Source organism: Ornithodoros turicata, chromosome 1 (genome assembly GCF_037126465.1).
Source record: "Ornithodoros turicata isolate Travis chromosome 1, ASM3712646v1, whole genome shotgun sequence".
Taxonomy (NCBI): domain Eukaryota; kingdom Metazoa; phylum Arthropoda; class Arachnida; order Ixodida; family Argasidae; genus Ornithodoros; species Ornithodoros turicata.
The window spans coordinates 4,615,897-4,754,408 of record NC_088201.1 but is presented as its reverse complement, the minus strand read 5'-3'; the positions used below and the strand labels follow the sequence as shown (position 1 = coordinate 4,754,408).

At 45.4% G+C, this 138,512-nt stretch overlaps 4 protein-coding genes and 2 long non-coding RNA genes across 7 annotated transcripts; 5 read left to right on the top strand and 1 right to left on the bottom strand.

The window, feature by feature from the left end:
- The first annotated feature begins 18,913 nt into the window (after positions 1-18,913).
- Positions 18,914-19,845, top strand: LOC135396722 (uncharacterized). Of its 2 annotated transcripts, XR_010423514.1 has the most exons (3): positions 18,914-19,194; positions 19,281-19,386; positions 19,458-19,845. It is a non-coding gene; the product is annotated as an uncharacterized LOC135396722 (long non-coding RNA). The 2 variants fall into 2 exon arrangements; XR_010423512.1 differs by having other exon boundaries at positions 18,914-19,386.
- Positions 19,846-35,959: 16,114 nt separating this feature from the next.
- Positions 35,960-42,324, top strand: LOC135377357 (uncharacterized). Its single transcript, XR_010418109.1, has 3 exons — positions 35,960-36,039; positions 36,268-40,594; positions 41,768-42,324. It is a non-coding gene; the product is annotated as an uncharacterized LOC135377357 (long non-coding RNA).
- Positions 42,325-51,499: 9,175 nt separating this feature from the next.
- LOC135379210 (atrial natriuretic peptide receptor 1-like) lies at positions 51,500-93,159 on the top strand. The gene is made up of 21 exons (XM_064612454.1): positions 51,500-51,763; positions 64,210-64,878; positions 66,218-66,352; positions 67,046-67,181; positions 69,372-69,463; positions 69,964-70,108; positions 70,575-70,795; positions 71,963-72,034; positions 73,466-73,543; positions 74,358-74,462; positions 74,513-74,584; positions 80,482-80,635; positions 85,040-85,204; positions 87,238-87,406; positions 88,488-88,637; positions 89,336-89,459; positions 90,009-90,077; positions 90,133-90,307; positions 92,079-92,177; positions 92,234-92,325; positions 92,868-93,159. Exons 1-21 carry the CDS (start codon positions 51,500-51,502, stop codon positions 92,979-92,981), a joined length of 3,300 nt encoding a protein of 1,099 aa, XP_064468524.1. The 3' UTR covers positions 92,982-93,159.
- An 8,053-nt stretch (positions 93,160-101,212) lies between these two features.
- Positions 101,213-117,154, top strand: LOC135377356 (biorientation of chromosomes in cell division protein 1-like 1). The gene is made up of 11 exons (XM_064609716.1): positions 101,213-101,553; positions 101,667-101,791; positions 101,870-102,111; positions 110,629-112,067; positions 112,779-112,853; positions 112,930-113,146; positions 114,045-114,175; positions 114,962-115,007; positions 115,423-115,819; positions 116,688-116,807; positions 116,882-117,154. Exons 1-11 carry the CDS (start codon positions 101,419-101,421, stop codon positions 117,015-117,017), a joined length of 3,063 nt encoding a protein of 1,020 aa, XP_064465786.1. The 5' UTR covers positions 101,213-101,418; the 3' UTR covers positions 117,018-117,154.
- Positions 117,155-117,316: 162 nt separating this feature from the next.
- On the bottom strand, positions 117,317-127,114 carry LOC135377355 (suppressor of fused homolog). Its single transcript, XM_064609715.1, has 9 exons — positions 126,937-127,114; positions 126,247-126,381; positions 123,885-124,170; positions 122,458-122,616; positions 120,301-120,500; positions 120,019-120,201; positions 119,266-119,404; positions 119,129-119,197; positions 117,317-118,738 (listed from the first exon to the last, which is right to left on the bottom strand). Exons 1-9 carry the CDS (start codon positions 127,086-127,088, stop codon positions 118,667-118,669), a joined length of 1,395 nt encoding a protein of 464 aa, XP_064465785.1. The 5' UTR covers positions 127,089-127,114; the 3' UTR covers positions 117,317-118,666.
- A 70-nt stretch (positions 127,115-127,184) lies between these two features.
- Positions 127,185-138,143, top strand: LOC135377354 (alpha-centractin). Its single transcript, XM_064609714.1, has 7 exons — positions 127,185-127,399; positions 129,499-129,563; positions 129,648-129,723; positions 130,495-130,745; positions 131,305-131,789; positions 135,457-135,518; positions 137,621-138,143. Exons 1-7 carry the CDS (start codon positions 127,352-127,354, stop codon positions 137,762-137,764), a joined length of 1,131 nt encoding a protein of 376 aa, XP_064465784.1. The 5' UTR covers positions 127,185-127,351; the 3' UTR covers positions 137,765-138,143.
- The last annotated feature ends 369 nt before the right edge of the window (positions 138,144-138,512 follow it).

Below are 138,512 nucleotides of genomic sequence, written 5' to 3'. Positions count from 1 at the left end.
CGTTGGAGTGCAGATTAAGATACAACCGTCACGTCCAGCAACAAGACGCGTGGATCTGGAAGTTGGGCTATTGAATACTTCATGTTCCAGAAACTGGAATGCAACTCTATTCACGTTTAGTACAGCTTGGCAACAGCTGCTGGAGCATGGAGCCAGATAGACACATGGCTAGCGTCAAGACAACTGGATCTAGAACTTGGATATTGAAGAATATTTTATGTTCCAGAAAGCGGCATGCAACTCTATTCACGTTGGAGTGCAGATTAAGATACAACCGTCACGTCCAGCAACAAGACGGGTGGATCTGGAAGTTGGGCTATTGAATACTTCATGTTCCAGAAACTGGAATGCAACTCTATTCACGTTTAGTACAGCTTGGCAACAGCTGCTGGAGCATGGAGCCAGATAGACACATGGCTAGCGTCAAGACAACTGGATCTAGAACTTGGATATTGAAGAATATTTTATGTTCCAGAAAGCGGCATGCAACTCTATTCACGTTGGAGTGCAGATTAAGATACAACCGTCACGTCCAGCAACAAGACGGGTGGATCTGGAAGTTGGGCTATTGAATACTTCATGTTCCAGAAACTGGAATGCAACTCTATTCACGTTTAGTACAGCTTGGCAACAGCTGCTGGAGCATGGAGCAAGATAGACACATGGCTAGCGTCAAGACAACTGGATCTAGAACTTGGATATTGAAGAATATTTTATGTTCCAGAAAGCGGAATGCAACTCTATTCACGTTGGAGTGCAGATTAAAGATACAACCGTCACGTCCAGCAACAAGACGGGTGGATCTGGAAGTTGGGCTATTGAATACTTCATGTTCCAGAAACTGGAATGCAACTCTATTCACGTTTAGTACAGCTTGGCAACAGCTGCTGGAGCATGGAGCAAGATAGACACATGGCTAGCGTCAAGACAACTGGATCTAGAACTTGGATATTGAAGAATATTTTATGTTCCAGAAAGCGGAATGCAACTCTATTCACGTTGGAGTGCAGATTGGTATACAACCGTCACGTCCAGCAACAAGACGCGTGGATCTGGAAGTTGGCTATTGAATACTTCATGTTCCAGAAACTGGAATGCAACTCTATTCACGTTTAGTACAGCTTGGCAACAGCTGCTGGAGCATGGAGCCAGATAGACACATGGCTAGCGTCAAGACAACTGGATCTAGAACTTGGATATTGAAGAATATTTTATGTTCCAGAAAGCGGCATGCAACTCTATTCACGTTGGAGTGCAGATTAAAGATACAACCGTCACGTCCAGCAACAAGACGGGTGGATCTGGAAGTTGGGCTATTGAATACTTCATGTTCCAGAAACTGGAATGCAACTCTATTCACGTTTAGTACAGCTTGGCAACAGCTGCTGGAGCATGGAGCAAGATAGACACATGGCTAGCGTCAAGACAACTGGATCTAGAACTTGGATATTGAAGAATATTTTATGTTCCAGAAAGCGGAATGCAACTCTATTCACGTTGGAGTGCAGATTGGTATACAACCGTCACGTCCAGCAACAAGACGCGTGGATCTGGAAGTTGGACTATTGAATACTTCATGTTCCAGAAACTGGAATGCAACTCTATTCATGTTTAGTACAGCTTGGCAACAGCTGCTGGAGCATGGAGCCAGATAGACACATGGCTAGCGTCAAGACAACTGGATCTAGAACTTGGATATTGAAGAATATTTTATGTTCCAGAAAGCGGAATGCAACTCTATTCACGTTGGAGTGCAGATTGGGATTCAACCGTCACGTCCAGCAACAAGACGCGTGGATCTGGAAGTTGGGCTATTGAATACTTCATGTTCCAGAAACTGGAATGCAACTCTATTCATGTTTAGTACAGCTTGGCAACAGCTGCTGGAGCATGGAGCCAGATAGACACATGGCTAGCGTCAAGACAACTGGATCTAGAACTTGGATATTGAAGAATATTTTATGTTCCAGAAAGCGGCATGCAACTCTATTCACGTTGGAGTGCAGATTGGTATACAACCGTCACGTCCAGCAACAAGACGCGTGGATCTGGAAGTTGGGCTATTGAATACTTCATGTTCCAGAAACTGGAATGCAACTCTATTCACGTTTAGTACAGCTTGGCAACAGCTGCTGGAGCATGGAGCCAGATAGACACATGGCTAGCGTCAAGACAACTGGATCTAGAACTTGGATATTGAAGAATATTTTATGTTCCAGAAAGCGGCATGCAACTCTATTCACGTTGGAGTGCAGATTGGTATACAACCGTCACGTCCAGCAACAAGACGCGTGGATCTGGAAGTTGGGCTATTGAATACTTCATGTTCCAGAAACTGGAATGCAACTCTATTCATGTTTAGTACAGCTTGGCAACAGCTGCTGGAGCATGGAGCCAGATAGACACATGGCTAGCGTCAAGACAACTGGATCTAGAACTTGGATATTGAAGAATATTTTATGTTCCAGAAAGCGGCATGCAACTCTATTCACGTTGGAGTGCAGATTGGGATTCAACCGTCACGTCCAGCAACAAGACGCGTGGATCTGGAAGTTGGGCTATTGAATACTTCATGTTCCAGAAACTGGAATGCAACTCTATTCATGTTTAGTACAGCTTGGCAACAGCTGCTGGAGCATGGAGCCAGATAGACACATGGCTAGCGTCAAGACAACTGGATCTAGGACTTGGATATTGAAGAATATTTTATGTACCAGAAAGCGGAATGGAACTCTATTCACGTTGGAGTGCAGATTAAAGATACAACCGTCACGTCCAGCAACAAGACGGGTGGATCTGGAACCTGGGCTATTGAATACTTCATGTTCCGGAAACTGGAATGCAACTCTATTCACGTTGTAGTACAGCTTGGCAACAGCTGCTGGAGCATGGAGCCAGATAGACACATGGCTAGCGTCAAGACAACTGGATCTAGGACTTGGATATTGAAGAATATTTTATGTACCAGAAAGCGGAATGGAACTCTATTCACGTTAGAGTGCAGATTGGTATTCAACCGTCACGTCCAGCAACAAGACGGGTGGATCTGGAACCTGGGCTATTGAATACTTCATGTTCCGGAAACTGGAATGCAACTCTCTTCACGTTGTAGTACACCTTGGCAACAGCTGCTGGAGCATGGAGCCAGATAGACACATGGCTAGCGTCAAGAAAACTGGATCTAGTACTTGGATATTGAAGAATATTTTATGTACCAGAAAGCGGAATGCAACTCTATTCACGTTGGAGTGCAGATTGGTATTCAACCGTCACGTCCAGCAACAAGACGGGTGGATCTGGAACCTGGGCTATTGAATACTTCATGTTCCGGAAACTGGAATGCAACTCTATTCACGTTGTAGTACAGCTTGGCAACAGCTGCTGGAGCATGGAGCCAGATAGACACATGGCTAGCGTCAAGACAACTGGATCTAGGACTTGGATATTGAAGAATATTTTATGTACCAGAAAGCGGAATGCAACTCTATTCACGTTGGAGTGCAGATTAAAGATACAACCGTCACGTCCAGCAACAAGACGGGTGGATCTGGAACCTGGGCTATTGAATACTTCATGTTCCGGAAACTGGAATGCAACTCTGTTCACGTTGTAGTACAGCTTGGCAACAGCTGCTGGAGCATGGAGCCAGATAGACACATGGCTAGCGTCAAGACAACTGGATCTAGGACTTGGATATTGAAGAATATTTTATGTACCAGAAAGCGGAATGCAACTCTATTCACGTTGGAGTGCAGATTAAAGATACAACCGTCACGTCCAGCAACAAGACGGGTGGATCTGGAACCTGGGCTATTGAATACTTCATGTTCCGGAAACTGGAATGCAACTCTATTCACGTTGTAGTACAGCTTGGCAACAGCTGCTGGAGCATGGAGCCAGATAGACACATGGCTAGCGTCAAGACAACTGGAACTAGGACTTGGATATTGAAGAATATTTTATGTACCAGAAAGCGGAATGCAACTCTATTCACGTTGGAGTGCAGATTGGTATTCAACCGTCACGTCCAGCAACAAGACGGGTGGATCTGGAACCTGGGCTATTGAATACTTCATGTTCCGGAAACTGGAATGCAACTCTATTCACGTTGTAGTACAGCTTGGCAACAGCTGCTGGAGCATGGAGCCAGATAGACACATGGCTAGCGTCAAGACAACTGGAACTAGGACTTGGATATTGAAGAATATTTTATGTACCAGAAAGCGGAATGCAACTCTATTCACGTTGGAGTGCAGATTGGTATTCAACCGTCACGTCCAGCAACAAGACGGGTGGATCTGGAACCTGGGCTATTGAATACTTCATGTTCCGGAAACTGGAATGCAACTCTATTCACGTTGTAGTACAGCTTGGCAACAGCTGCTGGAGCATGGAGCCAGATAGACACATGGCTAGCGTCAAGACAACTGGAACTAGGACTTGGATATTGAAGAATATTTTATGTACCAGAAAGCGGAATGCAACTCTATTCACGTTGGTGTGCAGATTGGTATTCAACCGTCACGTCCAGCAACAAGACGGGTGGATCTGGAACCTGGGCTATTGAATACTTCATGTTCCGGAAACTGGAATGCAACTCTATTCACGTTGTAGTACAGCTTGGCAACAGCTGCTGGAGCATGGAGCCAGATAGACACATGGCTAGCGTCAAGACAACTGGATCTAGGACTTGGATATTGAAGAATATTTTATGTACCACAAAGCGGAATGCAACTCTATTCACGTTGGAGTGCAGATTGGTATTCAACCGTCACGTCCAGCAACAAGATGGGTGGATCTGGAACCTGGGCTATTGAATACTTCATGTTCCGGAAACTGGAATGCAACTCTATTCACGTTGTAGTACAGCTTGGCAACAGCTGCTGGAGCATGGAGCCAGATAGACACATGGCTAGCGTCAAGACAACTGGATCTAGGACTTGGATATTGAAGAATATTTTATGTACCACAAAGCGGAATGCAACTCTATTCACGTTGGAGTGCAGATTGGTATTCAACCGTCACGTCCAGCAACAAGATGGGTGGATCTGGAACCTGGGCTATTGAATACTTCATGTTCCGGAAACTGGAATGCAACTCTATTCACGTTGTAGTACAGCTTGGCAACAGCTGCTGGAGCATGGAGCCAGATAGACACATGGCTAGCGTCAAGACAACTGGATCTAGGACTTGGATATTGAAGAATATTTTATGTACCAGAAAGCGGAATGCAACTCTATTCACGTTGGAGTGCAGATTGGTATTCAACCGTCACGTCCAGCAACAAGACGGGTGGATCTGGAACCTGGGCTATTGAATACTTCATGTTCCGGAAACTGGAATGCAACTCTATTCACGTTGTAGTACAGCTTGGCAACAGCTGCTGGAGCATGGAGCCAGATAGACACATGGCTAGCGTCAAGACAACTGGATCTAGGACTTGGATATTGAAGAATATTTTATGTACCAGAAAGCGGAATGCAACTCTATTCACGTTGGAGTGCAGATTGGTATTCAACCGTCACGTCCAGCAACAAGACGGGTGGATCTGGAACCTGGGCTATTGAATACTTCATGTTCCGGAAACTGGAATGCAACTCTATTCACGTTGTAGTACAGCTTGGCAACAGCTGCTGGAGCATGGAGCCAGATAGACACATGGCTAGCGTCAAGACAACTGGATCTAGGACTTGGATATTGAAGAATATTTTATGTACCAGAAAGCGGAATGCAACTCTATTCACGTTGGAGTGCAGATTGGTATTCAACCGTCACGTCCAGCAACAAGACAGGTGGATCTGGAACCTGGGCTATTGAATACTTCATGTTCCGGAAACTGGAATGCAACTCTATTCACGTTGTAGTACAGCTTGGCAACAGCTGCTGGAGCATGGAGCCAGATAGACACATGGCTAGCGTCAAGACAACTGGAACTAGGACTTGGATATTGAAGAATATTTTATGTACCAGAAAGCGGAATGCAACTCTATTCACGTTGGAGTGCAGATTGGTATTCAACCGTCACGTCCAGCAACAAGACGGGTGGATCTGGAACCTGGGCTATTGAATACTTCATGTTCCGGAAACTGGAATGCAACTCTATTCACGTTGTAGTACAGCTTGGCAACAGCTGCTGGAGCATGGAGCCAGATAGACACATGGCTAGCGTCAAGACAACTGGATCTAGGACTTGGATATTGAAGAATATTTTATGTACCAGAAAGCGGAATGCAACTCTATTCACGTTGGAGTGCAGATTGGTATTCAACCGTCACGTCCAGCGACAAGACAACGGGATCTGGAACTTGGATATTGAAGAGTATTTTATGTTCCAGAAAGACGAGTGCACCTTTACGTTCCCGTAGGAGTCCAGATTGGCAATGCCTGCTGAGAATTGTATTGCCTACAGCATGACATGCAGCAAGATGGGCAGACGCCCAGTGACAAGACTGGATCTGGAACTTGGATATTGAAGAATATTTTATGTTCAATCAGACGCACAGATGCCCAGCGACAAGAAAACGGGATCTGGAACTTGGATATTGAAGAGTATTTTATGTTCCAGAAAGGCGAGTGCACCTTTACGTTCCCGTAGGAGTCCAGATTGGCAATGCCTGCTGAGAATTGTATTGCCTACAGCATGACATGCAGCAAGATGGGCAGACGCCCAGTGACAAGACTGGATCTGGAACTTGGATATTGAAGAATATTTTATGTTCAATCAGACGGACAGATGCCCAGCGACAAGACAACGGGATCTGGAAGTTGGATATTGAAGAGTATTTTATGTTCCAGAAAGACGAGTGCACATTTACGTTCCCGTAGGAGTCCAGATTGGCAATGCCTGCTGAGAATTGTATTGCCTACAGCATGACATGCAGCAAGATGGGCAGACGCCCAGTGACAAGACTGGATCTGGAACTTGGATATTGCAGAATATTTTATGTTCAATCAGACGGACAGATGCCCAGCGACAAGACAACGGGATCTGGAACTTGGATATTGAAGAGTATTTTATGTTCCAGAAAGACGAGTGCACATTTACGTTCACGTAGGAGTCCAGATTGGCAATGCCTGCTGAGAATTGTATTGCCTACAGCATGACATGCAGCAAGATGGGCAGACGCCCAGTGACAAGACTGGATCTCGAACTTGGATATTGAAGAATATTTTATGTTCAATCAGACGCACAGATGCCCAGCGACAAGAAAACGGGATCTGGAACTTGGATATTGAAGAGTATTTTATGTTCCAGAAAGGCGAGTGCACCTTTACGTTCCCGTAGGAGTCCAGATTGGCAATGCCTGCTGAGAATTGTATTGCCTACAGCATGACATGCAGCAAGATGGGCAGACGCCCAGTGACAAGACTGGATCTGGAACTTGGATATTGAAGAATATTTTATGTTCAATCAGACGCACAGATGCCCAGCGACAAGAAAACGGGATCTGGAACTTGGATATTGAAGAATATTTTATGTTCAATCAGACGCACAGACAAATGCAACTCTATTCACGTTGGCGTCCAGATTGGAAACGCTTGCTGGGAGCTGTACTGCCTTGAGCGCGGCATTGACCCGGACGGGCAGATCCCAAGCGATAAGACAACTGGATCAGGAAGACTTATATTGAAGAATATTTGATGTTCAGTCAGACGAGCACATGCCCAGCGACAAGACGACTGGGTCTGGAACTTGGATATTGAAGAATATTTTATGTTCAATCAGACGCACAGACAAATGCAACTCTATTCACGTTGGCGTCCAGATTGGGAACTCGTGCTGGGAGCTGTACTGCCTTGAGCGCGGCATAGACCCGGACGGGCAGATCCCAAGCGATAAGACAACTGGATCAGGAAGACTTATATTGAAGAATATTTTATGTTCAGTCAGACGAGCACATGCCCAGCGACAAGACGACTGGGTCTGGAACTTGGATATTGAAGAATATTTTATGTTCAATCAGACGCACAGACAAATGCAACTCTATTCACGTTGGCGTCCAGATTGGAAACGCGTGCTGGGAGCTGTACTGCCTTGAGCGCGGCATAGACCCGGACGGGCAGATCCCAAGCGATAAGACAACTGGATCAGGAAGACTTATATTGAAGAATATTTGATGTTCAGTCAGACGAGCACATGCCCAGCGACAAGACGACTGGGTCTGGAACTTGGATATTGAAGAATATTTTATGTTCAATCAGATGCACAGACAAATGCAACTCTCTTCACGTTGGCGTCCAGATTGGAAACGCGTGCTGGGAGCTGTACTGCCTTGAGCGCGGCATAGACCCGGACGGGCAGATCCCAAGCGATAAGACAACTGGATCAGGAAGACTGATATTGAAGAATATTTTATGTTCAGTCAGACGAGCACATGCCCAGCGACAAGACGACTGGGTCTGGAACTTGGATATTGAAGAATATTTTGTTCAATCAGATGCACAAACAAATGCAACTCTATTCACGTTGGCGTCCAGATTGGAAACGCGTGCTGGGAGCTGTACTGCCTTGAGCGCGCCATAGACACGGACGGGCAGATCCCAAGCGATAAGACAACTGGATCAGGAAGACTGATATTGAAGAATATTTTATGTTCAGTCAGACGAGCACATGCCCAGCGACAAGACGACTGGGTCTGGAACTTGGATATTGAAGAATATTTTATGTTCAATCAGATGCACAAACAAATGCAACTCTATTCACGTTGGCGTCCAGATTGGAAACGCGTGCTGGGAGCTGTACTGCCTTGAGCGCGCCATAGACATGGACGGGCAGATCCCAAGCGATAAGACAACTGGATCAGGAAGACTGATATTGAAGAATATTTTATGTTCAGTCAGACGAGCACATGCCCAGCGACAAGACGACTGGGTCTGGAACTTGGATATTGAAGAATATTTTGTTCAATCAGATGCACAAACAAATGCAACTCTATTCACGTTGGCGTCCAGATTGGAAACGCGTGCTGGGAGCTGTACTGCCTTGAGCGCGCCATAGACACGGACGGGCAGATCCCAAGCGATAAGACAACTGGATCAGGAAGACTGATATTGAAGAATATTTTATGTTCAGTCAGACGAACACATGCCCAGCGACAAGACGACTGGGTCTGGAACTTGGATATTGAAGAATATTTTATGTTCAATCAGATGCACAAACAAATGCAACTCTATTCACGTTGGCGTCCAGATTGGAAACACGTGCTGGGAGCTGTACTGCCTTGAGCGCGCCATAGACACGGACGGGCAGATCCCAAGCGATAAGACAACTGGATCAGGAAGACTGATATTGAAGAATATTTTATGTTCAGTCAGACGAGCACATGCCCAGCGACAAGACGACTGGGTCTGGAACTTGGATATTGAAGAATATTTTATGTTCAATCAGATGCACAAACAAATGCAACTCTATTCACGTTGGCGTCCAGATTGGAAACGCGTGCTGGGAGCTGTACTGCCTTGAGCGCGCCATTGACCCGGACGGGCAGATCCCAAGCGATAAGACAACTGGATCAGGAAGACTGATATTGAAGAATATTTTATGTTCAGTCAGACGAGCACATGCCCAGCGACAAGACGACTGGGTCTGGAACTTGGATATTGAAGAATATTTTATGTTCAATCAGATGCACAAACAAATGCAACTCTATTCACGTTGGCGTCCAGATTGGAAACGCGTGCTGGGAGCTGTACTGCCTTGAGCGCGCCATAGACCCGGACGGGCAGATCCCAAGCGATAAGACAACTGGATCAGGAAGACTGATATTGAAGAATATTTTATGTTCAGTCAGACGAGCACATGCCCAGCGACAAGACGACTGGGTCTGGAACTTGGATATTGAAGAATATTTTATGTTCAATCAGATGCACAAACAAATGCAACTCTATTCACGTTGGCGTCCAGATTGGAAACGCGTGCTGGGAGCTGTACTGCCTTGAGCGCGCCATAGACCCGGACGGGCAGATCCCAAGCGATAAGACAACTGGATCAGGAAGACTGATATTGAAGAATATTTTATGTTCAGTCAGACGAGCACATGCCCAGCGACAAGACGACTGGGTCTGGAACTTGGATATTGAAGAATATTTTATGTTCAATCAGATGCACAAACAAATGCAACTCTATTCACGTTGGCGTCCAGATTGGAAACGCGTGCTGGGAGCTGTACTGCCTTGAGCGCGCCATAGACCCGGACGGGCAGATCCCAAGCGATAAGACAACTGGATCAGGAAGACTGATATTGAAGAATATTTTATGTTCAGTCAGACGAGCACATGCCCAGCGACAAGACGACTGGGTCTGGAACTTGGATATTGAAGAATATTTTATGTTCAATCAGATGCACAAACAAATGCAACTCTATTCACGTTGGCGTCCAGATTGGAAACGCGTGCTGGGAGCTGTACTGCCTTGAGCGCGCCATAGACCCGGACGGGCAGATCCCAAGCGATAAGACAACTGGATCAGGAAGACTGATATTGAAGAATATTTTATGTTCAGTCAGACGAGCACATGCCCAGCGACAAGACGACTGGGTCTGGAACTTGGATATTGAAGAATATTTTATGTTCAATCAGATGCACAAACAAATGCAACTCTATTCACGTTGGCGTCCAGATTGGAAACGCGTGCTGGGAGCTGTACTGCCTTGAGCGCGCCATAGACCCGGACGGGCAGATCCCAAGCGATAAGACAACTGGATCAGGAAGACTGATATTGAAGAATATTTTATGTTCAGTCAGACGAGCACATGCCCAGCGACAAGACGACTGGGTCTGGAACTTGGATATTGAAGAATATTTTATGTTCAATCAGATGCACAAACAAATGCAACTCTATTCACGTTGGCGTCCAGATTGGAAACGCGTGCTGGGAGCTGTACTGCCTTGAGCGCGCCATAGACCCGGACGGGCAGATCCCAAGCGATAAGACAACTGGATCAGGAAGACTGATATTGAAGAATATTTTATGTTCAGTCAGACGAGCACATGCCCAGCGACAAGACGACTGGGTCTGGAACTTGGATATTGAAGAATATTTTATGTTCAATCAGATGCACAAACAAATGCAACTCTATTCACGTTGGCGTCCAGATTGGAAACGCGTGCTGGGAGCTGTACTGCCTTGAGCGCGCCATAGACCCGGACGGGCAGATCCCAAGCGATAAGACAACTGGATCAGGAAGACTGATATTGAAGAATATTTTATGTTCAGTCAGACGAGCACATGCCCAGCGACAAGACGACTGGGTCTGGAACTTGGATATTGAAGAATATTTTATGTTCAATCAGATGCACAAACAAATGCAACTCTATTCACGTTGGCGTCCAGATTGGAAACGCGTGCTGGGAGCTGTACTGCCTTGAGCGCGCCATAGACCCGGACGGGCAGATCCCAAGCGATAAGACAACTGGATCAGGAAGACTGATATTGAAGAATATTTTATGTTCAGTCAGACGAGCACATGCCCAGCGACAAGACGACTGGGTCTGGAACTTGGATATTGAAGAATATTTTATGTTCAATCAGATGCACAAACAAATGCAACTCTATTCACGTTGGCGTCCAGATTGGAAACGCGTGCTGGGAGCTGTACTGCCTTGAGCGCGCCATAGACCCGGACGGGCAGATCCCAAGCGATAAGACAACTGGATCAGGAAGACTGATATTGAAGAATATTTTATGTTCAGTCAGACGAGCACATGCCCAGCGACAAGACGACTGGGTCTGGAACTTGGATATTGAAGAATATTTTATGTTCAATCAGATGCACAAACAAATGCAACTCTATTCACGTTGGCGTCCAGATTGGAAACGCGTGCTGGGAGCTGTACTGCCTTGAGCGCGCCATAGACCCGGACGGGCAGATCCCAAGCGATAAGACAACTGGATCAGGAAGACTGATATTGAAGAATATTTTATGTTCAGTCAGACGAGCACATGCCCAGCGACAAGACGACTGGGTCTGGAACTTGGATATTGAAGAATATTTTATGTTCAATCAGATGCACAAACAAATGCAACTCTATTCACGTTGGCGTCCAGATTGGAAACGCGTGCTGGGAGCTGTACTGCCTTGAGCGCGCCATAGACCCGGACGGGCAGATCCCAAGCGATAAGACAACTGGATCAGGAAGACTGATATTGAAGAATATTTTATGTTCAGTCAGACGAGCACATGCCCAGCGACAAGACGACTGGGTCTGGAACTTGGATATTGAAGAATATTTTATGTTCAATCAGATGCACAAACAAATGCAACTCTATTCACGTTGGCGTCCAGATTGGAAACGCGTGCTGGGAGCTGTACTGCCTTGAGCGCGCCATAGACCCGGACGGGCAGATCCCAAGCGATAAGACAACTGGATCAGGAAGACTGATATTGAAGAATATTTTATGTTCAGTCAGACGAGCACATGCCCAGCGACAAGACGACTGGGTCTGGAACTTGGATATTGAAGAATATTTTATGTTCAATCAGATGCACAAACAAATGCAACTCTATTCACGTTGGCGTCCAGATTGGAAACGCGTGCTGGGAGCTGTACTGCCTTGAGCGCGCCATAGACCCGGACGGGCAGATCCCAAGCGATAAGACAACTGGATCAGGAAGACTGATATTGAAGAATATTTTATGTTCAGTCAGACGAGCACATGCCCAGCGACAAGACGACTGGGTCTGGAACTTGGATATTGAAGAATATTTTATGTTCAATCAGATGCACAAACAAATGCAACTCTATTCACGTTGGCGTCCAGATTGGAAACGCGTGCTGGGAGCTGTACTGCCTTGAGCGCGCCATAGACCCGGACGGGCAGATCCCAAGCGATAAGACAACTGGATCAGGAAGACTGATATTGAAGAATATTTTATGTTCAGTCAGACGAGCACATGCCCAGCGACAAGACGACTGGGTCTGGAACTTGGATATTGAAGAATATTTTATGTTCAATCAGATGCACAAACAAATGCAACTCTATTCACGTTGGCGTCCAGATTGGAAACGCGTGCTGGGAGCTGTACTGCCTTGAGCGCGCCATAGACCCGGACGGGCAGATCCCAAGCGATAAGACAACTGGATCAGGAAGACTGATTTTATGTTCAGTCAGACGAGCACATGCCCAGCGACAAGACGACTGGGTCTGGAACTTGGATATTGAAGAATATTTTATGTTCAATCAGATGCACAGACAAACGCAACTGTATTCACGTTGGCGTCCAGATTGGAAACGCGTGCTGGGAGCTGTACTGCCTTGAGCGCGCCATAGACCCGGACGAGCAGATCCCAAGCGATAAGACAACTGGATCAGGAAGACTGATATTGAAGAATATTTTATGTTCAGTCAGACGAGCACATGCCCAGCGACAAGACGACTGGGTCTGGAACTTGGATATTGAAGCATGTTTTATGTTCAATCAGATGCACAGACAAACGCAACTCTATTCACGTTGGCGTCCAGATTGGAAACGCGTGCTGGGAGCTGTACTGCCTTGAGCGCGGCATAGACCCGGACGAGCAGATCCCAAGCGATAAGACAACTGGATCAGGAAGACTGATATTGAAGAATATTTTATGTTCAGTCAGACGAGCACATGCCCAGCGACAAGACGACTGGGTCTGGAACTTGGATATTGAAGCATGTTTTATGTTCAATCAGATGCACAGACAAACGCAACTCTATTCACGTTGGCGTCCAGATTGGAAACGCGTGCTGGGAGCTGTACTGCCTTAAGCGCGCCATAGACCCGGACGAGCAGATCCCAAGCGATAAGACAACTGGATCAGGAAGACTGATATTGAAGAATATTTTATGTTCAGTCAGACGAGCACATGCCCAGCGACAAGACGACTGGGTCTGGAACTTGGATATTGAAGCATGTTTTATGTTCAATCAGATGCACAGACAAACGCAACTCTATTCACGTTGGCGTCCAGATTGGAAACGCGTGCTGGGAGCTGTACTGCCTTGAGCGCGCCATAGACCCGGACGAGCAGATCCCAAGCGATAAGACAACTGGATCAGGAAGACTGATATTGAAGAATATTGTATGTTCAGTCAGACGAGCACATGCCCAGCGACAAGACGACTGGGTCTGGAACTTGGATATTGAAGCATGTTTTATGTTCAATCAGATGCACAGACAAACGCAACTCTATTCACGTTGGCGTCCAGATTGGAAACGCGTGCTGGGAGCTGTACTGCCTTGAGCGCGCCATAGACCCGGACGAGCAGATCCCAAGCGATAAGACAACTGGATCAGGAAGACTGATATTGTATGTTCAATCAGACGGGCAAATGCCCAGTGACAAGACGAGTGGATCTAGAGCTTGGATATTGAAGAATATTTCATGTTCAATCAGACAGGCACGTGCCCAGCGACAAGACGACTGGGTCTGGAACCTGGACATTGAAGAATATTTAATGTTCAATCAGACGGGCAAATGCCCAGTGACAAGACGAGTGGATCTAGAGCTTGGATATTGAAGAATATTTCATGTTCAATCAGACAGGCACGTGCCCAGCGACAAGACGACTGGGTCTGGAACCTGGACATTGAAGAATATTTAATGTTCAATCAGACGGGCAAATGCCCAGTGACAAGACGAGTGGATCTAGAGCTTGGATATTGAAGAATATTTCATGTTCAATCAGACAGGCACGTGCCCAGCGACAAGACGACTGGGTCTGGAACCTGGACATCGAAGAATATTTAATGTTCAATCAGACGGGCAAATGCCCAGTGACAAGACGAGTGGATCTAGAGCTTGGATATTGAAGAATATTTCATGTTCAATCAGACGGGCACGTGCCCAGCGACAAGACGACTGGGTCTGGAACCTGGACATTGAAGAATATTTAATGTTCAATCAGACGGGCAAATGCCCAGTGACAAGACGAGTGGATCTAGAGCTTGGATATTGAAGAATATTTCACGTTCAATCAGACAGGCACGTGCCCAGCGACAAGACGACTGGGTCTGGAACCTGGACATCGAAGAATATTTAATGTTCAATCAGACGGGCAAATGCCCAGTGACAAGACGAGTGGATCTAGAGCTTGGATATTGAAGAATATTTCATGTTCAATCAGACAGGCACGTGCCCAGCGACAAGACGACTGGGTCTGGAACCTGGACATTGAAGAATATTTAATGTTCAATCAGACGGGCAAATGCCCAGTGACAAGACGAGTGGATCTAGAGCTTGGATATTGAAGAATATTTCATGTTCAATCAGACGGGCACGTGCCCAGCGACAAGACGCCTGGGTCTGGAACCTGGACATTGAAGAATATTTAATGTTCAATCAGACGGGCAAATGCCCAGTGACAAGACGAGTGGATCTAGAGCTTGGATATTGAAGAATATTTCATGTTCAATCAGACAGGCACGTGCCCAGCGACAAGACGACTGGGTCTGGAACCTGGACATTGGAGAATATTTAATGTTCAATCAGACGGGCAAATGCCCAGTGACAAGACGAGTGGATCTAGAGCTTGGATATTGAAGAATATTTCATGTTCAATCAGACGGGCACGTGCCCAGCGACAAGACGACTGGGTCTGGAACCTGGACATTGAAGAATATTTAATGTTCAATCAGACGGGCAAATGCCCAGTGACAAGACGAGTGGATCTAGAGCTTGGATATTGAAGAATATTTCACGTTCAATCAGACGGGCACGTGCCCAGCGACAAGACGACTGGGTCTGGAACCTGGACATTGAAGAATATTTAATGTTCAATCAGACGGGCAAATGCCCAGTGACAAGACGAGTGGATCTGGAGTTTGGATATTGAAGAATATTTCATGTTCAATCAGACAGGCACGTGCCCAGCGACAAGACGACTGGGTCTGGAACCTGGACATTGAAGAATATTTAATGTTCAATCAGACGGGCAAATGCCCAGTGACAAGACGAGTGGATCTAGAGCTTGGATATTGAAGAATATTTCACGTTCAATCAGACGGGCACGTGCCCAGCGACAAGACGACTGGGTCTGGAACCTGGACATTGAAGAATATTTAATGTTCAATCAGACGGGCAAATGCCCAGTGACAAGACGAGTGGATCTAGAGCTTGGATATTGAAGAATATTTCATGTTCAATCAGACAGGCACGTGCCCAGCGACAAGACGACTGGGTCTGGAACCTGGACATTGAAGAATATTTAATGTTCAATCAGACGGGCAAATGCCCAGTGACAAGACGAGTGGATCTAGAGCTTGGATATTCAAGAATATTTCACGTTCAATCAGACGGGCACGTGCCCAGCGACAAGACGACTGGGTCTGGAACCTGGACATTGAAGAATATTTAATGTTCAATCAGACGGGCAAATGCCCAGTGACAAGACGAGTGGATCTAGAGCTTGGATATTGAAGAATATTTCATGTTCAATCAGACAGGCACGTGCCCAGCGACAAGACGACTGGGTCTGGAACCTGGACATTGAAGAATATTTAATGTTCAATCAGACGGGCAAATGCCCAGTGACAAGACGAGTGGATCTAGAGCTTGGATATTGAAGAATATTTCATGTTCAATCAGACGGGCACATGCCCAGCGACAAGACGACTGGGTCTGGAACCTGGACATTGAAGAATATTTAATGTTCAATCAGACGGGCAAATGCCAAGTGACAAGACGAGTGGATCTAGAGCTTGGATATTGAAGAATATTTCATGTTCAATCAGACGGGCACGTGCCCAGCGACAAGACGACTGGGTCTGGAACCTGGACATTGAAGAATATTTAATGTTCAATCAGACGGGCAAATGCCCAGTGACAAGACGAGTGGATCTAGAGCTTGGATATTGAAGAATATTTCATGTTCAATCAGACGGGCACGTGCCCAGCGACAAGACGACTGGGTCTGGAACGTGGACATTGAAGAATATTTAATGTTCAATCAGACGGGCAAATGCCAAGTGACAAGACGAGTGGATCTAGAGCTTGGATATTGAAGAATATTTCATGTTCAATCAGACGGGCACGTGCCCAGCGACAAGACGACTGGGTCTGGAACCTGGACATTGAAGAATATTTAATGTTCAATCAGACGGGCAAATGCCCAGTGACAAGACGAGTGGATCTAGAGCTTGGATATTGAAGAATATTTCATGTTCAATCAGACGGGCACGTGCCCAGCGACAAGAGTACTGGGTCTGGAACTTGGAAATTGAAGAATATTTAATGTTCAATCAGACGGGCAAATGCCCAGTGACAAGACGAGTGGATCTAGAGCTTGGATATTGAAGAATATTTCATGTTCAATCAGACGGGCACGTGCCCAGCGACAAGACGACTGGGTCTGGAACCTGGACATTGAAGAATATTTAATGTTCAATCAGACGGGCAAATGCCCAGTGACAAGACGAGTGGATCTAGAGCTTGGATATTGAAGAATATTTCATGTTCAATCAGACGGGCACGTGCCCAGCGACAAGAGTACTGGGTCTGGAACTTGGAAATTGAAGAATATTTAATGTTCAATCAGACGGGCAAATGCCCAGTGACAAGACGAGTGGATCTAGAGCTTGGATATTGAAGAATATTTCATGTTCAATCAGACGGGCACGTGCCCAGCGACAAGACGACTGGGTCTGGAACCTGGACATTGAAGAATATTTAATGTTCAATCAGACGGGCAAATGCCCAGTGACAAGACGAGTGGATCTAGAGCTTGGATATTGAAGAATATTTCATGTTCAATCAGACGGGCACGTGCCCAGCGACAAGAGTACTGGGTCTGGAACTTGGAAATTGAAGAATATTTAATGTTCAATCAGACGGGCAAATGCCCAGTGACAAGACGAGTGGATCTAGAGCTTGGATATTGAAGAATATTTCATGTTCAATCAGACGGGCACGTGCCCAGCGACAAGACGACTGGGTCTGGAACCTGGACATTGAAGAATATTTAATGTTCAATCAGACGGGCAAATGCCCAGTGACAAGACGAGTGGATCTAGAGCTTGGATATTGAAGAATATTTCATGTTCAATCAGACGGGCACGTGCCCAGCGACAAGAGTACTGGGTCTGGAACTTGGAAATTGAAGAATATTTAATGTTCAATCAGACGGGCAAATGCCCAGTGACAAGACGAGTGGATCTAGAGCTTGGATATTGAAGAATATTTCATGTTCAATCAGACGGGCACGTGCCCAGCGACAAGACGACTGGGTCTGGAACCTGGACATTGAAGAATATTTAATGTTCAATCAGACGGGCAAATGCCCAGTGACAAGACGAGTGGATCTAGAGCTTGGATATTGAAGAATATTTCATGTTCAATCAGACGGGCACGTGCCCAGCGACAAGAGTACTGGGTCTGGAACTTGGAAATTGAAGAATATTTAATGTTCAATCAGACGGGCAAATGCCCAGTGACAAGACGAGTGGATCTAGAGCTTGGATATTGAAGAATATTTCATGTTCAATCAGACGGGCACGTGCCCAGCGACAAGACGACTGGGTCTGGAACCTGGACATTGAAGAATATTTAATGTTCAATCAGACGGGCAAATGCCCAGTGACAAGACGAGTGGATCTAGAGCTTGGATATTGAAGAATATTTCATGTTCAATCAGACGGGCACGTGCCCAGCGACAAGAGTACTGGGTCTGGAACTTGGAAATTGAAGAATATTTAATGTTCAATCAGACGGGCAAATGCCCAGTGACAAGACGAGTGGATCTAGAGCTTGGATATTGAAGAATATTTCATGTTCAATCAGACGGGCACGTGCCCAGCGACAAGACGACTGGGTCTGGAACCTGGACATTGAAGAATATTTAATGTTCAATCAGACGGGCAAATGCCCAGTGACAAGACGAGTGGATCTAGAGCTTGGATATTGAAGAATATTTCATGTTCAATCAGACGGGCACGTGCCCAGCGACAAGAGTACTGGGTCTGGAACTTGGATATTGAAGAATATTTAATGTTCAATCAGACGGGCAAATGCCCAGTGACAAGACGAGTGGATCTAGAGCTTGGATATTGAAGAATATTTCATGTTCAATCAGACGGGCACATGCCCAGCGACAAGAGTACTGGGTCTGGAACTTGGATATTGAAGAATATCTTATGTTCCAGAAAGCGGAATGAATCTATATTCACGTTGGAGTGCAGATTGGTAATACCTGCTGGGAACTATATTGCCTGGAGCAGCGTTTCCCAAACGGTGGGTCCCGACGTCCTGGGGGTCGTCACAGATTCAGCGGATCAGTTGCAGATATTAACAAAGTCTGCTTTGAACCTACTAACCAGATTGTGAAGCCGACGACTAGCGTCATGGCGTGCATGTGAGTGGCAGCATCACGACCAGGGGTACCATTTAGTTTGTAGGCAGGTGCCCTACTGGACTGGTTTTAAGGTACGTAGGTGGCCAACATCATGTCCCTGATCTTTAATTCGACAGCGCCTTTTATCTTACCATTTTCGTAGAGTGATGCAGATCTGCTAAAACTGCTGCTGCTGCTGCTTTTCCTTGCTGAATACTGAGGTGGGTATCAACTGCCACCCGTTCCAGGCAAGGATCTTGCGAAGGTCCTGCGGAACAGTTTGCATGCTCTGTGACAGACATTGCTAAGCCCCGTGTGAACCACATGTTCGGCCTGGTGTGCAAGCGCTCCTTCATACACTGCTACATAGGCGAGGGCATGGGCGAGGGCATGGAAGTGAGGACCTGGCATCCCTGAACTGAGGCAACCGAGGGTGCTGATGAAGGTGGAATGGAGTTGGAAGCGTCAGATGCATGCCTCATTGAGCGGAGTGGAGTGGGCATCTCCACCTATTCCATGTTCTGAAAGAAATAAATCCACTTGCGTATTGACTCATTTGCTGTCGTTAATTACCGTTAATCTCTGCTAAGCCCGCATCCCATTTCCCTTTCCTTCCCGTCGCTTACCGCAAGAGAGTCATCCACGCATGTAGCTCCTGCAACTGGGTCGAAGTCACCTGCGACACCAACCGATGACCATCCCCGACCCTCGGATTCTTCCCGTGAGCCACTGCTTGAGCCCAGTGGCGCGCTTCCTTTCATGTACTGCACTTGCTAAGAATAGCCCTGAAGCGGTAACTCCCAGCGTGTTAATGTACCAGACGGTTTCTTCAACCGCTGCAACCACTCGAGAGCCTGGTGGTCGGTTTGGACGGTAAAAGCTGTCCCATCAAGATATATGTCGAACTTGTTCAAGCAGAACATTATTGCTAAGCACTTTCTCCGTAACGAAATAATTCATTTCCGCCGGCTACAGTGTGTGGCTGGCTAGCGAACGCGACGGGGCATAGACCACCATCGTGCTCCCGTAACAACCCATAATCGCTTGCATCAGTTCGCATAACGGAGCGCTTATTCAAGTCCGTCAACCACAATTTAGCTGTATCTGCTATTGCTTGTGTTAACGAAGAAAATGCCTCTTCATGCCCCCAAATCCACTGGGAATTCTTCCGCAGTAATTCGTAGAGTGGCTTAGCCAGAGTCGCACTGGCGATAGAAGCCAACCATTCCTAAGAACCCTTGTAAGCTCTGACGTCACGCGGACGGAGGACAGTCGATTACGGCCCTCAACGTCTCCTCGTTCGGACTCAGTGTGCCACGATCTACACTCTTAAGAAGGTAGAATTGTCTACCCATTTCGGTAGATGTGTATCGCAACCACATTTCTACTCAAACCAATTTTTACCTTTTGGGTATAACTGCGGAGCAGGAACTCTGCAGAGTAGGAACTGTCGTTCTACCAGCTTGGGTAGGAAATTCTACCCTTTTTTTTTTTTCTTACAGCAAATGTGAGAGCGAGGAGCGGAAGGGTATAAGGGACGACGCCGCTTATATACACGCGGAGGAGAAGGCGCGCGTGAATTGGCACGAAATGGTAAAAGTACTGTATTTTACTACAAACCCTAGGATATTCACCTTAGGTGATGCAATCAGAGCCGTCTCCTTGGTTAATATCGTCAACCCCGCGACTCTCATCCTACTTAGGACCGTACCCAGTGAACGAGATGCTCACCACGTCGTCTATGTATAGGCGTAATTGAACTTCGAAGTTTAATTACGCGTATACATAGACGACATGGCGGTATAGGCCCCGCGCACGAAGCCCTCAACCGGGGATTACTTTTTTTTTTAATATCAAGTATGCACTTAATCGTGTGAAACAAGCCCCGCATACCACTTGCACCGGCCCTGGTCCTGAGCATCTCGTTCACTGGGTACGGTCCTAAGTAGGACGAGTAGACGCGGGGTTGACGATTAACCAGAAGAAGAAAAAAAGGATAGAATTTCCTACCCAAGCTGGTATAACGGCAGTTTCTAGTCGGTACTTTGTTTCTACTCTGAAGTTATACGCAAAAGGAAAATTGGTTTTGAGTAGAAATGTGGTTGCAATACAACTCTACCGAGATGAGTAGAAAATTCTACCTTTTTTCCCGTGTGTCGTCTCTGCGATAGACAGTTAGGCTCCGTTGGCGACACGATGGTATGTGCTGTGTCATAGCCTCCTATATACTGATCAGCATGTAGGAGGCTATGGCTGTGTTGGCAGATATCGAGTATGCGGGACCACGTGGACATTATTACAGCTGTCACGTTGACACCGATGGCCCATGCACTACATACGGCATCGTCAAGCGCTGTTTTCATTCCTTGTAAGGGATCACGTAATGACCAGTGATTAAGTGTCGCTCATCGCCACGCGATTTAGTTATTGTTCTTGTTCTCTGCGGTTTCGCAATAAATGCTTCTCGGCTTCGACTTCTGCAATCCTTCCTTCATGCATCATCAGTTCGTTTTCACTCCTCTAGCAACCATGTGACTTCTCGAGTGTGTATCTTTTGGCATACTGAACCACGGAGTCCACACGGGTCACCCTTAAAACGGAACTTGTTCCCGCAACCGTCATTCCGAACGACGTCTTTCTACCTGCTGACTTACGTAAGGCTTTTTGGTGACACTATGCAAAGCCTCTCATTTTGAACAAATGCAGGGGTGAGAACGCTATCATTCGGAATGACAAGGCCTGAGCGCGTTATGTTGCACGCGTAGCAAACGGCAATCTGCCTCCGTCTAGAACAGGGGCCAGGAACCCGCGGCCCAGACTGGCGCAGACCGGCGCAGACTGGCGCAGACCGGCGCAGACCGGCGCAGACTGGCGCAGACTGGCGCAGACCGAGCGCACGGCAAAAATCCCGGTGTTTAGCTGAGCGAATTCCTAAAGCAAAAATGTGTGTTCTGCGTGTTGCCTTTCCCGCGCTTAAAATTAACAAAAGGTGTTTCTCGTATTCTCGTACCATAACTTATTGAGCGCAACAAGTCAGCGTTCAGTATTAGTTGCACTTGTGGAATGGTCAGCTTGTCATTCGACAGCGATTAATAATTTCGGCAGGCTAATTTAGAGTTATTTTAGAATAGGTTCGAATCTCGTCCGCGGCCCCCTGGAAAAAAGTCGACGAGGGGGGGTGGGGGTGAAATATGGCCCTTAGAACTGTAAAGGTTCCCTATATCCCCTGGTCTAGAACATCCCCGCGCTGTTGGGACGAACGAATCAAGAAAGAAGAAGGGGGAAAAAAACAGGCCCCGTGTGAAGTTTGCGAATGCAACCAAGCAGAAAAGCATAACAGCCCGAGTGAAAAAAAAAAAAAAGAGGGTCGCAATCACCCTAGGGCACATAAGGACAAACTTAGCTGCGCATCCGGAACGGTGCCACGCCCCCTGTGTCGATTTGAAGCTCGTTATATCGTACCTGGTCGCCAGTCGAGGGACGCATTGTAGGGAGTGAATATTCAAATTAAGCATAAAAGGCGGTAACCGAAATCGAGCGTCGGGTTTCGCAGCTCCCAGGGGCTCAATCACAGGCCTTGTAGAGCGCCGGCGATCCGTAACGCCTCGTATGGGACAAGCGGGGCCTGATTGAAAGACCATCCGAATCCAATTATCCTAATGGCAGATGGGAGAGAGGAAAACCAGGTGCGGCCCATTGAGCGGGTAGCGCACAATCATGTTGACAGACATACATCACCCCGGCCCGACAAAAAGCGGGCCAGTTCATTTCGCGCCTTTTCAGGCGCTCCCCTTGTTATGGAGCCCCGTTTATAGAGTTTAAAGGATGTTCTCTGCCGAGTGGTTCCATTGTTGTGTGCAGGAGGGGGGGGGGGGGAGGGGGGGACGTCAAGTCGCAAAGTCATTCGCACCGCGCACTGATACACAATGGCGGGCGGGTCTTCAACGATGCCCAAGGCAAACATCGGCGCCAGTCGACTCGGGCTGCTGTTGCGGACCTCATCAAAGAGCCAGCCTCAATACCACTCGAACAATTTCTTTATGTGGGCCTCTTGAGGACAGGGTTGTATGAGAGCCTTCTTTTCGTCTTTCTTTTTTCTTCCTTTATTTATTTTTTTTTCGGGAGCATCGCGCGAGACTTGCGCGTCAAAGCGAGCGAGTCTTTAACTGCACACATCGGCAGGCTCGCTAATTGCTAAGAAACTGCGCTCATATTGTGGATGTAGCACTGGCTTGGAGTCAGTTAGACATCAAAACGGTAGGCAAAACAACGGCACACAAAAAAACACACCCGCAGCACACAGATACGCAGACAGATCATAGGGTAGATAGGAGACCAGTGTCCCGGAGAAAAATCTTGAAATACTCAAGAGCTTGGCGATGGTCGATCAGGTTAGACCACGGGCCGAGAATGACTGACTGACTGGCTCCACTGACTGACTATCGACCCTATTTAGCATCGTTCATCACCTCATCATCAGGACACATCTCATCCTGTGCCTTATCGGGGTAGTGGGCCGCACCTTACGTGGCGAATTTCCCTATTCATTATCGTTAATTTATTTGGTGTTGTTGTTGTTGTAGCACTGGCTTCAGTATGAGTGAATCGGTGAGGAAATTAAAATAACCCCTATATATAAATGAGTGAACTGTTTGGACCCGCCTTGTTCCAATGCAGCCTTTATTTAAGCGTGTTTATATACCTTCGAATGGCCCAAACAATCTCTCAGTTTCATTACGTCACCTGCTTTCCCGTACTGAAGCCAGTGAAATATCTTCCTGGTCCTCAAGAAGAAATCTGGCCTTAGTGGCTAAAGTGCCCGTTTCTTTAGCTGTTTGACGACATTGTCTGTTATGCCGCCCAGTGGTACAGTTGATGTAATGAGAGATGAAGAGCACAAATTGTTGCAAGGCGGGCTCTTCCGAAGCAGACGATAGAATTGCCATCTGCGTGGTGGTGGTGGTGGTGGTGGTGGTGGTGGTGGTGGTGGTGGTGGTGAAGATGAAAAACTGCTCGGGCCGAGGTTGGTCACGCTTAGAGTTGGCCACACTTAGAAGCATATTTAGTGACTCTAGCCACGCTGAAAGCGGGCAGTGTCACGACGCAGAAAAAAAGAAAGAAAGAAAAGCGAACTATCACAAAAAAAAGAAAAGAAAAGAAACAGTAAGAAAACCATCTGCGTTATCGTTGTTGCCTGCAAGATATCTTCCGGTGCCGAGATGCAGAAACGTAACCAATCATACCGGTTATTATACGAAGCACTATCGTCGTCTTCATATTCACCTGCCGAGCTAATAGCTGGACACAGTGCGCATCCTGGATGAACACAACTCCGATAGTTTTAACTCAAGCGAGTGTGTGCGACCTACATTTTCCATTTGGGAACATTTTAAAACTGTATGGCATAGAAGGGGGGGGGGGGCAGATAACCTATAGAATGGACCGATGACCCTGCAGTATAGAGTAGAGTATGTCATAAACGTCCTATTAATTCATTGTCGGTAACATATCCCTGAGTTTGAGGAAACATGCGGGACTGATTGATTGAATGATTGATGTATATCTAGTCCGTCCTGTGTCTTTGCTGAGATGAAGGACGTGCCGCCCCCCCCCCCCCCCCGTTACCGCCGTCAAGTTCTCACCAGCTCGCTCGCATTCGCTTATACTCCGTTTATCTATATATACTTTCACGTGTTCACCGCGATAATGAACGAAATCAAAAAGAAAACAAAGAAGCCTCATATCAAAGCCTGATATCAGTGATGGAACGCCATAAAAGAAAAACATGTGACAAGATCAGCGTGGACATTAGCAAATATTCGTTTTGTTATAGGGTTTATTCGCATGACGTCATCCGTAGGAGACCGTCACTGTCGCTAGCAGGCGGATGTGCTGCCATCGGCCGCCACATTGTAGGTCCCATCCAGCCATCACCCACATATCGCACTCACCGTATATTTGCTGTTTCGAAGTTATTGTGCTGTGTGATTTGCAGCATAGCCAAGTAATTTCCAAAGATCCTATGCATGTAAAAAGCATCCATAACTTGGAAGCGTATGGCGGCGAGGTGACGTCATTGAGCGAGTATCAAACGAATATAGACCGGGCTAAATGTGTGCGGTTAGTTTGTTCTTTTTCTTTGCGTCTGCGTGAGACTACCGCGCACCAGCAGTTTTTCTTCAAAATCAATTATTCCAATATATCTGTACTTCTATACACCAGTCATTATAGCTGGGTTTACCGAACAGGTAGCAGAGTAAGCGTTTGGGCTGGTTGGTTCATATTGAATTAAAAACAATTAAAAAAACCCCAGTGCTGGGTAGGACAAGGACAGAGGATAAAAAGGACAAGGACCGGCACTGAACTGCAACCAAGTGAAGTTTATTTTTTTCGAGCAAACCAGAGACACCCCTCTCACCCCGCAAAAACCGACCAAAAGAGAGCGCTATACACTAGAAACAAGTTCTTCCAAATATGCTTGCCTATCTGTTGTTTTTCTTTCGTGCGTTGATAAATTCTTCTATTTTCTTGGTGAAATCAATGGATGCCATACTAACGCAATTATCCCCTTCCTCTCGAATGTACCTAGCCTCCTGATAAAGAAGCTTCCCTCTTCCATGCCCGTGAAAAAGAATTTGCGTTCCGCGATAATCTGGGGGTTGTTTTTTGCAACCATCGCAATCTTTTACGTGATCTTTTAAAGTTGAATATTGGGAGCTTGGCCTGGCATGCTCCTGCAACCTGACGTTGACGCATCTCTGCGTTTGCCCAATGTAAAATTTCTTGCAACCTAAAGGAATTTTGTACACGACAGTTTTGCACACGACGTACAATTTTTACCGAACAGACGGCGCAGTCAAAAAAAATAAAAAAAATATCTCTGGACACATCGTCCGGCGATGAAAGGAACAGCGTAAGTGCCGCCTCACAAAAGCCGTCAAATTTAGGAACTTTGTAGCCACGTTGCCTTACGGCTCCATTGGGCCGTAACAAGGACGGTGAATGGCAGCGACACAAGTACCTCTTTGACGGACTCACGGCGACAGTCCATTATCCTCGCGCGAACAAGGGGTTCCCCCTACCTATTCCGGTTGCCAGACTTGGCGACTCTGATCGCGTGACGCTTTAAACCTCTATACGCTGGACGCCATTATGTGGACGATTAGAGGAGTAAAATCGAGACTCGACGGAGTAGCGATTTTTGTAGCAGTTATTTCACGTCGGGTATTCCCAGTGATGGCCACTAACTACTTCTACAGTAGTTTAACTATAACTACTAACTACTTCGCGATGGAGTAGTTTAACTAGTAGTTCAACTACTTTTGAGGGGAGGCAGTTAAAACTACTTCTTTAACTACTGCAATGTATTTTAACTACATCTATAACTACTTAACGTTGTCCATCAACACCAATCCCATTCTATAGTGTTCTTGAACACCTAAGTATTAATCACAAGCAGTGATATAGAAGTGAAGATTTAGTACACAAGCACGGCACAATTGCTCTGCACCTCCGTTCTCGTCAAACGAGTAGCTCAAGGTAAAAGTCGGAAGCACAATCGTGCCGTAAAGCTTGCGGCAAAATCGGAAGTAGTTGGCGCCTGCAGTAACCTAACTACTGTAGTTAACTACTCGAAATAGTAGTTTAACTAGTAGTTGCACACTACATTTCTGCATGTAGTTGATAACTACTTTTTAACTACAATCAGGTAGTTTAACTAGTAGTTTAACTACATGTAGTTAACTACTGGCCATCACTGGGTATTCCATCCATGCCTGGCCTGTAACACTATTTCTGTCCTACCATATAGAGCGCATGGAAGACATCTTATCTGCGCAGATTGCACGGAAAATGGTACGATGTACGGTTCTTACAGTTCCTTTTTTTTTTCATACTGTTTTATTTATTTATTTTTCTGTTTCCTTTTTGTTTTGTTTTGTTTTCATAATGTGTTTATTTATTGATTTCTCTAACATAGTGAATCCAAGCAATCCAACCGGCTCACGCAAATGCCTTTATCTGCTGCGGCCGTACCAAAAAAAAAAAAAAAAAGAAAGCACAGAGTGCTTTAGTGTTTCTGCTGCTATAGTGCTTCCTGATCACATTTCATTTTTGTCTAATCCTTCTTCCATTGGTGCCCTCCGTTCCGGAAGTAGCCATTGCCTATATCGTCGTGACGTCACGAAGACAGGAAATGGTTAGAGGCGTCTGGCAGCAAACAGACACATATAGGAAGGAAACAGTGTACAAACACTAGCAGATGTGCTGTATGTGAATAGAAGAATCGTACGTAACGGACAAGGCCTGCTGGCTACATCGCTACATCGCGTGAAGTTGTTTAGGAATCCAGCAAATAGCAGCCATTAAAGGAGCGTATTCATTTACATGGAATTCACAATTGCGCCGAGTGCGGCATGGTCCGTTCGCTGTAAGCATCGTTGAAACCACAAGTCACCATCGCAGACGACGAATTCGAAGCAGACGATACTGCTGCTGACAGGACAGAAACATACAAAAGCGGTTCTTGCACTACATGTCCGATGTATATATTTTCCAACCTTTATTTTATTTATGTTGCATGTTTCTCCCTCTTTCTACTCCTGCATTTCTTTTTCGTGTCGGCATAGTTCCCCCTGAAGTCGGCCCAGGACTCATACTAACCCCCCCCTGTCCCCCACTCCTTCCTGCTGTCCTCTCTCCATCTGTCCACGTCTGTACGCCGCTAATAGCCACAGTTGCTTCGCGGCGCTAACACGTAATTTTAAAAAAATCCCTTTTCATTTAAATTTTATCCTGTATGGACAAGACTATTATCTACGAACCAGTTCCTTTTGACTCCCGACTCTACGCGCCACCTGCACGCACGGGCTGCGGGAGAGAAGTTACGACTCCGAGTAGCTACGAGTAAGAGATAGCACGAGCAACCCCTTGTGTGTACCAGACCATAGCCTCCTATATACTGATCAGCGTATAGGAGGCTATGACCAGACTGTAGATGCAAGATGACGCGTCAATGATACCTAGTTGGACACCTGATCTATGCAATGTAATCTATTTAATCTATGAAACAACTCTCTAATAAGAATGTTCTCAGCAATTCAATTCAAGCAATTCAATTCTCTCTCAATTTAATGACACTATACCTAGCCAGTTCGTATGCTCTGGTCTCCCTTCAAATCCGCGTATTGATCTTTCGATCTATCGCGGTGGAGGGAAGCGAAAGGGAGCCGGTCCTTCATATTTCGAGAAGGGCCCCTTGATAACGCGGTCCGCCCCCGGGTGGGCCGTGTCTTGGAATGCGCGGCCCGTAAAACGGTCGTCGGGGCAACATCGCTTGCGGTGTTGTTTCCGGGAAGATTTTTTCTGAAGTTCGTATAAATGATTGTGGGAATCGCAAGCCTGAAATCCATTTGGTTCCGATGTTGGGTGGTAGAAGTCCGTGGTTGATTTTGTCGATTTGTTTGCGGCATGTAACAACGGACACCATCGACGCTGTATGTCTAGCAGTGACAGACTACTTCGACGCACAGGCGCATTCATCGAAACATTTACTGTAACAGTAGTTCTTGATACGTGCTGTATAGATTTCATGCCGATACACTCTCGTATATGAAATTAATTTCAAATTGTTTGCGGATGACTGCGTCTTATATAGGGTTATTAAAAACCAGTCGGATCAACATACCTGTTACAGAGTGCGGTAGATGAAGTTGCCCTCTGGTGCTCGGAGTGGAGAATGTTGATTAATGTCATGAAAACTGTATCGATATCTGTAATCCGCAAGCAAAATCATCTGTCATTCAGGTATGCTGTTGCATACATCATTGGACCAGGTTAAGACTACCTTAGGCCTAGCTTAGCCTAATATACCTCGGCGTTATTATTGATTCAGAGCTGCGCTGCAGTGTCCACCTGTATGTATTTTGTGTTAGGGAAGGTATACAACAGACTTAATTTTCTCGGGCGTACAATCCAGAGATGCTTCTGAACGCGTTAGATTACTGTGTTATAAAACATTAGTACAACCAGTACTCGACTATGCTTCAATAGTATGGTTTTCCCATATTCTAAGACCGGTCAAACGCTCGTTGAGAGACTCCAACGAAAAGCACTTCGGTTCATTTTCGACTTTTATGATAGGACATCTTCAAGTAACCATCTTTATGGAAAGAGCTGGCATGCTGCCATTCCGTAAAAGTGTCCTGCTGGAGCGGTCTGTCGAACAGAAAAATACGAGCACTAATTTGGTTCCTTACATGTGCCAAAAATGGCATTCTCTCCCTGATAATGTTGTATGCTAAGATAACCTACATTGTTTTCTTGATAACATTACACTGTTGCTAGAATAGTTATTATGTTCATTCACATATAGCTTGTAACAGTATTCACTTGTGTGTGTTATGTTCTCTCTCTTTTTTTCTTTTTTCATTCCTGTTACGACCCTAGGGTCAACATTATTACTAAAAATGATGAAGCAATATTTTGTTGCATAATGTAAAACCCCGAGACTAGGGAACACGAAAGGACAGACACAACACGATCAATCATCTTCACCAGCTCGCTTGTTTCCTAGCCATTTTTTTCATTGCAATATTATGTCTTTGTTTAAGAGTACTTTCAAGTTTGCAAACTATAAACCAGAAAGTGTACACCTATATAGAAAGCGCACTTCTGTGCTCCACATCGCTCAGCCGTTCTAAGTTCGTAATACCCATACTTGAGTGTATTGCAGGTGCAACTTGTGATTGTAGTACAACTGCAATGCTCTCGTACTCTCAAAATAAAAATAGTGTTCGGTTGCATGCAGCTCTGAAGCCTTCTGCACATTTTACCCCATCTGTCGGAAGGTCGATGTACCGTTGTCAGCTGCCTTTCTGAAGTACACTCTTAAAAATGAACTTCACCACATAGCACTCTCCTAGCCAACCATCATCCCGAATGACAACGTTCTCGCCCCTGATTTGTTGAAAACGGGAGGAGGAGCCTATTTTGTGCCGTGCATAATGAGCACAAAATAGGCTCCTCCTCCCGTTTTCAGCAAATCAGGGGCGAGAACGTTGTCATTCGGGATGATGGTTGGCTAGGAGAGTGCTATGTGGTGAAGTTCATTTCTAAGAGTGTAGGATACGAACGTAAACGCTTCAACAAAGCCTCCTGGTGAAAGAGTGTTTTTCGATATCAAGTGTTTTTCGGCTGTCTCGAAAAATGGTTAAACGTTCGACGTCATAGTCGCTGCTGATGACGTATACGTACTCTGGGGCTTAATCGCTTGCACGCGTTACGAGCTAACGACGGCGCGGGGCGGTCGTCGAGAAGGGCACGTGATAAAACACGTGCACGGCGCTCTTCGCGCGATACCTCAAGGGCGTGGTGTACGTCACGCTCAATGTGTCACGTGGCCATCTTTTTTTAATTTCGCGCCACACGTTAGCTCGTAACGACAGTAACGACGATGAATCGATTAAGAATTCTGCCGTTTTCGAAACGTTTCTTGTTACGCCCTTGATTTGATTTGATTTGATTTAAGTGTTACAAATAAATTGAGCGTTACAATAAAAAAAGTCATCACGTCCTCGTTAAAGTTCATTGGAATTGTTATTAGATATGTTGTCGGATTATTACTTGCTGTTCAGAAACAATAAAGAACTGGCCTTTTTTTTTAAACTCTTCAGTGTGTTGATCGAGTTATGGTCAGGCCAACGGTTGAACGACACGTGGGATTGTCCTTGGTGCACCGATGATCACTAGAGTCGTCGCGGTGGATTATGTTTACCACGCACTTCTCCTTCTTCTTCTTCTTAGTCTTCTTTTTTTGTTAGTGTTGTTGTGCACACAAATTGTTCACTGAGAGTTCAATTCCAAAAGCCGGCCAAAAGCCGAAAAAGATTGCCACGGACGATAGAGTTCTCTTCTGATTTGAAAAAAAAAAAAAAAAAAAAAAAAAACGAGAAGGGGGTAGGGGGTTTCTCGCAGAAAGGGACGTCTTTAAAAATCCCCAAAAGAGACAGGATCTTATGCGAATACTTATTTATTTATTTTTTTTATTTACTCGTTCAGGGGTACAAAGTTTGGGTCAGTTTGTACAGAAAGAGGTCCCATAGTTAATGCTAGTTCTGGAACCTCAAGTTAATATCTTATTTTGTTAGCAGCTCTATATGGTAAATGTATATGTTAGGTAGGTCAATCTTTAAAAAAAAGAATAAGCAACAACAGGTAACGTACAGTATATACAGCAGGAATTATTGCATTAGAAATATACTGTGTACAGAGTGATATATCCTATTCCTATACATATGCCTCGTAAACGTATAGCTCTCACATATATGTCATTTATCAACAGATAACAGACAGATACATAAATATATATACGTATACATTTTGAAGAAATATGCAAGGAAGCTTATACTGGCACGGGCTGCGGGAGAGAAGTTACGACGCCGAGTAGCTACGAGTAAGAGATAGCACGAGCAAGCCTTGTGTGTACCAGACCATAGCCTCCTATATACTGATCAGCATATAGGAGGCTATGACCAGACTATAGATGCAAGATGGCGCGTCAATGATACCTAGTTGGACACCTGATCTATGCAATGTAATCTATTTAATCTATGAAACAACTCTCTAATAAGAACGTTCTCAGCAATTCAATTCAAGCAATTCAATTCTCTCTCAATTTAATGACACTATACCTAGCCAGTTCGTATAAATGATTTGTATCGCCGACTGTAGGATGGGACAAGCGTTAGCTTGCCCACATCACGCTTCAAAAATAAACCACAAAATAGCAACCGCCACAAAACCACAAAATAGCAAAATAGCAAATGATTGTGGGAATCGCAAGCCTGAAATCCATTTGGTTCCGAAGTTGGTTGGCAGAAGTCCGTGGTTGATTTTGTTGATTTGTTTGCGGCATGTAACAACGGACACCATCGACGCTGTATGTCTAGCAGTGACAGACTACTTCGACGCACAGGCGCATTCATCGAAACATTTACTGTAACAGTAGTTCTTGATACGTGCTGTATAGATTTCATGCCGATACACTCTCGTATATGAAATTAATTTCAAATTGTTTGCGGATGACTGCGTCTTATATAGGGTTATTAAAAACCAGTCGGATCAACATACCTGTTACAGAGTGCGGTAGATGAAGTTGCCCTCTGGTGCTCGGAGTGGAGAATGTTGATTAATGTCATGAAAACTGTATCGATATCTGTAATCCGCAAGCAAAATCATCTGTCATTCAGGTATGCTGTTGCATACATCATTGGACCAGGTTAAGACTACCTTAGGCCTAGCTTAGCCTAATATACCTCGGCGTTATTATTGATTCAGAGCTGCGCTGCAATGTCTACCTGTATTTTGTGTTAGGGAAGGTATACAACAGACTTAATTTTCTCGGGCGTACATTCAGAGATGCTTCTGAACGCGTCAGATTACTGTGTTATAAAACATTAGTACAACCAGTACTCGACTATGCTTCAATAGTATGGTTTTCCCATATTCTAAGACCGGTCAAGCGCTCGTTGTGAGACTCCAACGAAAAGCACTTCGGTTCATTTTCGACTTTTATGATAGGACATCTTCACGTAACCATCTTTATGGAAAGAGCTGGCATGCTGCCATTCCGTAAAAGTGTCCTGCTGGAGCGGTCTGTCGAACAGAAAAATACCAGCACTAATTTTGTTCCATACATGTGCCAAAAATGGCATTCTCTCCCTGATAATGTTGTATGCTAAGATAACCTACATTGTTTTCTTGATAACATTACACTGTTGCTAGAACTAGTTATTATGTTCATTCACATATAGCTTGTAACAGTATTCACTTGTGTGTGTTATGTTCTCTCTCTTTTTTTTTCTTTTTTCATTCCTGTTACGACCCTAGGGTCAACATTATTACTAAAAAAAGATGAAGCAATATTTTGTTGCATAATGTAAAACCCCGAGACTAGGGAACACGAAAGGACAGATACAACACGATCAATCATCTTCACCAGCTCGCTTGCTTCCTAGCCATTTTTTCATTGCCATATTATGTCTTTGTTTAAGAGTACTTTCAAGTTTGCAAACTATAAACCAGAAAGTGTACACCTATATAGAAAACGCACTTCTGTGCTCCACATCGCTCAGCCGTTCTATAAGTTCGTAATACCCATACTTGAGTGTATTGCAGGTACGACTTGTGATTGTAGTACAACTGCAATGCTCTCGGTTGCATGCGGCTCTGAAGCCTTCTGCACATTTTACCCCATCTGTCGGAAAGTCGATGTACCGTTGTCAGCTGCCTTTCTGAAGTAGGATACGAACGTAAACGCTTCAACAAAGCCTCCTGGTGAAAGAGTGTTTTTGGATATCAAGTGTTTTTCGGCTGTCTTGAAAAATGGTTAAACGTTCGACGTCATAGTCGCTGCTGATGACGTATGTACTCTGGGGCTTAATCGCTTGCACGCGTTGCGAGCTAACGACGGCGCGGGGCAGTCGTCGAGAAGGGCACGTGATAAAACACGTCCACGGCGCTCTTCGCGCGATACCTCAAGGGCGTGGTGTACGTCACGCGCAATGTGTCACGTGCCCATCTTTTTTGAATTTCGCGCCACACGTTAGCTCGTAACGACAGTAACGACGATGAATCGATTAAGAATTCTGCCGTTTTCGAAACGTTTCTTGTTACGCCCTTGATTTGATTTGATTTAAGTGTTACAAATAAATTGAGCGTTACAATAACAAAAGTCATCACGTCCTCGTTAAAGTTCATTGGAATTGTTATTAGATATGTTGTCGGATTATTACTTGCTGTCCAGAAACAATAAAGAACTGGATACAATAGACAATAGAATACAATACAATACAAATAGTCAATAAAGAACTTACTTCTTTTTTTTTCTTTTTTTTTTGTTAGTGTTGTTGTGCACACAAATTGTTCACTGAGAGTTCAATTCCAAATGCCGGCCAAAAGCCGAAAATTATTGCACCGGACGATAGAGTTGTTTTCTGATTTGAAAAAAAGAAGAAGAAAAAGAGAGAGAGAGAAAGAGAGTGGGGGTTTCTTGCAGAAAGGGAGACCTTTAACCCCCCCCCCCCCAAAAAAAAAAAAAAAGACAGGAATACATTTTGAAGGAATATGCAAGGAAGCTTATACTGGCGTCACATGCAGCGCCTACCAGGTGAAAATCCTGGGAAAATCCCCGTGAGAAACATCACGACTAACGCTACGCACGAATGTGTGTCCTGGGCCGACTTCTATGGGAACTGTGCCGACATAGGTCTGACAAATTTGCCCCATATCTCTTCTGTCTATCGACAAGAAGAGTGCCTCTGGTTCCAACATGATCTCTTCTGGCCTTTGGGAATAAACCTCGATCAAACATTCTGCTTGATAGGTCTATATTGTCTCATATTACTCACTTTTGCTAACGGCATGCAGTAATGTAGGCTACTTGTGTTCGCGGAACTGCAATATTGAAGACATGTTAGTGAACATGGAATCAAATGGCCAATGAATGGGGAAAAAAAACTGACTAGGTATCTTTTCCATCGCTTTCCGTCAGATAGATGCCGGCCTAGGCTGTAGGACGCCTGTCTCCCGCTGCCTTCTTGCAGTCCTCTATCCATCTGTACGTCGTCATGGCCACCCAAGCAGCACAATGTGCTGAAAGTCGAGTGCAATAGGGGTGGACGGTATGTGTCTTATACCCCTGTCACACGGGCATTTTCGATCCTGCTCGACCGAACCTGCTTGAACCCAATGCAGATCGGATGGTGCTACACGGCCGCTTCCAAGCAGGATCGAACTTTGATCCTGCTCGACTCAAGACAGTTCCCATAACAGGATTGAGAATTTCAAGACGGCTCGACGGCCGCCATTTGCATCCTCGACCCCGGTGAACTGTCGTAACTTAAGACGGACATGCGCGCGAAGCTACAAATGATGCTTACATCGGTATACGATAAATTACCACTAATATCGCTGTTATATAGGAAACGCGAAATTAATGAGTTCCGTTGATTCATTTGCACAGGTCAACCATTCAATGCGCATTGAAAGTGGCCGTGTAGCAGCGTCAAAACTCGAGCGTGCTCGGGAAGTTCGATGCAGATCGGATTCGAGAAGGATCGAAATGCCCGTGTGACAGGGGTATTATCAATGTTCCTTAGTTTGAAGAGACTGTTCAAGGTCTTCCACCTACCCGTCCACCATGCATGTACATGACCATGCATGGTCATGGATCAGCGGTGCTGACATGCGGAATAAAACAAAACTAAGAATATCACGCCTTTGACGAGTTCGAACTTGGGCGTTCAGTTCTCTTAATAAAATGACGAACAGCACTGATAAGGCACCTGGCAGCCACGCGCCTTATCAGCGCCGTTCGTCATTTCACAGATGCACGTGGAATTGTCGCCCACCTTTCTTCTTTTTTTTTTTTCTTTTTTTTTTTTTTCACGGTGCTGCCCTGTCTGGAAGAGATAAAGGTAACTGCGTTTTATTTAATCGCAGTAGACGCCCCCTGACTCAGCATCTCTGGTGACTCGACTCTAGAAATTCCAAACCGAGCCTCATGGTTGGTTCCACGTGGTTACGTGCCTGGTGACGTCCTGCTATCTGTTGGCTACTTAAGCCGCGCGTTTGTGGGTTGGCTCCCTTTCGCTAGTCTCCTGGTAAGTGGCTGTCTCTATGTTGGTCCTCCTTGCGTGTTTGCGAAGTAAACTTCATGGAATTATGCAGCCCATCTATGAAAAATGGTAGCTGGTGCTTTTTCTTCCAACTGCACTTTTTACTGTAGCGGAGACTAAATTTCTTTTGAGTTTCGTGTACTACTTGCTGGACTGTATACCAAAAACGTGACGACGTAGAAAAACTCTCTCTGCCTTTGGTGTTTAGGTTATCGGAACTTGCGTTTACTGTTTACTGGGATTTCATATGGTCCAAATAGTGAGACGAATGCATTAAAATTACTCTTGCACTTTCAGGATTCCATATCTGGATTACATATGTGCCTTCCTTGGAATCTTCGCTGGAGGTGCTCGTCGCTGGAGGTGCTGTGTGTGTGTGTGTGCAACTGAGGTGGACCACCTGGATTATATTGTACTACGTCGACAGTCGACACCGTTGGATCGCCGTTCATGCGGTCAGACGTTAAGTTCTTTTTAGTCAACGGCCTGGTTCCTTGCACCCTCTCAAACTCTAGCTCTTTGAAGCTGACGCGTTAATTTTGAACACAATTCCGTCGTGGCCTGTAGAAGAATGTGGGTGGGACTTTCGGCTTGGTCGAGGAACCTTAACGCTGGGAGGGCGAGAAGTTCATTTGTCTCCGGCGTGCCAAGGTTAGGCGTATCTGACGCGCTGTCTCGTAAGCCGGTTCGTAATGTCGTAGTTACGGCAACCTTCCACTCGGTTACCACGAGTAGAGTTGTCCCAGTATTTTGTCTAACTGGCTTGCCTGTACCGGAAGTCTACAATGTAAAACATTTTCGATGTCTTTTTGTAGTCGAGGACTTACGAAGTTTTTATTTCGTATAGGTGAGAGCTTATTTTTTACCAGGACAGGAATGGCGCATTCATAGTAGCCCACGACTTGAATTCGTATACCATCGAAATTTGTTGACCGTAACTTGTTGGCGTTATATCAGCTGCAAACCTCCTTTAACCGAATCCTGTTCGGGAATCCCTGTAGTCTTGGGCAGATACCAAGGTCAGGTGTTTCCTCTTGGCCTGTGGACTGTTTGCCGTCCACGACAGCCTTCTTTGTTCAGGTATTAACACATAGTACTAACCTGTAACGCTCATTCTTGTGATTTTGCATGCAGCCTCGTTAGGTTAGTGTCTTGCCACACTTTCTGAAACTGTCCGTCTCCTTCCTGCATGTCTCCGTCGGATTTCATTCTTGCATGAACGATGGTTGTGTCCTAGAGCATCCCATGTCTCTGCCCAAGACGTCGCCCCTTACCTTACTCGATAATGGAACTGTCGGAGTTTCTACAGAATTCCGTAGAGTATAAACCTTTCACCTGCGAGTCTTGCTGAATTTGCGCTCCGCCCTAAATTCAGTGTTCGGAAAATTTGTTGGCTGCTATGAAGCGTCACTACAACCCTTGGCACGTCTTGGATTTCCTTTGGTCTCTCTAGCTACAGCCCCAGGCGCGTAAAAGTGGGTGGAGCTTAGGCGTGTTGCATACCCGTTGCCCCGTAGGTGTTTATCTAAATTTTCTCGGAGGCCACTATGGACATTGACGCGTTTAATATTGTCGCGAGTGTTCCAGTACACATTGTTCACACTATGCTCACTGCATCTCACAAGACACACCATGTCGTCATACTTACCTCTGATAGCTTAGCTTCTTCGCGCGTCTTCACCTTGTTAACGCCCGTGCCAGCACCTCACACGCACTTCACACCTTTCTGTTGAAATAGTTGCTCCTTCGGAGCCTCCGTTCAGCAGAATGCGGTTGAATGCACCTACTGTCTTCACAGGGCCGGGATGGAGGGTTTGCGATTGCAAGGTGGGCCTCGTTCGCTGGGTTGGGGTGGTGAGTACAATATTGACGCGACGCGTGAAGCGACGAGTGTCTCAGCTTTGAGGATAGATCGGCTCAGGCAGGCGTACAGATAGCTTAGGCAATCGTAGCCCGGGTGCTTGGTGCCGGCTGTGCAACGGTGAAGGTAGTCAGGGAGTAAACTTTGTCTCGCGTGTTCAACTTGGCAAGGTAAGCCTTACACCCTCACATCACACTCGCTACACACATTGGGCATGATTCGATTAACTGACCAGTTCGGACTTTGAGAGAGACCAGAGGGTTGTAATATATGCTGACATGTCTCGCCGCAATTTCTTCTCAAACAGCTTGATTGCTTCTAAGAGCTTTGGCTCCCATTTCCTACCCAGATTATCATTCCAACTTAATTTTAATCAACTTTAAGATGCTGATATGCTACGTAATCAACATGATGACTTGTCTGCTTAAACGTGCCATCTTTGTTGGGCTCTACTTTCGTGGTTCTCGGAGCTTTCGGTCGTAGAGCCTCGCAAACCTCTATACGGGGGGACGTAATCGGTTTGTAGACAGGGTGCTTCGAAAGAATAAAAATTCTCATTCAAAACTCAAATCTTTACGAACAATCCTCATTCGTTTCCAAAACTCCTCACCAATTCGGATTAAATTCCAAATCTTTCGAATCACCCTATCTATTAATACGTATAGCGCTATGCCATCCATGGCATGCTTCCATGATCAGCTTTGCTTAGAAGACTTCTTGCTTAACTTGTTATAATTATTTGTTCATACCTTATTTGTACTCGACGGTTCCAGATTCTGTAGATTATAGACACCCTTACAAACGTGTGACGTCACCATAAGACTGGCTCGAGGTTATATATTTTGCTGTGGTGGGCAAGAAGCGCGGAAAGGCTAGTCTGCTGGTAGACCGATAAGGTTGATGGGTGCCCACCCGCATACTTTGCGCCACGGCGGACCTTAATCGATGACGTAGGGGAGCAGGTAGTCTATAGACAACCAGCGCCCCCTCCCCTTGGGCCCCTACGTCATTAAGTGACGCCACCGCGCAAACCATGCTGGTGCGCTCTATCAGCAGACGCGTTTTTCCCCGCTTCTTTCTCACCCTTACAAACATGTAACGTCACGATAAGACTGCCCAAGTAGCACAATGTACTGCGATTGGCGGTGGACAGTATGTGTCTTATCAATGTTCTTTGGTTTCACGGGTCAGTTCAAGGCCTTCCACCTACCCGTCCACCCCTATAGCACTCGACTTTCAGTACATTGTACTGCTTGGGTGGTTCGAGGTTAATTTTGCTGTTGTGGGCAAGAAGCGGGAAAAACGTGTCTGCTGATAGGCCGAAAAGGCTGATAAGGTTGATAGGTGGCCATCGGCATGCTTTTCGCCACGGCGAAACTTAATCGATGACGTAGGGGAGCAGGTAGTCTATAGACTACCTGCGTCCCCACCCTTGGGCCCCTACGTCATTAAGTAACGCCACAGCGCAAAGCATGCTGGTGCGCACTATCAGCTTTCAGCCAACACGTTTTCCCGCTTCTTGCTCACCAAAGCAGATAACCTCGAACCTGTCTTCTCATGACGTCACATGTTTGTAAACAGAGGATAGTCTATACTGGGGGGGGATGAACTTCATGTGGACTCAACTCCATGCTGCGATTTTTTCTTTATGCCGTTCCTTTTACGATTTTCTTCTTTTTTTCTTTTTTTTTTTTTTTTTCACCGTCTCGTACGTATCCGCTTGCCAAACCAACTTAATCCATGTTCGCGTCTGCGATATCCTCCTCCACGTGGCTTTTTATTTTTTCGCCTTAGTTCTAACGTTTAGCTACGATGACGCTTATTATGTAATCTATTTTTGGCTTCGCGTACGGCTTCACGTAATTTTCGTTCGCGCCGTACGGACAGCAAGTACCCTGGCAGCTGCACATCGCTCTTCTCTATGCGTAAGTTGAAGTTCCTTGTAAGTTGAACAATTCATCGATATATGCTGCAATAATGGTTTTTCACCTTTCAGAAATGCAAAGATATTGCGACGATTGTAAGGTGACAAACGCTATTTTGGTTTCAATTGCTAATGCAACAACCGAAGAGGAAATGGGTAAGACGAGGTCAAAGTAAGTTCCTTGCCTCGAAGTTCCCGTGGTCTTACAGTATCATTCGCCACTCAGTGTAACATCACTGCTGTCGTTGGTTTAATGAGTTTTTAGTCTTTAAAAGTGTTCCAGAGGTTCCTGTCCTTGCCTGGCGTTGCTGAATGTAATCCTTCCAAGACTGGTGCCTTGGTCTGCCCGTTTGTATGTACTGTCTGGCCTTCTGGCGAATTTTTGCAACCTTCCTCGTAAATGACACGGTATCTGGCACTGAAAGTCTGCTGTCAATGTAAAGTGTAACCCTGGAGAGCTCCTCTAGCATTACAAGCAAACGCTACGTCGTTTGATTATTGTCCTTGCACTTGTAACATTGCATCGTGCGTGACATTTAAACACTTGCGGCTGTATTGTGATAGTATAAATATTTAGCCTGCTCAAGAGGATTGGCCATCTGCACAGAACCCTCGACTTTAAAGTAACTCGTTTGCAAATGCGAAAACTGCACCGAATCTGCTCTTCCTGGACCCCTTTGCTTTCACAAGTTCTTTTCTTCCAGATTGCTGCGTGCTGTCCTGGCTGGCTGTGCTGTCCTATCCTGTCCTATACTGCCCTGTCCTGGCTGTCCGACGGCTACAACACCCCCCCGAAGTCAAAGGCCTTCCTGAAGTCTTTCCCATCCAGACAGAACCGGGTAAGACCTATCGGGCTTCTTTCCAAGTACCCCGAGTAGCACAGCCGATTCTATGACGTAATTCGAGAAATCACATCGTGTGCGATGCCGAAGTCCGTTAATTCTTCTGGCCTAGAGAGAAGCCGATAGCGTAACCCCCCTGTTATCAGCAAGCTAGTGTTAGTCTGTGTTCAAAGTCTCGATGAAGTCCTCCTTACCAAGGGATGCTAAATAGGTGCTCTGAGGAACCTCACGTTTGCAACCAGGTTGTTCAAACACTCTCATTCAAAGTGCATCACATTGATACCTGTCGGTACTTAGTGTTTGGTCTAACTTACCATAGTTCCAACGTGCGCTACCTCATGGAGCTTTCGATTCCCAGTTCTGAACCAATGACCGCTTTTAATAATCCCACCGAATTACTTCAGCTTTAACCAGCTTATCATTCCTTTAAGGTAAGCCAACAACATTAACGCTGTGCTCATGTACTCCACATGGAAGGTGTACACCGAGAATTGTCGATCGTTGACTGCATTTCGTATACCACGCACGACCCTCGTAATTTTTGTATTCTTTTAGCGCAATAACGGGTCCGTCTACAGTCATGTCTCGCTTATCCGGGGTTCAAATATCCGGAAAACTCTTACTTTGTCCCTGGCATGTGCTGTCTAGCTACGTCCGCATTTTGGAAAAGGGTCTCATCTCACCGGGGCACTCTGTACTGTTTGACCGTTTTTGGTGCGTGCGGGCAGACGTTAGAGATAGGAACTATAAACTGAAGAGGTGCCCTATGCATCCACCGGGCGCAAGATATCCACATGCGAACGTCATTGTCTAGGCCCTCCGAAGGCATCGCCTGTCTTTCGGCCAAAGGCATTTGCAAAAGACAAACATATGCGCGGGACTAACGTTCTGAGATATTACCCGTTGGCAAGCAGGGTGCCGTAGCTGTGCCCAGAATTGTCACATGTGTGCCTACTAATTTCAAGCAGCTCGCGTCGCGTAAATTTTTGAAGTAACTACCTTTTCCTCGTTCCTTTTCTGGAAAGAGGTCTCCCAAATTTTTCCGGTTTCCCCGGAAGTTTGCTTGGTTCGGTTATCCGGAAAAAAGGGACTATACTCCCGAGGTGTCCGGATAATCGAGAAATTTTCGAATCGCCGAACATTAATTGCAATAATTTCTTCTCTACCTAGGCTCCTGGTACCTTCTGCGACAACCAGTCGAACCGCTAGGATTTATCGGATCCATTAGGGCAGTTTCCGCCGCCGTTCTAGCATTGTATAATTTTAGGCAGGTACTCAAAGAAAATGTCAATGCGTGGATATACCGTACGTTTAGAATTGTATAACTGTCTGCACAGACTTTGCTCACCTGGTCCACTCGGCTCCAAATTTTAACTGTTCCAGGAATTACGTGACGCCTGGAAAGTTGTTTTGCAGGCACCGTTTCTATCTTTGACCCTAGACGAAAGATGTGCGCACATAATCACCTTCCCAGGGGTTCTTGTAACTTTCTCTACTTGCCCCCCCCCCCCCCCCTCTCCGTTCTTTTTTCCTTTGCTCTCCCGCGGTGTCTGCAAAACATTTGTCTAAAATTCGTAACATCCTCAATTTCTAGTTTCTAAAATTTCCAAAATCTTCCCCAGGGATTGCATTGTCTGTGCTAATTGCCTGAAAACGGGCCATAATTGTATTCACCGCATATGCGGCTGTTTGATTCGTATGACCAGAAAATACAAGATTTAATTTGTGCCAATCGTGCCTGCATTCCATTGCTAATTCCTACTAAATCTACTAATAATCATTAACATTCGACTAATATTCTTCACTTAGCAGCTGGAGAGTTGCGTACTTTCGAGTTCGCCTGTCGGTCTCCACTTCAACATGGATTCGATGTGTCCAATTGAGTTTCACTCAATATACCTTTGCATGTTGTACCTAATCAATATGTTTGACCAGAACAGCTGGAATTGTGTCCTGGAATGAGCTCATGATTGCAACAGGTGAATAAAATTGGGAAAAGGAACTTGCCTACTGTAATCCATCCTTGCGGTATTAAGGTAATCTGCGTCTATTTCCGTTGTCTATGCTAATGCTCACCCTAGCTGGTTATTGGAAGAGGCCGTTGGTTCCGAAAAGGTTCGTTTGTTGAAATAAGTGACTGATATCCCACTTTGAAATTGCACGCTAATGTAGGACAACAGTGACTCAAATGGTCGAGAGAGAAAAAATAGTCTGGATTTGAAAAAAAAAAAAAAATCGCAAGGAGCGCCACGGAAACTTACCACTGGACCCCTTGCGAATAGTGTGCCGGAGTATGGGTTCAGGCCATTGACTGATTCATGTCTTGATGTCAACTCGATGAGGAAAAATGTGAGACTTTCCATTCGATCGTGCCAAAAATTCCTTGTTTCCCACAATCCTTGCAGTAATTGAGATTCTTACTATACAGATTCCATATCGCTGTTAGCCAATCGCATATCAGCCACCAGCCTTGGCCACTTCGTAGAAGGAATCGGGCGGTTGGCTTATGTTTACGAACGTGAAACTTATACTAGGGGGTTTAGGAAAACTTGGGGAAAAATGTCAGCGTGACTTCTGATTGGCCTTTCTCATGCGCGGAGAGTTCAATATGAGTGGCCAGGCGGCAGAGTGTCGGGAATTCAGTGTTGAGGCAAATTTTTTACAGTATTTTCATGATCACTCGCATGAAACACGCGATCCCCAGGATGGATTCCCCTCGAAACGTTCACCTTGGGTGTCACCAATAGGTAGACTTCCCGAAGGAAGATAGCCCCCCCCCCCCCCCCCCCCCCCCCCCCTGTCTGCGCTTATGGCCTTCTCGTTCAGATTGGTACAAATTTAGCGACAATACACGCTACTTCTGGAGGGCCGTCTTGACACACAGCCAGAACATCCCAATCCCTCCAGTCTTCCACAGAAGAAAGCCCTCATACGTCTGCAATACATCAGGTAGTGGCCATAGAACAAAGCTAGAACGTGACGTCACATAACTTGTTCACAATTTCGGTTCTCCTTTCCATCACTAGGGCACCTTTTTTTTTCTACCCGAGCAGTTCAGCTCGCTTTTGATCAGAGCTGCCACCTAGGAGCACTGTATCTAAGCTTGTTCCCTTGGATACTCGAAAAGTGGCTCCATCTGTTGACGGAGGCGCTAGGTAAGCGCCACCTACGAGAATGGCAGCGAAGGACAACTTGCCTGCAGTAGTGTAGTCTGTGTAGTTATGGTGTAGTGTAGTTGACTTTACGGCGACAGCCAAGTTTCTCCTGAGGCGCTTGATACAAGCTCCCACACTGTCTTAAGAAGGTTTAGGTACTGGAACTAAGGTGCTTTGCTTTTTTTCTTTTTCTCTTCTTTTTTCTTTTTTTTTTTTTTTTTTTGCCTGGGGTGCCTCACGTCACCCGCCCTGACTCAAAAGGAATTAGGCAAGCCTAAACCTAGATGACTGGGAGGTCTCGGTGATGCAGGTAAAAACGTCTGCATCTGTGGGTTGCAGAAGACAACTGGTGGATGTCTGAACTCTGAATGCTTTCCTAAACAGCCGTCATGTAGGCGGTCCAATGCTGAGTCGAATCACCTGCACAGAAAAAAAAAAAACTCTTTTCTAATTTGTCGAAATTGATACGAAAAGGCGTGCACATCCTAGTTAACAAATCAGGTGCAGGTTAGACCCGCTCTTTTTGGCTCGAAGGTATGGCTAGGAATACGTTATGGGAGCAGGTCAATTGTCTGCAAAGCTCCCCTGTTTCCCATTCCCCTTATTCCCAATAAAGTGACGTAACTGGCCTCTCCCAGATAAGGGGGTAACATTTTGGTGCGCCCCTTCGTGAACGCCTTGAAAATTTATATTTCTTGGAGACTACAAGAACGATACCCTGCAGGGAATTCTACACTCCAGCGGTACCCTAGCTCACTGCGCTGCGCGTGAAGACACAAAATTTAGAGAGCTTATATTGCGTAATGGAGCAGCCTCGGATATTCCCAGAATTTACATGGGGGGGGGGGGGGTCGTAGGGGGGTGTTTTTGGCCTTTCTGGCCGATATTTGGAGGGGTGTTGCAAGATTTGTGGGGGGTGCTGGGAAAATCCCTGCTTGGAGGCCTCTATAATGACTCGGGCCCAACTCGGGTTTCTAATCGGAAGACTCACTAAACAACCGAGTCTGCCTACTTCACACTGTCTTCTTCTTGGCATCATCATCATCATCATCTTGAGCTACAGCCGTGACGATGTCCACAGCTGCGCGGCCAGCAACGGTTGAGGTGCACGTGGTTTCTTCCTGGTCTACGAGTTGCGGCTTTGTAACAGGCACCTGGTCTCGTGGCTTCCACCTTCTCCTCTACGCACAGGTAGACTGTGGTAGCGTATACAGTCACTGCCAGCCGTACGTATTCTTCGAGAGACCACGAATTAAAAGATGGTATTTTCTAAAGTGTGAACACATGCAGACAATATAGCATTATGGAGGCGTTGTTATGCTCATTGACGTCATTATCGTCGCCCTCCTGCTGCGACTCCAGGAGCCCTCTTCCTGTAGGTGGCAGATCGCCTCAGGTGAGTTGAATTTACATACAGTGAACCCTCGTTATTATGACCATGGTCGTTCCCGAAAATTTTTGTCATAATGCGGAATTGTCATATTAACGGGGGAGATTTGCAGAGGTTCCACAGCATTGTCCCCCAAGAGTATGGTCATAAAGCGCGTATGTCAGATTATCGGGGGTCATATTAACGAGGGTTCACTGTATTAGATAAGCCAGTATTGACAAACGAGTCGTATTCTGGGCCTAGAAATACGAACTTTTCGTAAACCAGGACTTGTTCGTCGTGCAACTATAATAATCAACTAGTTACACTGATCACCATACCTTTCTCATAGTGAAAGATAGTGATTTATAGTAAATAATTATTCTACGTCATACTGATTGCGGTGAAGGTGCCGCCTGTAGGCTGTCATGCGAAGATAACTCAGAAAAAGTGTTACAGTTACGGCTAGCTTGTGAAAATAGTAACGTGCGACATAATTAGTTACTTTACTACTCAAAATGTAACTAGTTAGAGCAGCAGTTTGCAAGTTCGTTAGCAGTAGGATTTCCAAGTTTCCCCATGGCTTCAATCCTTCCAACTCGTCCCCATCCTAGGCCAAGTCCTTCAACACGAATGGGTGCCTGAGTAAGTTAGTTACTTTCCCAAGACGTTACTCTACACCAGAGTTCGAGGTAACTCGTTACTGTAACTAAGTTTCTTTTTTTTGTTGTAACTTTTAACTTAACTCGGTACTTTTGCGCCCCTGTAACTCTCAGAGGAACTCGTTCCTTTTTCAGGCAACTTTGCCAAAGTAACTTGAGTTAAGTTCCAAGTTACTTTTATCTCCCTTTTCACTCACGTCCACATATTTTCTTGCTTTCTCTCCGGTTCCTTCGTGGCATTTTTTTGCCATAAAACGAGATATTCAATCAATGACAGTATTTTATTCAGGAAATAAGAACCGCTGCCATTGCTCAACTGCCCACGCGCGCTGCACCTGCGTAATGCTGTTTTGTGTCCGAAGTAACTTGGAAGTAACACGTCCTTTTTTTTAAGTAACTCGGTAACTGCGAGTTACATTTCAGGCTGAAGAACTTCGTTATTAACTTAGTTACATTTTGCACACGTTTAACTTGTAACTCGTTCTTTTTGACGGGTAACTTCTCAATCTATGCTCTACACCGACAGCCACGAGGCTTGGATTGATTTACGAGAAGAATACATTAACGCCGACAGAATGCAGTTCGTGACAAAAAAAAAAAAAAAATCTGAGCAAACGAGCATCAAATGATAGCTGTTGGACATTAATAAGACAGGAAAGAGGGCCGCACCTAGCCGAGAACGTGCTCTGATGATGTCCATGCTCTGATGATGTCCATGCTCGTTGCAGCGCCGGCACGGCACCGCGCCACAAAGCAATTACGTACAAACACCCCGTCGTATACTCGCAGATATTCCGCCTCTCCACGTAGTTCTGTGCGAAAATGATTTTGGCCGATCTCTTTTTGAGACCCCGTCAGCACATATTGGGACGCCTTTCACATTAGCCAATTGTTCCCACTCAACTCAGATGCAAGGCAATCGTCCTCTTGGGCTGTGGGGACCCTTTCATGTAGAGAGATCGAACCGGTATTCTCTCTCGTCAGGCATATTTTTTTTTTACAGAATTTGAGCGCTCGTTTTAACCAAGTTTGATTGCTGCCGCGAACGTTTTTCCGAGCAAAGGAAAATCTCTTAGTTGAGATGAGCGTATTCGCCTCTGACTAAAACATCTCTCTCCGATAATCTTCCTTCTTTCTTTTTATTGCATTTTACCACATTTATCAAAGTATAGGTACAATAGGACTGAAAGGGCAAGCCCTGTTGAACTGTCCAGGATAACAACAGAGAGAAACTGAATACCAGTCACGCAGCTTGTGAGGAGTACAAAAAGAAAAAAAAAAGAGGAAAAAAATTCCAAAAAAGGGGGGAAAAGAACAAACAAAATCAGGCGAAAACATCAAAAAAAAACTTCTGCAATCCAAAATGTACTGCTGGGGATACAGTTGTCTAAAATCTCGAGCAGTCCCCTATCGTCGTAAAGTCCTCTCTGTAAAGCGTGCTTCACCTGTATGATAGTCTAATGGCGGCGAAGCCAACTTTACAAGATTAGGCTGTTCTATGACGTTTTCACGTTTCAACCTTCACTTTCTGAACCTAATATTTTTATATCAATTTTTGTTGCCATATTTGCATTGGATAAAACCTGCAACAGAGTTTTCTTTCCTATAGGACGAGCAATAATACGTAATAGAAACACTTCACTCTGTCCATTCGAGCATAAACTATTTAATAGTTTACATATACATACATAATACATACATAAATAATTTAATAATATGCTAGAAAAGAAAATTGTGCTGCGCTATTGGAGGTGCTCATCAGAGGGTTTTAGAATAGAGCTTCGGGGCACGCCATTTTTCAAAAATAACGTGGGGCCCCGAAGTTGCTTGCGTCGCTCTCGCGGCTAGCGAGAATCCGTGTGGGCATGTCGTCTGCAAACAACAGCAGGTGTCGACTAACCAAAAAGGAAAAAGCCGGTTTGGTTTTACAATCCCAATTATTTTTTAGTGCTAACGACGTAATATGTTTACAAACAGCTTTTCTAAATTATTTTTCAGTTTCTTTACTAAGCGTCGGTTGTTAGCCGTAGTGGCGCTGGCAACGCAGAAACCGAATCCGAAAAGAAGACAAAAGAAAGCGAATAATAATAATAAACGTTTGTAAACATATGTCATTAGCAATAAAATAATTGGCATCGTTAAACCATAGTAGCGTGATCTAAAACTCTTTTTTTTTTTTATTGCGACAATACCGGTTTCATAGGAAGACGTGTTAGCTAGAGCACTAGAAAAACAAGTTGACAAGTTATTTTTCTAGTGCTCTAGTGTTAGCCATTATTACGTCACAAAGAGGAAGTTCGTGAGTGGAAAGTGGAAAATGGGGTCACACAAGTCCACGTTTTTCATTCTTTCTTCTTTTTTTTTTTTTTTAGTTCAGCACGTTGCTTGAACGATTTTTAAGGGCTGCCACATTTCAACGCGCGAATGTATTAATTAATACATCCTTAGTAGTAGTAGTAGTAGTAGCAGTAGTACTGAGCAATATATTGCTCTCTCGCCGCAGATTTTTTCCGAGAAGCCCGCAATATGCTCCTGGCCACAAGACGGCGCCCAGACAACGACCATTGAGGAGAAGTAACAAATGGGCCGAGCTCTTCATTTATTTCGTGGTCTTATACCGCTTGCAGCGATAGTAGAACGAGTGATTGCAGAAGAAAGAATATCGAAGAGAAGAAAAATATCGCCGCGGAGAAAGGAGGAAAAGATGGCGCCCTAATCCGTCTTTGTTTCCAAAGGGAGTAACGTTACCCCTCAGCAACTAGAGAGAGAGAGTAAAAGAGCCATCTACTATGAGTACCGTTTGTATTTGTTCAACGGGGTCAAAGTTGAAAAAAAAAAAAAGCAAAATTTCAGTACAGATTTTTCTTTTTATATAGTTTTTTGCTGTGCACTGTGGGTTCCGGTTTCGTTTTTAGAAAGCTTTAACGACCTCAGGGAGAAGCAGACAAAGATCTGAGAGTTGAAAGGCGGGCGTGTTGGTATCGGCCCATATTAAAAATAAATAAATAAAAGAGGGAGAGAGCACAAAAAAAAAAACAGCAGATGATACGGAGTAAAAATCGCAGCTAAAGATCACCACCGTAATTTTCGGATGTAACATGTACGTTTTTGTGCGTCCTCTCCGTTAGTAATTATAATAATAATAACTTTATTCAGCACAGTGGTGCGGGAAACAAGGGCAAAAAAGCCGCGAGGCTTGACGGGGCGCAAGCTCCCCAACTTTTCGCACGGCAATGACAAAAAGCACACAACAACCTAAACATGAACAATCGCATGAGCACATACTTTACAGCACAAATTGAAAAGCAACAAGGTAACTGGTACTCAATTTAAAAATATATTCTCGATGCTCCGAATGTTTAAATTATTAACGTCAATTTTTCTGGATGCTAAGTCGTTCAATAACCTTGTGTAGTATATAGCGAACTTTTGCAAAGCAGATCGCCCGCGGGGCACACCATGGATACTTGGAATCATCGACTCCAGGCAAAGAGCGTGCAGAGCGCAATTACTGTAATGTGCCGCGCCACTGCTTTCCTCGTCTAGCACGAGACATTCGCTGTCCTGGTAGACATCTGCGTCATGCAACAAACTGGTCTCTCACTTTGGAAATACGCAACATGGTCGCGATGGAACGCGGGCGCAGACTAGCGTATGCCTGCGCCCCAATCTCAGTAACTGCGTTTACATGGGCGCGAACGTCGACTGAAGTCCCCAGTCGACTCATCGGGAGCGTCGACCGTCCACGGTTTACATGGCAACTAGATAAGGCGCCTTCGCGCTCCCGAAATTCAGTCGACCTTACTCGCCAGCAGCAGCAGCGCCGGCACGTCGTTAAAATGTTATCTCGGAAGTAAATATATTTTTATTTTCGCAGTATATTTATTTACGAAGTGTCTTATAACGCATTTTACAGGCTTTTCGTTGAGTCTCCTCTGCCATTTTTTCATTTCACAGTCTGAAACATAGCTTGACTCCGCTGCCGCTTCGAATCCAGCTGCCATGCGATGTCTAATTCCCGAATAATGGACAACATTAATTTAGTGCTTTCGTCGGTGCATACGCACCGCGGTGGGTTCGAAGGGGTACACTGTAAACTTTTTCACACCTTTAAAGGTGTGCGCTATGCACATTCAATCTGGCTGCATATCATTGCATCTCCAGGATGATATTTCACAAAATTCGGAAAGCATTACTAAAGATCAAGTGTCAGTGCAAATCTTGCTTTCATTATGTCTTGGATATCGTAGGTACGAGCTAATGCATATTTGCATCGCTATCGATAATCGAGCACGCGCAAGTGTCTATAATACTGTTGAACAACGTTGAGATGTTGCAAGACTGAATTTTTGGAGGACAGACAACACTCGAGTAAAGAAAATTTGTGCGAAACCGTGCTTCATTATGATGTTACCAAAATTACACCTAAAAAGGCGTGCGCCATGCACGCTATTACACCTTTAAAGGTGTGAAAAGATTTAGAGTGTAGCGAGAACATCGCTTGCTTCCGTCGCCATGCTTGCTTTCCTCCGAGAATCCGGAATTTCGTGGGCAATATGGGAAGGGCTCGCTGATGATGTAACGGACACCGATCGCCAGGTCCACTTGACCTGGTTTACATGGCAAATCGAAGTGGACCATCGTCGACTGAACTACACCCTCCAAGCGACCTCCCTTCGCTGCGTCGACCTCCCTTTTCAGTCGACGTAGGCCGGTTTACATGAAGAAGGGAGGACGACCGTTGTCACCTTCATGTAAACGCGCCTAGCGTGAGAAAAAGCATCGAGCGATTCATTGGGAAATGTTTCCTCGTCCAGTGGTATATCGACTTAGTGACACAGCGCTTCGAACTGACGTTTTCCGGCGGACTTTGCAGACGAATGTCGGCACGGTTGCCCCAGAAGTCCTGCCGGGACGCATACAAACCCCAAGTCCCCGGCTCCTTCCTAGCTTCCTCTTTCCCATGTATAGCGTTGTATTGAATGAGGCAATTAAACGGACAAACACAACGCAACAACGTCCAGTTCTTTTCTTCAACTGCCATCACTCTGCTCAAGTCATCTCTCCATCTGTTGACATCTGTACACCGCTTATAGCCTCAGTTGCTTCGCAGCGCTAACGCGGAATTTAAAAAAAAAACATGGCGTAATGTACTCGAGGTGAACCGCTGCAGAGAATGATACCTGATTTTGAGGCTGCACGCGAATGCTCGTTGGCTAGAAGCGTGCTAGGTAGAGTAAAGATATGTTTTTAGAATGCACGAGCTCTCAAAGTTTGACTGAAAATTCTTTTTTCGCGCGGGGGCACCACTTGTCGTACAAGTGGCCTTGTAAACGAATGTTTCCGTCCGCTATCGTTCATTTTCTTCGCTTAATCTCGTCCCAGCACGCAACTAAGAGAGATAGTGAGAGACGCGCCCAGGGCTAACCCATAAAGAAGCGCTCGGTCACGGGTTTCCATCATTCGGTTGAAAAATCAAAGAGAGATGGGAGAAAACGGCGTATGACGAAGCGATTCTCCCGACGCCGAAATTGAAAATCTCCGACGTCCAACACACGATGTCTCGTTGTTTATTGTCGGTATAATACTCGTGAAGGCCCCAGGGCGTCCAGAATGGGCAAACAGCGTAGCTATATTGGCGCGTTTCCGGCGACCCATCGGCGCTGCAGGCGCGCCGGACCCCGACCGACCGGCCGGCCGGCCGTCAGACGCGAGCATGCGCTGGGCAGTGGTGGCAGCGACGTTGCTCCTCGCCATGGGCCAAGAGGATGACAACCCGGCCACTCCAGACTACGTGGAAGTGGAAGTGAGCGGAACGCAACCGGCCCGCAACCGGACCCCGTGGGATTCCCGCTTCGTCGATCCTCGAGACGGCCGCTTCATCGCCAAGATCTTGGCCACTTTCATCCTTAGCCACAACTTGACGCGAAGTTTCGACTATCGCATTGCAAAACCCGCGCTCGACATCGCCGTTGAAAAGGTAAGCTTATCCCGAGGTCTTCTACAGCTATGCGCTTTTTAGGCTTGACCTCTAAAAAAGTACAACTTGACAGCAGATATACTGCTCCCTTCTGATTTGCTGAGAGATGGGACACGGAAACAGGCCTGTCTTCAGATCTTTCAAGAGTCAAATTCTGTTTCGCGCAACTTGCTCTGTCATGCAACTTGAACTATAGCTGTGCAAGATAAGCTACGATTTCGAATACGTGTCTGGAGCCCGCCTTCCACTTTCCGAAAGTCTGAATCTTATTGGGTGGTTTGAAGAAAAAAAATTTAATTGCCATTTTTGCTCTATATTCGCGTAAGGAACGTGAATAATGACAACTGAAAAACCATCCAGGTCAATCATCCGGGTTATTTTTTTTTTTATGCAATCATTTTGTGCTGCCAGAGCCGGTAGCAGAAATTGATTGTGCACCAGTTGTGCACAAATTGCAGGCATGATTCGTATTCCGTAAGCGAAAGCAGGTATTAGAATTTGTCTTTGGCGCTTCTGAAGGAACCAACACCATAGATTACAAGATTTGAACACTACCATAACTAAGTGCGCCGATTCCTCGCTCCGATTGGAGGAATGGTAGCGACAGACTCTTGTGGCTACGTCAGCGATAAAGCATTATGATCGCTATCATGTTAGATTACCAATCCTACATTAGGGGGATTTGCGTAAGCGCTCTCCGATTCCGACTCCGTATCACTGTCGGTCAATCAGATATCAGGAACGTGACGTCAGCCACTCGAAAGGAATCAGGCGATTGGCTTATGTTTTCGAAAACGTTATCGTGAAACTCTCCTCCTAAAAATCCCTATTGAGTGAGACCTGATTACGGATAAGGATGTGGTTATCGTAGTGAGTTTTAGTATAACGTACGCTATCGCCTTTGCGTACGATATGCTAAAGCTCACTATTGTCCTTGACTGACCGTGTATTCACACGAGCGCCATTCCCCCAGAAGCGGAAGATGCGAAAAGCGTCATAGCTTTCTGCAGTCACGTGAGCGCGGGCGCTCAACGTCGTGTCTTCACGTACACTGCTAACCGTGGGGAATATCCTGCTACACAGCCACAAGATATTCCGTAGCAGACGACAGGAAAACACGCTGACGGTGTCGTCTGCTAAGTGTCGTCTGCTAAACGCGCAGTACGCCTCTCTCGATATACCGCACCATTCAACATAACACGGAACGGAACTTCGGCAAAGTGAGCAGTGTTTTCGCTTTTTATTCCACTAGAATATTCCGTGAGGATGTCGCTCGTGTGAATACACGGTAACTGGAATAATACTTAATCGCCTGGATGATTGAACGACATCTTATCGTTGCTTTTTTTTTTTTTGAGAGAGAGAGGGAGAGAGGATAGGCGACCTTATCAGGAGCAGAATACAAGGCCGGCTTCACTCTGCCGTGTCGCCACGAAGCGGATCTTGGCTGTTGCCTTCGCCGCTGTGGATCGCTTGGAAAGGAGAGGCTTTTGATCAGCCATATTATACAGTGGCAGGACGCAGTTCAGTAGAAAATTAATTCTGACTCTTCCGCTATCCGTCGCAGACGACAGTCAAGCACAGGCCAGTCAGTGAATGTTATGACGTCTGCTTGTGTAGAGGTTGTCGGCGAGCAGGATTGGGAGTATATGTCTCAAAAAAGTCGCTATGCGAGCGTGGGGTATCAAAATGCGATTTACGACGTTCTGCGGGAACATGATACTGCGCGCATCTCCGAGACATGACCGCAGGAGCTGACGCCTTCTCCCATCGTCCAAGTTTGGAAGGCGCCATGATAGATACAGGCCGCTAAATTTAGCGGAGCTCGATAATATAACGGCAACTGTTGGCATTTTCGGTGTCTAATCCAAATACACGTCCTGTTCCTCCCCTCAAAGTGTGTCACGATCACGACCTGTATGGTAGGTCGTGGGTACTTGGCTCTGTGAGAAACTGGACAGCTATAGTCGTGTTCAACTTAAGAAGGAAAAAAAAATCTAGTCCGTCAGCTCTCGAAATATTACTGCGCCTCATAGCGGGACACAGAGAGACCACGCTCCCTCCTACGCGAGATAATGTAATCCATCCTACTCTCTGTGCTTCCGTATTGGCTGTTAGGACTGGCCGCATGACAACGCTGCGGCAGAAAGTGCGGTATTTCTCCCTGCGTGCTATTGCATCTCCTTACCTCCAACGGCGTATGTAGTTGACAGATTAGATTTATAGGTGGATGCGGGGTGTCGAACCAATAATGCTGTCGCCATCTTGGAACTGAACCGTTTGAAGAAATATCGGTTCCAATAACGGTTCAGAAAGCATTGAAACTGCCTATGTGGAGTCCTTTAACAGTTCTCAATGTTACTCGGAGCTGACTTTCACGGCTTGTCTATATGATTACACTGTCCGTGGTCCCCAGCAACGCCAGTTAGCCGCAAACGAGCGTGTTCTGGACTGGAATACATGTTGTCTCCGTAAAAAAAGATGCCGTTACTTTTTGTGCTGATCACGGCGTACAGTCTACAGAGTAGGTTGGTGCTTTTCTCTTCTAGAGTAGGTCATGCTGCGTGATTGTTTCATTGATACGTTTTATTTCGTGAAATTACTTAAGCACTTAGGATCTGTTCGTACCGAGCTATACGTCAACGTGCTTTCCACTACATCCACTCCGGAAACTATAAATAAACAGCGAAAAGAAAACGTATCGTGATTGCGCAAGATTTTACCGACAGTTTCATAGGGCATATTTTACGCGGCGGACCGGTTTTGTATCAGTTAATCTTTCGCGAACCGGTCTGAACGGACACACATGTCGGCCTTGAGCTGAATCGGAACCGCACCGTACCGATAAAGTTTTCGGTTCGAAGACACGCCGAGTCCCCGGGGCGCTGTCATCTGTCCGAGATGACGCAGGAACTGTATACAAATCACTCCGAGTTGGTCAGTTAACGCTGAGGGGTGACTTCCATGGCTGCCGTCAACTGATCGTAAATGAAATGAAATGAAATGAAATGATCTACATCGGCGCAGACTATAGGCGAGATCTGTCTTTAGCACCAATAGCAGGAATAAGGGTCAACATGGCGTCGGTTGGATCAAGAAACTAGACTAGAGTATTGTAATAGGAACGATGAAGATGACGAGTGACCTCACGTCATGTTCATCTCGTTCCGGAAGACCGTTCAAACCTTCCGAAAAGTAACCAAATGTTCAATAGACGATTTGAAAAAGATGCTCGCGCCACCAAGCGCGCCGCGCAAAGCAGCATGGGAACTTTGAGGGACACTGCTCTGTCGTCTGCTACGGTTATGGTGTATCTCTGCTGACGCCGCTGCTACGCACACCGGGAATGTTGTTGTTCTTCTTCTACCTCCGCCTCTGGTCGTCTCATAATGCTTTAAGTTCCCATGAGCCCTTGCGTGCCACAGGTGGCGCTTGCTTTTCTAAAAAGGTCTATTTATAACACGCCTTGTATTGCTCAGCACTAGCCGACTTGTGGATAAACTTCATGATGAAGCGATTGCTCCACAAGGTTTTCTTTCTTTTTTTTCTTTTTTTTTCTTCAGCTCATCGCCCTAAGCGGTACAGAATCCGTATCAATGAGCGCCGACATGTACAGACTTGCGTGCGATATACATATCGGTAATATATTTCGAGAAATACGGACCGTTTATCGATATTCGTATGGATATGATGATGATGATGTGCGCTGATGCCCCAGCGGCCTTTGAAGCAGACTTCTCACGAGGATGTCAGCACGACTCCGTGTGAAGTGGGACCAGGAGGCGTACTAACCCCCCGCCGCATCGCTCCTTCCTCCTATACGCCGCTTACATGACACAGTTGCTTTTGCGGTGCTAACACACACAAAAAAAGGATCGACCACTGTATAGTTGTCTCGCGACGTATAGCTAGATATATCGTGCCTAATATTCTAGCAGGAGCCCATAGATTGGCATTCAAAACCAGTGTGAGCACGATACAGAAACACGCCAATTTTATGAGTGCCAATGACGTGGCCAAGTGGCTCCCGCAGGCCACGCCTGCAAACTTTCAGTGCATTTTGCTATTCCCGTTCTTATCCAGCCAGCAACTTGATCGACGCGACGCCGATCGACTTAGCGTACATCGCCTTAACTTAAATTGCGGCTGGAACATCTCTTATTTCTTGTTCAACAGGTGCCGCTTGCGTCGATTTCCGTCGTATGAATGTGTGTATGAGTGAGCAAAAATGTAAGAGTGAAAGGAGGGTGAGTGAGAGTGAGTGACTGGTTTGTCGTCCCTTCAGATGACGCACCCCGAAAGTCGCTGGAGAGGCGTGTTAGCTTAGTTCAATTGGTAGAGCCCTGGACCGGCAATCCAGAAGATGTGGGTTCGATCCCTACAGCTGGCTAACCTTTTCAGTGACTTTCATCTTTCATCGTTAAATTGCGACCTGCCTAGCAAAATGTTAGTATTTTCTTGCGGAAGAGCCTACACCTTTCAATGATGACCTATACCAGAGTGGCGTCGACCCGGTTACATGGGGAAGACGGGGAACCTCAATCCCCTCGTTGCTCGCCAAATCCCATTGCTTCCACATGACGAATCATGCGGCTTAAAATAGCTCCCTCTCTCGTTCGGTACGCGGGATATCAACGGAGTGCCCGTTGAAGGACGAGTATATAATACGAGTATGATGGACAGCAAAGCAATTCACTCGATGATCTCTGTTCTGGCGCTTGCTATGGGCAGTAGGACGCGTCGTGCTCTGCTTGACGGTAAGTGTCACGTGAGCCAAACTGTCAATATTTGACGTCATTTGGACCTCTCCGGGGGGGTCACGTGTTCTCTTTATTTTTAATGGCTCTGGTTGCGCAGATAAGCTCTTAATCTTGCGGGTTCTAAGGCATCGTCTTTATCGATGCTGCGGATAAAACGCGACTCTTAAATTTTATGGGGCTCTACAAAACCGCCCAGCATCTAAATAAGATTCTTGAAAGCACATCGTGACGTAGTTCTAAATGGGACAGTACGCCTAGAGTCAAGTACGCCCGCGCGGTGGTGGTGGTGGTGGTGGTGATAGGGCTTGCCGTTGTCGGCCTCACGTATGTGGGCAACGTCAGGACTCACGCCCTGGGGGAATGTGCGTCCTGGGCCGACTTCTAAGGGAACTGTGCCGACATATGTCTGAAAGCGTCTGAGGAAAACCCAGGAAAAACCCCAGACAGCACAGCCGGCACCGGGATTCGAACCCGGGTGCGCCCGCGCGGCATCGCCCAAGAAGCAAGCGATGGGCCGTAGCAAGAGTAGAGTGATGTTGATACTGATCAGACTGCCTGCCGTATCGCGAGCCCTTGTTGAATGATCCTTCTGTGGTGTGAAAGCTAGAGGGTTTTTTTCCTTACAAACAAACAAACGGCACAGAGTAACGCCACTGAAGTACACCCATAAGCGCGACCGCCATTTTGAGTCCGGAGCAGTAGCGCCACTGAGCGGCGTCCTGTCTATTTCCCTCTCCCGCTCAAGTCGTCCATACGTTATTTGTATAGGTGCACGCTTCACACGTATACAAGATCTTGTTTGGCTAAATACTATTAAGCATGCAGCAATAAGTAGAGCAGCTATAGAACCCAATATTGTCAACTCTGCCTCGAAACTATCACTGACAGCTTATTCCGTATTACCACGCTGCACATCTTATTATCGTATCTTGCCAACCCTGCTCAGTTACAAGAGATGCAGTAAGGCTCGCGCCAGGTGTAAACGAAGGAATTCACTAATATTTGTCACGGCGACCAATGTTTTATGCTGCAACATTTTATTCGTTTGTTTACACGCAAAGCTCATTATGCCCAAGCCCAACACTATCATAGAAAACAACGAATGCTATAGTCAGATGATGCAGGGGCAGCCGAGGCTGATATTGGTTGGTTACCCACTTGCACTGTGTGCTTGAGTCAAAGCCGAGCCCCGATGAGGAGGAGGAGGACCCAATGGCGTTCATAAGGCAGCACTGTGGAAAGTTTACACAAAAGAGCTGGGAGAACCTCCTCCAGTATATGCCTGTTGTAAACACAAATGGACTTTGCTTACGCAACCACCCAATGAACCTCTACCCGAGAAACGTCATCATGACGTTGGTAGACACACCGAAACCAAAACAGATCAGAAGGGGACAGCTGGGTTCCAGGAATGGGCAATTGTTCGCTGCCTCCTGTTGAAAGAAAAGTAGGACCGAAGGTCGCGTCCTTTTCAGAGACCATCGTAATCCCCTCAAGACCGTGGCTTTCGGGCGCGACCTTGTTCGCCACTAACTTTGAACATAGTTCAACTCTACCAAACTGGTGGCGCTGTCGAACATTATGACGTCATGTGTTTACAGACAGGTAGAGGCCTATACGTTTTGTGGCAGAGCTTTGCGGTATTGCCAGTGAAAATTTCATGTTCCAACAGCGTGTTGAGCTTTCCTCTGCGTGTGACTGCTCACAAGGAAGAGGGAGGTGATTTTCCCTGATGTATAGGAGTAGCCCTATACGACCATATGCAAGCCGAATTTTCCCCATGTCCTTGTTTTCGATGCAAGTTGGCTGGTCCTGCTCGAACCTTCCTCGTTGGTAATTTGAAAATATTAATGCACTAATCAAACGCTCTAAATTTGTTAAACTGCGGAAAAGAATCCATGCTTCGCTTATACTGCGAAGAGCAGCGAGTTCCCTTTCCAGCTTGGCAATCTTCTTGTGTGTCAAATTTAGTTTTCGCTGCAGGTCCGTCACAGTACAATCTGCTGTGTTCGACAACCCGCTGTGAGACATCGAAGACGCAGCTGGGAGGGCGCAGACCCTGTATCATCTGGTTGTGCAACGTCGAGCGATGTGACAGGCTATACCGGTAGCAGAATCTAAGAATGACAGGAGACATCATAATTATTATTAATATTGCTCCGTGAGCGGGCAGTGCCGTTTAGGGTCAGGATGATGTTACAATCACAGCTGCGCTGCATGTCGTCCACAAAAATGGAATATTCCATGGTTTCACCACTACCAAGTACCAGTTCAAGTACCAGTTGTGGAATTGATTCCAACAGTTACGTTCGAGCGCCACAGAAGATTCCCTGAAGCTACCAAAAACTATGGTCCGTGATAAGTAACTTCATTGACCGTGGTGCTAGTACATGCTGAGTCTACTTAGTGACTGGGCTAGATAATGTCGCTAAGGAGGGTTCAGTGACCCCCCAGAGCGTGCCGCTCTTGCTTATAGGCACCGCTGTGCATGAAGATGAGCGTTAAAGACTGTCACCTAAGGCCCCACTTGTACTCTAGGGCTGGCGTCGTCCTTGGGCCGGTAGTGGTGGAAACGGGCGGTGCTGTGCCGTCTGCTGTTGGTCTGTCTGAGTGGAATTTCCACATGCGAGTTCGTATGGCTTGTCGGCATCTGTCCTGACTGGCGGCGTTTGAGTGACGTCCCTTGCGAAGCCGTCAGCCTCTTCATTTTCCGGCACGCCCTTGTGAGAGAGTGTCTACTGGAGCGTGACGAGAATACATGGGCTGGCTGGTTAGTGCATTTGAGTGCGAGCCTTATCCACGACCTACTAGATTATAACGACCACGTCGAAGGCACCCCTTCCCAGCGCCGCATTGTTGGAAGGTAGCGGTGGCGCTGCTCATCGTCCCCAGTTATTGCTTCCTCAACTTCTACGATACTTTGTACTTCAGCTTACCCTAGCATTTCTGTACAAGCGGTGGATATTTCACGGATGTTTCATTCTGAGGTTGATTATCATCATCATTCTACGCGTTTTCATAGGAGCTATCGCTGTCGTCTGCTACGGTAGTCGTACATACGCTTCTGCGCGTTCAGAATTCAAATTTCCATCGTCCAATCGTGGTTCAGATCTCGCGTGCTGATGAGTAGTGCCCCTAGCGGATCGTGCGGACGGGCTCCTCGTAGGGGTTGCTGATTATGATATGGTCGTTCTAATCTAGTAGGTCGTGGTCTTATCACATCATATAAGACATCGTTCGAAGCCGTGTACGACATGCGGTAGGTGGCCGCTTTGGAATCCGTAAGAACTACCGCTTCCGCAGAGGGCTTTCTTAGGAATCACGGTCAGGGCATATAGGAGATAGCAAACAGCTCTACCTCTGCTGAGGAGAGGACGCTCAGAGTATGCTCAGGTGGGACTGTAGGTCGGGATGATCAAGTGGCCGATTGCGTATCGACGGATACATCCGTGTACTCATGCTAGTGGTCGCGGTATCTCTCAGAAACACAATCTGCAACAAGGACCCGAGCAACGCAGTCCGGAATGGCGGGATTTTTGTGCCTAGAATGGCATGCCTAGAGGTGGAGGAAGAAAAAATGTGTTTATTTACATTAACATTGGAGCTGGGTGACACCCATCAGGGGGTCTGCTGCTCCGTTTCTTGGACGGGTCTCAATGACGCGAGAATAAAATAACACCTATGTACAGTGGCGTCACTAGAGGGGTGCGGGGGGTGCGGTCCGCACCGGGTGAAGCGACGGAAGGGGTGACGTGCCGCACCAATACTGCCGCTTCCTCCCGTTCTCTGTGGCACGATGACGTGAAAAAATGGGGAGCCTTCTGCGAGGCCCTTTTTTTTTTTCTTTTTTTTCTGAGTGTGCTGTATGTTTATTTATCGTCAATCGCCTGGAACCGAAATCCTGGTATCCGTTAATGGGAGCATGAGGTGGGGGGGTGGGGGTGACGCAAAGAGCTCCCGCACCGGGTGACGCGTACCCTAGCGACACCACTGCATATGCACAAGGCTTGGGATGAAATGGATGATGGGAAGTTGAACCTGACATGTAACGTCTGTGCTACTCCCCGGGGGGCTTCATATGGGGAGCAGGAGGAGTATAAGCTGTCGAAGGTTAGTAGTGGGACTGAAAACCGACTCAGCATGTGGTCCTTTCGTCGCTGCGGCAGAGCTTTTCCTGCGGCCGTCTTATGAAGTCGTACTATTTGTAATGGATGCCGTGGGACGACTTTACGTCAACGTGCCAGCTTCATTCGGTACATTGTGACCACCAGTGGCGTAGCCAGACCTCCAAGGTAGAGGGGGCTCGATACATAAAAAAAAAAAGAAAAAAATCCCTCTCCTCCGCTGATCCTGGGTACGCCCATAAACTCGTGATTGCGCACACAGCGAGATGAGAGATGAAAATACAGAATATTTGAACGTTCAATAATGAGTTTATATATATATATGGGGTGTCATGAGCTGTGAGGCCGCCTCACGAGATTTCAAGTAGCTCAAAAAGCTCATAGTAGCCCAGAAGAAGAACAGTCTCTGTTCGAAATATCGGCGGCTTCTGTCCTGAGGCAACTCCCTTCCCTCATAGTTTCAAAAGTATTCAACTATGCTGGTGAGACAGACGCCGGTAACTGCAATAACTTTTACGATCGTCCCGCTGGAACCCCCCTATATATATATAGGTTGAGGTAAAAGGATTATCAAACGGCCACGAAGTTTTACAGAAGTTCAAAAAAAGACGCGGAAACAGATTTTAGGGACGTCACAAACACTAGTTTATTACATAGGGAGCCGTTAAAATGTTGACGTTGCCCATTTTACTTTGTAACGTCTCCCTATGTAATAAACTAGTGTTTGTAACTTCCCTACAATCTGTTTCCGCGCCTTTTTTTGAACTTCTATATATATATATATATTACTTTTTCTCCTCGGATTTGCACGATTTGCGTGGGTCAGCCTGTGGCAGGTAGGGGGGGCTCGAGCCCCCCTCCCCCCTAGCCCCCTCGTGGCTACGCCACTGGTGACCACGTGATATTTCAACTCCTTTCGGAGAGGGTCTGCTGCGACGCTAAAAGGAGTCCCTCCCCACAGGTATCAAGCTGGCAAGTTGGATTGTAGCCCTGTTGAAAAAGAGTCAAATAGGTTGTATGCGATCCTATTTATCCTATACAAATTGATGTAGGATCCTTTATGTCCTATTTTGTATCATGTGGGAAAGTTGTGGGATCCTACATGTCCTATATTCATTCACATATAGGTGAGTCATACGATCCTACATGTCTCATATTAGGCTATGTAGGAGAGTTGTGGTGTCCTACTTGTCCCATATGCGGCAATATAGGAGAGTTGTAGGACACTACATTGCCTATATCCGGCTACGAGGAGACTTGTAGGATCCTTCAAGGCATTAAAAAGGAGCTATAGGAGATCTTACGTGACCTGTTTGGTTTCATGTGGGGAGGACGTGGGGAATTATTTTGAGATATGGAAGTGATATATTAACACAGCAACAAACGTTATTTGATTGCATATATATATCCTTCAAAACTGGGGCCCAGAACGAACTAGTCATATTCAAAAGGGCAAGGGTGCAGGCCAGACTCATCGAGGCACCAACTGCGTTAGGGAGAGTGGTATACCCTCGTCAGTTTGACCCCCGTTAATCTGACAAGTTCGCTTTACGTCAGTTTGTCTTCGGAACCATTTCGCCGTCATTTGTTTTTTTATTCCGTACGTGTTAGCGCCGCGAAGCAACTGTGGCTATGAGCAGCGTACAGATATGGACAGATGGAGAGACGACAGCAGGAAGGAGTGGGGGACAGGGGGGATTAGTATGCGGCCTGGGCCGACTTCAGGGGGAACTGTGCCGCCATTAGTCTTAGAAAGTCTTCGGAAAACTCGGGGAAAACCTGAGACAGCACAGCCGGCGGTAGGATTCGAACCCAGCACCTCCCAGTGGTCAGCACGACATTGGCTTACCACCAACGAGCGGACGCCTTAGCCCATTCGGCCGCTGGTCGCCGTCATTTAAATCCACCTCGTTAATAGGACAATTCGCTTTTCCGACAATGGTCGACATTTGTGTCACGAGTAGGTGAAGAAAATAAAAACCGAATCCGCCGTGAAATAAAAACCGAAAGCGCAGAACCCTATTTATAGCGTATACGCTCCGCACTAAAACTCTCTAATGCTTCGTATACCTATACTGCGGCACCTTTGATCTCCGAGTTCGAGAGGAATAAGCTCCCGCAAGACGTTGCGTGCGCAGTGCAATTACGTCCATTAAAACTAAAACCCTGTATTCATTAAGCGGGTCAATAGCTAGTTAGGAAGTGTAGCATTCAGGTAGTCGTAATAGAAATTATTCAAAATGCTAGCAATAAGAGATTTGTAATAAAAACGTATATAGTAAAGCCCTGTGACGATTAGCTGCTTGCCGTCCGCAACGCTAGCTCGCTTACATGTCCGCATACCACTCGCAAAGTGGAATGCTTCATCTACACGATCCGCATCGTCGTCAAAATGCAACTGCGTATGCCATCTTATTTTTCTCGCATAAACTTTGACGCGGTTTAGCCGATCGGCCACCGCACTATCTAAATCAGATACGATTAATTATTCATACTTTATCCGCAATTATTGTGGTTGTGCGTGGCTTATTTTGCTCTGTACAGTATAGCGTAGCCAGAAAACTACTGTAGAAGTGGTTTTTTTTCGCGCGGAATTATTTTTCGCGTTTTTCGCGCACACCTCCAAAATCGCGAATTTAAGTTCCCGCGAATAACTCTGGCCATATGAGGGCGAAAATCGTTGGGCGTTCGACGCTATACCGGGACTACCTGACCCTTTCTACTCCATGTAGCATAGTCAGTTTAAGCAAGCGCAGAAGATTGTTTTATCCCATCAGGCAAGATGAAAAGAAATGAAAATTCGTCATGCTTTTGTTACTCTTATAAATGCTTTGCACTATACATGCAATATACCACTATACCACGAAGCCAGAACATGCCTTTCCCCGCATTCTCAAAACCAGCTTGAACGATAGTACCACATCTCAACCGAACTGGTCAGTGCCCCGAGTGATAATTAATAAGAACTGCTAAAATAAACTGGCTGGCTTGCACACGGCCAGTACTATGGCCTCCTACAGGGTCCCTAAAGGCCATTTGACAGGACCTCCTATATCTGTGAGGAGAAGAAAGGAATAGACCTAGAATGCCACAATCCACGTGAACAACGGATGTCTTAGTACGTGCCGAAATATGCCCGAGTATTGACGGCGGCACGATATGCAAGAGCAAAGCACTCCCGGAAACCTGTGTCGCGAATCAATCCTCAAAGCAGCTCTGCTCGAAAACGCGAAAATATTTTCCACGCGGAAAAAAACACTTCTACAGTATTTCGGGAGGGGTTCAATGGGAACTTTACACGGGGGAGGAGGATTGCACCCTTGTTTCTCTCTTCCATCGGAATCCACTACCAATGGTACACCCCTTTGGCTACGCCACTGACTCTGTAGCATGCGATCTTGAGCCAAATCTGAGAAAAGATTCGGTGCTCCAGGCGGGCAGCGGAGCAACAGGCGACAAACGCAATATCGAGCGATGAGGACCTCTGGGGAACAATCGGAGCGTCCGCTCGTCCAATAGTTTGCCGGGTGATTGATGAAGCGCCCGGGGACGTCTTTCGCAGGTGCGCGACTTGTATCCCCAAATTCGGTTCGAGTTGGTCAGCCGTCAAGGGTACCGATCTTGCATCAACAACTACGCCGGCAACTACGCTGCCGAGGAATTCTACGCGGGCGGGGTGACGGCCTTCGTCGGGCCCGGCTGCTCCATGGCAGTGGACACAGTCGGTCGTCTGGCCAACTACTGGAACGTCCCGGTGTGCACGGCAGCCGGGGTGGGTGCGCAGTTTGAAGACCGAGCCATCTACGGCACTCTGGTGCGGTTGGCGCTTACCATCAACGCGCTTCGGGACGCCTTCCTCAAGGTTCTGCAGTTCTTCGGCTGGAGGCACGTCGTGGTGCTGTCGGACAGCTCGCAGACCTTCTTCCGGCAGCTCCGCCGCGCCCTGGAGATGCTGTTTGCCAATCCGGACACCGGGGTCCGAGCCATGTTTCGCGATTTTGACTCCAACCGCTCCGTGGTGAACTACACGTCGCTGCTCGTGGAGGGGGCGACGCACGCCAGGGTCTTCCTGCTGGCGGGAGACGGGGAGGTCATCCGGCAGATCTTGCTGGACGCCTACGACCTGGACATGCACGACGGACAGTTCGCTTTCCTCACGGCGGAACCTTACAAGAATGAAAGGTACTTCGGTGACTTCTCGTGGTACAAAGAAGGGGATAGCCGAAACACGGTGAGTGGAGTCCACGTCGTTATTTTTTTTTTTTTTTTAATCTCCCAGACATTTTGTTCAGGCAAAAAAAAAAGGAAAAAGAAATGCCGCAAAAAGTGTGCGCACCTTGGTTGTAAACACCTCGGTCGTTTCAATTGACAACTCTGCTCCTAAGCAAAAAAAAATAATAATCTTGTCTACGTAATAAATTAGGCATAATGAATAAATGCTGACGAACCTATCTCTTGACAATTTCATACGTTTATGGCAAGTTGAAGAAAGTAAGAATTTCTTACGTGGCTCATAAAAACGTATCACGTGACAATGCACCCACGACTGCATCGCGCATTTTCGCGTGGCTTTTTTTATTTTTGTTTGTTTGTTTTTGTAGCACTCAGACTTCCTTATTAGGCAAGAAAAAAAAAAGTACGCGTATCCCGTTGGAGACACCTCTGTCAGGCAGTGATGGCCACTAACTACTTCTACAGTAGTTTAACTATAACTACTAACTACTTTGCGATGGAGTAGTTTAACTAGTAGTTCAACTACTTTTCAGGGGAGGTAGTTAAAACTACTTCCTTAACTACTGCAATTTAGTTTAACTACATCTCTAACTACTTAACGTTGTCCATCAACACCAATCCCATTCTATAGCGTCCTTAGACACCTAAATATCAATCACAACCAGCGATAAAAGTGAAGATTTAGTACACATGCACAGCACAATTGTACTGCACCTCCGTTGTCATCAAACGAGTAGCTCAAGGTAAAAGTCGGAAGCACAATCGTGCCGTAAAGCTGGCGGCAAAACCGGAAGTAGTTGGCACCTGCGGTAACCTAACTACTGTAGTTAACTACTCGAAATAGTAGTTTAACTAGTAGTTGCACACTACATTTCTGCAAGTAGTTGATAACTACTTTTTAACTACAATCAGGTAGTTTAACTAGTAGTTTAACTACATGTAGTTAACTACTGGCCATCACTGCTGTCAGGTGTTTCTCAAGGCGCTCTCGAACTTCCCAATTGACAACTAGCATCTTACATCAATATTTCAAAGGTTATTACGTAATTAGTCTTATCTAATTAATTAAATGGGCACAATGAAAAACATACTACGATACATGACACCATACAGATGGTTTCACTGGTGCTGCGTCTGTTTTTCTTTCTTTTTTCTTTTTTTGTTTGTGCACTGCAGTCGGGACACCAAGCAAGCCGGCATTAGCCTGGCTGACTTTTCCCTCTCTTTTCTCCTAAAGCTGAGCTATAGAGCTGGGTACATTCTCGACGAAAAACTTGTCGATTTTCTTTGCAACAGGATCTTTGCACACATAATCAATCAATCAATCTTTGCAACAGGAAGTCCGCAAGATGTACGAGGCCCTGATGATTCTCTCTCTGAAGATTCCGACCAGCCCCGAGTACAAGAAGTTTGTTCATCAGGTGGAAATGAACTCCAGGAAAGAATTCAACACTAGCATCGATGATAGTATTGTAAGCCAACCCTGATTACTTCTCAAATGAATTCTGCCTCCTTTTTTAAGCTTAAACCAAGATAAATTCACCTAACTTTTCTATGACGCGCTCCATTTTCTCTTTCTTCATTTTTTTGTTATCCATTATTGCGGATAATCAAACTCGAGCTAAAATTGCATGCCTAAAAAGAAATTCTCACGAAATTTCAAAACAACGTACCAGGAGCTGGCAACTGTATTAGATAGTATAGTAGATAGTAATAGAGAGGGTTTAATAAGACAGGCGTGTCGGTATATGGTACCATATCCTAAAAAGAGGAGAGCGCTTGTCCGTGTCGTCTGCCGGTTTTTGCGCTCTCCTCTGTTTGGGGTATAAAGTGTACTTCTAGTTATTTCTATTTGTAGTTTCTAGTTAAGTGTATTTCTACGCCTTATGAGCAACATACTGCGTTTGGCGAGGACACGAAGCATTATGTGACGCTCCTACATTTCGTTCCATTTCATTTTTTGATACACGCACTGCGGTGTACAGTAACTTGCGCGTCCAGCACTGACGTCAGAAGAGGAACAGTCCCTACTGGTTCCCGTACAGGCACTTTCCCCCGCCCCACTGGCGGAGATTACCCGCTTTACGCTGACGTCATAGGTTGAAATAAGCGTCTCAAACTTATCGAGGACAGCTCCCAACCTATAGTGACTGGCTTTATTTTAGGTGAACGTCTTGATAGCGGGCTTTCACGATTGCGTCCAACTGTACGCTTGGGCTTTGAACGAGACACTGGCCCGCGGCGGAGACCCCATGGACGGCAGAGCCCTCATCGACCTCATCATGAACAGCACCCTCTATGGTACGCCCGGCTTTCACTACACTACAGATTGTGCAATAGATCGTCTTTTGATTTTTGGAGATGGAAAGTTACGTAAAGTGCAGAAAAAGATAAATTTAACGGGCAATTTTTTTTTATACTGTCATATAGGCTCCAAGTCATATAGACATTTTGTATCGATATATATATATATATATATATATAGTATACGCGTAGACGTGACCGGAGGCGTGTCGTTATGTTTTGTATGTCTAGCCACTAAATAGCTGTAGTTTATATATAGTCAAGGAGAAAGCTCATAATAGCTGGTCAGTAGCTGATGAGAGAACTGATTATCTGAGGCTGGAACAACATAGAAGGGACAAATACATACGTACATACAAATAATTGATTGTACATACAAATATGTATTTTGTCCCTATACCAGTAGCTGATAATCGGGGGCTTTACGTCGCGAGATAACTGAAGATGAAGATGAACGAGATGAAGATGCACACTCTGCTGCACGTGGCCACATTTATATGCGTGGCTACATGTTGAATATGTTAACTAGTTTTATATGAATACATGACGAGCTCGTGGTGCCTATGTTTAATTTTAATAATATATATATGTTAGGTTAAATGTTTCTAAAGAAGAAGAAGTCTGTTTCCTCGTTTATATATATATATTGTTTATTATTATTTATTTTTATGTACGTAATTGAGTCGGCTGTCAGGTAGCTGTGTTACCTTCAACCTGCACCTTCTTCGCTATACGCTTGTAGCAAAACACACACACACAAAAAAAAAAAAGAAAGCAAGAGCGACGGGGTGGACTAATTTTATCCACCAAAGGGTTCTATAGTGATTGCTGACGTCACCGAGAGAAGGCATAACGACACAGCATAGACGCATCATGATGAAGGGGAAAGGGAAGCGCTACCTCTCGTCAGTGACGAAATCAAAGTACTTCGAGTCCGGCAGTTTAATCTCCGTATCTATCTGTCATTCTCTCAGTGGCATCCCAAATAGCTCTCATTGCCTTTTTTTGTATCGATTATCCTTTCCCATACTCCAGCTAATGCAACCTAAGACAAAATTAAACCCCCAGTTGCTAACAAAATAAGATAATAACTTGAGGTCCCGCAGAACTATATACTTCTCTTCCATAGTTAATGCTATAGCATTCACTATGGGACCTCTTTCTGTACAAACTGACCCAAAACTTTGTACCCTTGAACGAGTAAATAAATAAATTAAAAAAAAATTGGTTTGAACCCCCAAGTTTAATTTTGGAAACGTCCTATTTTTGGGAATCAACAAAGTGAGGATTGCGCGCGGACGACATAACACTTTTCCCCCACAAACCTTGTTGCCGGAGGTCTTTCCGGTGGTTTGTGGTTCTTCTGGAGCCACCATTAATTTTGGAACTGAGTGTATAGGTTAAGTGTAGAAACAGGCAGTGCGAGTGGCGACCAGAAGCACGACACCACTTCGAAACTCCCCATCATCCGTCGTGCCCACATGCACCGTCAAGCGCTTCCAAAGAATTCCCGTCTACTGCGTCTCTACACGGTCGATATTTTCGGCAGTAGCGGAAGCTGTACTGGCTTTACAGTCTTCTGGAACGACCAATATAATACGTATGCACACCGAAGGCTGGTGTGAGCGTTCCTGCACTACAACTTCGTGTGCAGTTCGCTATTATTGGAAAACTGTTTTCGCTTAGTCCGTTAAAGTGCGACGCCGCAACAAAACCACCGCAAAGGTTGTGACATAGCAGTAACCCTTGGGGTGTTAGGAACATACGTACGAAATATCGCGTTCCCAAGGTGCGCAGATTTTATTCGAACGAATTATTACGAAGTGAGCGCTTCGCCTGTGTGAAGCAAGAGGGCGCTGAAAGCTACACTGCTGACGTCATCCGGCATGGATGAATGCAAGCTTCGTAGCAGACGACAGTGCTGGGTGACGTCACCGTATCTTCCTCTGGGCGAACCGTTGCGCGCTTTGTATTTTGGTTTCGGTTTGGTATTGTCATCATTTAGGAATTAATTACCCGCACAAAATTAATGCGAATGTTGTATTCGGTATCGAGGGAGTGGTCCGTGGTCGCTATGATGCTCACCTAATTTTTTGCGAAGTCTCCCTTTAAAGACCTGAGAGCTTCATGTCTACATGGCAGTTATTTGTTCCTCGCCATATCTTATCGCCATATTTTGTTCCTCAGGCCTGACCGGGAAGATACACTTCAACGCCAACGGCGACCGTATTGCTGAATATGCCCTGAAAGACCTCAATCCGTACACCCTGGAGATGCAGGTAAGCCTTTCAATGACATCATGTCCATTTTCATTAGGTTCCTCATAAACCGCGTCAAGATCAATTCGCTCGTTTTGAAAGGGCCCATGAATATTCGTACGACGTTCATTTTTGTGGATATTGAAACCCTTCAACATATTGGTCAGAATTTTGGATGCGTTTTCTTTTAGCGTAGAGATTTCTGAAAAGCTTGCTGAAAACCTGGAAAGCCCAAGGCTTTTTAGGAGCTACATGTGTACCGACAAGACTGCAGCAAAATTCCACCGCTTGATAACATTGATAACATTGCAGGCTTTTACGTCGCGAGTCAACGTTTTTGAACGTGCGCTGAAATGACCTTCCTTGAACAAACTTGGCGGTCTAGGTTTGACAAGGAGAGCCTTGGACCTCGTAAGCACGTGCTCTGATATTACAGCACGATGAGCTTCGCTGTTTGCTAGAGATGCTGTCTTTTACGTTTATCCGGGATGACTTGAACTGAGACCGTCGCTTCTATTCAGCCAGTAGCCGTCTACCACGGAGCCAATCAAGAGCTGGTCCCCATCGACAACGCCACCGTCTACTGGCCCGGAAAACGGACGCAGCCACCGCTGGACGTGCCCCACTGTGGCTTCATGGGCGACGCACCGCACTGTAAGCGACGAGGTATCGGTCAACGATCTTGTCTTAAACGTCCAGCCATCTCCGCGGTAAGATCACCAATTATTGTAGATTGATAGGGGTCTCTTGTTGCACTGGCGCCCTACGAATGTCCCGTTTGTGATACAAAGGTTGGTGAAATAACTCTGCAGGTCCATTAAAATTACTCTGTCGGGGTAGCGTACCTGTAAATATACTCCAGTTACAAAGCCCTGGCGGAAGCCATAGCGAACTATCTTCTTTACCTCTGCCGGAATGACCAACGCTGCACTCCCATGCATTCTTTTCCGAGTTCTTTCCGATACAGCTCTATAGAAGGGTCATATGTATACGCAGCAGCGTGCCTGAAATAACTGTTTGCGCCTTCCCACACGACAAGGTGGGAACATTAAACCTCCGGTAGGGCGAAGAAGACACCGACTCTGAGTGGTTTCCCAGCTCCTTTGCAGACGGTCATATTCGTTCCACGCAGAATCCACCACTCTCCTGACCATCATCAGCCTGGTGACCTTGCTCGCCTTCCTGGGCCTTGCCAGCTTCGCTCTGGTCTTCTACCGCAAGGTCCAGCTTGAGGCGCAACTGGCAAACTTTTGGTGGAACATCAAATGGGAGGACATATCCTTTCCGGAAAGAAGCCGAAAGTCTGCTAGTAGTCTCGCCACGAACGACGAAGGGTTGTCCAAGAGTTCACCAGTTAGTAGCGCAAACCTTCCTTGATATGTACTTTCTTCGCACCCGACATGTAGTACATGGCTGAAGAACAAGGACACAGCTAAACAGTGCTAGCAACCTAGAAACTTACAAGATAAACTTTGCAGGCGTTTCTGATCCTGGTGTACCTTTACTTGCCTACGCGATAGTCTGGAAGATTTCCTATAGGCTATAGGTGTGCTTTTATGCGGAGTTCCTTTAATTAAGTCGTCGTTCCTCTTGCCAAAGTACGAAATGAAAAGCTACGTATATACGGACGGACGTGTGCACTCTAGATCTTTTCACACCTTTAAAGGTGTAATAGCGTGCATGGGGCACGCCTTTTTAGGTGTAATTTTGGTAACATCATAATGGAGCACGGTTTCGCACAAATTTTCTTTACTCGAGTGTTGTCTGTCCTTCAAAAATTCAGTCTTGCAACATCTCAACATTGTTCAACAGTATTGTAGACACTTGCGCGTGCTCGATTATCGATAGCGATGCATATATGCTTAAGCTCGTACCTAGGATATCCAAGACATAATGAAAGCAAGATTTGCACTGACACTTGATCTTTAGTAATGCTTTCCGAATTTTGTAAAATATCATCCTGGAGATGCAATGTTACGCAACCAGATTGAATGTGCATAGCACACACCTTTAAAGGTGTGAAAAAGTTTGCAGTGTGGTATAGTTTTCATTCGTTCAAATTCGAAACTCGGTTTGTAGATCCCCGCATGGACTTGAGAAAAACGCAAAATGGACAATTCTGTCGCTCGCGTCACAGCAATACAGAAACCAAACGACAGAAGATAGTGGTTCATTGAGCTCCTGGAGCTTATGGAAGTTATGGCTTGCGGTGTTTCTGTGAGGAACACCCGCTCAGTAAACATGCACATGAAGCAGGTGCATAATCAATCAAGAACCAACCCGTGCATCGCATCAATCAATCAAACGCATCCGTGTCAATTTCTTTTCGTGCTCACAAGTCGCAACGGTCACTGGTTTTGATCTGTTCCTGACCTATAGCTAAATACGTTGGTATTCTGAACGGTTGATGCTATACGGCCGTGCATTTGGAATCGTTCATTAGCCAGCCACGAGGATGTTTGTTGCTTAGTAACCAGCTAAGATTTCACTAGAGCTTGCATACACTTATGTCTTTTGCAGAGGTTCGGAGCTGCTTGCTCTACGGCACCGGCTCAGTGCTCCTATGGCGACGTCCACATCGGCGTTTACAAGGTGAATCACATGTAGGGGTGGACCTGATGCAGATCTACAGTCGGGCTCAGCCTAAGAAGGGAATCCCTGCGGTGCTGAATAAGAACCTCATAATATTCAATAATGCACTTAGCTATGAAAATAACTTTTGTCAAACGTAAGTATGCCCACTAACAGACAAAAATGGGAAAAGTCTAGCACTCGCAAGTGAATAAGAGAAGTATTTAAAGAGAGTCCAGCAGCGGCACCTGATGAAGGATGAACTCCGTCCGAAAGTTTTTTTTTGTAATATAATAAATTGTTTGAATGTTTCGATCTCTTTAAATACTTATCGTAAGTATATGACCAGAATAAATTAGATATTCGACTTTACGAACAACATACCGTCTTCTTAAATATAATCTGAAAAATATAGGCACGCATGCAATGCTGTTCTTAGGTTGAACGTGACTATATAGACGAAAACTGTGTTGTGCAAAATCGTCTGGTGGCGCCCCCACCATATTTATGGTTATGACGTGTCCAGGCGCGAGTATATACTTGCACTGGTTTTTGCCAAGCGTTCAGATAATTTGAGCCAAAAGCAGTGTGCATTCGCTTGACTGTTATCCAGTCGCTACAGTTTCAAGCTTACAATCTTAAACGTCGCGCAGAACAGGCAAAATATTTTACCCGGTGATAGATGTTCGTAGCAGGGATCGGAACCGGAAATGAACCCGAACCGAAAACCAGAAAAAAAACGTTATTTTCTGACGAACCCGAACCGAACCCGAACAATTTTTTTGCTTGTCCTGAGCCGAACCGGAACTGAACCAAAAAAAAATGCATACGGTTACCGGTTCGGGAATCGGTTCAGAGGTGAAATAATTGTGCTACTGACCGACCTTTTTTTTTTTTTTTTTACTCACCTGAAGCGGTTATCTCACACCTTTCTCTTACAAACGTGCACGGTGAGCGTAAGCTCGCATTCATGTAGCAAGATTACTGCCCGTGAACCGGTTAAACCGGGACCGAAAAAAGTAACGGTTCCAATCCCTGTAAATGTCCCGATCGCTGACCGATTTTTTTTGTCTGTGTGTGTGTGCGGGGGGTTCTCCCTGAGACGAACCGAACCGATATACCTGAACCGGTCCAAGCTGATAATTTCGGTTCAGCGGAGCTAAACCCGAGCCGAACCAATATGCCTGATCCCGAACCCGAACCGGACCAAAAAAAAGTACCGGTTCCGATCCCTGGTTCGTAGTACGAAATTAAATTGGCCGTTTTTCGAAAACATAGCTATAGTCCTGTCTCGATTTCAAAAATGGACTCGTCTCAATATGGCGACGCTGAGGAGGAATTATACCCTAGTTACACTAGCTTTCTCAACCACGGTTGAGTCGACTGCAGTCGAATGGCTCAACCACGGTTGAGTGAACCGAGCACCTCTGACACCAACTCTTCTTGAACCAGGGGATGACTGTTGCCGTCAAGATGATACGCATAGCGAAATTCACTGCCACAAGGACCATTCTGCTCGAACTCAAGCAGGTACGAAACGATACCATGTTTTTCGGGTAACGCGTAAGAACCGTATTTACTCGCATAATTAACGCACATTTTTACTCAAAAGGGAGGGCGTTAATTACGGGAGTGGATGGGAGCATGCACCGAGGTCCGCTCAGTTACCGTTATGTTATCCGATGCTCAAGTCGACGCTTTCTTGAGAGATTCAGGTCTTATATGAACAGCCTGTGAACTGCAATCGTGCAATTTCAGTCTTCTGCGCCCCACTCTCACCCTCAACGCATTAACCTCATGCTTTTCCTTTTAAAGTCATCTTGTGTAATCCATCCCATCATTCTTTCGCCGTTTGTTAGTCATCTTTTTTTTTGTCATCTTTGTCTTTAATCTACCTCATCCTTCTTTCATACTTTGTTAGTTTATCCTTTATTTCCTAATTCCTTTTCTCGTTATTTATTTCTTATTTCTTAATTTTCTTTATTTATTTATTTCCTATTTCTTCCTTTCTTTCTTTTTTAATTATTTTCTTTTTATTTATTTCTTATTTCTTAGTTTTATTTATTTATTTCTGGAGTAGTAAGCCGACGTCCCGTTTGGCTGACCCTTCCCCCGTTTTTTTTTTTTTTTTTTTTTGCTTTTCGTCTAATAGATATATCCCCCCGCCCCCTCAAGTCGACGTTCCCGAGATCACTAACCTGGAACCGGTAAATCGGCAGGGGGGGAAAACACTTGGAATGCGTTAATTATGCCAGTAAGTGTGGTATATATGATTCCATGTTTTGGTCCCCAGAAGGTCATATTTTGGTCCCCGGAAAGATATACCCTTTTAATGTCCCTCCAGATGCGCGATGTTACGCACGAAAACCTTGTGCGTCTGGTCGGCCTGTCTTCCGAGGATCCACATTTGGGCCTCGTCATGGAGTACTGTCCTCGAGGGAGCCTCAGGGTACGTCTTACCGTGTATGTCCTTCGGTTGTCCAACGTCAGTCGATGCAGGACCTCCTGGAGAATGAGTCGCTGAAGCTAGACTGGACCTTCCGTTACTCCATCATCAATGACATCGTGGAGGTGAGGACAGACACACAGACTGACACATTCTGAAACTATCCGTGTATTCACACGAGCGACATCCTCACAGAATATTCTAGTGGAAGAAAAAGCGAAAACACTGCTCACATAGACCAAGTTCCGACCAGTGTTATGTTGAGCATTCACACGGTGCGCAATATCGGGAGTGGCGTACTGCGCATTTAGCAGACGACACTAAGCAGACGACACCGCCAGCGTGTTTTCCTGTCGTCTGCTACGGAATATCTTGTGGCTGTGTAGCAGGATATTCCCCACGGTTAGCAGTGTTCATTAAGACACGACGCCGAGCGCTCGCGATCACGTGACAGCAGAAAGCTATGACGCTTTTCGCGTCTTCCGCTTCTGGGGGAATGTCGCTCGTGTGAATACACGGTATAACCCGCAACTTTTTATTTGAGAGTACAGGGTGGGTGCTATAAAAGGTCAGTCACCTTTTCGCGCGTGGAGTGATACCTACTTGGTGGACAGACTTCTGCTACCACAGAGTCTAAAAGCAATTATAGCAACAATGTCCCAAACGGACATGCACCACTAAGAGAGACAGTGCACAAAGCTCATTTTCCCAATCATCTTCTAAATGCTGGTCTGACAGCACGCTTCCACTGGAAATTCAACACTCCTGCACATAAATGAAGTCCTCTGTAGCTCGCGTTTAGTATAGGCCTACTTCTGAAAGAAGCTGCCGCCCCGTGACACGCCAAACAACCTCAATCTAAGCATGTTCTGACCGTGACACGTGCATTTTTAATTATTTTAGAGTCAATAATAGCGAACTGAGGATTTACCTTATCGGTATTCGAGCCAATATTGCCCTTTTGGGTGCACAGTGGCACGAGCAGTAATGAGGCGTTGCCGGTCAACCTCCCGGGATGCCGCGTTGCTGGCGATAGGAGATGTCGCGAAAACCGAAACCACCGGCAGCTATACTCAAACATGGCGCGTAAATGTAGTCTCCGTCTCCGCACATAGATGGCGCGCACTTATGCATAAGGCGTATTTCTGCCAGAAAAGCCTCAGAAAAAATCGTGGTTACCAGGCACTGCATAACAAAGTAAATACGACCACGCAAACTTTCGTCATCGTGCATTTCCTATGCGCCATACCGATGTGAACACGACGGTCTGTAAATGGTTGCGTATCGCGTCCGCCTATGGGCGCTAGCCGACACGAATTTGTTTTCGGTTTTGACGCCGCTAGCGCCCCTGGGCGGAAGCTGCACTCAACTAGTGGCAGACCGCCGTGTTTACATCGGTATAGCGCATAAGAAATGCATGAAGACGAAAGTTTGCGTGGTCGTGTTTACTTTGTTATGCAGCGCCTGGAAACCATGATTTTTTTCTGAGCCTTTTCTGGCAGAAATTATGCACTCTATGGTAGCGGAAATCTGTCCACCAAGTAGGTATCACTCCAAGCGCAAAAACGTGACCGACCTTTTATAGCACCCACCCTGTATATCGTAGAAATACAGCCCTCACCGTCTAGAAGGTAGCCACAGTCAGGGCTGCCGAAAGCCTACCGGCACCGGCGGATCGACAGAATGCTCTTGACGGCTAAAATATTTGCGCGTTGTCACCGTCATTTCATATTTTTTTTTTTTTTTTTTTTTTATTGTTGGCTGATTATGTGAGTCACCAAAAAGTGAGCCTGTCTTCGGAGTTTTGTATTGTTGACTGATTGAGATCAAGAGGGTAAAATAATACACAATCCAGCTTGTTGAAACGTCGTCAAGAAAAATAATAGCGAAAGAATAAAGCACCAAGTCAGAGTAACTATTTAATACGTGAGCTTTCGGGCAGAGCCTGCACTTCTTCAGACCAAAGGTCTGAAAAAGGGAAGGCTCTGCCAGAAAGCCTTAAGTATTAAATAGTTATTCTGATTTCGTGCGCCATTCTTTGGTTATTATTTTTCTTGTTGACTGATTAGATGAATCAAAAGCGTGAGCCTGTCTTCCTTGTTTTGTATTGTTGACTAGTAATGAGTCACGAAAAAGAAAATAATAAGCCTGTCTTGTTTTGTATTGTTGACTGATTAGATAAGTCTGGAAAAAAGTGAGCCCGTCTTCCATGTTTTCTATTGTTAACTGATTAGATGAAACAAAAAGTGAGCCCGTCTTCCATGTTTTCTATTGTTGACTGATTAGATGAAACAAAAAGTGAGCCCGTCTTCCATGTTTTCTATTGTTGACTGATTAGATGAAACAAAAAGTGAGCCCGTCTTCCATGTTTTCTATTGACTGATTAGATGAAACAAACAGTGAGCCCGTCTTCTCAAATGAATATTGTACCACTACTTTTGTCCTCAGATCTCTCTATAACTATGTGTCGGTGTTTCTGCTATCCGTGTATTCACACGAGCGACATTCCCCCAGAAGCGGAAGATGCGAAAAGCGTCATAGCTTTCTGCTGTCATGTGAACGCGAGCGCTCAACGTCGTGTCTTCCCGTACGCTGCTAACCGTGGGGAATATCCTGCTACACAGCCACAATAAGATATCCCGTAGCAGACGACAGGAAAACACGCTGACGGTGTCGTCTGCTAAGTGTCGTCTGCTAAATGCGCAGTACGCCACTCTCGATATTCCGCACCGTGTGAATGCCCAACATCACGCGGGACTGAACTTCGGTCCTGTGAGCAATGCTTTCGCTTTTTCTTCCACTAGAATATTCCGTGAGGATGTCGCTCGTGTGTATGCACGGTATAGTACTTGCTCTTGTCTAACCCCTCTAATTGCAAAGGGAAGTGCCTCAGGAGGAGAGCCGCCTTTATTTCCAACAAATAAACAGCCTCTGTTTGAAATATCTCGTCCTGAGACATTCCCTGAGGCATTCCCTTAACGTTTCCTTACCAGATTTTCTACCTTTCTACTTCTGAATTGCAGCAAAGCATTTTCCCTGCTTCATAAATTGCTGGCTGGTTTCCAGACATTGAACATCTGTGATCCATCTTGTGTTGGCTAGAATGTCTTACGTTTATTCCCAGTCAGACCTGTTGCCCGATGTCGTTCCTGTCCAACATCCTACATGTGTATTCCATGTGAAATATACACTTCCGACAGTTGTCTCAGATTAGAAAGTTGTATATACCCCCCGACTTCAATAGGTGGCTTCAATTCCTCCATGCGCTATCCATTGCAGAGTTTCTCAAATATCCGGCATATATCGGAAGTAGGATAAGCTGCAGAAAAGAGGTACGCGTATGTTTCGGTGTCATAATTGTTTTGACAATCTGCGCTCGGGCTATCGGTGGCGTTTACGGTTCAACATACGGTTTCATTCATTATTTTGTTTTCGGATCTTTTTTTTTTTTTTGAACTGCACCCAATTGTTATTTGACGGCCCGTCCTTATTAAAGCTCACTCCAAGAAGTGTCGATCTCTTCCACGACACCGACCTAGATTTGAACTCGGTTTCTCTCCCCCTAGATATACCAATTTTGATTCGTCTTTATTTATTTTCATCCCCACTCATTGTCTGATGTTCTTCTACTACTTCCAGCGCACTCTCAACTTCCCTTTCGCATAGAATAACCATTTGCGTAAGCCACTATGGTTTTTCCACATTGGCTTCACATTGGCTCATCACTCTCGTAATCTATTCTAATCCTAATCTATCAAAAGCCTAACACATAGTAGGGGAGAAAGGGGTCAACATTGCCTTACTCCTCTTCTGACAAGGAGGCCCTTACCTATATAATTGCCCACTGCTTATAGTAGTCTACTCCTGACGTTTTGATACGCGGTAGTAGTACAAGGGTACAGCGCGTGCTGGTACATCGTACAAAAAACGAAAAACCTGAGACAAGGAGCAGTTTTGATACATACATGAGATACTACACCCATGGCCCACAGCGCACTGCACAATGTCCTTAGGAGCGTAGCCAGGAAACATGGAGACTTTGAGAGGCGCATGATTTCAAAACCATTTCCACCATTTCACAACATTTCCACCTTTGACTGCAGCCCCCTCTCATGGTTGCGAGGGAGGACGTAGAAGGGGGTGCACGACGAGGAATAAAGCGGTGTTCCACTGTTTTTTTTGTTTTTTTTTGAGAGCGCAGCTGATGTTACAACAGTGACACCCACTCCTCCATGTTTCCTTGTATTCGGTTAATTACTACACTATATCTATAGTGTTTTGTAATCTAAATTTAACAACGTTATAGTTCTCCAGGCACCCTACAATCCTCCTTACGCTACTGACGCCTGCACGGCAGAATGACCGTTTCTTCCAGGAAGGTCTCTGGAAACGACCCTTGCTGAAGCGTGGTGGTGGTGGTGGTGGTGGTGAAAGAGCTCGCCCTTGTATAGGCCTTGCAGAGGTGGGAAACGTCACGACTGTCGCCCTATAGGGGAATGTGCGTCCTGGGCCGACTTCTAGGGCCTGATGCTGAACTGATCGTTATCGTTATATTTAAAGTTGGCGGCTCCAAAGCCGCCGTGGTATTAGGCTCGCGCAAGAGAGCGCTCGCGGTGATGCACATTTATCACTCGTTACGGGATAACGACAAGTTGAACATCGGGCCCGAAGCGCCTCGTTATAGACACCTTCACCAGAGAAGGGCCTACAGGACGTTCCAGTACCGTTTGTAAAATTTCTGCCCGAAAGAACCCGTCATGTCCCAGCGACTTTCCAGACCAGGCTACTAACTGTCTGCTCCACCTCTTTGCAGCTATAAGTTCTATGCCTTCTGCCCGGCCGTTTCCCTTCACAAAAGGAATCACCTTCCGTGAGTCCATTGCCACACCTTGTTTTGTGACCCGTTTGCCTTTGTCTATATAAGAGGGCCTCCACGGGCGACTGGGTTGAAACCAGATGATTGGAGTGGAGCTTCCTTGGAGGGCCAGGCTTCTTCTCTAGTTGAACAAGAGATAAACTGATGTTTTGAGGCTGGAACAACATAGAAGGGACAGATACAAACAAAGCCTCAATGAGTGAGGTATGAGTGAAGTATGAGTGAGCAAAAATGTAAGAGTGAAAGGAGGGTGAGTGAGGTTGAGTGGCTGGTTTGTCGTCCCTTCAGATGACGCACCCCGAAAGTCGCTGGAGAGGCGTGTTAGCTTAGCTCAATTGGTAGAGCCCTGGACCGGCAATCCAGAAGATGTGGGTTCGATCCCTACAGCTGGCTAACCTTTTCAGTGACTTTCATCTTTCATCGTTTCTTCTTTAGTTTTGTCCGTCGCCGACATATACCTCGCAGCGCCTCCTACCTTTCCTACCTTTGGAATGCGAGGTTATGTTTTTTGTGTGTGTGTGTGTTTTCTTTTTTTTTTAAATTGCTGTTTATTGCGACAATGGGCAATGGTAAAGGTACCGAACACGTGCACACCCATAGCAGTTTCCTAGTAGTGGGTCTGCTTCAATGATTTACAGTAACATTTTCACTTACAACAGCGTGAAAAACTCGAAGTTTCTGTAATCCGGACAACACATCAATACGGACAGCACATATGCCACTTGTCCCATCCTCCAGGTTAGCCATATTTCTACCTTTCCTGGCAAGCAGACTCTTGAGAGGAAAGCGTCAGTCCTCCTATTTAATGCGGTATTCTGGAACCCCAAGTTGAGACTTTTATAACCCTAAAAAAAGGGGGGGGGGGGTAAGATGCGTGGGATTGATACCCCTATTCACGTTAGATTGCACAGTCTCCACCACAGACGCGTACTACGAAAACAAAAATTCATATTGCTCCCTGAATTAAGGATTAAATCGGCGTACAAGTAATTATTTTTGTCTTTATCATCGGGTAGATAATATTTTTGCGTTTTTGGGTAGAACTGAACCAAAAAGTGATTGGTGAGATTCGGAGGCACACAAGGCCACAGAGGCGTCTTCGAGGTCTTCACACAAAAAAGCCTGCTTATTAAAGTCATCTCGCAGGGGATGACCTTCTTGCACAATGGCTTCATGGGGTTCCACGGGCGCCTCAAGTCCACCGCATGCCTCATCGACGCCCGGTTCGTGGTCAAGATTTCAAACTTTGGTCTCCGCGAGCTGCGCAAGCAAGTGCTGCCCCCCGACGTGGAAAACCCGAGTAAGAGTGGTTCTCGTCACGTGATAAAGCGTGGTTGCGGGATACACGTGGCAGAATAAATCTACCGTAATGCACGCTTAGTGCTATAACTGTACCGGTTCAACGAGGAAATTCGCCATGCTCTTTCTTACTTCCCAAATACAGTGAACCCTCGTTATTATGACCACGGTCGTTCCCGAAAAGTTTGGTCATAATGCGGAATTGTCATATTAACGGGAGGGATTTGCAGAGGTTTCACTGCACTGTTCCCCAGGAGTAGGGTCGTAAAAGCGCGTATGTCAGATTATCGGGGGTCATATTAACGAGGGTTCACTGTACTATACCTGCCGTATTGTTCAGGGTTGTTTGGATTTAATCCACTTGGATTTTACCCGGTGCATTTTTTTAAATTTTTATCCGGATTTTTTAGAGATTTTCTCCAGATGGTGATGTGAAAGACAATCTGAATTCAGCGTCAAACTCCCGGTTTATTTTATTGTAATGTTGGCTGTTTGCAGAAGCCCAGGTACGCATTAACAACGCATTATTAGCGCAGGTAACATTAGCTTTTAACTTTTTTTTAACTTTGTAACTTTTCAACTTAACTTTTTAACTTATAACTTTTCAGGTTTAACTTTTTTCCCGCTTTCTTCTACTTCTGCCCATTCAGGGAGAGACTTTTGGCGAATTCGGGTGGTCATTTCGGAGCAACTTTTTTGCCAGATCTCGAGCAGTCATGTTCGCTTGGTCAAAATGAAGCAAATTTCGCATGTTCGCGTGGCGCTTTCCGAGCGCTCGGAATTTGCTAGCTAGCACTTTTTTTGCCCGGTCTCAAAACGATCGAGCAGCAGATTGCTCAACTGTATCCGGTGTCATCACATCCGCACTGCAACGGTGGCGAGTGCCCTCATTGGCCCGCATGTTGAAATCACGTGGTTTAGCAGACGACAGAACTCGAAGACTCGCGACCGCGACGCCCCTAGCGTGATCCAAGTACCTAAAACCGCTAGATTCCTAGTAATCATGTTCGGGTGGCAACGGTCACGTGATCCAGCTCGGTCGCCGACCTAGCAATTTCCGAGCGCTCCGCGGTTTTGCTACGAAATGACCACCCGAATTCGCTATTTCTTCCACTTGCACTGTAACTGAAGTGCGCCGAAACACGACAGCTAATCTCCAGGCGTGTAGGATCCACACCATTTAACCACGCGTGCATGAAACTCCACTTTTCGGAAAACAACAGAAACTGATACAATCTTGCTGGGACAGGCACTTCTGTAAACAGAAACTATGAGAGGTCACCCGAAATCAAGAACAGCAAAGCACATTTGTTTTTACTCCGTGTCACATTTCTAGCCTCGTATATATTCTCCAAAAATATCCAAAAATATCCGGGTTTTTTTCCAAAAACGCCCACTGGAGAGGATCTTTTTAGAAATATCCGATTTTTTTTTTTTTTTTCAACCCTGGTATTGTTGCACTGACAGCAAGTAGAGCTCGCATCAACCTTAATAATAAAACTGAAAAAAATATGGTCTCGTTCCCGAGCGCGATTACAGCAACTCCTGGGGTCATAAGGAAATCTTAATTTAACAAAATTATTGTGTTGGTTTAACGCAAGGATTTTGTTCACTTAACATTCCCCCTGTGCCCCCATGGCGGCTGTTATCGCGCTCGGAAATGACACCGATTTTTTTTCCCGGTGTTATTATTAAGGTTGACGGTAGCTGTACGTGCTCCGCTCGTTTTAGTAGATGCCTTTCAAGACATAGCAAAAGCTTCGTTGAAAGTAATGCCATAGTCTTAGAGTCACGACCTACTAGAATCATGTCATAATCAGCAACTCTATGAGGAGCCGTCCGCACGATCCGCTAGGGGCGCTACTCATCGGCACGCGAGATCTGCATCACGATTGGACGACGGAAATTTGAATTCTGAACGCGCAGAAGCGTGCGTGCGACTACCGTAGCAGACGACAGCGATAGCACCTATGAAAACGCGTAGAATGATGATGATAATCAACCTCAGAATGAAACATCTTCTGTGGAATATCCACCGCTTGTACAGAAATACTAAGGTAAGCTGAACTACACGGTATTCTAGAAGTTGAGGAAGCAATAACTGGGACGATGAGAAGCGCCACCGCTACCATCCAAAAATGCGGCGCTTGGAAGGGATGCCTATGACATGGTCGTTATAATCTAGTAGGTCGTGCTTAGAGTATTGAAGACACAATGCGCAAACAAAAGATGCTGAATCGGATAGAAGTCAAATATAGTAAGGTGGGGCAAGATGAGACACGGGGCAAGACCCGACATTTTTTGCTCGACGCGGCGCCAGTCTCAGAGACGCGTTGTTCCATGTGCTTGAAACTTTACTAATAGGTGCCTCTGCATGTCTGCTTTATTGCACGTGAGAATTGCTCGGATTGGTTTATGCGTTGAAGAGAGAGAGAAAAAAATCGGTTTCTTCAGTCTGGGATGTAAAGACCCGCGAAAAAGGCGCGATTTTCTGCAGTCCTTTTTCTCACCATCTGTGCAGCAGCGTTTCGCAGGCTTATCTTGTCAATGTAAGTCCACATTCTATTTCTTTATTCATTCATCTAGACATATGCAATATATGGGCACTCTTGGTTACCCTGTGTTTAACGGAAAAATTAATGCATCCGATGACATGCACGGGGCAAGACGCGACAATTTCATGTAATTTAAATTTTGATGTAATTCAGAAACTGATTAGTCAACTATTAGGTGACCTTATGCGCGTTCTTCAGAGATTTCTTTTTTGCATATAGTACCTAGGATTTTCCAGCAAATTTTTGTTTCCTATAGGATATTTCCAGCAAAGCAGAAGCACGCGCAGTAGCGACATATCAGACTGGTGGTGCCTTGTTTGCAAAGGACATTGCAACAACTTATTTTTGTATAGTTCATTTTCCACGGCGTGTCTCATCTTGCCCCGAGGGTTGGGGCAAGATGAGACAAACTGCATTTTGAATTTTTTTTTATCTGTGTTTATTTTAGAGCGGCTATACGTCCGTTCTGCATTTACAGGTTAGAAAGCTCTAGACCCCTGAGAATGTGCCTACGGCTAGTTTTTGTAAGAAAAAAAAACACTAAAAATAAAAAAAATACATTCAATTGCAAATTTCTGTCTCATCTTGCCCTACCTTACTCTACATCAGCGCAGCCCCATATGTTTGTCTGTTTTTAAAGATACCGTAATGCAGCAGGTTATGTTGGCGGCGTAGTTCAACAGCTGGTTGCTTGTAGAGGGAACGCTAAACGTTTTTAATTTATTTATTTACAGTACGTTAAAGAACCAAAAATGGGTACAACTTTTGCTAGTAAAATTGCGCTAAAACGGTTGGAGCCGACGTCTGGTGGCATATAATCTCCAGTTTGTCAAGCAACCGTGATCTATGCTTCCCGCTGGCTTGCTGCTCACGTAGCCGACCTGGGCAGCGTTCCATAACCTCGCGCCCGCGAAGCCGCCTAACTAGGCAGCTGAGTAGATCCCTTTGCTTGTCACTATTGGAACAGGCTTGCTTAGCCGAGGCGCCTGTGGCGCCATCTCGTTGCTCACGCAAGACATGCGTACGGCGCAAGCGCAGCAGGTACTAGCGTTTCCCGCTGTCAGCCATCCCGGCTGTCAGATGGTCAGGCGCACGACCTACTACTATACTAGAGACCTGGACATCCGCAAAGCTCCCAGCGCTGAGGTAGTAGTTCTGGCAATCGCCGCTTGGCTATGAGATTTGGCGCTAGTTCGCACTATTCATTACCACGTGACTTGGCGAAACCGCGGCAATGCATGGTGGGCTGAGTTGACAACGACGACGAAGCAGTGAGAGAGAGAATAGCGCGTACTTAGCAACAGCTTGGTAGCACGAAAGACGGTGGCAAGGGCGACAGCAAGATTCCCTCTCCCCAATAATGCTATGTGGCGCTTGCAGCGGCCACTACCGTAACTATCCCATGACCCAGCTCTCCCATAGGCGATTGCCAGTTGTCCAGGTCTCTAGTATAGAGTAGGTCGTGGTCAGGCGTATAACTAGACTGCATCGATGCGCACTAGGCGGTAGCCGACTGAATAGCGGACTTGGCGAGATTTGGAACGAGACTTAACATGGCGGCACTTCCGGTTAGACCGCTAGGCAGTCGACTAACCGGGGTATTGGAACGCAGCCCTGTTTCATTTTTTAGACCCAGTGTTATGCGCATGTAATGTAGTTTTGCAGCCGTACTTGACCAGCAATGGCGCAGTTGGTGGCCACTTCGACACAGTGTTGCCCGTAATTTTTTTTTTCTTCTGAAAAACTACGAGCGCAGTTGGGACGAAAATTGTGACGCGAGAGACCTGAGGCTATCGAATAGATACATTTTCTTCCCCTTTTTTTTATTTTATATTGTACAATTCCAATAGGGAACCTCCTATGGACGGCACCCGAGCACCTGCGCGAGGAAGTTCCCGGTGGATCGCCAAAAGGAGATATCTACAGCTTCGCCATCATTCTGCAGGAGATCCTTACGCGGTCAGGACCCTTCGAGAACCTGGAGAAGTACTCACGTCACTTCCTACCACCGGAAGGTGAGGAAGGCGGCGTTCGGTGGTGTGCGAAACTGTATACCTTTGGTAGTGCATTTGGGAGAGTGAAAGGATGGCCTCTGTGGCCAGTCAGCCAAATGGTAACGCCTGCGTTCACTCAGTTGACGCAGTAATTTTTATTTACGACAATTATTGTGTCACTAACTGATACCGGATGTTTAACCTAGCGTGCTAAAAATCGTATCTAAAAAAATCTACTTGTCTGAACATTATGGGGACAACTCTATTTATCTCAGGGGAGATTTTCATTTCATTTCATTTCATTTTAATACCTTAAAGGGCCCTAAGGCATTACATAAGGGGGGAGACAATATATAAAAACACTATATACCTCAAAATAGGTACAACTCAATGCACAACCTTTCAAAAGCACTTACATTGATTAGCAATAGAAAATCAGGTGGCAAAGAGTTCCAGTCGCGCAAAGATAATATCAAAGGAGAATTTCTATAATACTCACTACGGCAGACGGAAAGAGCTAACCTGTAATGGTGGTGAATGCGGTCAGAGAACAAGGGGGCAGGGGCATTCTGCCATGCCAGGGGGCATTCTGCCATGCCAGGGGGCATTTTGCCATGACTTCTAAGCACTTTTATCGAATTTAATTCGCGAGAAACTGAATTTTCCCAATTGAAATCCAAAATTTGCCTAGTCAACCTCACGCTTGCTTGACAGAAACAGAAAGCGCATGCCTGATTTACCCCATTCTATTGCAAAATACATTCACTACTACAGTCGTAATTGCCGAGAAAAAAAAAGCTGTCGCTTCGAGGCGCGCAAATTGCCGGCCGCGTTTTCAGTAGCCGTAGCGCCACCTTCGAGCCGAAACGAGTATGGCGTTCAACCGCATGGATAGCCTTTATTACTTACTACTTATGCTTTATTGGCCAACCTTATCCGCACACGTGACCTGCTAACTCTCTAGACGTCTGTGTCCACTTGCCTCGCGTTCGTGTCTTCAACTGTCCCGCTTCCCCGTGTCCCAGGTCCCCCAAGGTCGCCATTTTCCCATGTATTTGTTCCTATCCCGATGCGTGCAATGCCGGAGGCCGCCCTTAGATACCCCATTGTTACCAGACGTTGGCTTGCGTTGCATTGTAGCGCGCTAAAGATCCAGTTGAAGCACAATCCAAGCCAGGCCAAGTCACCGAAGGAGAAATGGACGACTGCGCCTGCGGCGCCTGGTACGACAGGTACGCTATGTGATGCACGCAGCCGTGCACTAGATCCTTCCGATCGCTCAACACGTTTAAAAACGGGACCAAAAAGTGAAACACGACACAGAAAATTGTTATACGCGTTTTATTTGGACATATAAAGACTAGATTCATTCGCAACAACAACAGAAACATTTTGCCGCTAAACTTAGCGCGCTGAAGTGATCCGGAACGGCAACAGTGGGGTATCTAGTGGCGGCCTTCTTCGTTGCACGCTTTTCCCAGGTGGGTTTGGGGAACCTGCCGTGTCCCATATGTCCAGCACAAGTAGGATTCCGCGCTTTCGGTTTTTATTTTTGGGCGGGTTCGGCCTGTGTTTTTCGGTGTTTATTGATTTTCACGAAATCGACGTGTTTCCATGTTTTTTTTTCCTGGCGTGTGCACGGTTTGCCCGACAGTTATCGGCGAATAATAGAAATCCCAATGTAATTTCCGCACGACGTTCATTCAACATGGCGTTGTTCGATGCGCTGGCATCTTACGGCTAACGGAAAAAGTAAACGGCCATTTTTTTCACAACCATCGTGTTTTTTTTTGTATGGTTTTCTGATCTGCATCAACAACCTGCTGGGCGTGTGCAGCAAACTTACCTCTGTCATGTTCTGGAACGTCCCGCAATATTCGGTGCTCTTCGGTTAAGACCGAATGGGGGGAAATTTACCCGGCGGATGTTTTTCGGTGTTTTTCGGTTAAAACCGAAAACGCGGAACCCTAAGCATAAGCGATCTCAACTAGTCATCGGCGAAAGCAGCCTTCGTGGTATTCTTCTCTGACTGTTGTTTCCCACGAACTGCGCAGAGATCCTTTTCAGGGTGAAACTTGGTTCGAATCCCCCATTCCGACCGGACGTGACGCCTGCGGACTGTCCCCGGGAACTACTGTCCCTCATGAAAATGTGCTGGAACGAAAGCCCCGTCCTGCGGCCCTCCTTCCAAATCCTGCGACAGCTCATGAAGAAGTACACCAAGTACGTGCCCTCGACGCTATGCATGGTTTAGCGGTAAACTTTGACTTTGCGAGACAGTACTTATTACGCGTACCGTATTTTCACGCGTATTAGCCGCGGCTTATGCGCGATTTTTTTTTTCTCACGGGCGCCCTGCGGCTTATCCACCGGTGCGGCTTATCTGATGACTATTTCTTCCTGGTATTTTCCCCATACGCCGATTTTAACGAAAGGGCCGACAGTGTCTCTGGAACAGCACTGCCCTGCCGATGCACGAACAGTGCGTAACAGGGACGGGTCCACATTCGAGTAGATTGATCTTCACGTCTTCTGGAAGATCACTGACCCATCAGTCCACGAAAACCACCCGACAAGGGCACAATTCGATCTTGGTAGAACTCCAGAACTGACCTCCTCTGTTGTACACTGTGCCGATCCCGGAGTATGGACCACAGGGTTTATGGCCTTCTCTATGGTCTCCTTTGTCGCACAAATCAGTCGTCTCGTATTGCCCGCGGCTTATCTGCGGGTGCGGCTTATCTGCCAGAAAGTTTTCAAAACGTCCCAAAAAACGCGTCCTGCGGCTTATCTGCGGTGCGGCTTATACGCGTGAAATTACGGTACACTGTAAACTTTTTCACACCTTTAAAGGTGTGCGCTATGCACATGCAATCTGGTTGCGTAACATTGCATCTCCAGTATGATATTTTACAAAATTCGGAAAGCATTACTAAAGATCAAGTGTCAGTGCAAATCTTGCTTTCATTATGTCTTGGATGTCGTTGGTACGAGCTAATGCATATATGCATCGCTATCGATAATCGAGCACGCGCAAGTGTCTACAATACTGTTGAACAATATTGAGATGCTGCAAGACTAAATTTTTGGAGGACAGACAACACTCGAGTAAAGAAAATTTGTGCGAAACCGTGCTCCATTATGATGTTACCAAAATTACACCTAAAAAGGCGTGCGCCATGCACGCTATTACACCTTTAAAGGTGTGAAAAGATTTAGAGTGTATAGTTTCTTTTTCTGGTAGTGTCCATAGAGAAGAGAGCAACGGAATCTCTTGCGTGCATAATCTTGGTGTGCTGTGTAGGCAGATGGGCAGCAGCAATCTGTTGGACAACCTGCTGAAGCGCATGGAGCAGTATGCTAACAACCTCGAACAACTGGTCGAGGAGAAGACAGCGGCGCTAGTCGAAGAGAAGAGGAAAAGCGACGAGCTCCTCTATGAGGTGCTGCCGCGGTACGATTAACGCAAAGTCCAGCTAGGTTTTGTGTTGGTACAGCGTCTTTTCGTAGTATAGTATGTGTATGTAATGGCAGCGAAGGTTATCTGCATTTTTCGTAAAGTTACGCGCGTCTCCAGGACTAGAGATGCAAACTTTCCGGAAATTTTGAATCGCTCGAAAAAAGTTTCTTTTTCGGGTTTTTTTTTTTCCGAAAAATTTGAAAAAAAAAATGGAAACAAACGCGGTTACTGCTGAGTCGAAGGATTGCCGGCCAAGCCACAGCATACAATGAGCTAGAATCTTTAGTAGTGTTCACCCTCTAGGCATAAATGCGGAGCAGAGCATCCCATGAGATGAGACTGCTGTCTACTCTGCGATCTCTGCGAACAACCCGTCCACTCCGACCAGAACCCCGACATTATGTGAACGCGATGGCGATCGCTTGGAGCAGCCAGACAGAGCACTAAGTTGGTGGTTGTTGGCGGATTAGAGGCACCTAAGGCACTGTTTGCAGGTTGGAACGCATCGAAGGCACGAAAATTTAATTTTTTAAATTTTGTCGCCTGGAAATTTTTGGCAATTTTTTTGAAGATGAGAAAAAAACAAAAAGAAATGTTTGTTTTTTTTTTTCAAAATTTCCGGGTTTTTTTTTTTCGGGGCTTCGCATCTCTATCCAGGACACGTGCCGAATGTCCAATGTGCTAACACGCAGGTACGTCGCCGAGCAGCTCAAACGCGGTGAATACGTCAAGCCTGAGGCCTTCGAATGCGTCACCATCTGCTTCAGCGACATCGTGGGCTTCACCGCTATTTGCGCCAACAGCACGCCCATGGAGGTGAGATCAGTGGCGTAGCCAGAAGGAGGGAGGTAGGGGGTTCAAACCCCCCTAAATCGTACCCTTGGTATAGTGCATTTTGGGAAACGAGGAGGAATCCTCCTTTCCCCGTGTAATGTCCCCATAGAACCCCCTCCCGAAATATTTTTCTGGCTATACTATGCTGGGTGAGCTAGATCCACAAGTATACCGGTGCAGATTCATTTCGATGAATCTTGAGAGCCCGTGCAAAGTGATATCAATGTCGCCTTGTTAGAACCCGTGTATATTATAGTACCAGTAAGATTTGCGCGCCCTCGAGCTAAAACCGCATTCCAGACAGGACAAAGTTCTATGATCACAACATATATACCTCTGAGTTTTCAAAGGCAGTTGAGCAGTCTTCATGTCACGCTTCGCTATTCAAAGTCAGCCGGAAGCTATCAAAATAATTCGAAAACTGTCATATTACCCGTTTGCGGCAGTTTGCGTTAACGCGGTGAAGCTCGTTGTAGAACGAGGCATCTAATGGACATACCGGCTGAATGAACGTGCTGAATATGTGTCCAGGTGGTGGACCTTCTGAACGACCTCTACTCATGTTTCGACGCCATCATCATCAACTACGACGTCTTCAAGGTGAGAGGAAAGAAGGGGTTTGAGGGAAGCGAATGGACGGAAGGTTCTGTTCCAGGTAGAGACCATCGGCGATGCTTACATGGTCGTCTCGGGGCTTCCCGTGCGCAACGGTAACGAGCACGCTCGCGAGATCGCCCGCATGACACTGTCGCTCCTCAACGCCATCGCCGGGTTCCGCATCCGTCACCAGCCCAGCAACAAGTTACGTCTACGCATAGGAGTACACTCAGGTAATAGCTATGGTTTCGTATACAACATCACGGAGGCCGTAAGCGATTCTCTTGTAGGCAGACATGTACAAAATACTCAAAAATGTATTTAAGATAAGATAATAAATACTGACGTTAGAATGTAATTAAGATAGAGTATAAATACATGAAAATTAAAGTAATTAAGATAGAGTACGAAATACTTCAAAAAGTATTTGAAATGCAATTAAGATACTACTTATCCTTGAACTCAAAAAGTCACCAGCCACTGGTCAATGCGGCGAGTCGCCGCTATGTGACCTGCATAACCTGAAACCCGCGTACTATGCAAGCCGTCCCTGTATGATAGGAGTCATCTAAACAGAAGTCCCAAAAAGATGACAAAGAGATATCATATAACTCCACTAAGTATATGTGACCCAGAACAAATCAAACTTCTAGCAGGTCCCTGCTCGGCGAGGTCAGAATTCGGCGTTACCACATTAGGGCACATATAATAGAACCTTCATCCGCAAAGGATTAGTACATTCGGGCCAAGACCTCTAAATGGAGACTTCCAAGAAGGGCCAATGTCCGGGTCAAGTCCGAGGGACTCAGGAAATTTCCACTGAGCACGCAAGAAAATGGAAAGACGAGACACAGAAAGTTTGAGAGGGATATCCAAAATATGTAATTAGAGTATTGAGTAGAAAATACCATAAAATGTATTTTAAATAGAGTACAAATACACAAAACAAAAAGTATTGAGTAGAGTACCAAAATACCGCAAATTGTATTTAAAATACAGTATTTTAAATACAATACTCCAAATACGTACAAGTCTGCTTGTAGGCAGGGAAAGGTAACGGAATCTTTTTTCGTTTCCGTTACCACATCCGTTACTGGACCTTATTTGTTTCTGTTTCTGTTACGTTTCCGTTTAGGTTTTCGGTACAGCCTCGCCTCCAGCCCCTTTTTGTTTTCCTCCTTTCTTTTTTTTTTTTTAAAGAACATTGCGACCGTAACAAAACTTAACCCCACTACGTTCTGAAGTCTATTTTGAGGACTCCGGGGATACATGCATACAAGAGACAACGTTTATTCAAAATACACATATATAGGTACGTGATTTTTGTGAACAGCTAATATGAACATGGTTTCCAGGAATGTTTCTTTTTCTATCACCATCATACATCACAATGTTACTCACGCTTGCAACTTCCACGTCACCATAAGCGTATAAGAACTATGCTTCTTCTATTTACTGTGTACTACTTACTCATATGCTCCAGTTTGATAGTTCATTTTAGTTTTAGTTCTTCAGTTAATTTTAGTTTGCTTCACTGAGGTTTATTTCATAAATTTATCTACACGATGCGGTAAAGAAGTACAATAATTCGGGTCCTGCGGTACCCGAATTATTACCGTAAATTATTGTGCTTTCCGTTTCTGTTACCGTTACCTGCTACATTTCCGGTATAATACCGTTTCCGTTTCTATTACCGTTGCCTGCTATATTTCCGGTATAATACTGTTTCCGTTTCTGATACCGTTACCTGCTATATTTCCGGTATAATACCGTTTCCGTTTCTGTTACCGTTGCCTGCTATATTTCCGGTATAATACTGTTTCCGTTTCTGATACCGTTACCTGCTACATTTCCGGTATAATACCGTTTCCGTTTCTGTTACCGTTGCCTGCTATATTTCCGGTATAATACTGTTTCCGTTTCTGATACCGTTACCTGCTACATTTCCGGTATAATACCGTTTCCGTTTCTGTTACCGTTTCTGTTACCTTTCCCTGTTTGTAGGTCCTTGTGCAGCGGGGGTGGTGGGGCTCAAACGGCCTCGCTATTGCCTCTTCGGCGACACAGTCAACACGGCTTCACGGATGGAGAGCTGCGGCGAAGGTACAAAAAGGTGACATTTCATTTGGTAGAGCTATACGAGGTGTTGTCATGCGTAGCAATGAAGATTCACATGACACGGGAGACGAAGCGGCTGCTGGACACCTTCGGTACGTTTCGTCAGAGGCTGCGCGGTGACATCTATGTCAAGGTACGTTCCGTTTACCGTATATTCACACGAGCAACGTTCCCCAGAATACTCCAGCGGAAGATGCACAAAACGTCACGGCTTTCTGCTGCCACGTAAGCGCTCAATGTCGTAAACCATGGGCCGCTAGTATACTGCGGCTCAGCAACAAGATATTACGTAGCACAGACGACATGGCTGATGGTCTGCTATTTGCGTATAGTACGCCTTTCCCGATATTCCGGCGCCGTGCCAATACTGAACACAAAACGCGGCGGAACTTCCGCCCCTGATAGGTTTTTCTCTTTTTTTTTTCTTTTTTTGCCTTATCTTCCACTAGAATATTCCGTGAGGATATCGCTCGTGTGAATACAGTTACTAGAGAGTTTTAGCAGACCGTTGATAACGTGGCTTGCGTCGAACCGTATCAACCGGAACCAATCAGTGGATAAGATTCTGAGTCAACGCACCACTGCGATTGGTTCCGATAGGCACGATAACCTTATCAACGGTATACTAAAACTCACTACTTTCTGGCACCGTCTAAGGGTATAGGACGCATTCAGGGCAAAGGCATGATGCGCACCTACTTCCTGGAAGCTGAGGAACCCCCATTCTCGCCTGACATCGGGCTCCAGGGCACCTTCTTCACCAACGAGCACCTCATGAAGCAGATGTGAACGGACCGCGCACAACGATACTCTATCGCCAACGTGCAATAATCGTCTATAATTTAGCGCATGTGTAACCATCCTGCTGCAATCATGTTTCTCCACACGTTAAAGAGGTTTTAGAATCAGAGTGCAATCTGCTACAGATATCGGAGAGCCCTAGTACTGCGTACGCAACGAAATAGCGGGTATATAGGGTTTATTCACTGACGTCACCTCGCCGCCATACTGTATAGGTCCCTCGAAGTTATATGTTCCCGCATTAGTTCGCTGCTATATGCTTTTTGGGTGACTATTAACGTCGAAAACATGGAAATTGCTTGGATATATGCTACAAATCACACTGCACAATAACTTTGAAACACCAAATATGCGGTGGATGCGATATCGGTAGCGGCTTGGATGGGACCTACAATATGGCGGCCGATGTAGCACATTTGCCTGCAAGCGACAGTGGCGGTCTCCTGCGGATGACGTCGTGTGAATAAACCCTATACACACTCCGCACTCAATATGGCTCTACGTTTAGCGCATGCGCAGTGTCAACACACAATTTCGTTGCGTACGCGACAACTAAAGCTCTCTATTGGATTTGAAAATTCGCGTTTTATTTCATCTTTATGCGACAATGAACACGGGCGTTAATGTGGAAAGATGGAAGTGAAATAAGGGTGCTGGTCGAGAGACATTCTCGACTATAGGTCGCAAAGTCTCGAAGGGTCTCTGAGGTGGCGGAGCGTAAGGTGGAAGTAGCTAAGCCAATCCCCACTACAATAGACTATTAGTCTGGCATTATTCTTTAATTTTCGAATATAAAGCCCGTTGACTATAGCTGTGACGTCATTAAGTTCTGACAAGTATAGCTTCCAATGGCTTGACCGCGCTGTTCGATCTGTTTTTGTTACTTGGACTAAAGACGGCTCATTTTTACTTCGTTGTGACCACGACCTATACTAGATTATAACGACCATGTCATAGGCACCCCTTCCCAGCGCCGCATTTTTGGAAGGTAGCGGTGGCGCTTCTCATCGTCCCAGTTATTGCTTCCTCAACTTCTACAATACTTTGTACTTCAGCTTACCTTAGTATTTCTGTACAAGCGGTGGATATTCCACAGATGTTTCATTCTGAGGTTGATTATCATCATCATTCTAGCGTTATCATGGGAGCTATTGCTGTCGTCTGCTACGCGCTAGTCGTACATACGCTTCTGCGCGTTCGGAATTCAAATTACCATCGTCCAATCGTGATGCTGATCTCGCGTGCCGATGAGTAGCGCCCCTAGCGGATCGTGCGGATGGGCTCCTCATAGGGGTTGCCGATTATGACATGGTCGTTATAATCTAGTAGGTCGTGGTTGTGAGATCTACGACATTTCGCGACACACTGTCTCGTCCGAGGGCTAAAGGTGCATTTTTCCATCCGAAGAGAGGGGGGCATCGCAAACAAGCGCGATCGAATTTTCGTTTGCAGGCGACAAGCCAGAGTCCGTCTTTTGTTCGCAGACGACATAGGCCCACAGCAACCGTGATTTTGTACCGTTCATAGCGGGAAAAGCCGAATCTTGCACTAACAAGAGGATTAGCACGAAAAATAGAACGTCCTTATTAGAATATGCGGTGCTTTGAACGTGCGGCTTGGAAAACCTTTAACAGTTATACCGCGGGTGTTTTTTTATTCGTTACGTATTTTATAAAAGACTACGAGAACAGTACAGATACCGTTTTTGCAGGTGGTTCTACGGCAGGGCGGACACTCTCGAAGGAAGTATATATAACTACTAGATCAGTAATTACCTGAAATTCATTAATGAACTTTTTAATTAAGGACTTTCGGGCAAAAGCGGGAGGTAGCAAAATGGGAGACAGCCCTCATTGAAAGCCATTCTTTTCTTTTTAATCGTAAACCGACGTTGAAATATCCAATCTGAATTTCGCAGTGCAAATGAACCGAAACTGAAAGCAGGGGGGAGACAAAGCTCATTCACGTCGAAGGGTCACGTGCTTTGGGTGATTCAGATTATTACTGCAGATCACCGCTTGGTGGCCCAGACAGACTTACACGTACCTCGAGCACTGCATACTCAAAACACTGTATTTTAAATGCATGTGCTATTATTCTATTATCTTACGCAGTACATTTTGCGTATACGAAGAGGGGAGTCAAGTCCTGTAGATCACATAAACAAAAACAAAAACATTCTTAACTTAAAAACTTAACTTAACTTAACTTAACTTAAAAACTTAAACAAAAATCTTCAGTGTCGGCTTCTGTATGCAGTACATTTTCTGAAAGGTACTTGCGCCCGATCTGAAATACTTGAGTATATTTTCTACCCAATACTGTAAATAGTTTTCGTTTGTCTGTTTTTCTTCGTACCATGTTCTGTTTCACAACAAAGGTACTATGGGTCACCATGAGGTTGCCCTTGCTTCCATGGTCTTTTTTTGGTCTTCGCTTCAATACTTTGTGAAGAAGGACAGCCACTTCTTGACCAAGTATCGTATTTTGCGAAGAAAGAGCGGAATGTTGACTGACGAACACCGTGAAACGCAACTCCTATACCACGAGCCAACAATGTCTATATGCTTAAATAAGAAACAGTCGTCAGTTTCGCAACCATGCTGAACCATAGCGGATATACAATATCTTACATACTTTTTCAAGTATATATTACTCTACTTTAATTTATTTATTTTGTGAGCATTTGTACAAACACGTTCTCCCCTCAGTGCTTAACATCGCACTTTAAATGCATTTTCATGGTGTCCGGTGCACGTCTGGATCCAGTACAGATGAGCCGGCCATGTTCTCAATGCGCTCCGGGCGCGCGCGGTTTTCGTTTCGGCTCACAGAAAAATTCGTCGATGGATATTTCAACGCACGTGCTCATTTCAGGATTTTTTCTGAGTAGAATGACATTCAAAGGGCATTGGCTCTCATTCTGCTGTCTCACTTTTGTCCGAAAGTCAATAATTTATAGAGTTAATTACTTATTAATTTTAAATAATCTAGTAGTTGCACACTCTCAAGAATGTCCACCTGCTGAAAAACGGCATCTGTACTGCTCGGATAGATTTTTAAAACATAAAAACACGCTGTATGTATGTATGTACGAAGCGTGCATTTTTTATTAGCGGTCATTTAATTTTGGGACCAGATCTGTAATCCGAAAGAGCACGCCATCGGGACTCCGCGGCCTCACGTGACCTGCTTTCTACGCTAAGAGTACGTACCAGGCAAAAACAGAGATGTGCTCATATATTCGGCCACATTTCCTTTCTCTTGCTTTACGCAGCAAGCACAGACTTCTCACCAGTTAGCTTTATCGTGTGAACATCTCATTTGTGTGCCCATGTGTTTGCGTGTCATGTCGCACCAATTGCGATCACTGCGTTCGTCGTCCACTCACGTGTCACTGTTTGGCGGAGCTTTTCGTTCAAATAAACGCAGTTGTTGTTGTTGTTCATCCGCATTCAAGTGGCGGCCACACATACACACACCTGTCCCAGCTAGCATGTGCCAAGATTTCAAAAAAAACGAATGAGAACAACCACGTTTTTTTGTTTTTTTTGTTTTTTTTTCATTCGACCTCATTAAAGGGACGGCCACATCTAGAATCCCATGTTTGAAATATACCGGGTGTTTCAGTTAAATCCCCGGGCTAAATAATTCGCGAACCGGTGCACCAATCGAATAACTTTCTTTTTTACAAGTATCTGTCCAATACCGCCTACAAGATGCGCACCGCGTGAATGAGCGGGAGGCGCTCATTATTTATATAAAAATTCAAATGAGTTTCGTTAAAAAGGCTAACTTCTAAAGCAGGGCGCCGTCGGCATTAAAATGGGTACCACCCCTTCTGGGACCTTCAGTAGATACGTTTTAGAGAAAAATCTGCCACCGAAGCGGGTCATTTGTTGCAGTAATTAATTGGTTTCGGTTTACGTATTTTTGTCGCGGCTGGTCGCGGCGAAGCGCAAAAGGACGTAAATCATTGGTGTAATTCATTGGTGTAAGGACGTAATTCATTGATGGACATGGGAGTGAAAGAGCGTCCTTTTGCGCTTCACCGCGACCAGCCGCGACAAAAATATGTAAACCGAAACCAATTAATTACTGCAACAAATGACCCGCTTCGGTTGCAGATTTTTCTCTAAAACGTATCTACTGAAGGTCCCAGAAGGGGTGGTACCCATTTTAATGCCGACGGCGCCCTGCTTTAGAAGTTAGCTTTTTTCACGAAGCTCATTTGAATTTTTATTTAAATAATGAGCGCCTCCCGCTCATTCACGCGGTGCGCATCTTGTAGGCGGTATTGGACAGATACTTGTAAAAAAGAAAGTTATTCGATTGGTGCACCGGTTCGCGAATTATTTAGCCCGGGGATTTAACTGAAACACCCGGTATACCACTGTATTAGACATCGGTAGACAATCTACTTGGCAATTTTTTTCGTTCCGAAAAGAGCTTCGATAATAAATAAACGAATTTTAAAGATCAGCGCTGCTTCCGCAGCTGCGGAGGATCTGGCGGCAACGACATCAGCATGACGTCACTCCCTAACCAGAGGAGTGAGAGGGCGTCGCCCACCGGCCAGACGCCCGCACCGTAGCGGCATCCCTTTTCTCAAGGCCGTGCTCTGATTGGTGGTGTCAAGAATGACGTTTTCGCATTTTTTTTTCAGATAGGGAATGCCGGCATACTCTCAACATCCGGCGTCTGCTCCTGCCAGGTATTCCGTCGAATAGCAGTCAAACTGCGCCAGTATTTTGCGTGGGATTTTCGACGCCTTGGTCAGCAAGGAATAAAGTGACACCATAGGTATCAGTCGGAAAGTTGAAGAGCGCCTTGAGAAACATCCGGTTGACGTACACTCCCGTTGTGGCTTTTCTTTCTTCTTCTTTTTTTTTTTTTTTTTTTTTTTTAAGAAAGCGTGCCTGGACGTACCACCTTTTGACGTCCTTCAAATTCTGGGTTCGTTTCTCGAGTAAGAAGCCGGAAGGAAGTCACTAAAAAAGGTTAGCCAGCTGTAGGACACGAACCCACATCTTCTGTATTACCGGTCCAGGTCCTTCTTCATTCATTGTTCTTAGCACTTGAGGCTTTGTGTGTGTTTGTCCTTCCTCTGTGTTCCAGCCTCGGAACATCAATTTCTTTCGTGTTTCTCGAGTAAGTTTATCCTTCACCTAATTTATTCCGATTTGCAACTTTCCCACTCGCTAGTTGCTATACATAGGGGAACTGGGACAGCCTGTCTAGAGATGTAAGCGCTCGAAAATAAAATAAAATAAATGTTCCGTAAATCTTTGTCCATTTGACCTCTCCCTGTTTGTAAACAAATGACGTCATAGTGTTCGACAGCGCCACCAATTTGGTAGACTTGAACTACGCTCGAAGCTACAGGCGAACAAGGTCGCGCCCGAAAGCCACGGTCTTGAGGGGATAACGATGGTCCCTAAAAGGGACGCGACATTCGGTTCTATTTTTCGCAGGCAGCGAACAAGTGCCCGTTCGTGGAACCCAGCCCTCCCCTTCCGATTTGTTTCGGTTTCAGTCTGTCTACCGACGTCATGATGACGTTTCTATGGTAGAGGTCTATCGACTCAAGGTAAGAAGCGAGCAGCGTGCTGTAAAGGAGTAGTTTATACAGAATCGCAAGCACGGCGGGGTGGGGGTGGGGGTGCAAAAAGATATGGGGAGGAGTCTTTATTACAGTTACATTGTAACAGGAGTAGACAGGAAGAGGTGTTGGGGCGGGTCCTGAATAAACCACTCCTGTAAAGTGTTGCATGGCCTTCCTTGTGCCTCACGAGGCATCTAGTTTACTCGACGTCTGAATTTAATTACTTAGTAATATAATTAATATTTAATAATATCCAATAATGATTTCGAAATATGCACACTAAACTATGCAACATGTTCGGGAGGGGGGGAGGGGGACGCGGGCGAAGATTACGTGCGCTGCGTTCTGTATGTGGGAAAATCATCTAAGCTCTAAGCCATTCCTAAGCTTTTTCAGATTTGTTGACGGATTTGATAAATCCGAAGTTTTTATTCACCGACATCAATTTATATCCAGGCCTACGCACAAGGATTTTCACAGCACCACCCGCACCCCATCTAACACCCCCTTCCCCCCCCCCCCAAAAAAAAATACCGGCCACAAGCACACACAAAAATTGCCAGAAATGTAGCAGATATGGGCGTCACAGCCCCTACGAGACACCGACCCCCAGGGATACCCCAGAATTTCCATTTGGGGGGTGATTGGGGGTGGACGCCCATATCTGTTGATTTTATGGCGTTTATGGCTATTCTTGTCGATATTTTGGGGGTGCAGGATTTTGGGGGGGTTTAGGAGGTGCTTGTAACCCCCCCCCCCCTTTCCCGAGATGAAAATCCCGGGAATATCCATGCCAACGCCAACAGTATTTCACCGCATTCTACAGATACCATGTCCCACTCCACCCAGCCCTTCTACTGGGTGACACTCCTCTTGTGCCGTTTGATAACGTCATTAGATTTCTGACCACATGTGGGTTTCTTAGTCAGATGTAGATGATAAGCATTGCTCCGCTTTTATCCAATATCACTGAACTCATGTAAATATCTCATTGTCACACTTTTGTCACACATTGTCACACTAGCTTGCTTGTTGTCGTCATCCTCTTCTCTCTCTTATCATCGTCAATCTCATCGCTCATACCTGTAGATAGATTTTAACTACCACACACTCTCTCTCACATCATCTTTCCCATAATCATCTCCGACACGCTCACCATGGTTTTGGCGCTCTATGGCCTTTGTTGCCTTTGTGCCATTAAACACATCAATCAATCAATCAATCAACCATGCCTGTGCATCATGGAGGACAGAATCCTAACGAAACCACAAAGAAATGTGGGAGAAGTGGTAGGAGACGTTACACGTCATTCTGTGCGTTAAGCCCATAGAGGAAGGAAAGAGAGGAGGAGCCCTATTGCTCTTTCAACGCTTGGGTTCCGGTTTCGGTTACATACATCTCTATGGGAGCCCCCAACGCATAGTTTCGGAATACAGTAGTATTCGTAGTTGGAGAGGTGTGATGGTAGCGCGGCGAAGTGGCCTCCAAAGCGGCGTGTGCAAAGCGACCTCATTGGGCTATTCGGGTAACGTGACCCCCGCGTGGCTCCAAAGAAGCTACAGCTCACTTCCTATGCTCACGTCACTTGCCCCACGCTTCCCTCTTGTGTCGAAGAGCCGTTGGGGTATGGTGGCTAGATGAATATATATCTAGAATATATATATATATATACCTATGAATATAAAAGTGAAATAATAAGACTTGGACTACAGATTACAGGAACGTTAACAAAAACTAATTTATTTAATGGGCAATTTAACACATAGATTAAAAAAAGAATGGTCGACGTTTCGACAGTGGCACTGTCTTCGTCAGGACAAGAGAGGTACAAGGGTTGCATATTGCTTAAATAGGTTTCCTGGGTGACGTCACAATCGATGCAAGTATGCCACGTGGCAGTTGTCTGAGTCATATTCTGGAACATTCCGCAAGGTCAAGTCCGGGTGGTGATGTCATCTTTCTTGGGGAGCCAGTTCAGGGTGAGCTGTACTGAGGCCATAGCTGAAAAGAAAAAAAAAAGAAAAAAAACACAAATTCCAATCAATCATTAACGAAGATCCCGGTGTACTTTCAACAGTAAGGAATCTGGTCGTCTAGATGGGATATACTTTCCCATTTTTTCCTTTTATTTTCCTTTTTTTTTTTTTTTTTTTCAGCTATGGCCTCAGTACAGCTCACCCTGAGCTGGCTCCCCAAGAAAGATGACATCACCACCCGGACTTGACCTTGCGGAATGTTCCAGAATATGACTCAGACAACTGCCACGTGGCATACTTGTATGCAACCCTTGTACCTCTTTTGTCCTGACGAAGACAGTGCCACTGTCGAAACGTCGACCATTCTTTTTTTAATCTATGTGTTAAATTGCCCATTAAATAAATTAGTTTTTGTTAACGTTCCTGTAATCTGTAGTCCAAGTCTTATTATTCCACTTTTATTCAACTTCGTAGCCGTCTGATATCTTAGCCTATTTGTTATACCTATGAATATATATATATATTCATCTAGCCACCATAGTTGGGGCGCCCCCTTTCCTTCTTTCCTCCGTGATTAAACCAATGGAAACTCAAAAACCCTGGACGCCGCCATTTCATACGGGCATCAAACGGCAACGGGAGAACTTCCGACTTCTCTTGCCTCTCTCAGCATTACGTCAGCACTACTTCGTTACGATTCGCTACTGGGGATCACATGGCCTATTGAGCCACCCACTAAGCGCCATTTTGCTTGGAGCACCGCGAAGGCTGCACCTTCTCACCATTGCTCCGAGCGGTCGCGTTGTTTACATGTGCGAGCGATCGGTGCCCCTGCTGTTTTATCATGAATTCAGATGCAGGTTTAAGAGATTTACCTCCAGGTGATCCAAAGCTCACTACTCGTATTCTAAGTCACCTGAAGTCTCGCGGTCTCTTTGACGAGCTCCGACGGGACTGCCTCGGTGATGTTGATACTAAGGTTGGTATTGCGCGTTCCAGCTCATGTCGACCGCACCTCCTCCAGATATCACTTCTCATTTAACGTCTATGTGATAGAGTATACACTAACATCACAACCCACGTTCATTCCAGCCCGCGTACCTCAACCTCAAACAGAGGGTCGACGGTTACATTACGAAGTTCCTTTCGTCACAAACTTGGACTCCTGATATGAACAAGAATCATGTACGGGATGTGATGCGTCGTGAAATAAACGAGTCAGTGAACCTTTTCCACGATTTTACTACAACCGTCTTCGACGTACGTTACAACAGCTGTTTGCTTCGCACCTGCAGGTCGGGCATGTTGTCCGCCGGCATGGATCATCTAGTCGACCAGATCATAAACCCCAAAATCTACCAAGTCTTCACGCCCGAAGTGGAAAACGGCGTCCGGCAGTTTTTCGGCCTGGACAGTCCAGAAGTCCCCAGCAGCCGGCCTCACCCCCCAACGATACAAGCCAGCGAGCAGCGGTTATCGGAAGCCGACAACATCATCACTACCACTACGGCTCTGAGTGCAGCTGCTCCCGACATAGGTACCGCATCTTGTATTTTTACTAACGTCCTCTTACTGCTAACACGGCCGTTTTGCATGCTTTAACAGTGTGGAACTGCACGAGCTCGGGGTAAAGCCTTCGGGAAGCCACTGAACTTAAACACTGCCACTAACGCATGAGGCTCTGCGCCGTCCATTAAGAGTGCTGTGTTCAATGCTGCAATGCTGCGCAACAGTGAGAGTAACTTTGGAAGTCATTTTCTAGTCACTTTTTTTTCAATTGAAAGCAGCAAATGTGAACTTGGTCGACAGTCCACGATTGTGCAGTGTGGTGAAAGCGTGCACAAAGTTGCCATACTGTGAAAGGATACAAAAGTTGCCTCAGAATGAGTACATATCTCTGGTTTCAAAAAGTGTCGTGCCCGTAAAGGTGGTGTCGGTCAACCCTTTCCGCAGGAATTAAGAAAACAACAACAAAACGCAAACAAAAAGCCAGAGGAAGTAATGAAGTTATGCAATTTTTATACACTACATATTTCACACTGTATAATGATGTGTGACTTTAAAATCTCGTGCTGTTTTGTGTATTGTATGTGGCCCCTCTTGGGGAAAAACCTGATTCCACTCAATATTTACCTCCCATGATACCCATGGGAGCAAGATACCCATACAGCACCTCTGCCTTTTCTAACCAAAACATATTGTCCACTTTTACGGCCTCCTGTGAAGCTTGGAAACCGCTGAACGAAGTTATGCTTTCCAGCTTTCAAGAGTTCTTGTTCCAACTTTGTTGGATCCTGCAAGGTTCTTTCATTTATTATTATTATTTTTTTTTTTGTGTGTGTGTGTGGCAAGCACTAAGATAGGCATCTTGGGCTGACGAACTGGTGTGTCGCGGATCAGTCAGTCAATCTTTGGGTGTGTTTTTTTATTCAACCGGGGTAAGGCAGTGATGTACAAGGGTAAGCCGTGTCATGACCAGAGCGCGAAACTCTCAAGCAGAATGTTAGCCCAACGAAGGTTACTCTCAACATGGCTGCCGAAGCAGATGTCCTTTTCGAAGAGCTGCGAAATGACCGCACAATATTTCTGCAACGATCTGCAGCGTTGCTCTTCGGTGCAGGTGTCACGTTTTTGGCAGGTCCACCGTGTTCGGGAGTGCAAGTTCCACCTGAGAATATGTATACATAGAAAATTGACACTGCGGACCGACTTAAGCCAAATAAAAAGAAGGGGCAAGTTGCAAACGCGACACGTAAAACTAGGCATGGGACAAGGAGGGCGCAAAGGAGACAAGTAGAACAAGATCTGACACAAATACACTAATCTTATAGCCAGCATTCCTGATAGCAAGCGCAAAAGATGTGTGCCAGTTACTGGACCTTTCGAGTCCTAGAATCGTTCATGCAGGTAGCTAAAATTTAGTTAATTTAATTTGTTGCGTTCGCATATTTTTATAGTATTTTTATAGTACCCTGGGCAGCATGCACATAACGTAGGTTCAAGGAACTGAATAAAGAGCATTTCACACTGCAAGGCACAAAATTTAGATGCTTCAAAATAATTTACGCAGCAGTGGGCTCTTGAAAATAGGGACAGCTTGTCCAAGCGAAAAGCACCCCGAAAAAAGAAAACAACAGCCGTGCATGCTTAATCGGATAATGAACTCGAATTACATGACCGTAATAGAGGGCAGGAACACTACGAATCAGTTATGCTTTTTGTTGTGCTGTTATGCGTGAAAGGTCTTCCATGTAACTCGTCTCGGACAGACATCCACAATATACAACCAAAAATGTGCATTTAAACGAGACGTGTGACCACTAGAAGGCAAGTGAGCAAATGAAATCAGAATTGCAGTTACCATTGATTACGACAAATTAACCCGTGGACAATGCGGATATCCTCAGGTAGCTCTTGCAGAAGTTTTCACTGTTGAGTACACAGTGTGAACACCTAATCACTGGAACATAGCTGTCAAATGAAAACGTGAGACTGTTGCCAACCCACCTGCCGGGAGTGGATATCCCTGCAACTTTCGGGGGACGGGAGTTGACGGGCTATGATTAGGGAGTGACATTTTCGGGTTAAACCCGATTTCTCCCCGAGTTCCAGTCACTATGAATTCCTCGAGTGACGTTTCCACTGAAGACGAACAAAGGGCGCCACGTGTAACACATGTAAGAATGGGTCACTTACGTTCCCAGCAATACACCCACGTGTGTCAACACTGTCTATGCCTTCGGGGATTACCGCTGGAAGGTCACGATTCCGCAAAAAACAACAACAAAAAACAGAAAAGAGAGATTAAGAAAGGACTTAATAGACAAGAGGAGAAACAATAAGACCCGAAGGCACAATTATCGCCCGATTTCTCCCCGTATTACAGATTTAAAAATAGCGCCCGATTTTTACCATCCGAACCTGAGAAAGGCATTTAAGCCGAAAAAGTCACTCCCTAGTTATGATGTCATTTCCACTAACCCCGATTTTTCGCCCATCAAGGGTTACTCCCAAGTTACCCGAGTTGAATAAGAAAATGCACCCATTTTTTTCTCTTTCAATTTTTTTTTCACAAGTGTACAAAAAGGTTGTAACTATAGTGGATTATGTTGTGATTTGTATCGGTGTCTCCAAGGTTAGTAACAAACTTGGAATTTGTTTGGCACATCCACGTCTTTGCGGGTGTTCAGAATGTGCCAGAATATAGCGGGAAGCGTGCTTTTCTCGAACTTGTGGCCCGTACGATGCTGTGGTTGTAAAAACGCGTTAGAATTTATCGCTCGACAGTCATCGGACTTCCACATGCGGTGCCGAGCAAGAAACCGGATCCAAAATTTTTGGTTTGTGCAGAGCTGCAACACGCGATACCGATGATAATAACATTTTGGCCATTATGCGGGCACAACTACGAATCGCATAGTAAAACCCCGAGCTTGAGGGAAACACGAAGAACGACACTCAAAGCTCGGGGGGGGTTTACTACGCTACGGATCTCCAACAGCTGGCCACGGTTCTCTGAGCTCTCTCGCAAGTCCACAACTACGAAATGTGCATATAAATTTGAGTATCGTAGAAATGACAAAAAAAAAAAGACACTGAAGAAAATCTGTTGCCTGACAGTTGAGAAATCGGGTGTTCGGTGCCATTCCTTACATTTTAAGGGGCAATGAACAAACTTTCGATCCTGGCTCAAAAGTACTGATGCTGAAGCACGCGACTAGCACTGTTGACATAGGAAGTGATAATAACAGAAAGAGTAGGTGTGCCTTCTGCTGCCTTACACTTTAATCACACTCTTTTAAGGTCATTTCAATAAAAGTACCAAGAACACCATGCGAGACTCGATGCTAGAAACATGCAAGCAAAGCATGCCATTAATTTCAAAATTCTTATACAGTCAACCCTCGATTTATGAACACCCTCGGTTCCCAAAAAAAATTGTTCATAAATCGAGGGATTCATAAATCGAAAAATCCGTGAAGTGAGTACTATCGAGCAAATGGAAGAGTATTTCCGAGTTGGGATTGTGTTTATAATGTTATATATTGTGTAGTTTTACTTTCGACCACGCCTTCTGCTGTATCAATCTCACAAAGAACAGACTTTAGCACATTCACACTCTGTTTATTATGCAATACTAAATTGTTTAATTTTGCTTTGGTCAACCTTGTGCGCTGTGTCAACCTTGGAAAGAAGAGATGTCAGCACATTCGCACTCGACTGGTCTCGGATTTCCTCCGGGATTTTTAACATCCGTTTACGTGTTAATCTCCGGGTGTTGGTCGCCCCTTGTGTTAAGAACCGAGGGTGCAATACCTGGAAAACGTTTTGTCCATTCAGGTGTCATTCATAAGACCACGGAATAATCCCTTTGAATGTTTCTGTTGACCTCGGAACGATCCGTTCATAAATTGAGGGCAAAAACGGTGGGCAACTCCTAGTTGGTTCCCAGAAATTCCATTCATTATTCGGATATCGAGGTTCATAAAACGAGGGAAGAATGCATGTAAAAAGTTTGGTTCCTCGTGCTCGTGTTCATAAAACGAGGGAATTCATAAATCGAGGGTTGACTGTATTAATTTTAGAAGTATGGAGAAGCACAAAATGTAAGATGGGTGTGCAAAATTGGCCTCACAATATCATTAGAGGCTAAGAACCGAGTGCACTTTGAGGTGAAATACCCAAGCTGTGCCAGGTAAATATGAAAGGTGGTTTATAGCAAGGGGGATAGGGGGACAGAAAATGGGTACCGCGTCAGGTGTCTCAGCCAGTGAGGCAACAGCTTCAGTGGGATGTGCTTACGAGAACCAATAGGAATGACTCCTCCGAGATCAGAGCTTGATGCTCAAGTTTCTATCTACCTCACCATCCGCAGCACGTAAGAAAACAATTATCTTTTTGTCAATGCTCTGGCGCACTAGCATATATGAAAGAACCGTTTTTGTTTTTGTTGCCAGTTGTAATGAGGGAAAGTCGTGGAGTCTTACCAACTGTGATCAGTTTATTTTCCTTGCAAGAAGTGAGTTACTGATCCCCATTGTTGTCATATTCATGGCAGTTGGTACCGGGGCAAACTTGGCCGTGGACGGCGGGGCATTTAAGGGTGACACTGTAACCGTGTTTAGAAAGCTAGCGTACAATCTTGCGCAACTTTGCAAATCACGTCCATTGGTGAGCATGGAAACGTTTGGACCGGCATGATGACAGTATCCTGTCTGTGAAAACATATGTAGTTACAGCAGGCTGATTCAAGTGCAATTTCAAGTGCAATTCCCTCGGACAGCAAGCATTACTCATGTGTGAACTGACCTCTATTTTGCACGGTATTGTGGTGTTTCATGTGGTGATTGGAACATACAAATGCTCAGTGTAAGAGCTTTCTTATACATACGGCACGCAAAGTGGAATTATGTGAAGTCAAAGTGCAAACCTTGAAGCGGATATGAATACTTTAGCTGGAGCTATAGATTTTTTTAAAACACGTACGAAATACAGTACAATACCTCCTCCTATTAAACCGAGGGTAATTTTGAGTCTCTCTTATTTGGGCATCAGTCTCGAGGGTCATATTTCGTGACAAAGCAAGTCACATCTCGTGCATGTCTGTGACTCTCAAGCACATGTGAGACACGTGGTGGGCATGTATCACTGTGTTGTGCTTTACATTTACAAGATAAATGCAAAAGGACTTCATGTACCACGATGCAAAAAAGGGAAGGTGCCAAACTTTCGTTTCAACTTTTAAAAAAAAGAAAAAAAGATATCACATTAACCAGAAAATGAGAAATATGGAGGAGTGGTCAGAAGACCATTTTCTGTAAAGTAAAATATATCTCTCGGAATATACCTTCATAACCAGTTTAAAGTCGAACTTTTGGCTCCTTGCGTTACTCTTTATGAATAATTGTCACTATTTGGTGAAAACATGCAGGAAGTTGCAGATTGCATATTACGTCTCTTCTATTTGGCTCCCCTCACTGCACTTGTTCCGGAAAGCTTCACGATGGCGCTGTAAGCATGCACCAGCGCTCCGCGGTCACTTCCAATACAAACGGGCGAGTTCAGAGACTTCTGCACTCTACTCCTCCGCCGCCGCTGTTCTGCTCCTTGTGCTCGTACTGCTGGTTTCCATTCTTAAGTGCATGTTTTCCCCTTTAATATACTGTCGTAAAAATTCTGCAAAAGACTGTGTCCTTTTCTCTGCCGTTGACCTGTGTCATCGTCTGCTCAACGTAGTTGCGCTCTTGCTGCACGTCCTGTCCAGTTAGGTGCAGGCTGGCCGTGAACTCGTCCAGGGCTAGGCACTCCCTTTTACGAAACCAGTAGGAAGCGCTGCATTCTTGAACTGGCACGACGAGCGCAGCCAAACTGAAGAGACCCGTAATAATCAACGGGGATGATTGCACGTTTGGGATGCGTAGCACAGTGAATATGTTATGAGTAGAGCCTGAAGTTTTAGGGTTTTACCCGATTCTTCCCCGAATTTGCACCCCGAATCGAAGGTTGCCTATTTAGGGTGAAACCCGATTTGTACCCGGCAAACTGCTCTCACTGGGACATCTGTAGGAAGGCACTAACTTAATTGTTTGGCAGCAAATACAGTTAGCATTTTAGCAAATTTAGCATACTGGAAGTTTTTCCACCCAAATTCGCACGAATTTAGTGCGCACGTTTATTTACCCGATTTTTACCCCCCGAATTTCGAAAAAAAATATTTCCCGAAAACTTCAGGCTCTAGTTATGAGATGCCGTGACGTGACTGTGAATATAACTTGTGTGCTCCACAGTACAGGTAATTGGGAAACATGAGAAATGGCACTAAATAAAGGTTTGAAACTGTGCAAGCGTTTCTGAAGTGTTGTTTTGTCAGAGTGGTGCGGGGGGGGGGGGGGGGGGATTATCGTTCACTTTCCCCAGCACTTGCGCCGTTTTTTAAGAAGCTCTTTTCACTTTCCTTACTACTGTTGTTCGTATCTCATTCATTTTATAATCGTATCACTTCATGGCCGTCCGAGCTTTTCTGCTGTATGTACAAGTACGAGTTAAACGAAATGCCGTCGACAGCAGTAGAGACGGAAACGCAAGTTATTTCGATAGTTTCTCTGTTACTTCCCCCACTTCTGTTGTCTGCCTTTGTCTTTGTAAACCTTATGTCATTCCTATGTCATTCCTATGTAAACCTGTCATTCCCAGAGGTTCCTACCTACGATGTAGGGAGAGACAAATGAAGAAACAGAAGCGCGATAGTGGCGCTTTCCTCGTCGGTACGGCAGTACAAAGTGGGGGTGCACCACGCATAGACCCGTTTCTGCGGGCCAGGTGGCACTAGTGAGCAGCAGCCACGTCAGCGCCCCAAAATATGCAACGCACGGTAGTTTAGCAGACGACGGCGGCACTTTCAGATACATAGGCCCGGATTCTCGGTTCGCCCTCAGTGTTAAGCGCACGCGAAGGGGCCCTTCTGCCATGCTTCGTGAATGGACGAAAGGGTCCCTGCGCGTGCACTTAACCCTCAGGGCGGAGCGAGAATCCGAGCCCTGGTCTCGACTTGCTCACACTTGGCCGGTTTTTCTGTGGATTTCCTACAGGTTTTGGAGCTATCCTTGGCGCCGTACCACTTGAAACACCATGCAGAACTCACCGATGAAACTACCTATTGTTGTATCCGTGACCGCTTAGGCCCAAAATGGCACTGTGCAAACTTCGCTGCAACAGCCAGCCACCAGACTGAGCGAGAGTGGGACCAAAAAGGCAGCCGCATGCTAGACGGAACTCTGCAGGACGCACTGACATTTTGCGTTTTTGAACTTTCCGCACCACAGAAGCTCGATGCAGTTACCCTTTTTGCGGATTACAGACCTCAGGGCTCTACTCTACAGCTTTCTAATTTAATCCACCAACCCATTTTTATTAATTAAGAAAATTAATTTTGAAAGCTCGTTAAGACTGGTGCTGGCTGTTGAAAGAATATTACGTCTGAGTGGGCCGTATCGCAAATGGGTCTATGCGGTGAAGTTTTTAAGGGAAAATGTTGTGTGGATTTATAAATTTTGTCTTTTTTCTCGTGAGGCATCCTGAGGAAGGCGGAGGTTCTGCCAAAATGTTGTCTCAATTTATATTGCTTTGCACATGAATGTGAGGGAGAACAACAGCTACTGCTTCTTTGTTTTTATTGGCTCGATCCTTTTTCTGAAAACTGCGTCAGTGCATCAAAAGGAATAGCTGTTGTCATTGTGCTGATTTTTATCCTATAACATATTGCAATTTATTGTAATGGAAAGAAGAAAACAAAAACTTTTTTCCATTTTATAAAATTACACCCACATAGTGAACAAATGAGCTTGGGCTGTAAGTAAAACATTAGTAATTTATTAAACGAGTTAAACAAGGAGTGATATTTATTTCTTTATTTATATATATATGTAACAAGAAGGCTCGGGTGGAAGTTTGCACTGAAGTAGAACATTAGTCATTTATTATAATTTACGAGGTTTGTTAGTTTGCAATGCAAAGTGTTCACAAAGTGATGTACAAGTAGTAATGAGCTTTGGCTTACTTATGTACAATATACTTTCACATTGTACAGGACATATAATGCGTATATATCTATACACACGCCATTTATGCAGCCGACAGCTGTTTGTACACAGCTGTACAGAAGGCTGGTTGCGACATGAGCACAGCTATTTCCAGCTGGATTAAATATTACGCCACACGCTTTACATTTAGAAGGGTCCTTTGAAAAGCAGAACAATAACAGCTGTGAAATCATTTTTTGGTGCACCGTTCACGATTGGTGTGTCGCTTTTTTTTTTTCTTTTTCTTTCAATACTCAACCGTACTATTGGTCAACAACACCTATGATGTAATTGAGTTTATTTTTTATTTTTTATTTTTTTTTGTCTGGTGTAAGATAATCAGTGGATGTATAATGCAGCGCAGAAGCTGACGTCACCCATTTTTGGTACCCAAGCTCTGCTGTCCCGAGCACTGTGTGAACTGTTCAATAGTGTAATCCATTTTTTGCAAGCTTTACTCAATTTTCCTCCCACAGATGAGAACACTCAAGATGTCAGCTCTGCTCCGTCCCCAAAGGCACATCCGAGGCCACCTTCCCCATGCGACATTATAAGTGACGTATCTTCTGAGCCCCAACTGATTATTGTTACCGAAAGCAATGACCATCCCGAAGAAGATAGTGAAGAGCCTCTGCCCGTTCCCAGCCCAGAGCTCGAAACTACAAGGACGTTTGTCACCACGTCTTCGACCACAACTGTCACCGACTCAGTCGCTTCATCTTCATTGTTGGTGACAAACCCTGTTACTGTGGCAGTTACAGCTACAGCCCCTGTCACAACCTGCATCACAACCGCCACCACCTCAGCTCCAGAAGAAACGACAGAGCCCAGCAAAGACATTACAGCATCTCCATCCGTAGTTGACACTTCAGAAAAAGTCCGCAAGAGCTCGGAAGACAAATCAAAGAGGCTGACAGATGATCGCGAAAAGGAAAAACCCGCAAAAAAGGCGGATGATCATAGGGATGAGGGTGCCAGAAAAGAGAAGAAGGAAAGGTACGACGACTCCACGAGGTCAGATTCAAAGAGCAAAACGCACGGCTCATCTTTGTCTCGTAAACATTCAGAGTCCTCATCGAGGTCTTCCAAGTCCCACAAGTCAAGAAGCGAAGCAGACGCTTCTAAGGATAAGAAAGACGGTGGCCATTCTTCGTCAGACACAACGGAAACTAAGGGAGACCACTGTAGGGACAAAGGAGAATCGCCCAAACCAGAGTTGTCACGGGAAAAAAGTGACAAAGAAAAACGCAGTTCGCACTCCTCCTCGTCTTCAAAGTTGAGCAGGACGTCGGACTCCAAGAGCGCCAAGAAGAAGCTGGACGACCGGCACAGGTTGCAGAGCGGCCAGCACCAGGACGAAAAAAAGCACAGAAGGGACGACGAGAGAAGCAGGGACGGTCACAGGTCACATAGCCACGACCGCAAACACAGCAGCGAGAAACAGAGGTCTTCGTCCAAAGACTCCTCAAAGCCACAAAAATCCTCCGGTAAGTCCACCGACAGGTCTTCAGAGAGGCCTTCTCAAGGTTCCAAAGACTCCAAGAGGGAAAAGACCCAGGAGAAAAGACACGTCGAACCGAGACACGACGACTCGAGCGAAACGAAACCGAGACCCGAGTCGCCGATACTTGCATTATGGGAAGGAAGAGAAACTTCGGTGCAAGGAGAAGAGATACTGACGTTTTCGTACGTCAAGGACCGATCATCTGGGGGCCGTGAAGTTGACTTAAAGTTAATCAGCGCTACTTGTACAAGTGAACCGAGTTTACATGAGGTCTCTGTGACGGAAGACGGACTAGAGGTCGGACTTGGCTGTCCAGAGGTGCACTTACCCGAGTCGGAAGAAGGAGTGCCGGTTACATCAGAGGATAGTCCATTGAAGATTGACAGCAGAACAGAAGCTGGTCATACTGAGGTTAGTTCACTTAGTATTTTATACTTCAGCTTAAAGAGACAGCTTGTGGTTATCCTAATAATGACATACTGCTGAGGTTATTTCATTTACTAAATTTAGTTATTTAGGCTGCCTACTGTACCCAAAACATAATGAAACCAAAATTTCTCAAGACTCTGAGACCGAGAAATGTGCAGGCCTTGCACACTGAATCTGGAACTGCTCTAGTTCTTGTGTAAGGTTTGTTGGTGATCATTTAGAATCTGTAGTAGGTAATGCAGAAGCAAGTTTTCAACACTGCAGTTAAGGGAAAAAAACATAGTAACGTAGTAAAAACAATTAAGTATAGTATGATAAGTTTAGAACAGCAAACATTGTCTGCCCTCAAAGCTCTTTTGACCTTTTTGGACACTATAGGACTTCGATCCTTATTGTAAAGGGGCTCACTATTTCATTCCCCACATCATCACCACCAGCAGTGGGGAAGAGTATCTCCCCTCGCGATGAAACTCCCCATTCATAAAATCACAATAAACACATTGTTATGTAATAGGTACGAGTTTTATAGGAGAAATGTTCTGTCTTCATGCTACACTACTCGCGTGTGTGCACTTTTAGAAAACATTGAACACATACAGCCCATCAAGACACAGCATCGCTACAAAACTCTAGGATAAGTACAAATCTTGTTAGTCAATTGAGTGATAAATGTCACTTCACCATCCGGTACAGGAAAGTCTGCCCGTATCCGAGGGCCGGAAAGACAGCGATCTCAAATCTGTCAAACGACGGAAAAGCCACGCCTCGGTAAGTGTGTTCGTTCCACTGCAGGTCGGTTGACAGAGTAGCCCACAGATGGCACTGCTCTTTTTCTGTACCGCAGCCAAGAGCAGGAAAGCGTTCGCCAGAAAAAAAACGACAGAAGAGGAACGAGGACGGGAACGAGTCGGAAGGGGCGTGGTCGGACGTAACCGTCAGTTCAGTCCATACGAGTGACCTATCATCGTACGATGACCGCATCAGCTTGTCTTCGGCGGAGGAAGAGCAAGAAGATGAAGATAGCGGAGCAAAGGAGAAAGTCAAGATCTCGCTCAAAGAAAGTGAGTGTAGCTAACCGTTTATGCTGTGCTGTTGTGCTACAGACAACAGCACGTTTTAGAAGGTAGTGTGTGCTTTTCCTTTTCTGCGGATGCAGCCGTCATGCTCTCCGGTTTCCTGCAACTCTTCACCGAGAGGGGACTGCACACTCGACACCCTGCATTTCAATATGTTCTGTAACATAGCGGGACAAAAAATCACAAAAAATCTGGAAGGAATGATCGCGATTCACCCTTCTGCTTTCCAGGTGCCAAAATACAATTATTCGTTTCAAACATTGCACCTAACAGAGCCCAAAAGTGTTGAATCTTTGTATCAACAATTTTTTTTTATATATATACTACCAAAAATTACAAGGAAGCATGTGAAAGCGCAACATTGTTAAAGGTTTTTGTTGTTGTTGTTGTTGTTTCCCCACCTTTCATGTGCTGCCAGATAAAGGGTTAAATAAAGTGAGCATGGTAATTGGTAATCAAATACTACATTTATGAGATCTTAGCTGTAGATAACTTGCTTACATTCGACATATTTAAATTTTAATAAGCTGGGACAGATCACGCGCCACATCATTTCGTTTTTCTGCGTTTTCGTGAAGCATTTTGTGTAACTTTACCTAACAATATTTTTAAAAATTTTTTAAAATATTTCTAAATATCTTTTATTCGACAGAGGGGCAAGAGCGCAGGCTAGCTGGTACATAGTGCCCGAAAACCTCCGAAGGGGGAGGAGGGGAACGAGGGAGGGTTCGCTTACACAATTCCCGCTGTTGACAGTTTCAAGAGACACTTTGAGTTGACATTGAAGAGACGTTTTGAGTTTCGAATCTTTTATTGTCGCGCCTGCATCTGCGTTTATTACTGCGTACAAAACTCCAAAATGCCATTGATTTTGCGCATTCAGTCAAGAAAATTGCCAGCATCAGCAGCAGCAACGAGGATGAGGATAGGCTGAGCAAGTCTGAAACCGAGCATTTACCCGCGGAAGAGAGCCACAAAGCGCCACCTTCGGGCACTCCACTGCCGCTGGACGAGGTACGTAACACACAAGATTTGACTATCCTTGCGTTTGCTGACCAAGAGCGAGGGACGGATGCCGGCCAATAGGGGGACGGGCAGGCACTTCCCAGGCCTCTCCTCTCCAGGCCTCAGCAAACGCAAGGATAGTCCAAAATTTCATCGTCAAAGAGAGCGGCGTAGGGTGCTTTGGGATTCACAGTCTTTTCCCAAGTTTGAAGGATTTGGCGTTGGGATGTTCCGGAAGCCCCGACGATTCTCGATGTCCTGGCCAAGCCTCGGACTTGGAGCATCGTGACCGAGACGAGCTCCGTGGTGCAACCACAAAGAATGTCGACCGTGACAGTACGGGCATAGATGCGGGCCAGCTGGTGGACAAACTCCGTAACGTGAAAATTAACCCGTGGGTTTGTCCTGTCCCTTTAGTTGTGCCCAGACTCAGGCATTTTCCATTATGATGGAGTTTATCATCCACCGTGAAATTAAGCTCCAGTAAAACATTCCCCAAATGTGCACTTTCGGATTTTTTTGGAATAAGACGATATTTTTAAAAAGTTTCAGGTTATGCTCATAATGGCCGAATATTCCTTTCTTCCCACAACCACGGTCCAATGAAAATGAAAGTTGGGAAATTGTAGACACTAGATGCACTGGCTTATAGTACTAGCTTGATGGCTGCTGTCGAGCAATAGTTAATTGGTCACCTATGCGTTTAGTGTCTTTCTTGTATGCCGTGAGCTTATGTCCATGTTATTCGTGTGTTGCTATTATATTCTAGTACAGCTGCCTTTGTCTTCCTTTCAGAAGGCTCCAGTACCTCTCTCTGTAACTCCCAGCTGCCAGGACAACGGTATGCCTGACCTCTACGATACCTTATGACATGCTTGCATGTTTATTATTGTTTGAAATGCTTTGCGTGCTCATAAAGAATATAATCACTGTTTGGGATATACTGTACATAGGCACTACATGCTAAGTGCAATTATTAATCACACAAAAGAACAGCAGTCATGAAATACTGTACTGGCACAGATTCAAGCACCTCGTAAATGAGGCAGTATTTATTTTCTAATTTCAATAAAAGCAACATCGCCTCGACCTCGACATCAGAGTACAACCTTTCCGCGCGTAAAATCTTTCGAGCCCGAATACTGAAGAGCAACTTAACCTCGCCGCACTAATGCACTGCATGGAATCATCCCTTTATCTACCCCAAAGGCAGGAAGTGTTTTCAAATTCTTTGTTGGCCATCCACTTGACTGCAGAAGGCAAGATGGGTCTAAGGCGGCAGCGCAAAATCAATCCGAAATACGTGTCCGAGGAGTTCTCCTCCATCTTCACGGAAGGGAAGAAGCCCGCCGCAGGAACAATAGACTTCAGCGAACTCGCAAAGTACGGCAAGGAACGCCACTACGATGATCGGCCGCGTCGGATCCACCAGGACTCGGGTCACGAAGCGCGCAGACAGTCGGTGCCCCGGGAAGAGGTCCTCGTCCTGCCAGCTGTGGATCTCCTCGATCACGGGGAGCTCGAAATGGCCCAGGTCACCCCTTCCGAGGAAGGAAGCTCCGAGCCCAGCCCCGACAGGGGACGGAAGCCATCGCGCAGACTCAGCGGGAGCGTCAAGAGCACCTCGCCCGACGGCTCTGAATCGAGGCATAGGTACCTTGGCATAGATATGATCTTGATTATGGCTGCCAATGAGGCTCGAGTATTCTTAGAGCCTGAAATTTTTAGGGTTTTACCCGATTCTTCTCCGAATTTGCACCCCGAATTGAAGGGTTGACACTTTAGGGTGAAACCCGGTTTTTACCAGGCAAATTGCCCTCTCTGGGATGTAGGAATGCACCAACTTACTTGTTTGGCAGAGAAATGTAGTTACATCACCGTTTGTACCAAATCGCTACAGTTAGTTTGAAAAAACTGAGCCCGATTTGTTCACGATTTTAGCGTAATGGAAGTTTTTTCACCCGAATTCGCACGAATTTAGTGCACACGTTTATTTACCCGATTTTTACCCCCCGAATTTAGAAAAAAATGTTTGCAGAATACTTAGAGCCTGAAGTTTTCGGGAAACTAACTGCTCTTGATTTTTAAATGCCTGCGTCATCGTATTCTGCAGAGCTTGATGGTATAGCTTGGGCTAGCTGGTAGAAAGGAACAGGTGTTGTTCTGTATCTGCTGTGTCATTTTTTTTTTTTTTTTGTCCTGTTTTGTGACTCTCTTGCAGTGTCTAGATTTTGAATTAGCAGCCCACACATATTAAGTATGGTGACCACAGGGCATAAATATTAATCATGAATGATTGCAGCAAATATCTGGACTACACCTGAAAGGAAAGTTCTGCCTCTTGAGGCCCACTATAACAGTATTATGTGCAGCAGAGTCCACTATTGGCACGGCCATTGCCAGGTGCTGTAGTACCAGAATCGCCAAGAACCTTGAATGCTATTGCACTCCATGTGTGTAGCAAGTGGGGTCATGATCAAAAGAGAAACTTTTATCAATATGGCTCCCATCACGGTTTCAGGTCGGAAAGCACATCTTCACAGCGTTACGAGTCGTCCGACCTGTACAAGCCACGACCGATCATTTCTTCCGGGACGCGCCGTGCTCGGTCGGGAGTTCAACCACCAACGTCTCCCACTTCGTAAGTGTTGCACATTTCCCTAGAATCCCACAAATCCCTAGGCAATGTGCTCCACATCTTTCCTCCTCCTTTAGAGAAGAAGAACCTGAAGACGACGAAGAATCGGATACGACGCAGCGCAAAAAACGTCCCCTCAAGGTTTGTATCGGCCTCAAGAGGGGTAACAAGTCGCCGGGCAGCGCCGCACCGCCCAAGAAGAGACGTGCCTGACATATTGCTTCTTCAAATTCATGCAGGCCTAGCCTGATTCAGTCCCCATTTTCATGTCGTTGTATAGAATGTACAGCATTCAATCATTTTTGCTTGTAAGATGCATGTTTAATTAGTAAAACATGTTGTAAGATAAGGCTCTTGTTGTACTCTGGCATAAATCGTGTAAGCCTTGTACAGCCCCTGAGATGTAAAACGAATAAAAACGCAGTCACGATAAATTACTCAAATGCGGAAGCCGTTTACTTAAATGCAGGCCGACCCTTCCAATTTTTCCACAGCTCTCAGTTGCATTGACGTCTAGCAAACTTTGGACATTTATTGAATGTTCATGCAATCGATGGCTATGAAAGAAAAACTGGTCGACTAGCATTTTAATAAATAAGATACGTGTTCTGAAATTAAGTGCAAGGCACAATACCACAGGGTGTGACACAGTACAGCTGCTAAAAGAAACAAATTGCTCAATTGCCCTTGGGAATACCAAGTAACAGGAAATGAAGCCTCTCTTTGCGCATCAATCATAATATACAGTTGCCATCAGAAAATTTCAACTCTGACTGTTCAGAACTCTACGGTACGATTGAACACACTTCATTTGTGGCTTCTAGAAGTCTCAAAAATCTGTTGACGGCACAGTGAACATTTCTAGTTTTTTCTAAAGGCACTTCCTCATTGTTCCCTTATAAAAAACCCTAACATTGTATCACCTTGCAGACATACGAGCCTAAGACTTAAGTTCAAATCACACACTCCTAAACGGAAACAAAGCATTACCACTGCTACTAGATGGGATAGGTTGGAGGCTACACTACAGAACTCTAAGCCATCAATTTGATTCACCTTAAATGGCATACAGGTGATTAGATTATTGTAGATTATAACCAGTTTGGTACAGCGGCACTTTTCCTTCACATCAACAATAAACACGTGTACACAATTGTCAACAATCGTACGAAATAGTACATCCGGCACGTTGGTTGACAGTCACTCAAAAAGGGCTAGTCAGTTGTCCAACTGACTAGCCGTTTCAGGACCCTCATTTCGTGTGTGTGTGCGCATAAATCTACATGATCATGCTACAGCAGTAGAATGATGTATGTTATGTGCCACACACCCAGAAACTATTCCAAACATACGTGATATGTCAAACAAACTTTTCCACTTCAGATCTCGAGGTGTTCACACTTTCACATCTCCTGTACAATGCTGAAACACAAAACTGTGTAGATGCGTGGGAGCCTGTGGGTAAAATTCAATTCCATACATATATCATCAGTTTGGAGCCCTAAGTTGAGGCAATTTCCCGTTAAAGCGGTTGAGAAACCACCTCTGTAACTGCATCCGTCTAATGCACTGTTTGTGATATTGTAGTCCACATATTCGATAGACGAAGCTGTACTTGTCTCCGGAGAATGCTGCTTTTGATAACGTTTACGAAAAAGTATTTCCAAAGCTTGGCGGACAGTGCAACACCAAATGGGAAATTTTCCCACGATGAGGCTCGCCGCGCGGGAACTTGCGAACACGAGATTGCATCGGCCTGGGACAAATCCCTGCATGATCAACACGATTCCTCCACAAGTGGGAGAATCATTTCACGAGCCCTTTCCAGTCCTCACATAAATATTTTGAACAGCTGCCAGTCTTCAAAGCTCCTCTGGCACGAGCGTGATGGACATTTTCCTGTCCGGCCACGAGTAGGTCTTTGGCAGTGTTAGCTAAAAAAGAAAACATTAACTCCGTCATACCTAGAGCCAGCATAATCCATTTTTACCCCCATCCCCCACCCCAAACCAGGGAAACCCCGATAATCAAACTCGATCACTTTTATACGGGCATGGGTGAACTCTGACTACTTGGCGCTGCCTCTTGCATCATAGTCTTCTTTTCACCCAAAAATCTGTTCCACACACTAGCACCAGATTTTTTACCAAGTTTTACACCTCTGAAAACATATCAGCCCATTTTCAACCCCCGAGTGGGACAACACCCCTCCCCCCAAAAGATGAGGGTCTAACCATACCACTAGAATTTCACTGTGTTGCTTGCACAATCCCCCATTGTTTTTTACCACAGATATCAGTAAAAAAAGTAAAACAAAAGCTCACTCCTTCTGCACAACTGAGAGATTCCATGTCCGCTGTCATCTCTGCAAGGAAATCCTCAGTGAGCAGAACCTGCAATTTTGACGCATAGTTGGACCGTATAAGTGTATCTGCTGTGCAGCTGCAGAGCGGAGCATTACCTGCAACCACGACCCTTGCACAGCATACGGGTGCTCAGAGCTGGCAAAAGCGCCGATAACACTAGGTACCACAAATGTAACGGCTGCGCAGTCCACGGAGCTCTTGAAGGTGAAGTGACGTCCGTGTTTTAGCCTGCCCCTGAATAGTCACACAATTCAATTGCGATAAACCTGTTTCACTACATCCCATCAACGTCCCATCGGATGTTCGTGTGGGCCCTTGATAGGATGGCTCTTTCAGTTAAATTTTTTTTTGCAAGTTTTGCTACATCCAATCAATGTCCCAATGGGTGTAGATAAGGGACTTTGATGGGACATCGCGATGGCTTTGTTTCAATAAGGCAGTTTTTGCTACATCCAATCAATGTCCCAATGGGTGTAGAGAAGGGACTTCGATGGGACATTGTGATTGCTTTCAGTTTCAATGAGGCAGTTTTGCTACATCCAGTCAATGTCCCAACGGGTGTAGAGAAGGGACTTTGATGGGACATCGCGATGGCTTTGTTTCAATAAGGCAGTTTTGCTACATCCAATCAATGTCCCAACGGGTGTAGAGAAGGGACTTTGATGGGACATCACGATGGCTTTGTTTCAATAAGGCAGTTTTGCTACATCCGATCAACGTCCCAGTGGACGTCGACACAGGACAATGATGCAATCGTCAGATGCAATGATGGATCAAGTTGCCTTCTTATACGGCATTCCACGAGTTAACTTCGCAGATGCAAAATATTACCAAACTACAAAACTCACCGGAGAACGAGGGGAAAAAGTAGTCCAGCTTCTAGGTTGAGCTGCAAGTGTACCGCATCTAGAAGTCGTGTCTGCATGAGTTCCCGCGTCTCTGCAGGGTCACTGCCATCACTGTCGAAAGAGGCCTTGCGAGAGACCTCCCGCAGCTCCCTGCCCGAACCACTCTTGTTCAGCCCTCCAAACCTGCACATGTCGTGTCCAGGACATCATGGAATTTCCACACAATCGCACGTTGAATGCAACTCTTCCACACCACATGAAATGGGCAAATTACGCTCTTACATGTCGGACATCTGCTTTGACGGTCCGTGCGGAGGACTGCCGCACGTGCCATCTTCGGCTAGTATCTCGATGCGGTCCCCCATTCCTCGCTTGACGTCTCCCATTTCTTGCCCGCAGGGAAAGTCTTCCGACCAGCAGAGGCGGGCACTCACACCACTGAGATCTGATCCTTCGGTTTCAATTCCTCTGTCTACCGCTTCCTATAAAAGTCGGAGAAAAGTACATTGTATTAACTGCCAGTTTAATGTATTCACTTATGTTTAGGGTCTGACTTTTTCGGGTTAAACCCGAGCCCTCCAATGCTTCCTTCCCAAATCAGTTTATGCCCTATTCTTCCCGATTTCCAATTGCGTATCAGTCAAAGTCATGACTCTGTCCCTTAGGCTCTTTGAGGCTCTATGTGTTGGAGCATTCCTCGGCTCGTTTGCGCATCGAGCTGTACCATGTATCAGTCTTCGGGAGCAACTAGGTCACTCAGGTATGGCAATATTTTCCACCCGTCAGTTTCCCTATATGGCGTTGTTTCGATTCTTCAAGTATATGCTGCTGTTTTTATATTTATAATAATATTTATAATACGGTATAACTATGTTAAAGCAGTACAAATGCGCAAACGAAGTTTTCGAGGGTTACATTTCTTCAACTTTTTTTTCTTAGAAGGTAACTGTAAAGTAACTAAGTTACTTTAACGTGGTAACTAGCTGTAACTAGTTGTATTTCAAAAAGAGTAGCTGTAACTACAATTCAATTACTATTTTTGCAGGCTAACTGCTATAACTATAACTTAGTTACTGTTTTGTAGTAACTTACCCATGACTGCCATGTACGTATCACACGCTCTATTTGGTAGCAATTTGTACACGTGTGACGCAGATATTATTTACGTGCAGCAATAAAGAAGGCGAAGGACATTTGATGTTACAACATGTGGTGATTGTCACTATAAATCACGAGGAATGTATGTCTAACCAATATATGCACTTCAACTGCGGGCGGCTTGCTGAACGGAAAGCAAAAATACTAACCTGATGACACCCGAATGTACTGTAATTTCACGCGTATTAGCCGCGGCCTATGCGCAATTTTTTTGTTTTGTCACGGGCGCTCTGCGGCTTATCCGATGACCATTTTTTTCTGGTATCTTCCCCATACGCCGGTTTTAACGAAAGGGTCGGCAGTGTCTCTGGAACAGCACTGCCCTGCCGATGCACAAACAGTGCGTAACGGGGACGGGTCGTCATTCGAATAGATTGATCTTTCTGGTTCTTCACGTCTCCTGGAAGACCACTGGCCCATCAATCCATGCAAAACGCCCAACAAGGGCACACTCCGATCTTGGTAGAACTCTAGGGCTGACCTCCTTTGTTGTACACCATGCCGACGCCGGTGTATGGATGGTCTCCTTTGTCGCACAAATCAGTCGTCTCTTATTGCTCGCGGCTTATCTGCCAGAAAATTTTCAAAAATGTTCCTAAAAACAGGTCCTGCGGCTTCTCTGCAGTGCGGCTTATACGCGTGAAATTACGGTATCCGTAGCACCCAATTTTTCCCTCGCGGATCCAGGAAAGGCATTTAACCCAAAAAAATCAGACCTTACTTATATTCGACGATGAAGAAAAGAAAAAAAAAAAAAAAACTCTTGCACCGTGTCAACTCATTTCGTCCAATTATTTATAAATGCCGATAATAAATTATACAGCTCAAGTTTGCAAAAAGTGAGGCAAGGATTCGCTAAAATTCGAGAATACACCCGTACTTGCGGAAACAAAAATCTACAAATTGATGCTCTCTCTCTCAAGTGTCTCTTTAAAGAGTTTCTGTGCAGGGAAAAGGGGCGTAGCAGAGTGACACAAGGTACATACACTGCAGAATGACTCCAAACACTTTTACTTATGGTATTTTGTTAATTAGGAAATAGTTACTCTTTCTCTACGTGAATAAAGAGATCTTTTCGTTTGGAACGTGTTTTGCACCAGCGAACAGTTTTTCCTTGCTACTTAAATGGACGTCCCCTTCTGTCATATCTGCCTTACAAGATGGAATTAGCAGACGTCCTGCTCAATCTCCACGTACGTACGAAGGAGGAGGGGTGTGCCACATTCTTACACCCCTGCTTCTCCTGGATACCACAGCCAAGCAAAAATGAACCTCAGTTACCGCAATTCCAGGTTCAAGTTCAAATACTGTCTCTCCGCGTCTCATGTCCGTGACAAGCCAAGGTCCCCCGGCCCCCTTCACTCGTTGCATGAGTTGAACAAAACCTCGTCCGTTCCACTGCTGTGCAGCCTTTAGTTCCTCAGCACACACACCAACGATCTGGAAAGAGGCGCAAAAATGTTATCACGCGCTTCTCATATCGGGAATAACGTGACGTAGAAAAGTTATGCCCTGTACCAGTGTTTCCCAAACTGTGGGCCACGAATAGTGTCCTTCGTTTTCGGGTTTTATGATATTTCAAATTCGGGAGGGAAAAATCGGGGCGCTATATTTACATCCGAGAATTCGGGGAGAAATCGGGCACTACGATCTCTGTCTGATATGTCATCGGGGAATTTTCGGGTGAAACGACACAAAAGCTTGTCTTTCACTACTTTTTTTTTTTTTTAATTCCGTGTTAGCGCCGCGAAGCAACTGTGGCTATGAGCGGCGTATAGACGTGGACAGATGAAGAGAGGACAGCAGGAAGGAGTGGGGGACAGGGGGGTTAGTATGCGTCCTGGGCCGACTTCAAGGGGAACTGTGCCGACATTCGTCTGGAAAGTCTTCGGAAAACCCAGGGAAAACCTCAGACAGCACAGCACAGCCGGTGACAGGATTCGAACCCGTGTCGCCTCCCAGTCTCGGCGTGGAAAGCGATCACTCTAACCACTATGCCACGGGAGCTTGTCTTTCACTACTGCAGTAGGGGTTTATAAAAGGAGGACAAATAGGCTATCACAAATAGCTCTCTTCGCTGATACTGTGATTCACTTTTCCAACACTTTACCTAGAACGGTGAGTTGAGGGACCGCAAGGATTTCGGGTAGTTATCGGGTTTTACCCGAATTCTTGAAAACTTTGAAAGATGAAAGTCACTGAAAAGGTTAGCCAGCTGTAGGACTCGAACCCACATCTTCTGGATTGCCGGTCCAGGGCTCTACCAATTGAGCTAAGCTAACACGCCTTCTCAGCGACTTCCAGGGTGCGTCATCTGAAGGGACAAACCAGTCACTCTCTCTCACTCATCCTCCTTTCACTCTTACATTTTTTGCACACGCATGCACACATTCATACGACAGGGATCGACGCAAGCGGCAAATGTTGAACATGAGAGAACTGATGTTCTGAAGCTGGAACAACATAGAAAGGACAATTAACATACAAAGGCCTTGTATGTGATTGTCCTTTCTATGTTGTTCCAGCCTCAGAACATCAGTTCTCTCATCTTGAAAACTTGTTCGGGGGGGAACTATTGTGAGAAATCGAGAGGGGGGGGAGGCACGGCACTATTTTTGAGGGTCACAGGATACGAGATTTTGGGGAGCACTGCCCTATACGAACTTATTTGCTATTAAAGGGAACACGAAAAGCAATAGGACGCAAACCTGTATGTACGTGACTTTTCCAAAGGGCGTGGTGACGGTTTCCAGCTGCGGATCTTCGGTCATGAGCATGTGCTCGATGCGCGACTCGCTGTTGTCGAGGGGGCAGTGCCACGACACGTGATCACCGTCGCAGAGTACGTTGCCAGACTGGAAGACGTACTTGGCCAGACCCTGCATGACGGCGGCGGGCCAAGTGGGCGGTGCCGTCTCACCCCGTTCCTTGCACAGCCGGAAGGTCAGCTCAAAGCCAAAGCCGCTTGGCCCATCCGTGGCGCCGTTGCTCACCCTGGTTAATCGTGAGACATTCTGTCAATGTTGCTTACACAGTACATAGCGGTGCCCGGCGATATGCAAAGCAGCTCGAGTAAAGTACTAAGTAATTGCAAAAATATGTACTTCGGTCGCATCCGTTCTAGTCAATTTTGAAACTGTCATTTAATTCCTCGGTGACCACCGACCACGGTACCGAAAATCCTACGCGAAATAGTGGCGTACTTTTGACCGTTATTCCATGGAACACATGACGAGAGGAAACGACGAATGCTGGGAATGCCTCTGCAGCCGCGGAAGCAGCACTGATCTTTAAAATTAGTTTATGCAATATCTAAGCACTTTTCAGACGAAAAATTAGCTAAGTAGATCGTCGGCTGATGCCGAACATAGTGGTATCAGTTTCATAGATGGGTTTCCGGATGCGACCGTCCCTTTAAATATAGTAGGAAGTCCTGCCAGTGCTAAATACTTTCAGTAAAGTATAAAGTAGTGAGAAATGTACTGCCCATCACTGGTGGTACCTCCCATGCTTTCACTTTGAACAACACGTGTCTCTCTGCATAGTCTCTGCATGAGTGGCAGATATTTGGTGCATATCATTCCGAAATGCAGTATCTTCCGTGAAAGAAAAGTGTGACCAAAATTCCTTCTTTTACCATATGCCCTAGGCTTATGTGCATGTTGTTACATTTTGGGACCTTACTTTTTTTGTGCACATTTTAGAACGTGCCTTAGTATATCCATTATACTTTGCTGCTTATGTAAATTTCTGTGAGGTCTTGCAAGCTTTTAACAGTTTCTGTAATGTTTAGTACAATTTGCTACTAAAACATGTACGACCCACTTTTTGTTTTTTACATTAACAGTTTAATTAAACGCAGGTATGTTATACATGGTCTCTTTTATTTTCGATACAGATTTTTCATTAAAAAACTATAAGGGCTATAGACATGCTGTTTTCACTTCTATCACCTCTGGGCCGACGGACGTTCTTGGCTATATGTTGCTCAATTGTCAAATGACTAATTACCTAAAAATCGTTAATTAACTTTTTAATTATAAAAGCTACGAAGTTGTCCCAATGAGAACATCTGTTCCTTTCGGTGACCTGATATCATAGCCGTTTTCAGAACAAAAATCCGTTCGGTAGATCGTCCGCAAAAAAATTCGTGAAGGAACACCATTTTTTTTCCTTATTCTTCACGCATGCGCATACGCTTCGCGCATATGCGCATCTTCGGAGACCCGTCTTTCCTTCACCCCCAATGTGAGAGGGTGAAAGAACATACTATTGCCTCTTGCATCCTGGAAAAAGATTAAAAGAAAACAGAAAATGCAACCCAAGATGAGGGCAGTTCCGATAGCGTCACCCGATACCTGTGTTTTTGTTTGGTTTCCGCAAGTTAAAACTCATCTTCGATGCATGAGGCTCCGTCACCCTCTCGCACTGGGGGTGAAAGAAAGACGCGTCTCCGAAGATGCACAATGAACAAAATAAAGAAAAAAATGGTGTTCGTTCACGAATTTTGTGCGCACGATCTACCGAATGAATTTTTGTTCTGAAAACGGCTACGATATCAGGTCACTGAAAGGAACAGATGTTCTCATTGGGACAACTTCGTAGCTTTTATAATTAAAAAGTTAATTAACGATTTTTAGGTAATTAGTCACTTGAAGGTTGAGCAACATATGGCGAAGAACGTCCGCCGGCCCAGAAATGATAGAAGTGAAAACAGCATGTCGATAGCCCCTATAGTTTTTTTATGAAAAATCTACTCTAATAACGAAAAAAAAAAAAGACACCCTGTATATCTGATATACTGGGGGACTGCGTTAGCAACACCACTGCATCCGGTACCACATGATTTGCTCTGCACAGTGTTTCAGTAAATTTGCTAATACTGAAGAAAACCATCGAAAAAATCCAGAAAGAAGGATTGCTATATCGAGTGCCGTTTTTGATACTCTCGCATGCCACCTGCCTACATGCATGCAAGTTATAATGAAACATGTGAGAGATCAACGCACAAAGTATAAGTTCCAAAACTTTCTCTCCCGAAAAGTAAAACTTAGCTGAAGCCATACATACTCATGCACACGGCCGTCTCCATACAGATCAGACAAGCCATAGCTGACATAATGCCAGTGAGGAGGTATGCCTTCGTTTTCGTCGCCTGTATTCTCGTACATGCTAATACAATCCAAAGGATCTGGACCACCTAACCTGTAATCAAAATATGCAAGTTCAAAGCTTCTATAATACGACTACTTTCTCTGCCTTCACACATGTCTAAGAATTCCAGCAGGCAAAAAAAAGGGGGAGGGTGCACCCTGGAGCTCCAACTTCACCTGTGGAAATTGTGAGCTCTACTGTTACAGATCGTCATGATTTATGCTCGGGTGCCGTCATCATTATTTTGAACCTTATCTTCCGCATCCTATCCTGGATATCTGCATATCCAGGGGTTTCGATTAGCGTCATTCTGTGGTGTCGTGTCTATTATATACACGCTTTGCATCCCGTTAGTAAAATTCCTGGGTCCGTCAAATACCTCGCATTCTTCACATCTCTGACATTGCTCACGCCATGCGGCCGCATACAACATCACTGAAATCAGAACAAGGTATTGATTCCAACTGTACGCGTTTGCTAAGGCGAGCATTTTTGTCGTGCCAAACATAACATCAGTCTAAGTGTGCTTGACAGGAGCTTGAAAAGATCGCGTAATGTTACGCTTTCCCGACAGCCACAATGTTTCAGAGTCAAGGCAACCCTTACCAATACTTAAGAACAGCAACAACTTGTAAAGGGTTTGGTTGGTCATTATATAGCCGTAAGCAAGCCGAATATAATGCTTCGAAACCGGGACCGATTTGTGGAAATCCAACGACGGGAAAGTTCGGAACTCCTGCCGCTCGCTTTGCCTCCATGTTGAAGCTCGAGCTGAGCTGAATTCGATCGAAAGTTTCGAATCTTCAGGTAGTAGAAAACGACGCCGGTCACGTAATTTAACACCTCCTGGGGCATCATACGCTGCGTTATAATAATTCTACTTTATTTAAATTTGCACATCCACGTTTATTTTTGTGCTACATGGACGGTTAACAACAGCTACTTTTGTTCGGCCGGGAAACACATCGGCAAGAGCAGGCTGGCTTGGGTGTCTACCGCAACTTGAAGATTCTGTAATAATATGGAAACATATGATGTTATAGTTAATCAGCCTGTAGTTATAGACAACGTAAGTACACTACAATAGAGATGAATTGTGACGATTCGCACATATTGCATCTGCAATTCAACATTTGATGAAAATGTCCGCCATATTCCTACGAATCTCCACGCATGAGTCACAGATACAAACTTCGCTTAGCTGAAGTTGCGGTTACGTTTCAATTTGTGTTCACACGCTACATAAACAGTGTGGTGACACTGACAGCTCCTGGCACCGCTGCATTGGTTCCGAGCATGAATAAATATTGTCGAGAGCGGGTTTTCTGACAGGTGTATTGGGCGTTGGATGTTCCAAATATGTGCGTTTCTCATTGAATCGGTGGCCCAGGTTATGTTTATTATGCGGGTATCGAGACGTTACTTGATTTTATAGAATATTACTCTGTTATTCTTGAGAATGTGAGAAGGTTGCGCGTTGCCCATCACAAATAAATGAATGGGATACCATAAAACCACATGCAACGCTGTGGCAGAAAAAAAAAAGATACTGCGTTGAGAGCTTTTGCTGAACTCAGTTATATCATCCACTACATTTTTGTTTTGTTTTGTTTTGACGTGCACAGCACATACTGCGGTTCTTGTGCACGCTTAATTGTAACACAGACAGCACGGAGATAATTATGTATTTCAAGCAGACCATTCGAGAACCTGACAGGAAGTAAAGCAAAATGTTGAGGCTGGGACAGAACATGGTGTAAAGCCTCCGACGTCCAATAGAAATTAAAAAAAAACTGCCTTGATTGAGCTATAAGACAACCTGTAGGAGAGAATCAACTATCAAGGTGTGGTCTAATAGTACAGCACCTGTCCCGTGAGGTGAGGTGTAGCAATACCATAGTATGCAAAGAAGAATCCTGTAATCTTGCATCAGACTTACTTTCTGATTCAGAGTAGATGCTAGGAATGTTCAAGATAAGAACTAAGATAAGATTCAAAACTTATCTTAGATAAGAGACACAAAAAGCAATAATAATAATTTATTTAACCACCATAAGTGCCAGCTCATTAAATGCAGATTAACCCGACAATACGTGAGAGCTGTGGGAAAAATCGTTTGTGCTTCGTGCGTTATTTTTTTTTTTTTACGTTTCCTTATAACATGCAGTTTCATCTTCCAAAAATTGTTGATACAAAGGTACAACCCACAGCATACTTAACAACAACGCAGTTTCATCTGCCAGAGTTGGAGTAGAGGCACTGTAGCTGTGCTTGGGAAAGATAATGGGAGAGATCGTGTTTTATTTAATATTTGGATGACCAGTAGGTGAGGTTAGCCATAGTTATCCATAACTATCACCAGCTCGCTTGCTTCCTGCTTTAATTCTCCTGTGTCAAATAAATTTGGCGCACGCTCTCATTTATCTTCGTGCAGTTTAATTCTGCTCGCAATGCCACTAGTAATCACTGCAGGTGCACAGCGTTGTTGGTATATGGGCGTCACTTCGTAGGGCTACTATACAAGCTAACTTACAACTTGTATAATCACTTGAACTGCCATGTTGGCAGCACCCTTTCATGGCAGACGAAACAAAGTGTTATTCCCAAGTATGCCTCGTGTGATGAACTCTGGCTCTGGCTTTCAGACTTTAGTAAAGATAATATTTGGATGGAAAAGTTACGTCTTGCTACCTGCAAAGTATGCGGGCAAAACCCAGAAGCTTTCTTTAGTTGCAGTCCTTTTAATATTTTTTTGTGACATTGTCATGTACTTTAATGCTATGCAGGATGAAATGTAAGTTGTTTAGTGCCAGGGGTGTCACTACTACAGTTCCCTTTCTGTGAAGAAACGCACCTTAGAAACAGAAAAAGGGCGGAAAGTAACAGGCAGTCTTGCTTGAAAGCGTCGCTGCTGCAATCACCAAAAAAAGGGTCTTTTTAACGCAATAGAGAGTGTTATTAATCGAATGCAAGCAGCAACATAGGATAAAGTGTGGGTGAAAGAGAAGGACGACACCATTTTGTGTCTTAACCTCGTGTGCTCCGTTTTTTTGCTGTCGCACAGTATGTGAAACAGTGTGGCCATAATCTTTTACTAATACTAGATATATTACTGTATATTATTCGACAAATTTTGAATGACAAATCAACTTGCTTGGCATTGGGCAGGGGTCTGGTGTTATCAAAGCCGGCTTTGCTGGGGACCAGGTACCAAAATGTCATTTCCCAAATTAGTGAGTCATATTTTTTCTGTTTTTCACTTATGTTTTGACATCTGCTCCGCAAAGGTCATGGCTTTAACTGCACCCATATTTCAGCATTGGTCGACCGAAGCACAAGCGGGTTATGGCTGGAGCCTTGGAAGGCGAGATCTTCATGGGACCAAAGGCAGAGGTAATCCAGACTATTCAACTATAACGGGCCGTCCACTCAAGAAAGCACCGCTCGCTTCCGTCTCTCTGTTGGTTTTTTACCGCATTAGAAAACTCGGCTTACAGCAACCACTATCTCAGATTTTCCTTCTTATTTTATGCAGGTACCCTAACTTTGTTACTTCAACCTTCAGATTAAGTGTCTCCATAAATCTGGCTGGATGACACATTAACCTAAAGTATTTGAAATAAACATCGCATGGATAGTAGTCTCAGGGATCTAAGAAGAGATTTGTGGTCGTCTGTGTCCTTTTTTTCTGTTGGCAGAAACGTCGATGAGTGGCACCGAGCTACGGTGACGGAACCGACAAAGGGCGAAACCAACGAAACGATACCATAGTCGGTCAGCCTGGGGGCCACCATGGCCCCCCAGTTAAACTGAAACGCACAAAATTTCGAGTCAAACATTTTAGATGACAATACCAAACGATATTCAAGATGTCTGAAAAATCTCGCTTTTCTGAATGCGGAAACAATGTTTTCCGGCTTTTCAAGGCATCTCGCGCATGATTTTGCGCTGTCGTCCGCAACACCACGTGTTTCGGAGTTCCATACACTCTTGGCTGTCACTGTTTAGTTGATCTCCAAGCTCGCTGTTGCTGGAGAAGCTCTTGAGCTTTCCACGTATCATTCTAAATATTATACATAATGTAACTCACACGCGAACATTTTTTTTTAAAAAGCACGACCCTGTAGGGGTTCCCCCTTACTAACTGGTCTGCACCTGTTTCAGGAACATCGTGGTTTGTTAAGCATTCGCTACCCAATGGAACATGGCATTGTGACCGACTGGAACGACATGGAGCGCATCTGGCAGTACATTTATTCGAAAGAGCAGCTGCAGACCTTTTCGGAGGAACACCCCGTGCTGCTCACGGAGGCTCCCATCAATCCGCTGCGCAACCGCGAGCGTTCGGCCGAAATCTTCTTTGAGACCTTCAACGTGCCAGCTCTCTTCGTCTCCATGCAGGCTGTTCTCAGTTTGTAAGTTCTCCAGCCAGTGGGCCCCTTTAATCTTTATCTTTCTTTGCCAAATTTTCTCGTGGTAAAGTGAAGCCGATAAGTGTCAATGGCTGACTGCTTCCATGCCCTGGTGAAAATCGAGGATCACTTCATGAGGTGTCCTGCATCATTATGAACAGCAATGTCTTCCGACCACTCTGTGAAAAACTTGCTAGAAGGACATTCAAAAGTCAAATTTCGAGCCCGGCTGAAAATGTCAATGTCAAGCACAAAGGTTTCAATGGTGCATGGCACGAGTGCAATTAATTTTACTGAAACAAATATGACATTCCATGACAGCCTGCATGATAACAGACAAAACGCACAAATCGCATTTCGATACAAATCACTGGCCCCATGACACATCTCTCATGTCCTTCCAGCACGTACTTCACAATCGTCCGTTTAGGTCTTGTTGTAAAGTTGCCATAGCAGAAGCACCCAAAAAAAAAGAAAAAACCTTGAACATCCTTCAATTTGTAGTTTTCTCCGCGCGGCACTACCCGCATCTTGCAAGCATTCTGTTTGTTCACCTCATCAGGTATGCAACGGGACGGACCACGGGTGTAGTGTTGGACTCTGGTGACGGTGTCACGCACGCGGTGCCCATCTACGAGGGGTTTGCCATTCCGCACAGCATCCTCCGCGTGGACGTGGCGGGGCGCGACGTCACTTCCTACCTGCGCCACCTTCTCCGCAAAGAAGGCACAAACTTCCACACGACGGCAGAGTTTGAAATTGTAAAGACAGTGAAAGAGAAAGCCTGCTATCTTGCCAACAACCCACAGCGCGAGGAGACGATGGACACGGAGAAAGCCCACTACGTGCTGCCCGACGGGACCACGCTGGAGATTGGACCCGCGCGGTTCCGCGCCCCCGAGGTGTTGTTCCGACCCGACCTTATAGGGGAGGAATTTGAAGGTGTTCACCAGGTGTTGGTGTTTGCGATTCACAAATGCGACATGGACCTTCGCCGGGTGCTCTATCAGAATATCGTGCTCTCCGGGGGCTCTACGCTCTTCAAAGGTACGTCACGTCCGCCTGTTTGCTCCTTGCGTTGCACTGTGCATGTAGGCCCCGATTGTTGGCTCGTCATTTGTGCAAAGAGATGCGCTGCGTGGATTCACACGTAACGCACATCGCTGAGCCAAGCTCGTCTCGGATGGGGTTCACAAAAGGACGTGCGCCAGAGAAGCTTACGGCGCCGATTTTGTCTTTTTTTTTTTTTCTGGCACTATTTACTGCCCTTTCTACAGGTTTTCCCGGCGATTTTAATCCATGTGCCATGCAAACTTTATGGGGCATGGATTAATTTAGCTGGCACTTGGATTAAAATCGCCGGGAAAACCTGTAGTTATAATATGACGCAACTACGATAGAAAAATCGGAGGAGCGTTACATATCGGGATTATAGGGTGTGTACCAACATGGAAAACCGGGAAGTGTCAGGGAAAATTGCAGACGATATGCAGTGAATCCCGAGTGCCGATCAGTGCGGTTGAGCGGCAACGTTGCCACGAGTGACAGTTGCCCAATGTGACGAGCTCAGAGGCAGGAAAGTGGGGCAGCCTCACTAATAAGTAGAGCCCGAAGTTTTCGGGAAATGTTTTTATTTCTTTTTTTCTAAATTCGGGGGGTAAAAAATTTGATAAATAAATGCGTGCTCTAAATTCGTGCGAATTTGGGTGAAAGAAACTTCCAGTATGCTAAATTTGTGGAGAAATCGGGCCAAGTTGCTCAAACTAACAGTACTGGTTTGCTACAAACGGCTGTGTAACCGCATTTGCTGCCAAACAAGTTAGTGTGCATTCCTACAGACATCTCAGTGGGGGTAATTTGCGAGGTAAAAAATCGGGTTTCACCGTCAAAAGGAAATCCTTCGATTCGGGTTGCAAATTTTGGGGAAGAATCGGGTTAAACCCTTAAACTTCAGGCTCTACTAATAAGTGACCTTTAACAAAAAGAAAAAAAGACGAGGCTCATAAATACGGCGCAGTACAAGGCCTCCCCACTGCAGGAAAAAAAAATCAGTTCTACACTAAGGAAAAACGTGTATTTGTAGTATTCCTTTTTTGTTTGACTTGTTTGATCCGTATTTGTTTTATGAGTGACCCGCATGAAAATGTAGGAGCAGAGACTAAGTTCCCATTTGTTCGCTTGAAATAGTCTGTGAAAACCTGGAAAAGTCAGGTAATGAAGGGTACAGTTTGGTAGACACCCCGGATGACAGGAGGTGGGAATCTGGGACTCGACGTTTAAATTGCATAATTGCGTTGCCGTAATCGGATTTATCGCCAGCAGTAATATGAGCCAAAACACAAACATCTTTGCACTGCTTTAGTAGCTGGGCGATTCCATGCAAAGTGTCCCAGACATTGCGCTCGACCATCAAGGTTTTCTTTCAGATAAATTATGGTTGATTGCTCCCATGCAGCCAATGTTCTCCCGGCTGATCTTTGATGCAAAACATTTTTTCGCACCGTGGCCACCTCTTGGAGATTGCGAAGGGACATGTGACGTACCTGGTGAAAAAAAATTCTAACAAAATGGCGTTATCACAAATTACAGGCAAATCTTTTCTGAGTGAAGGCAAAGCATAATACTTTCATGCCACGACCTGTTTGAGGTTGATAGACACTTTTTATCGAGAGTTTATGCCACGAGAAAACTGAAATTTCGAGAACTTTTGGAATTTTTTTTTTTTTGGGGGGGGGGGCATTTAAACTGTTTAACACTGTTGTCTAGGAGGCATAGAACGTGTTACAAATATTTGAGGCGCGCAGACTTAAAAGAGTATGCAGAAAAAAATTATTAATTTTGGAAATATTGTTTTTTACCACATACGCAGCCGTCGATTACACACTGAGGTGGTCCTGATAAAAATATGAGACAAATTGCATTTGATAGTATGCCCCTTGAACATTTATTTGACAAAGTTTCATCTAAACACTTTTTTAGCAGCGAAAAAAATTTTTGAACTCGACCACCCGTGCACTCGTCCAGCGTTGCCCCGCAAGGCTGCTTCACGGGTCTGCACCTATTACACGTAGCTCACTTCGATCGGAGGTGACACCAGCCTACCGAGCTAGCTCTTATATTCAGTGAAGATGCCGTGCTTTCCCCGTTTATTGCACACCCTTTATTGCCCGGCGCCATAGAGTCGGTGCTAGTAAGCATTGTGTCCGTCGTTGCTCGAACAGATTTATGGTGATTCAATAGCCTGCCAGTGCCCGTTGTCACCGAAGTACATCCCTATGCCCTGTGCTCCTACTGAACTGTGTCGCCGCAGTAGGCCGTTCTCGTGAAAACCTGGAGCTTGGAAGATTAATTTCTATAGGGTTTTTTTTCTTTCTTTTTTGCTGAAGAACGGAAATCGGGTTCGACTGCTCCCATGTGCGTTTGGCGGCAGCGGCAGCGATGCGTCTTGGGGCTGAAGCAGCCTTGCGGGATAACGCCGGGTGACTGCGAGGGTGCTCAAGTTTTTTCAAAAAAATGTTTAGATGAAACTTTGTAAAATAAATGTTCAGGGGGCGTATTATCAAATGCAATTTGTCTCATATTTTTATCAGGACCACCTCAGCGTGCAATATTTCCTAAATTCATTATTTTTTTCTGCGGTACACTTCCAAGTCTGTGCGCCTCAAAATATTTTTAACACGTTCTACGCCTCCTAAACAACAGTGCTAAACAGTTTAAATGGCTCTGACAAAATTGTGGAGTTCCATTAAAAAAATCCAAAAGTTCTCGAAATTTTAGGTTTCTCGGGGCATAAACTCTCGATAAAAAGCGACTCTTCAATGGGTCTTGGCACGAAAGTGTTATGCTTTGCCTTCACACAGAAGAGATTTGGCTGGAATTTGCGAAAAAGCTATTTTGTATTTGTTTTCACCAGGTAGATCACATGTCACATCGCAAACTTCAAGAGGCGGTCACGGCGTGAAAATCTTTTTTTGGGCAAAAATAAACTGGGAGAGCGTCGGCTGCATGGCAACAATCAACCACAATTTATTTGAAAGAAATCGTAGATGATCGAGCACAATGTCTGGGACGTTTGGCATGGAATGACCCAGCTCTAACATTAACATACGTGAGACTTTCCTAGAGATTTCATAGATTTTTCCAGTGATGGCCACTAACTACTTCGCGATGGAGTAGTTTAACTAGTAGTTCAACTACTTTTCAGGGGAGGTAGTTAAAACTACTTCCTTAACTACTGCAATGTAGTTTAACTACATCTATAACTACTTAACGTTCTCCATCAACACCAATCCCATTCTATAGCGTCCTTAGACACCTAAATATGAATCACAACCAGCGATAAAAGTGAAGATTTAGTACACATGCACGGCACAATTGTACTGCACCTCCGTTCTCATCAAACAAGTAGCTCAAGGTAAAAGTCGGAAGTACAATCGTGCCGTAAAGCTTGCGGCAAAATCGGAAGTAGTTGGCACCTGCGGTAACCTAACTACTGTAGTTAACTACTCGAAATAGTAGTTTAACTAGTAGTTGCACACTACATTTCTGCAGGTAGTTGATAACTACTTTTTAACTACAATCAGGTAGTTTAACTAGTACTTTAACTACATGTAGTTAACTACTGGCCATCACTGGATTTTTCCCGCATAGGGTTAGGGAAAATGAAACCCGTCAGTGTTTCGCTGGCTTGAGACATGCTATTCTCTCATTGCAGGATTTGGTGACAGACTCCTCAACGAAGTCAAAAAGATTGCTCCCAAAGGAATCAAAATCAGAGTAAGTAACTGCTCTCTTTTTCTTGTGCATTACCACAAACGTAATGCCATATTTACTCACATAATCAACGGACTCTCAACATGGGCATCCAGGTGCCTTCCATCCTGTTTAACGCGCACGGTCCCGGGAATGTAAATATACTTCGTAATGTAATGGTAGTAGAGCGTTGAGATGTAATTTTTCCACGTAATGTATAACGAAACTCAAAATAAATGGACAGGGATGAAGCACCAATATAACATTTAATCGCAAACCTTTGTGCATGAGGCTGCTTTTCTTCGGGTGAAAAAAAAAATGCTATTGCAGTATTTTGTGACATACAGGATTTTTTTTTTTTTTTAGCTACAACAATTTTTCAGGAAAAAACAAATGTATTAGGACACTTTCAATTTTGTCACTAGCTTACCAGACCTGGCAGCCATTAGGAAAAAGGTCGCTTGTGCAGTGAGGTGGATAATTAACGGATATTTTGATCAACTTTTTAATTAGGTGCTTTCAGGGAAATGTGAGATAGCAGAATTGCAGCAGGCATTCTTTAAAGTGGCTCGGTTTCTTTAAAATCCTGACACACTCACGCACGTTGAGATGCGCATTGAAACTGAAACAAAAACGTGTCTTAGCTGCGAGGAGAGCACTGTTCATTCCACGTCTGAGGGCTGCCTGCTTTGGAGCGATTGGAGCGAACTGATTGGAGTAGGCGCTGATCTGCCGGCCAGATAAGCTCCTGGAGGCCAAGGTCGAGTTTTTTCCTGCGCTTCTGATTTCGGCTCGTTGCGTAGCAAAATTTGGCAATGGATATCCCAATGTGCATGCGTGTTTCAGGATTTTAAAGAAGCAGATTTGCTTCAAAAAAATGACTACTCCCAATTCTGCTATCTCACATTTCCCTGAAAGCATCGAATAAAAAAAGTTAATGAAAATATATCTGTTAACTAGCCACCTCACTGCACATTCCCGATGGCTGCCAAGCTGGGCAAGTTAATTACAAAATTGAAAGTACCTTAATGCTTTTTTTTTTCTTTGGTGCTGCTAGAAAAACACTATTGTTGGGAGGAGGACACACATGTCTGTGAACAGTCTGGATGGATGCACATTATAACGAAGAACGCCCTAAGACGTACAGTGCAGTGCTATCTGACATTTGAGAGAAACTATGCAGATTTCATCAAGGAAAGCTCCACTTGACACATGAAGAGAAAAAAAATAAGCTGCCTTTCCAAATTGGGTACTGAAGATACGAAAAATACATTGTTCTTCACAAATGATTATGACTATGTTCAGGAGCACTGAAATTATCTCCCATTTGTGCACCACCACTACACCACCTCTTGCCTTTGCTCACAGTTTCAACTTGAAAAAAAGAAAAAAATCTGAAAGAAACAGCTAGTTGACATTATTGACAACGGATGACTTTGTGTCTGCTACTTTAACGTGACTCCTAAAAATAGAAACACAATGGCCTTTGTACATAATTGTTCCGTCTCTAAATGTCGCAACTTATTGTGAATTAAGATGAGTCCATCTTAAAACTCGCAGTACTAGTTACTGTGGTAGTTTACCAAAGTGCTCGTGAATACCAGGTTGCTGTGTACCTGACTCGTTGATGATGTTCACGAGCGATAAGAACTGCTGACATCCATGCGTTCTCACTAACATGGACAGGGGCGGTACTACGCTGTGCAAGCGTAAAAACAGTTGCCGCCTGCGTCGATCCCGTCGTATGAATGTGTGTAAGAGTGAAAGGAGGATGAGCGAGAGAGAGTGGCTGGTTTGTCCCTTCAGGTGACGCAACCTGGAAGTCGCTGAGAAGGCGTGTTAGCTTAGCTCAATTGGTAGAACCCTGGACCGGCAATCCAGAAGACGTGGGTTCGAGTCCTACAGCTGGCTAACCTTTTCAGTGACTTTCATCTTTCATCGTAAAAACAGTGCCTGAAAATATGGTTTTATTCCTAATTTTTTTATCGTTCTCTTTTTTAAGAGGGCAGCTTGGTTCTGTTTTTTTTTTTTTTTTCTTCTTCTTCTTCTTTCTTTTTTTGCCGTAGATAACGTGACCGACTCGCCTGTGATACGACAAAGCCGAGATCCTTTTTTTCCACCCGCAGATATCGGCCCCCCAGGAACGGCTGTACTCCACGTGGATCGGAGGCTCCATCCTAGCGTCTCTAGACACCTTCAAGCGCATGTGGGTCTCCAAACGGGAATACGAAGAAGAAGGAACTCGGGCGCTCCACCGCAAGACCTTCTGAGGCTTTGCCTTCGATGCTTTCATTTCTAGGCTTCCCTCATTTTAGTGGGTTTTGTATTTATTGTTTCTAAGGTCTTTTCAGGGGGGGAAACCAAGCAACAGTGCCTCACATTGAGGAGTACTTGTTTGGCTCTGTTTCCACGCTGCTTTGGTTCCGGAGTTGCCTTGTATAACACCCCCCGCACCCTTTAACAGTCGATCGAGCGAAGGACGTGTAAGAAACGAGACTATTTTGGGAGAGACGGCCCAACAAGTGCCAGTGCATTCCAGGCAGCTCTCCAGTTGACGCTTTGCATGCCATCTTTGAACAGTTTTTGCAAACATTTGTGTAAGTTAAAGGCTGCCGAGAAATAAATGAAGTTTGGATCACTTTTAGAAAAGATCCTTCTGTGACTCCTTACTTGAACCTTTAGCGGGCGAGGTTATATAGTGGGCGACCACGTAGTCGATGCTTCTGCGCTCTCCTTTGCTACGTAGACATACAACGCGAGGTCAGGGGCCCGATGCTGAACTGAGCATACCATTCGTTATCGTCGTTTCTTCAAGTTGTCGCGCCCCAAACGAGCCACATGACGTTGCAGACTGGCAGCCGAGGGGAGCGGGTTTTCTGACCGGCGAGACCGCTATCCCTCGTGCACTCAAGGGTTATGCGCTACACCCATAGGTTTTGTGCGAACGTGTGTCCCGGGGCTTGTAATCCTAATTTCTAGTTCTCCCGATATATTTGTTGTCGAGTCTTTCCATGCTCC

What these genes read in the sequence shown, in the direction of transcription:
- LOC135377354 (XM_064609714.1), top strand. Translation starts at nt 127,352, where the DNA reads ATGGAAACATATGATGTTATAGTTAATCAGCCTGTAGTTATAGACAAC. An exon ending in GGGCTCTACGCTCTTCAAAG is followed by an intron (nt 131,790 to 135,456) that starts GTACGTCACGTC and finishes CTCTCATTGCAG; the next exon opens with GATTTGGTGACAGACTCCTC. An exon ending in CCAAAGGAATCAAAATCAGA is followed by an intron (nt 135,519 to 137,620) that starts GTAAGTAACTGC and finishes TTCCACCCGCAG; the next exon opens with ATATCGGCCCCCCAGGAACG.
- LOC135379210 (XM_064612454.1), top strand. Translation starts at nt 51,500, where the DNA reads ATGCGCTGGGCAGTGGTGGCAGCGACGTTGCTCCTCGCCATGGGCCAA. An exon ending in TCATCAATGACATCGTGGAG is followed by an intron (nt 74,585 to 80,481) that starts GTGAGGACAGAC and finishes GTCATCTCGCAG; the next exon opens with GGGATGACCTTCTTGCACAA. An exon ending in CCAACAGCACGCCCATGGAG is followed by an intron (nt 89,460 to 90,008) that starts GTGAGATCAGTG and finishes ATATGTGTCCAG; the next exon opens with GTGGTGGACCTTCTGAACGA.
- LOC135377356 (XM_064609716.1), top strand. Translation starts at nt 101,419, where the DNA reads ATGAATTCAGATGCAGGTTTAAGAGATTTACCTCCAGGTGATCCAAAG. An exon ending in GACGGAAAAGCCACGCCTCG is followed by an intron (nt 112,854 to 112,929) that starts GTAAGTGTGTTC and finishes TCTGTACCGCAG; the next exon opens with CCAAGAGCAGGAAAGCGTTC. An exon ending in CAAGATCTCGCTCAAAGAAA is followed by an intron (nt 113,147 to 114,044) that starts GTGAGTGTAGCT and finishes TTGCGCATTCAG; the next exon opens with TCAAGAAAATTGCCAGCATC.
- LOC135377355 (XM_064609715.1), bottom strand. Translation starts at nt 127,088, where the DNA reads ATGGAGGCAAAGCGAGCGGCAGGAGTTCCGAACTTTCCCGTCGTTGGA. An exon ending in CTTTTTCCCCTCGTTCTCCG is followed by an intron (nt 119,405 to 120,018) that starts GTGAGTTTTGTA and finishes GTGACTATTCAG; the next exon opens with GGGCAGGCTAAAACACGGAC. An exon ending in TGCAAGGGTCGTGGTTGCAG is followed by an intron (nt 119,198 to 119,265) that starts GTAATGCTCCGC and finishes TCAAAATTGCAG; the next exon opens with GTTCTGCTCACTGAGGATTT.